This window comes from Mytilus trossulus, unplaced genomic scaffold, assembly GCF_036588685.1.
Source record: "Mytilus trossulus isolate FHL-02 unplaced genomic scaffold, PNRI_Mtr1.1.1.hap1 h1tg000125l___fragment_3__unscaffolded, whole genome shotgun sequence".
In the NCBI taxonomy this organism is placed as follows: Eukaryota; Metazoa; Mollusca; class Bivalvia; order Mytilida; family Mytilidae; genus Mytilus; species Mytilus trossulus.
Genome location: NW_026963300.1, coordinates 168,166 through 312,344, shown reverse-complemented (window position 1 = coordinate 312,344; position 144,179 = coordinate 168,166). Strand labels below are relative to the sequence as shown.

Sequence of the window (144,179 nt, the reverse complement as noted above, 5' to 3'; positions counted from 1 at the left end):
CGCTAGAAATCAAATCGTAAAACAGAAACAGTTATGCTTTAACTGTTTAGGGTCACACCGAGTGGCCGTATGCAAGTCTACTAAACGATGTAAAAAGTGTAACGGAATGCATCATACTAGCATATGTAGAGGCAAAGAGGTAATTCCAGGTACGACACCGGAGCATACAACACAACAGTCATCAGTAAACAAAGTTGAAACACCAAACGAGACTAGAGTAATGTATTCATCACAACAGAATCACAACATTCTCCTGAAAACAGCAATTGAACCAGTTGTATATAACGACCAAGAAGTAGAATGTAACATCTTATTTGACGAGGGAGCACAGTGTTCTTTTATAACTCAGAAACTAGCTGATCAATTAGAAATAAAACCCACAGAAAAAATAAGCATTCAACTGTCTGCGTTCGGAGATTTATCTCAGAAAGTTCGTAACTTAGACACTGCAACAATACAACTACAGACCGACACAGGAGAAAAGGTGCATATTAATACACTTATTGTTCCAGAAATTGCCGTCCCAATTAAGAACAATATTTCCCTGACTACAAGGAGCTTGCCACACTTAAGAGAACTTAAACTTGCACATTCTATGCAAAGTACAGAACGTTTCGTAATTGACTTTCTCATAGGCGCCGACCACTATTGGGACATTCTCGAGGACAAAGTAATTAGAGGAAACGGACCCACCGCTGTTCAGTCAAAGATCGGATATCTATTATCGGGACCGATCAATAGAAACATCAACCAGCCATCAACAGTTCTTGTAAACGTCATCGCACACAAGAACACAACTATTGATAACGAGAAAGGCAATTCCAAAGAAGGGTTGTCTCAGAAACATAACCATCAAGATGATGTACCTTCAGGTATGATCGTTACCAAAAGAAGACCCTTTGCGGAAAACATCAAAGGAAGTGACTATCTACCAAGACCGTCCGAACGAACACACCCTCAACTGGTGGAGTCAAGAAGCCACATAGATACAGGACAGAAACTTATAATGAAAGAAATTTACAGCTGAGCCTGAAATTACCGTGTGTGCTAGTAGGAACATCCATGAATGGACTAAAAGATAAACTGTAATTGTGTTCAGTCAAGGTTAAGGAACTAGATTATTTTATTTGAGATGGACAATAATTTTAAATTATTTATCTGTATTGTGAATTTTACATTTGTTTAATTGTCGTTACATATTTCACTTTTGTCGGCCCCCAGAATGTCGGAAAATACGCGAAGTACTAACATTACGTTATGGTAACGTTGTTACCATAACCCTATACTGTGTGACGTTATATTATATGCATTAGCTATCACAACGATTAAACGTATAGAAAACACAACGCATGATTTACTTAGATTATTCAACAATGCCTGAACCTTAATTTCTACTGAATTATGTGAACGTAAGCCAAAACAATATTTAATCGACCCCTACCCCCAATTTGGATAGCCAGACGCCAATATTGACCATACCTACCCCGGATCTGTTCACCCTAGAGACCAAACTGAGCATGTAATTGGTCTATACAAGGTGTCATTTTTACCTTAAAGGCCTTGGCTAACTTTAACATGTGTTTTCCAACATAAATAGGTGCTTCATTTGGCGGAAAACACGAAAAACCATCATAAAAGCCAAGAAAACCAACATAAAGGCAAATATCAATTATGGTAAAAAAACTTCCCCCAGCACCGCCCAGACATGCCATTGAGGTATATTATAGCTCAAACTAATGCTAAGGGTGTTTAATACATGCCTGGATCTTTATTTATACTGAAATATGTGAACGTAAGCCAAAAAAATATTTAATCGACCCCTACTCCCAATTTGAATCGCCAGACGCCAATATTGAGCATACCTATACTCCGGATCTTTTCACCCTAGAGACAAAACTAAGCATGTCATTGGTCTATACAAGGTATCATTTTTACCTTAAAGGCCTTGGCTAACTTTAACATGTGTTTTCCAACATAAATAGGTGCCTCATTAAGCGGAAAACACGAAAAACCATCTTAAAAGCCAAGAAAACCAACATAAAGGCAAATATCAATTATAGTGAAAATCTTCCCCCAGCTCCGCCCAGACATGCCATTGAGGTATATTATATCTCAAACTAATGCTTAGGGTGTCTACTACATGCCTGAATCTTTATTTATACTGAAATATGTGAACGTAAGCCAAGACAATATTTAATCGACCCCTACCCCCAATTTGGATAGCCAGACGCCAATATTGACCATACCTACCCCGGATCTTTTCACCCTAGAGACAAAACTGAGCATATCATTGGTCTATACAAGGTGTCATTTTTACCGTAAAGGCCTTGTCTAACTTTAACATGTGTCTTCCAACTTAATAAGGTGCCTCATTAAGCGGAAAATATAAAAAACCATCATAAAAGCCTAGAAAATCAACATAAAGGCAAAAAATCAATTATAGTGAAAATCTTCCCCCAGCACCGCCCAGACATGCCATTGAGGTACATTATAGCTCAAACTAATGCTAAGGGTGTTTACTACATGCCTGGATCTTTATTTCTACTGAAATATGTGAACGTAAGCCAAAAAAATATTTAATCGACCCCTACTCCCAATTTGAATCGCCAGACGCCAATATTGAACATACCTACCCCGGATCTTTTCACCCTAAAGACAAAACTGAACATGTCATTGGTCTATACAATGTGTCATTTTTACCTTAATGGCCTTTGCTAACTTTAACATGTGTTTTCCAAAATAATAAGGTGCCTCATTAAGCGGAAAACACGAAAAACCATCATAAAAGCCAAGAAAACCAACATGAAGGCAAATATCAATTATAGTAAAAATCTTTTTTTATTTGATTCGATTAAATATTTGTTTGGCTTATGTTCACATATTTTAGTATAAGTAAAGATTCAGGCATGTAGTAAAAACCCTTAGCTTTAGTTTGAGCTATAATATAACCCAATGGCATGCCTGGGCGGTGCTGAAGGAAGATTTTCACTCTAATGGATATTTGCCTTTATGTTGGTTTTCGAGGCTTTTATGATGGTTTATCCTGTTTTCCGCTTAATGAGGCACCTATTTATGTTGGAAAACACATCTTAAAGTTAGCCAAGGCCTTTACGGTGAAAATTATACCTTGTATAGACCAATGATATGCTCAGTTTGGTCCCTAGGATGAAAAGATCCGGGGTAGGTATGGTTAATATTGGCGTCTGGCTATCCAAATTGGCGGTAGGGGTCGATTAAATATTTTGTTTGCTTACGTTCACATATTTTAGTATAAGTATAGTTTCAGGCATGTAGTTAACACCCTTGGAATTATTTAGAGCTATAAAATAACCCAATGGCATGCCTGGGCGGTGCTGGGGGAAGATTTACACTCTTATGGATATTTGCCTTTATGTTTGTTTTCGAGGCTTATATGATGGTTATCGAGTTTTCCGCTTAATGAGGAACCTATTTATGTTGGAAAACACATCTTAAAGTTAGACAAGGCCTTTACAGTGAAAATAATACCTTGTATAGACCAATCATATGCTCAGTTTGGTCCCTAGGGTGAAAAGATCCGGGGTATGTATGGTCAATATTGGCGTCTGGCTATCCAAATTGACGGTAGGGGTCGATTAAATATTTGTTTGGCTTACGTTCACATGTTTTAGTATAAGCAAAGATTCGGACATGTAGTAAACACCCTTAGCATTATTTTGTGTTATAATATAACCCAATGGCATGCCTGGGCGGTGCTGGGGGGAAATTTTCACTCTTATGGATATTTGCCTTTATGTTGGTTTTCGAGGCTTATATGATGGTTTATCGTGTTTTCCGCCTAATGAGGAACCTATTGATATGCTCAGTTTGGTCCCTTAGATGAAAAAATCCCGGGAAGGTATGGTCAATATTGGCGTCTGGCTATCCAAATTGGGGGTGGGGTCGATTAAATACTTGTTTGGCTTATGTTCACATATTTTAGTATAAGTAAAGATTCAGGCATGTAGTAAAAACCCTTAGCTTTAGTTTGAGCTATATATAACCCAATGGCATGTGCGGTGGTGGATCACTCTGATGGATATTTGCCTTTATGTTGGTTTTCGAGGCTTTTATGATGGTTTATCCTGTTTTCCGCTTAATGAGGCACCTATTTATGTTGGAAAACACATCTTAAAGTTAGCCAAGGCCTTTACGGTGAAAATGATACCTTGTATAGACCAATGATATGCTCAGTTTGGTCCCTAGGATGAAAAGATCCGGGGTAGGTATGGTCAATATTGGCGTCTGGCTATCCAAATTGGCGGTAGGGGTCGATTAAATATTTTGTTTGCTTACGTTCACATATTTTAGTATAAGTATAGATTCAGGCATGTAGTTAACACCCTTGGAATTATTTAGAGCTATAAATTAACCCAATATCATGCCTTGGCGGTGCTGGAGGAAAATTTTTATTCTTATGGATATTTGCCTTTATGTTGGTTTTCTAGGCTTTTATGATGTTTTATCGTGTTTTCCGCTTAATGAGGAACCTTTTTATGTTGGAAAACACATCTTAAAGTCAGCCAAGGCCTTTACGATGAAAATGACACCTTGTATAGACCAATGATATGCTCAGTTTGGTCACTAGGGTGAAAAGATCCGGGTTTGGTATGGGACCTATGCGAAGTCAATAATAAAAGTAGTTTCTTCATCGGAGTTATTTCTTTCCAATATTCTATTTAATTATTAGTATTGTATCAAAAAAGGACAATAATATGTTTTTCATTTGTCACTTGTTATTTAAGGTAACTTTGTGTCTTTATTTTTCGAACACCACTTTCATATGACCTTTCTTCTTAAAAGGGTAAGGCGTAAGGCAAATTTCTTGATTCATTATTCCGCTTTTAAGATGGTGAGTTTTCCTTTATTAGCAAACTATGCATGTCTTTCATTACTGATTGGATATGCCTTGTTATTCAAATAAACATTTTTGTGTAAATAACTAAAGAACAATCTATGCTTCAATATGAAAATATATGCTAGTGCGTATAAGCAATTAATTATCTATATACTACACTATTATATTAGTAAAATCCTTATCATTAATGGCAGCATTATGCTTTATATGAATGAAGGTTAAAATTCATGCAACTAAAATTGATAAACATAAGTTGGTCTTTGCCTTAAGGTTGATAATTTTTTGATAAATAAAAGGGACCTTTGGGTGAATAAAATAAGTAAATATGGGACCTTTGGGCGAATTCAAAAATAAAAAATAGTTTCTTCATCGGAACTATTTCTTTCCAATATTCTATTTAATTATTAGTATTGTTTCAAAAATGGACAATAATATGTTCTTCATTTGTCACTTGTTATTTAAGGTAACGTTGTGTCTTTATTTTTCGAACACCACCTTCATATTTTCTTTCTTTTTTAAAAGGGTAAGGCGTAATGCAAATTTCTTGATTCATTGTTCCGCTTTCAAGATGGTGAGTTTTCCTTTATTAGCAAATTCTCCAGGTCTTCCATTTCTGATCGGATATGCCTTTGTATTTAAATAAAAACATTTTGATGTAAACAACTTAAGAACAATCTGTGCTTAAATATGAAAATATATTCTAGTGCGTATAAGAAATTAATTATCTATATACCACACTATAATATTAGTAAAATGCTTATCATTAATGGCAGCATTATGCTTTATATGAAAGAAGGTTAAAATTCATGCAACTAAAATTGATAAACATAAGTTGGTCTTTGCCTTAAGGTTGATAATTTTTTAATAAATAAAAGGGACCTTTGGGTGAATAAAATAAGTAAATATTAGACCTTTGGGCGAATTCAAAAATAAAAAATCGTTTCTTCATCGGAGTTATTTTTTTTCAATATTCTATTTAATTATTAGTATTGTATCAAAAAAGGACAATAATATGTTCTTCATTTGTCACATGTTATTTAAGGTAACTTTGTGTCTTTATTTTTCGAACACCACTTTCATATGACCTTTCTTCTTAAAAGGGTAAGGCGTAAAGCAAATTTCTTGATTGATTGTTCCGCTTTCAAGATGGTGAGTTTTCCTTTATTAGGAAACTCTGCATGTCTTTCATTACTGATTGGATATGCCTTGTTATTCAAATTAACATTTTTGTGTAAATAACTAAAGAACAATATATGCTTTAATATGAAAATATATTCTAGTGCGTATAAGTAATTAATCATCTATATACTACACTGTTATATTAGTAAAATCCTTATCATTAATGGCAGCATTATGCTTTATATGAAAGAAGGTTAAAATGCATGCAACTAAAATTGATAAACCTAAGTTGGTCTTTGCCTTAAGGTTGATAATTGTTTGATAAATAAAAGGGACCTTTGGGTGAATAAAATAAGTAAATATGGGACCTTTGGGCGAATTCAAAAATAAAAAAAATAGTTTCTTCATCGGAGTTATTTCTTTCCAATATTCTATTTAATTATTAGTATTGTATCAAGAAAGGACAATAATATGTTCTTCATTTGTCACTTGTTATTTAAGGTAACGTTGTGTCTTTCTTTTTCGCACACAAACTTTATATGACCTTTCTTCTTAAAAGGGTAAGGCGTAAGGCAATTTTCTTGATTTATTTTTCCACTTTCAAGATGGTGAGTTTTCCTTTATATGCAAAATCTCCATGTTTTCCATTTCTGATCGGATATGCCTATGTCATTAAATACAACATTTTTGTGTAAATAACTTAAGAACAATATATGCTTCAATATGAAAATATATTCTAGTGCGTATAAGCAATAAATTATCTATATACTACACTACTATATTAGTAAAATGCTTATCATTAATGGCAGCATTATGATTTATATGAAAGAAGGTTAAAATTCATGCAACTAAAATTGATAAACATAAGTTGGTCTTTGACTTAAGGTTGATAAGTGTTTGATAAATAAAATGGACCTTTGGGTGAATAAAATAGGTATATATGGGACCTTTGGGCGAATTCAAAAATAAAAAATAGTTTCTTCATCGTAGTTATTTCTTTCCAACATTCTATTCAATAAGAAGTATTGTATCAAGAAAGGACAATACTATGTTCTTCATTTGTCATTTGTTATCAAAGGTAACGTTGTGTCTTTTTTTACCGCACACAAACTTTATATGACCTTTCCTCTTAAAAGGGTAAGGCGTAAGGCAATTTTCTTGATTTATTGTTCCGCTTTCAAGATGGTGAGTTTTCCTTAATTAGCAAAATGTCCATGTTTTCCATTTCTAATCGGATATGCCTTTGTATTTAAATACAACATTTTTGTGTAAATAACTTAAGAACAATCTTTGCTTCAATATGAAAATTATATTCTAGTGCATATAAGCAATTAATTATCTATATACTGCACTATTATATTAGTAAAATGCTTATCATTAATGGCAGCATTATGCTTTATATCAAAGAAGGTTAGATGTCATGCTACAAAAATTATTGTCCTTTTTTGATACAATACTATCTATTTTCGGAATCCTCTAGGTTTATCCATGGATTGTTACTATAAATTGCCCACTAACCCCTACTTTTTTGCATAATTTTATAACATAAAGTTTTAAAAAAGCCATATTTTAAAATCGCATAAAATCTTTGTTATCATTTCATAGTTTTTTATACGACTGGGACGGGACGTATTATGGCATACCGTTGTCCTGCCTTCGTCCACACTTCGGACAATAACCCCAAAACACTTTCCCTTATTTCCATGAAACTTAAGTGAATTGTTTATATCTATTGATATAAGCTCCCTTTCGTTTTTTTTTTAATTTCAGATTTTAAGTTTTGGATTTATGGGGCTTTATTCATAAAAAAGGGGGATTTTCAACACCTCGGACAATAACTCAAAAGGTCTTTCACCAATGTCCATGAAACTTTGGTGAATTGTTTATATCTATTGATGTAAGCTCCTTTTTGTTTTTTTTTTAATTTCAGATTTTAACATTTGGATTTATGGGGCTTTATTCATAAAAAAGGGGGATTTTTAACACGTCGGACAATAACTCAAAAAGGCTTTCACCAATGTCCATGAAAACTTTGGTGAATTGTTTATATCCAGTGGCGGATCCTGGAGGTGGTCCCACGGCGCACCGGACCACCCCCATGACGAACCTCAATTTTTTTTAAAGTGTCTATTTTTTCAATAACTAGCTAATTGACAAATTAACACTTAAGATTAATCCTTTCATCGCACTAATTGGTTATGGATACCTGGAGGTGTCACAATGATAGAATACGGATCAATGCGTTTCACCAATCATATGCTCAGTTTGGTCCCTAGGGTGAAAAGATCCGGGGTATGTATGGTCAATATTGGCGTCTGGCTATCCAAATTGACGGTAGGGGTCGATTAAATATTTGTTTGGCTTACGTTCACATGTTTTAGTATAAGCAAAGATTCGGACATGTAGTAAACACCCTTAGCATTATTTTGTGTTATAATATAACCCAATGGCATGCCTGGGCGGTGCTGGGGGGAAATTTTCACTCTTATGGATATTTGCCTTTATGTTGGTTTTCGAGGCTTATATGATGGTTTATCGTGTTTTCCGCCTAATGAGGAACCTATTGATATGCTCAGTTTGGTCCCTTAGATGAAAAAATCCCGGGAAGGTATGGTCAATATTGGCGTCTGGCTATCCAAATTGGGGGTGGGGTCGATTAAATACTTGTTTGGCTTATGTTCACATATTTTAGTATAAGTAAAGATTCAGGCATGTAGTAAAAACCCTTAGCTTTAGTTTGAGCTATATATAACCCAATGGCATGTGCGGTGGTGGATCACTCTGATGGATATTTGCCTTTATGTTGGTTTTCGAGGCTTTTATGATGGTTTATCCTGTTTTCCGCTTAATGAGGCACCTATTTATGTTGGAAAACACATCTTAAAGTTAGCCAAGGCCTTTACGGTGAAAATGATACCTTGTATAGACCAATGATATGCTCAGTTTGGTCCCTAGGATGAAAAGATCCGGGGTAGGTATGGTCAATATTGGCGTCTGGCTATCCAAATTGGTGGTAGGGGTCGATTAAATATTTTGTTTGCTTACGTTCACATATTTTAGTATAAGTATAGATTCAGGCATGTAGTTAACACCCTTGGAATTATTTAGAGCTATAAATTAACCCAATATCATGCCTTGGCGGTGCTGGAGGAAAATTTTTATTCTTATGGATATTTGCCTTTATGTTGGTTTTCTAGGCTTTTATGATGTTTTATCGTGTTTTCCGCTTAATGAGGAACCTTTTTATGTTGGAAAACACATCTTAAAGTCAGCCAAGGCCTTTACGATGAAAATGACACCTTGTATAGACCAATGATATGCTCAGTTTGGTCACTAGGGTGAAAAGATCCGGGTTTGGTATGGGACCTATGCGAAGTCAATAATAAAAGTAGTTTCTTCATCGGAGTTATTTCTTTCCAATATTCTATTTAATTATTAGTATTGTATCAAAAAAGGACAATAATATGTTTTTCATTTGTCACTTGTTATTTAAGGTAACTTTGTGTCTTTATTTTTCGAACACCACTTTCATATGACCTTTCTTCTTAAAAGGGTAAGGCGTAAGGCAAATTTCTTGATTCATTATTCCGCTTTTAAGATGGTGAGTTTTCCTTTATTAGCAAACTATGCATGTCTTTCATTACTGATTGGATATGCCTTGTTATTCAAATAAACATTTTTGTGTAAATAACTAAAGAACAATCTATGCTTCAATATGAAAATATATGCTAGTGCGTATAAGCAATTAATTATCTATATACTACACTATTATATTAGTAAAATCCTTATCATTAATGGCAGCATTATGCTTTATATGAATGAAGGTTAAAATTCATGCAACTAAAATTGATAAACATAAGTTGGTCTTTGCCTTAAGGTTGATAATTTTTTGATAAATAAAAGGGACCTTTGGGTGAATAAAATAAGTAAATATGGGACCTTTGGGCGAATTCAAAAATAAAAAATAGTTTCTTCATCGGAACTATTTCTTTCCAATATTCTATTTAATTATTAGTATTGTTTCAAAAATGGACAATAATATGTTCTTCATTTGTCACTTGTTATTTAAGGTAACGTTGTGTCTTTATTTTTCGAACACCACCTTCATATTTTCTTTCTTTTTTAAAAGGGTAAGGCGTAATGCAAATTTCTTGATTCATTGTTCCGCTTTCAAGATGGTGAGTTTTCCTTTATTAGCAAATTCTCCAGGTCTTCCATTTCTGATCGGATATGCCTTTGTATTTAAATAAAAACATTTTGATGTAAACAACTTAAGAACAATCTGTGCTTAAATATGAAAATATATTCTAGTGCGTATAAGAAATTAATTATCTATATACCACACTATAATATTAGTAAAATGCTTATCATTAATGGCAGCATTATGCTTTATATGAAAGAAGGTTAAAATTCATGCAACTAAAATTGATAAACATAAGTTGGTCTTTGCCTTAAGGTTGATAATTTTTTAATAAATAAAAGGGACCTTTGGGTGAATAAAATAAGTAAATATTAGACCTTTGGGCGAATTCAAAAATAAAAAATCGTTTCTTCATCGGAGTTATTTTTTTTCAATATTCTATTTAATTATTAGTATTGTATCAAAAAAGGACAATAATATGTTCTTCATTTGTCACATGTTATTTAAGGTAACTTTGTGTCTTTATTTTTCGAACACCACTTTCATATGACCTTTCTTCTTAAAAGGGTAAGGCGTAAAGCAAATTTCTTGATTGATTGTTCCGCTTTCAAGATGGTGAGTTTTCCTTTATTAGGAAACTCTGCATGTCTTTCATTACTGATTGGATATGCCTTGTTATTCAAATTAACATTTTTGTGTAAATAACTAAAGAACAATATATGCTTTAATATGAAAATATATTCTAGTGCGTATAAGTAATTAATCATCTATATACTACACTGTTATATTAGTAAAATCCTTATCATTAATGGCAGCATTATGCTTTATATGAAAGAAGGTTAAAATGCATGCAACTAAAATTGATAAACCTAAGTTGGTCTTTGCCTTAAGGTTGATAATTGTTTGATAAATAAAAGGGACCTTTGGGTGAATAAAATAAGTAAATATGGGACCTTTGGGCGAATTCAAAAATAAAAAAAATAGTTTCTTCATCGGAGTTATTTCTTTCCAATATTCTATTCAATTATTAGTATTGTATCAAGAAAGGACAATAATATGTTCTTCATTTGTCACTTGTTATTTAAGGTAACGTTGTGTCTTTCTTTTTCGCACACAAACTTTATATGACCTTTCTTCTTAAAAGGGTAAGGCGTAAGGCAATTTTCTTGATTTATTTTTCCACTTTCAAGATGGTGAGTTTTCCTTTATATGCAAAATCTCCATGTTTTCCATTTCTGATCGGATATGCCTATGTCATTAAATACAACATTTTTGTGTAAATAACTTAAGAACAATATATGCTTCAATATGAAAATATATTCTAGTGCGTATAAGCAATAAATTATCTATATACTACACTACTATATTAGTAAAATGCTTATCATTAATGGCAGCATTATGATTTATATGAAAGAAGGTTAAAATTCATGCAACTAAAATTGATAAACATAAGTTGGTCTTTGACTTAAGGTTGATAAGTGTTTGATAAATAAAATGGACCTTTGGGTGAATAAAATAGGTATATATGGGACCTTTGGGCGAATTCAAAAATAAAAAATAGTTTCTTCATCGTAGTTATTTCTTTCCAATATTCTATTCAATAAGAAGTATTGTATCAAGAAAGGACAATAATATGTTCTTCATTTGTCACTTGTTATTTAAGGTAACGTTGTGTCTTTTTTTACCGCACACAAACTTTATATGACCTTTCCTCTTAAAAGGGTAAGACGTAAGGCAATTTTCTTGATTTATTTTTCCACTTTCAAGATGGTGAGTTTTCCTTTATATGCAAAATCTCCATGTTTTCCATTTCTGATCGGATATGCCTATGTCATTAAATACAACATTTTTGTGTAAATAACTTAAGAACAATATATGCTTCAATATGAAAATATATTCTAGTGCGTATAAGCAATAAATTATCTATATACTACACTACTATATTAGTAAAATGCTTATCATTAATGGCAGCATTATGATTTATATGAAAGAAGGTTAAAATTCATGCAACTAAAATTGATAAACATAAGTTGGTCTTTGACTTAAGGTTGATAAGTGTTTGATAAATAAAATGGACCTTTGGGTGAATAAAATAGGTATATATGGGACCTTTGGGCGAATTCAAAAATAAAAAATAGTTTCTTCATCGTAGTTATTTCTTTCCAACATTCTATTCAATAAGAAGTATTGTATCAAGAAAGGACAATACTATGTTCTTCATTTGTCATTTGTTATCAAAGGTAACGTTGTGTCTTTTTTTACCGCACACAAACTTTATATGACCTTTCCTCTTAAAAGGGTAAGGCGTAAGGCAATTTTCTTGATTTATTGTTCCGCTTTCAAGATGGTGAGTTTTCCTTAATTAGCAAAATGTCCATGTTTTCCATTTCTAATCGGATATGCCTTTGTATTTAAATACAACATTTTTGTGTAAATAACTTAAGAACAATCTTTGCTTCAATATGAAAATTATATTCTAGTGCATATAAGCAATTAATTATCTATATACTGCACTATTATATTAGTAAAATGCTTATCATTAATGGCAGCATTATGCTTTATATCAAAGAAGGTTAGATGTCATGCTACAAAAATTATTGTCCTTTTTTGATACAATACTATCTATTTTCGGAATCCTCTAGGTTTATCCATGGATTGTTACTATAAATTGCCCACTAACCCCTACTTTTTTGCATAATTTTATAACATAAAGTTTTAAAAAAGCCATATTTTAAAATCGCATAAAATCTTTGTTATCATTTCATAGTTTTTTATACGACTGGGACGGGACGTATTATGGCATACCGTTGTCCTGCCTTCGTCCACACTTCGGACAATAACCCCAAAACACTTTCCCTTATTTCCATGAAACTTAAGTGAATTGTTTATATCTATTGATATAAGCTCCCTTTCGTTTTTTTTTTAATTTCAGATTTTAAGTTTTGGATTTATGGGGCTTTATTCATAAAAAAGGGGGATTTTCAACACCTCGGACAATAACTCAAAAGGTCTTTCACCAATGTCCATGAAACTTTGGTGAATTGTTTATATCTATTGATGTAAGCTCCTTTTTGTTTTTTTTTTAATTTCAGATTTTAACATTTGGATTTATGGGGCTTTATTCATAAAAAAGGGGGATTTTTAACACGTCGGACAATAACTCAAAAAGGCTTTCACCAATGTCCATGAAAACTTTGGTGAATTGTTTATATCCAGTGGCGGATCCTGGAGGTGGTCCCACGGCGCACCGGACCACCCCCATGACGAACCTCAATTTTTTTTAAAGTGTCTATTTTTTCAATAACTAGCTAATTGACAAATTAACACTTAAGATTAATCCTTTCATCGCACTAATTGGTTATGGATACCTGGAGGTGTCACAATGATAGAATACGGATCAATGCGTTTCACATGTATACATGTATGATAATGAAAATTACACATGGATACGTGTCACGTGTTGTTGGACAAGAAGGACGCACCTTGAGAAGCTCTCGAGAAATTCACAGATTTTTCACAGACAGATATTTTATCTACCTAAGTGTATAGCACCCCGCACCAATTTCATTCACCAAAGTTTCAGTCCTTCTTTTTCCATCGTTATTTTAATCCCAGTTGTACATTATCCCATTTTATTTGAAATTTTTCTGCCACTTCCCAGTAGCCGTGCTCCCGCCATTGGCCGCCATTGTGGTTTTTTGTGTGTTTTTTTTTATTGTTTGGGACTTTTTGACAAGCCAACTGTGTCTTATTGTATTAAACTATTGTGTATATATAATAAATAATCTCAATATAAATTAATTATTAATTTTTTCCGCAGGTTTTTCTTTTTTCTTTTTTTTTTTTAAATTTGTTGTTCATGTCGTTGAGTAAAATTATCAAATTTGGCAACAAGAGCCTAGATCCACCTCGAGGTCGGAGAACACACAGACCCGTTATTTTAGCAGATAGCAAAGGTACCAAACTCCAGAGCCAGTTTGTACACTCACAACAAAGCAACATAACTTGGTGGTGTCAAAGAGGCAGGACCATACAACAATCCATAGCCTGGCTCAAAGCAAACCTTGATACTGAGATTCAACTTATTGGTGACATTTGGCTCTTCGTCTGGATTGGTACATGCAACCTTACCTCCATTGACAAAAACACCAGATATATTTCACTCTCCTCTTTCAACAACACAGAAACTATTCAGCAAATAACTCAAGGTTATAAAGAAATCATCGATCTCCTGGCGAAATACCCAAACTGTAGAGTAACCTTCCTTGAAACGCCATTTTATTCTATCCTCAATTGGAACACCAAACAACACCACAAAGATCCAACTGTATTCTCGGAACAAGAGCACATTCTAGAACAACAAGTGATCTCTCTCAACAAAGAAGTAAAGGCAATCAACACCTCTCTTCATTCACATTCTCCAGACTTTAATAACGATCTTTACAGAACTTCAAAATACAGATCCTCAAAGCATAAAGGCTCTACAAAACAAAGAAAATTCTTTAATATTTCTCTGTACCCGGACGGCATTCATCCAGATCCAGCACTAGCAAAAGCTTGGCTGCGTAAAATTCTGCAACAAATCTTCATTAACTGTTGGTCGTCTCAGTGATTTGTATTTACACTTGTAACCTACTTCTCAAGAATACAATTTAACTGAACATTAAAATTTTTTCTCATTATTGTAGTTCAAATTTATATCTGGTTGTACTGATCTTTGATTATTATAAATTTTCTTTCTTTTTGTGTCTCTGAGATTTAGTTTAAGATACATATTTTGGGGTACTACATACATTTTTAGTATCTACTACTGGCTATAACTGCTTTCTCTCTATTAATTAAATCTCTGATTATTTATATAAACATAGTAGGCTATTTTGCTGGGGTTTTCTTTTTCTTGTTTTTTTTCTGAGTTACTTAAATTAAATATATTTTTCTGAATACTTTTATTATAAGTAAATCTTATAAACACTTTTCAAAATTTGGATTTTCAGTTAAATCAAACCCTCAAGCCTAGCAGCCAACATTTATCGTTTTAGATTTTAAATTAGAGGCTTAACTCTACCATTTTAAATTAACCACAGATATACAGTTGTATTTTAAGTTTAGTACCTGTATTTGCACATTGTCATATTTTTATACTGTTCTGTTACTCAGGCTTACCATTACTTCCACTTTGTAATATCTTTTATTGCTGTATTTTCTTAGAAATTATATAACCCTCATTTTATTTTTTTAGAGTAGGTCGAGACACATTTTTTATTGATAAATTCTCCTTTTAAATTCCTTTTTTTTATTATTATATTTATTTTATTTTATATCCACTACATCTTATAATTCTTATTTAGATTTATCTAGTTACACAAAGCTTACCAGGCTCTTTTGTTTCATGGTTTAAAATAAAGGGGTGATCTTTGGCACTTCCATATTACTATCCTTACTTTCATTCCATAAACCAGAAATAATTCAAAAAGTTCTATAGATTATTTTTTGTGACTGTCATACCCTTTTTATTTATTTTTTTACTTTTAATTGTTCGACTATATATTCTATAGTTTTATAATCTGACGGGTTAACTGTTTTTTAAAAGATATACCATTTACAAGTGTGTTCTTGTTATTTTGTTTTGTTCTAATCTTTTTGCTTTTCATTGTTTTTTTCAGCAACTGTCCGCTTTCCAGTGTGGTTGTGTAATCTATCCTCAAACTCGCTTACAGTTTAATTGGGTCAGTGTGGTTTTTCCGCGCTATACCTAACCGTTTTTATTTAAGTATAAACCTCTGTCTTGGTCAGTGTGGTTTTCCCGCGCTATACCGAAACAGGGGTTTCAAGTTCCGTCCATCTAGGATTGGTAAGTGTGGTTTTTCCGCGCTAGACCGACCTGGTGGACATTCATATTTCATCTCACCTCCTCGGCTGAAATCCTTTTTCTGGTTTGGTTGCACGATCACATTGGAGAGTCACGACAGTATGTTGCGAAAGATGGAAACCAGAACGTCTAAGAAATCTCAGTCTACCGGAAACCTACTCTCTAAAGAAATTTTAACTATACATGGCAACAATAGAAACTACACGTTAAACAGACCAAAGGCTTTATAAACAAAAACTTTAAAATGTAAACAGGAACATTTACACTATGAAATGAAAGCTGGAAAAAATTTTGTTATTGAATTCAGCACTGGGGCCTATGAGCTTATTAAAGAAAAAATTCTGCAATTAATTAAATCTCCAGAGTTCAACCTTAGTTTTGTAGTAGTAGAACAGCACGGCGTTGAACTCTCTAACCTGAACATTGACTCCTGCTACAAAATTTTCAATCGCAAAGCAAACAATCAACCAGGCAATCTTCTCAAATTTACCATGAATCTTTATCATACTACAAACAAGATGACCGTTAATGGCGGCAGGGTTGATATTTTCATCAACGACATTTTTGACAAAATATGTGCAGAGATTCAGAATCACTTTACAGAATTGAACATCTGCAACAAAACCATACACTCTCAATTAAGTATCATTAAAGACTCTTTATCCAACATCATACAGAAGGACCTAAAGAGAAACCAGATGGAAGCATTAAAAACAACAGAAGATCAACTCTCAACAGTAGACCTGAATACCAGCGGACTACAACTAGCTGAAAGTGAGGATGGTGAAATATGCCCAAACTGTGAACAAACTGTCCGTACAGAAGGGATCGCTTGTGATTCTTGCAATAACTGGTTCCACTACAAATGTGATGGCCTAACAGAGGACCACATCAACTCCTATCAACAACTAGAATATCACTGTGACCAATGTAACGACGATCTGCTCTATGTAGGAACCACCTTTATTCCACAAACTGATAATAACAATCAAGAGTTACCAATTAATACCTCCAGTTCTGAACCTACTATAAACACTCACGAAACACAGGATCATACTACGGACACACATATGGACTCGCCAGCTCAGAAATCATCTCTGGAATTCCTCACAGACACTTACTTAAATCCCGGTATCACTAGCTGCCACAATCAGACAGCAAACAACTTGGAAAAAGATGACACCATGGTAAAGTCTGTCCTGACTAGTACTTCTAGCGACTCAACTTCTTCAACTAGAAACCCCATTACAGATAGGGCCAAATCAGCAAAGAGAAACAACTCACCTACTTCTAGGTCATCAACCTATCAACGAAAACCAAAGGTTAAGTCTTCTGTTTTAGAGCATGACCAAACACTGATAACACAGAGAACAAGAATTCTTGATTTAGAAAACGAAGTAAATCAACTTCGCACCGTTCTTCAGACATTTAAAGATCACATTAAACACCAAAGTGATCCGGCTGAAATTGATCCCTCACGTCAAAACTCCCACCACAGTTATAGGACTGATGCTAATCCTCATATCAACCCAAGGCATAGGAATGATACAAATTCTCCATTGTCATATCAGCACCTAGATACCTATTACAAGCAAGAGCTAATGGAAAACAGACTACGCATTTTGGAGAATCAAACAGCTCAAAATATGAGCATCAACACTGCTCTAATTACTCAGCTATCTCTTCAGAACAGACCTATGAGCCACTACCATCCTCCTTGTCAGCACAATCTGCTCCAATCGCATTATCCTCCTCAGCAACCAGTACCTTTCATACCTCAGTGGAACTTGCATCCAGCTTACAGCCAAACTCAGTTCTCCAACCATCCAGGCTCTATGCAACATCAACCTCAACCTCAATTTCAAACCAACGCTCATCTAGCAACTGGATACCCAGGTATCCCTCAACAAAATTTGCCACCAACTTATGCCTACTCATCCCAGCAAGTACCGGACTTTCACGGGAACAGGTCACCTCACATACCAACACCTTTTATTCCTCAGCCACATATATATCACAATAATGCATTTAGAACTGATCTAGGTTTTCAACATCCGGCTCCTCATCCTCAACAAAGCTCAGGTCGGTACAACCTCAACTACAAGGCTTTCAACCAGAACTCAACGAGACCTGCTCATAACTCGAACCTTCAAGCAAGAATGGCTAAAATCACACCACAGTCGGTATCAATTGAAACTGGTCAAAGAGGCTGGACAAACAGGAGATACCAACAAAAGAACCAGCTACCTTCTCAACCTTCCTCAAACACAAACATAGGAAGAATGTCAAAGCCACAAAATGAGACTATCACTACTAGCTTCTCTTCACCTCCAATTGACTCAGAAATAGTCAACTACTTAGATCTAGAAATGCACAAAGAACAGGCTGATATCCTTTTGGATCCTTCTCATAGCAACCAAGTCATTACCACAGCTGAAACTCATCATCAGCCAATAGAACACTCACAAAAAACTCAAGTGGCTAGCCATCAAACGTCTTACCAAATCTCTGCTACAGACAATATTCAATCCCCAAATAGAACAGGAATCATCAAGTCAAATTCCCCTTTTCGAAACAACTGCCTCCAGGAGAAACCTCCAGAACAAAAGGAAAATCTGGCATCTCTAGTAGAACCGAGAACATCAGACTAACTACATGTAATATTGAAGGGATAAAATCAAACACATCCTTTCTGCACTCTCTTCTCGGCAATTCCCATATCATATGTCTTCAAGAACACTTCCTCTGAGATCTAAATGGTACTCTCGCTACTAGTAGGAATAACAAACATGACCAGCTTTTGAAAAAATTTGTTTTGGAAATGAACCTATCTACTGTCGGAAATTATGGTGAACAAAAAACATTCTTCCACCATTCAGGACAATCTTCTTCGCAAATTGACTACATACTGACCAAAGGATATTTATTGTAATCATGAGATCTGGGAAAACACATCATCTAATGTCTCCTCGCATGTACCTGTCTCAATGATCACCAATATTGCTGTCCCTCTGCTTGAAAAATTCTCTAATCAAAATAAAAAAACTGTTCAAAGACTGAAATGGAATGAGATTGATGAACAACTATACCGGGATACTATCTCAGAAAAACTATCTGACATAAGGGAAGACAAAACAACCTCAGAGAACATTAAAACTCTGACGTCTATTCTGTTAAAAGCGTCGCATCTGGCAGTCCCATCAAAAATAACCAAGCTAAAAGGTCCAAAATGGAAAGCCTCACCGAAAGTCAGGAAACATCTCAAAACCTGCAAACAATTATATTCTAAATGGAAAGCACTGGGTAAACCAGAAAATCATCAAAGCAAACAAGATCTCAAAAGTGAAAAGAAGAAACTCCGCAGTCAACAGAGACAAGAACAGGCAACTGACAGGAGAAAGCTATATGAGCAAATTATGGACAATCCTTCATCTGAACTCTTCTTCAAACTCATCAATAGAAATAAATCAAAGTCTAAAACGGAAACATCCGGCTTGGAAATTGACGGTAAATTTGACTTCTCTTCCCAAAATCAAAGCCGTGCCTTCGCAAATTACTACGAAGATCTCAGCCTTCCAAAAGAGAACGAATATGACAATGCTTATCTGGAACTCTGCCAAATAAGACAGAAAATAGTTGAGGAAACTTTCAGTCAAAATCTGCCATCAATGGACCCATACACAGAAAAGGAAGTAAAACAAGCAATTGAATTCTTAAACACAGGTAAATCAGCGGACGAACACGGAATATGTGCAGAACATCTTAAATACGCTCAACACACTGTGGTACCAGTGATCACAAAAATCTTCAAAAAATCTTGCAGGAAAGAAAAGTCCCAGTTGACTTCAAATCAGGAATCTTGACGCCAGTCCTAAAAAAGGAAAAAAATCCATCTCTGGTTAACAGTTACCGTGGCATCACTGTGACTCCAGTACTCCCAAAACTACACGAATTCTGCATTCTTGGCAAACTCTTTATCAACTCGGGTACTGACTTACAATTTGGATTTACTGCAGGTCTTTGGCCACTCTTCGCAAGTCTAATAATCTCTGAGTGTAAATGTGAAATAAGCAGTGCATTATCCTTATATCTAGCAACTGTCGACGTCCAATCGGCTTTTGATGTCGTTCAACATACCATTCTTCTTGACAAGCTTCTCGACCGTGGAACACACCCTGATATATGGTTACTAATTAAAGACTTCTACAGCGGTCTCACCTCCAAAGTTAAATGGCAGGGAGAATTCAGTGATAGCTTTAACATCCAACAAGGAGTTAGACAATGGGGTATTCTATCAACCCACTTATATAAAATATTTGTGGAAGATCTTCTTAAAGAACTGGAAGAAAACTCATTAGGCTTTATATTAGGCACAATATACTGTGGCGCACCAACTTGTGCTGATGATGTAGCGCTACTGAGCTCAAATCCAGAAGAACTTCAGGTGATGCTTAATATTCTACAGAGATATGCGAACCAACACCAGTATACTATTCACCCGACTAAATCCAAAATTATCCACTATAATAAATCATCAAAAAATCCCGAGCCTTACTCCTGGAACATGTCGGGAAAGGAAATTTCTGCTTCTGAAGAAACGGTACATCTGGGTATAAAACGAACAACGAGAAAGGAATGTGATCTCAACATAGAGGATCGCATCAAATCTGCAAGAAGAACCAAGTATGCTCTCAGGTCTGCACGGAACCAACGGCTTAAATCCCAAAATCTCCGTTACAATATACAAAAGCTATGTATTACCTAGACTCTTGTATGGCTTGGAAGTCCTTTGGAATAATGGTACTGTGGCCTATAGACATAGTGTCAGAGTCAATCAATCACAGTCAGATGATTTATCCTGTAACGGTAATGATACCTTGACCAATAGAAATGGCGTCAGAGTAAATCTGTCACAGTCAGATGATTTATCCTGTGCCACTAGTGGTACTGTGGCCAATAGACATAGTGTCAGAGTCAATCAATCACAGTCAGATGATTTATCCTGTAACGGTAATGATACTGTCACCTATAGACATGATGTCAGAGTAAATCTATCACAGTCAGACGATTTATCGTATAGACATAGTGTCAGAGTCAATCTATAACAGTCAGATGATTTATCCTGTAACAATAAAGATACTGTGACCTATAGACATAGTGTCTGAGTCAATCTATCACAGTCAGATGATTTATCCTGTAACAAAAATGGTACTGTGGCCTATAGACGTGGTGTCAGAGTCAATCTATCACAGTCAGATGATTTACCCCGTAATAATAATGATACTTTGACCTAAAGACATAGTGTCAGAGACAATCTATCACAGTCAGATGATTTTTCCTGTAACAATAAGGATACTGTGGCCTATAGGCATGGTATCAGAGTCAATCTATCACAGTCAGATGATTTATCCTGTACTACTAGTGGTACTGTGGCCAACAGACATAGTGTCAGAGTCAATCTATCACAGTCAGATGATATATCCTGTAACAATAATGATACTGTGACCTATAAACATGGTGTCAGAGTTTATCTATCACAGTCAGATGATTAATCCTGTAACAATAATGATACTGTCACCTACACACATGATGTCAGAGTCAATATATCACATTCAGATGATTTATCCTGTAACAATAAGGATACTGTGACCTATAGACATAGTGTCAGAGTCAATCTATCACAGTCAGATGATTTATCCTGTAACAAAAATGGTACTGTGGCCTATAGACTTGGTGTCAGAGTCAATCTATCACAGTCAGATGATTTATCCCGTAATAATAACGATACTGTGACCTATAGACATGGTGTCAGAGTCAATCTATCACAGTCAGATGATTTATCCTGTAACAATAATGATACTGTGACCTATAGACATAGTGTCAGAATCAATCTATCACAGTCCGATGATTTATCCGGTAACAATAAGGATACCTTGACCAATAGAAATGGTGTCAGAGTAAATCTATCACAGTCAGATGATTTATCTTATACCAATAATGGTACTTTGGCCAATATACATAGTGTGAGAGTCAATCTATCACAGTCAGATGATTTATCCTGTAACAATAATGATACTGTGACCTATAGACATACTGTCAGAGTCAATATATCACAGTCAGATGATTTATCCTGTAACGATAAGGATACCGTGACCTATAGACATAGTGTCAGAGTCCATCTATCACAGTCAGATGATTTATCCCGTTATAATAATGAAACTGTGACCTATAGACATGGTGTAAGAGTCAATCAATCACAGTCAGGTGATTTATCCTGTAACGGTAAGGATACTGTCACCTATAGACATGATGTCAGAGTCAATCTATCACAGTCAGACGATTGATCCTGTAACAATGATGATAATGTGACCCATAGACATAGTTGTCAGAATCAATCTATCACAGTCAGATGATTTATACTGTAACAATAATGATACTTTGACCTATAGACATAGTGTCAGAGTCAATCTATCGCAGTCAGATGATTTATCCTGTAACAAAAATGGCACTGTGGCCTATAGACGTGGTGTCAGAGTCAATCTATCACAGCCAGGTGATTTATCCTGTAGCAATAATGGTACTGTGGCCTATAGACATAGTGTCAGAGTCAATTTATCACAGTCAGATGATTTATCCCGTTATAATAATGAAACTGTGACCTATAGACATGGTGTAAGAGTCAATCTATCACAGTCAGATGATTTATCCCGTATCAATAATGATACTGTGACCTATAGACATGGTGTCAGAGTCAATGTATCACAGTCAGATGATTTATCCTGTAACAATAATGATACCTTGAACAGAAGAAAAGGCGTCAGAGTAAATATATCACAGTCAGATGATTTATCCCGTACCACTAGTGGTACTGTGGCCAATAGACATAGTGTCAGAGTCAATCTATCACAGTCAGATGATATTTCATGTATTAATGATGATACTGTCACCTATAGACATGATGTCAGAGACAATCTATCACAGTCATACGATTTATCCTGTAACAATAATGATACTGTGACCTATAGACATAGTGTCAGAATCAATCTATCACAGTCCGATGATTTATCCTGTAACAATAATGATACCTTGACCAATAGAAATGGTGTCAGAGTAAATCTATCACAGTCAGATGATTTATCTTGTACCATTAATGGTACTTTGGCCAATATACATAGTGTGAGAGTCAATCTATCACAGTCAGATGATTTATCCTGTAACAATAATGATACTGTGACCTATAAATATACTGTCAGAGTCAATATATCACAGTCAGATGATTTATCCTGTAACAATAAGGATACTGTGACCTATAGACATAGTGTCAGAGTCAATCTATCACAGTCAGATGATTTATCCTGTAACAAAAATGGTACTGTGGCCTATAGACTTGGTGTCAGAGTCAATCTATCACAGTCAGATGATTTATCCCGTAATAATAATGATACTGTGACCTATAGACATGGTGTCAGAGTCAATCTATCACAGTCAGATGATTTATCCTGTAACAATAATGATACCTTGACCAATAGAAATGGTGTCAGAGTAAATCTTTCACAGTCAGATGAGTTATCTTGTACCAATAATGGTACTTTGGCCAATATACATAGTGTGAGAATCAATCTATCGCAGTCAGATGATTTATCCTGTAACAATAATGATACTGTGACCTATAGACATACTGTCAGAGTCAATATATCACAGTCAGATGATTTATCCTGTAACAATAAGGATACCGTGACTTATAGACATAGTGTCAGAGTCAATCTTTCACTGTCAGATGATTTATCCTGTAACAAAAATGGTACTGTGGCCTATAGACGTGGTGTCAGAGTCAATCTATCACAGTCAGAGGATTTATCCCGTAATAATAATGATACTGTGACCTATAGACATGGTGTCAGAGTCAATCTATCACAGTCAGATGATTTATCCCGTATCAATAATGATACTGTGACCTATAGACATCGTGTCAGAGTCAATATATCACAGGCAGATGATTTATCCTGTAACAATAATGATACCTTGAACAAAAGAAAAGGCGTCAGAATAAATATATCACAGTCAGATGATTTATCCTGTACCACTAGTGGTACTGTGGCCAATAGACATAGTGTCAGAGTCAATCTATCACAGTCAGATGATATATCATGTAACAATAATGATACTGTGACCTATAGACATGGCGTCAGAGTCAATCTATCACAGTCATATGAGTTATCTTGTAACAATAATGATACTGTCACCTATAGACATGATGTCAGAGACAATCTATCACAGTCATATGATTTATCCTGTAACAATAATGATAATGTGACCTATAGACAATGTGTCAGAATCAATCTATCACAGTCCGATGATTTATCCTGTAACAATAATGATACCTTGACCAATAGAAATGGTGTCAGAGTAAATCTATCACAGTCAGATGATTTATCTTGTACCAATAATGGTACTTTGGCCAATATACATAGTGTGAGAGTCAATCTATCACAGTCAGATGATTTATCCTGTAACAATAATGATACTGTGACCTATAGACATACTGTCAGAGTCAATATATCACATTCAGATGATTTATCCTGTAACAATAAGGATACTGTGACCTATAGACATAGTGTCAGAGTCAATCTATCACAGTCAGATGATTTATCCTGTAACAAAAATGGTACTGTGGCCTATAGACTTGGTGTCAGAGTCAATCTATCACAGTCAGATGATTTATCCCGTAATAATAATGATACTGTGACCTATAGACATGGTGTCAGAGTCAATCTATCACAGTCAGATGATTTATCCTGTAACAATAATGATACTGTGACCTATAGACATAGTGTCAGAATCAATCTATCACAGTCCGATGATTTATCCTGTAACAATAAGGATACCTTGACCAATAGAAATGGTGTCAGAGTAAATCTATCACAGTCAGATGATTTATCTTGTACCAATAATGGTACTTTGGCCAATATACATGGTGTCAGAGTCAATCTATCACAGTCAGATGATTTATCCTGTAACAATAATGATACTGTGACCTATAGACATACTGTCAGAGTCAATATATCACAGTCAGATGATTTATCCTGTAACAATAAGGATACCGTGACCTATAGACATAGTGTCAGAGTCCATCTATCACAGTCAGATGATTTATCCTGTAACAAAAATGGCACTGTGGCCTATAGACGTGGTGTCAGAGTCAATCTATCACTGTCAGGTGATTTATCCCGTTATAATAATGATACTGTGACCTATAGACATGGTGTCAGAGTGAATCTATCACAGTCAGATTATTTATCGCGTAACAATAATGATACTGTGACCTATAGACATGGTGTCAGAGTCAATCTATCACAGTCAGATGATTTATCCTGTAACAATAATGATACATTGACCAATAGAAAATGGCGTCAGAGTAAATCTATCACAGTCAGATGATTTATCCTGTACTACTAGTGGTACTGTGGTCAATAGACATAGTGTCAGAGTCAATCTATCACAGTCAGATGATTTATCCTGTAACAAAAATGGTACTGTGGCCTATAGAAATGGTGTCATAGTCAATCTATCACAGTCAGATGATTTATCCTGTAACAATAATGATACTGTGACCTATAGACATAGTGTCAGAATCAATCTATCACAGTCCGATGATTTATCCTGTAACAATAATGATACCTTGACCAATAGAAATGGTGTCAGAGTAAATCTATCACAGTCAGATGATTTATCTTGTACCAATAATGGTACTTTGGCCAATATACATAGTGTGAGAGTCAAACTATCACAGTCAGATGATTTATCCTGTAACAATAATGATACTGTGACCTATAGACATACTGTCAGAGTCAATATATCACAGTCAGATGATTTATCCTGTAACAATAAGGATACCGTGACCTATAGACATAGTGTCAGAGTCCATCTATCACAGTCAGATGATTTATCCTGTAACAAAAATGGCACTGTGGCCTATAGACGTGGTGTCAGAGTCAATCTATCACTGTCAGGTGATTTATCCCGTAATAATAATGATACTGTGACCTATAGACATGGTGTCAGAGTGAATCTATCACAGTCAGATTATTTATCGCGTAACAATAATGATACTGTGACCTATAGACATGGTGTCAGAGTCAATCTATCACAGTCAGATGATTTATCCTGTAACAATAATGATACCTTGACCTATAGAAAATGGCGTCAGAGTAAATCTATCACAGTCAGATGATTTATCCTGTACCACTAGTGGTACTGTGGTCAATAGACATAGTGTCAGAGTCATCCCATCACAGTCAGATGATTTATCCTGTAACAATAATGATACTGTCACCTATAAACATGATGTCAGAGTCAATCTATCACAGTCAGATGATTTATCCCGTAACAATAATGATACTGTGACCTATAGACATGGTGTCAGAGTCAATCTATCACAGTCAGATGATTTTTCCTGTAACAATAATGATACCTTGACCAAAAGAAATGGCGTCAGAGTAAATCTATCACAGTCAGATGATTTATCCTGTACCACTAGTGGTACTGTGGCCAATAGACATAGTGTCAGAGTCATCCCATCACAGTCAGCTGATTTATCCTGTAACAAAAATGGTACTGTGGCCTATAGAAATGGTGTCATAGTCAATCTATCACAGTCAGATGATTTATCCTGTAACAAAAAAGGCACTGTGGCCTACAGACGTGGTGTCAGAGTCAATCTATCACAATCAGGTGATTTATCCTGTAGCAATAATGCTACTGTGGCCTATAGACATAGTGTCAGTGTCAATTTATCACAGTCAGATGATTTATCCCGTAATAATAATGATACTGTGACCTATAGACATGGTGTAAGAGTCAATCTATGACAGTCAGATGATTTATCCCGTAACAATAATGATACTGTGACCTATAAACATGGTGTCAGAGTCAATCTATCACTGTCAGATGATTTATCCCGTAATAATAATGATACTCTGACCTATAGACATGGTGTCAGAGTCAATCTATCACAGTCAGATGATTTATCCTGTAACAATAATGATACCTTGACCAATAGAAATGGCGTCAGAGTAAATCTATCACAGTCAGATGATTTATCCTGTACCACTAGTGGTACTGTGGCCAATAGACATAGTGTCAGAGTCAATCTATCACAGTCATCTGATTTATCCTGTAACAATAATGATACTGTCACCTATAGACATGATGTCAGAGACAATCTATCACAGTCAGATGATTTATCCTGTATTAATAATGATACTGTGGCCTATAGACATGGTGTCAGAGTTAATCTATCACAGTCAGATGATTTATCTTGTACCAATAATGATACTGTCACCTATAGACATGATGTCAGAAACAATCTATCACAGTCAGATGATTTATCCTATAACAATAATGATACTGTGACCAATAGAAATGGTGTCAGAGTCAATCTATCACAGTCAGATGATTTATCCCGTAATAATAACGATACTGTGACCTATAGACATGGTGTCACAGTCAATCTATCACAGTCAGAATATTTATCCCGTAACAATAATGATACTATGACCTATAGACATGGTGTCAGAGTCAATCTATCACAAGTCAGATGATTTATCCTGTAACAATAATGATACTGTGACCTATAGACATGGTGTCATAGTCAATCTATCACAGTCAGATGATTTATCCTGTTACAAAAATGGCACTGTGGCCTATAGACGTGGTGTCAGAGTCAATCTATCACAGTCAGGTGATTTATTCTGTAGCAATAATGGTACTGTGGCCTATAGACATAGTGTAAGAGTCAATTTATCACAGTCAGATGATTTATCCCGTAATAATAATGATACTGTGACCTATAGACATCGTGTAAGAATCAATCTATCACAGTCAGATGATTTATCCCGTAACAATAATGATACTGTGACCTATAGACATGGTGTCAGAGTCAATCTATCACAGTCCGATGAATTATCCTGTAACAATAATGATACTGTGACCTATAGACATATTGTCAGAGTCAATATATCACAGTCAGATGATTTATCCTGTAACAATAAGGATACTGTGAGCTATAGACATAGTGTCAGAGTCAATCTATCACAGTCAGATGATTTATCCTGTAACAAAAATGGTACTGTGGCCTATAGACTCGGTGTCAGAGTCAATCTATCACAGTCAGATGATTTATCCCGTACTAATAATGATACTGTGACCTATAGACATGGTGTCAGAGTCAATCTATCACAGTCAGATGATTTATCCTGTAACAATAATGATACTGTGACCTATAGACATAGTGTCAGAATCAATCTATCACAGTCCGATGATTTATCCTGTAACAATAATGATACCTTGACCAATAGAAATGGTGTCAGAGTAAATCTATCACAGTCAGATGATTTATCTTTACCAATAATGGTACTTTGGCCAATATACATAGTGTGAGAGTCAATCTATCACAGTCAGATGATTTCTCCTGTAACAATAATGATACTGTGACCTATAGACATACTGTCAGAGTCAATATATCACAGTCAGATGATTTATCCTGTAACAATAAGGATACCGTGACCTATAGACATAGTGTCAGAGTCCATCTATCACAGTCAGATGATTTATCCTGTAACAAAAATGGCACTGTGGCCTATAGACGTGGTATCAGAGTCAATCTATCACTGTCAGGTGATTTATCCCGTAATAATAATGATACTGTGACCTATAGACATGGTGTCAGAGTGAATCTATCACAGTCAGATTATTTATCGCGTAACAATAATGATACTGTGACCTATAGACATGGTGTCAGAGTCAATCTATCACAGTCAGATGATTTATCCTGTAACAATAATGATACCTTGACCAATAGAAAATGGCGTCAGAGTAAATCTATCACAGTCAGATGATTTATCCTGTACCACTAGTGGTACTGTGGTCAATAGACATAGTGTCAGAGTCATCCCATCACAGTCAGATGATTTATCCTGTAACAATAATGATACTGTCACCTATAAACATGATGTCAGAGTCAAATATCACAGTCAGATGATTTATCCCGTAACAATAATGATACTGTGACCTATAGACATGGTGTCAGAGTCAATCTATCACAGTCAGATGATTTTTCCTGTAACAATAATGATGCCTTGACCAAAAGAAATGGCGTCAGAGTAAATCTATCACAGTCAGATGATTTATCCTGTACCACTAGTGGTACTGTGGCCAATAGACATAGTGTCAGAGTCAATCTATCACAGTCAGATGATTTATCCTGTAACAAAAATGGTACTGTGGCTTATAGAAATGGTGTCATAGTCAATCTATTACAGTCAGATGATTTATCCTGTAACAAAAATGGCACTTTGGCCTACAGACGTGGTGTCAGAGTCAATCTATCACAATCAGGTGATTTATCCTGTAGCAATAATGCTACTGTGGCCTATAGACATAGTGTCAGTGTCAATTTATCACAGTCAAATGATTTTTCCCGTAATAATAATGATACTGTGACCTATAGACATGGTGTAAGAGTCAATCTATGTCAGTCAGATGATTTATCCCGTAACAATAATGATACTGTGACCTATAGACATGGTGTGAGAGTCAATCTATCACTGTCAGATGATTTATCCCGTAATAATAATGATACTCTGACCTATAGACATGGTGTCAGAGTCAATCTATCACAGTCAGATTATTTATCCCGTAACAATAATGATACTCTGACCTATGGACGTGGTGTCAGAGTCAATCTATCACAGTCGGATGATTTATCTTGTAACAATAATGATACCTTGACCAATAGAAATGGCGTCAGAGTAAATCTATCACAGTCAGATGATTTATCCTGTACCACTAGTGGTACTGTGGCCAATAGACATAGTGTCAGAGTCAATCTATCACAGTCATATGATTTATCCTGTAACAATAATGATACTGTCACCTATAGACATGATGTCAGAGACAATCTATCACAGTCAGATGATTTATCCTGTAACAATAATGATACTGTGGCCTATAGACATAGTGTCAGAGTCTATCTATCACAGTCAAATGATATATCCTGTAACAATAATGATACTGTGACCTATAAACATGGTGTCAGAGTTAATCTATCACAGTCAGATGATTTATCTTGTACCAATAATGATACTGTCACCTATAGACATGATGTCAGAAACAATCTATCACAGTCAGATGATTTATCCTATAACAATAATGATACTGTGACCAATAGAAATGGTGTCAGAGTCAATCTATCACAGTCAGATGATTTATCCCGTAAAAATAACGATACTGTGACCTATAGACATGGTGTCACAGTCAATCTATCACAGTCAGATGATTTATCCCGTAACAATATTGATACTATGACCTATAGACATGGTGTCAGAGTCAATCTATCACAAGTCAGATGATTTATCCTGTAACAATAATGATACTGTGACCAATAGACATAGTGTCAGAATCAATCTATCACAGTCAGATGATTTATCATGTAACAATAATGATACTTTGACCTATAGACATAGTGTTAGAGTCAATCTATCACAGTCAGATGATTTATCCTGTAACAAAAATGGTACTGTGGCCTATAGACATGGTGTCATAGTCAATCTATCACAGTCAGATGATTTATCCTGTTACAAAAATGGCACTGTGGCCTATAGACGTGGTGTCAGAGTCAATCTATCACAGTCAGGTGATTTATTCTGTAGCAATAATGGTACTGCGGCCTATAGACATAGTGTCAGAGTCAATTTATCACAGTCAGATGATTTATCCCGTAATAATAATGATACTGTGACCTCTAGACATCGTGTAAGAGTCAATCTATCACAGTCAGATGATTTATCCCGTAACAATAATGATACTGTGACCTATAGACATGGTGTCAGAGTCAATCTATCACAGTCCGATGAATTATCCTGTAACAATAATGATACCTTGACCAAAAGAAATGGCGTCAGAGTAAACATATCACAATACTGTGAGCTATAGACATAGTGTCAGAATCAATATATCACAGCCAGATGATTTATCCTGTAACAATAAGATACTTCGACGTATAGACATAGTATCAGAGTCCATCTATCACAGTCAGATGATTTATCCTGTAACAAAAATGGTACTGTGGCCTTTAGACGTGGTGTCAGAGTCAATCTATCACTGTCAGGTGATTTATCCCGTAATAATAATGATACTGTGACATATAGACATGGTTTCAGATGGAATCTATCACAGTCAGATTATTTATCGCGTAATAATAATGATACTGTGACCTATAGACATGGTGTCGGAGTCAATCTATCACAGTCAGATGATTTATCCTGTAACAATAATGATACTGTGGCCTATAGACATAGTGTCAGAGTCTATCTATCACAGTCAAATGATATATCCTGTAACAATAATGATACTGTGACCTATAAACATGGTGTCAGAGTTAATCTATCACAGTCAGATGATTTATCTTGTACCAATAATGATACTGTCACCTATAGACATGATGTCAGAAACAATCTATCACAGTCAGATGATTTATCCTATAACAATAATGATACTGTGACCAATAGAAATGGTGTCAGAGTCAATCTATCACAGTCAGATGATTTATCCCGTAATAATAACGATACTGTGACCTAAAGACATGGTGTCACAGTCAATCTATCACAGTCAGATTATTTATCCCGTAACAATAATGATACTATGACCTATAGACATGGTGTCAGAGTCAATCTATCACAAGTCAGATGATTTATCCTGTAACAATAATGATACTGTGACCTATAGGCATAGTGTCAGAATCAATCTATCACAGTCAGATGATTTATCCTGTAACAATAATGATATTTTGACCTATAGACATAGTGTTAGAGTCAATCTATCACAGTCAGATGATTTATCCTGTAACAAAAATGGTACTGTGGCCTATAGACATGGTGTCATAGTCAATCTATCACAGTCAGATGATTTATCCTGTTACAAAAATGGCACTGTGGCCTATAGACGTGGTGTCAGAGTCAATCTATCACAGTCAGGTGATTTATTCTGTAGCAATAATGGTACTGTGGCCTATAGACATAGTGTCAGAGTCAATTTATCACAGTCAGATGATTTATCCCGTACCAATAATGATACTGTGACCTATAGACATTGTGTCAGAGTCAATTTATCACAGTCAGATGATTTATCCTGTAACCATTATGATTCCTTGACCAAAAGAAATGGATTCAGAGTAAATCTATCACAGTCAGATGATTTATCCTGTACCACTAGTGGTACTGTGGCCAATAGACATAGTGTCAGAGTCAATCTATCACAGTCAGATGATATATCCTGTAATAATAATGATACTGTGACTTATAAACATGGTGTCAGAGTTAATCTATCACAGTCAGATGATTTATCTTGTAACAATAATGATACTGTCACCTATAGACATGATGTCAGAGACAATCTGTCACAGTCAGATGGTTTATCCTATAAGAATAATGATACTGTGACCTGTTGACATAGTGTCAGAATCAATCTATCACAGTCAGATGATTTATCCTGTAACAATAATGTTACTGTGGCCTAAAGACGTGGTGTCAAAGTCAATCTATATCTGTCAGTTGATTTATCCCGTAATAATAATGATACTGTGACCTATAGACATGGTGTCAGAGTCAATCTATCACAGTCAGATTATTTATCCGTAACAATAATGATACTGTGACCTATAGACATGGTGTCAGAGTCAATCTATCACAGTCAGATTATTTATCCGTAACAATAATGATACTGTGGCCTATAGACATGGTGTCAGAGTCAATCTATCACAGTCAGATGATTTATCCTGTAACAATAATGATACTGTCACCTATAGACATGATGTCAGAGTCAATTTATCACAGTCCGATGATTTATCCCATAATAATAATGATACTGTGACCTATAGACATGGTGTCAGAGTCAATCTATCACAGTCAGATGATTTTTCCTGTAACAATAATGATATCTTGACCAAAAGAAATGGCGTCAGAGTAAATCTATCACAGTCAGATGATTTATCTTGTACCACTAGTGGTACTGTGGCCAATAGACATAGTGTCAGAGGCAATCTATCACTGTCAGCTTATTTATCCCGTAACAATAATGATACTGTGACCTATAGACATAGTGTCAGAGTCAATCTATCACAGTCAGATGATTTATCCTGTAACAAAAATGATACCTTGACCAATAGAAATGGTGTCATAGTCAATCTATCACAGTCAGATGATTTATCCTGTTACAAAAATGGCACTGTGGCCTATAGACGTGGTGTCAGAGTCAATCTATCACAGTCAGGTGATTTATTCTGTAGCAATAATGGTACTGTGGCCTATAGACATAGTGTCAGAGTCAATTTATCACAGTCAGATGATTTATCCCGTAATAATAATGATACTGTGACCTATAGACATCGTGTTAGAGTCAATCTATCACAGTCAGATGATTTATCCCGTAACAATAATGATACTGTGACCTATAGACATGGTGTCAGAGTCAATCTATCACAGTCCGATGAATTATCCTGTAACAATAATGATACCTTGACCAAAAGAAATGGCGTCAGAGTAAACATATCACAATACTGTGAGCTATAGACATAGTGTCAGAATCAATCTATCACAGCCAGATGATTTATCCTGTAACAATAAGATACTTTGACGTATAGACATAGTATCAGAGTCCATCTATCACAGTCAGATGATTTATCCTGTAACAAAAACGGTACTGTGGCTTTTAGACGTGGTGTCAGAGTCAATCTATCACTGTCAGGTGATTTATCTCGTAATAATAATGATACTGTGACATATAGACATGGTTTCAGATGGAATCTATCACAGTCAGATTATTTATCGCGTAATAATAATGATACTGTGACCTATAGACATGGTGTCAGAGTCAATCTATCACAGTCAGATGATTTATCCTGTAACAATAATGATACCATGACCAATAGAAATGGCGTCAGAGTAAATCTATCACAGTCAGATGATTTATCCTGTACCACTAGTTGTACTGTGGCCAGTAGACATAGTGTCAGAGTCAATCCATCACAGTCAGATAATTTATCCTGTAACAATAATGATACTGTCACCTATAGACATGATGTCAGAGTCAATCTATCACAGTCAGATGATTTATCCCGTTACAATAATGATACTGTGACCTATAGACATGGTGTCAGAGTCAATCTATCACAGTCAGATGATTTTTCCTGTAACCATTATGATACCTTGACCAAAAAAAATGGCGTCGGAGTAAATCTATCACAGTCAGATGATTTATCCTGTACCACTAGTGGTACTGTGGCCAATAGACATAGTGTCAGAGTCAATCTATCACAGTCAGATGATATATCCTGTAATAATAATGATACTGTGACTTATAAACATGGTGTCAGAGTTAATCTATCACAGTCAGATGATTTATCTTGTAACAATAATGATACTGTCACCTATTGACATGATGTCAGAGACAATCTATCACAGTCAGATGGTTTATCCTATAACAATAATGATACTGTGACCTGTTGACATAGTGTCAGAATCAATCTATCACAGCCAAATGATTTATCCTGTAACAATAAGATACTTTGACGTATAGACATAGTGTCAGAGTCCATCTATCACAGTCAGATGATTTATCCTGTAACAAAAATGGTACTGTGGCCTATAGACATCGTGCCATAGTCAATCTATCACAGTCAGATGATTTATCCTGTAACAAAAATGGTACTGTGGCCTATAGACGTGGTCTCAGAGTCAATCTATCACTGTCAGGTGATTTATCCCGTAATAATAATGATAATGTGACCTATAGACATGGTTTCAGAGTGAATCTATCACAGTCAGATTATTTATCGCGTAACAATAATGATACTGTGACCTATAGACATGGTGTCAGAGTCAATCTATCACAGTCAGATGATTTATCCTGTAACAATAATGATACCTTGACCAATAGAAATGGCGTCCGAGTAAATCTATCACAATCAGATGATTTATCCTGTACCACTAGTTGTACTGTGGCCAATAGACATAGTGTCAGAGTCAATCCATCACAGTCAGATGATTTATCCTGTAACAATAATGATACTGTCACCTATAGACATGATGTCAGAGTCAATCTATCACAGTCAGATGATTTATCCCGTACCAATAATGATACTGTGACCTATAGACATTGTGTCAGAGTCAATTTATCACAGTCAGATGATTTATCCTGTAACCATTATGATTCCTTGACCAAAAGAAATGGATTCAGAGTAAATCTATCACAGTCAGATGATTTATCCTGTACCACTAGTGGTACTGTGGCCAATAGACATAGTGTCAGAGTCAATCTATCACAGTCAGATGATATATCCTGTAATAATAATGATACTGTGACTTATAAACATGGTGTCAGAGTTAATCTATCACAGTCAGATGATTTATCTTGTAACAATAATGATACTGTCACCTATAGACATGATGTCAGAGACAATCTGTCACAGTCAGATGGTTTATCCTATAAGAATAATGATACTGTGACCTGTTGACATAGTGTCAGAATCAATCTATCACAGTCAGATGATTTATCCTGTAACAATAATGTTACTGTGGCCTAAAGACGTGGTGTCAAAGTCAATCTATATCTGTCAGTTGATTTATCCCGTAATAATAATGATACTGTGACCTATAGACATGGTGTCAGAGTCAATCTATCACAGTCAGATTATTTATCCGTAACAATAATGATACTGTGACCTATAGACATGGTGTCAGAGTCAATCTATCACAGTCAGATTATTTATCCGTAACAATAATGATACTGTGGCCTATAGACATGGTGTCAGAGTCAATCTATCACAGTCAGATGATTTATCCTGTAACAATAATGATACCTTGACCAATAGAAATGGCGTCAGAGTAAATCTATCACAGTCAGATGATTTATCCTGTACCACTAGTGGTACTGTGGCCAATAGACATAGTGTCAGAGTCAATCCATCACAGTCAGATGATTTATCCTGTAACAATAATGATACTGTCACCTATAGACATGATGTCAGAGTCAATTTATCACAGTCCGATGATTTATCCCATAATAATAATGATACTGTGACCTATAGACATGGTGTCAGAGTCAATCTATCACAGTCAGATGATTTTTCCTGTAACAATAATGATATCTTGACCAAAAGAAATGGCGTCAGAGTAAATCTATCACAGTCAGATGATTTATCTTGTACCACTAGTGGTACTGTGGCCAATAGACATAGTGTCAGAGGCAATCTATCACTGTCAGCTTATTTATCCCGTAACAATAATGATACTGTGACCTATAGACATAGTGTCAGAGTCAATCTATCACAGTCAGATGATTTATCCTGTAACAAAAATGATACCTTGACCAATAGAAATGGTGTCACAGTCAATCTATCACAGTCAGATAATTTATCCTGTAACAATAATGATACTGTCACCTATAGACATGATGTCAGAGTCAATCTATCACAGTCAGATGATTTATCCCGTTACAATAATGATACTGTGACCTATAGACATGGTGTCAGAGTCAATCTATCACAGTCAGATGATTTTTCCTGTAACCATTATGATACCTTGACCAAAAAAAATGGCGTCGGAGTAAATCTATCACAGTCAGATGATTTATCCTGTACCACTAGTGGTACTGTGGCCAATAGACATAGTGTCAGAGTCAATCTATCACAGTCAGATGATATATCCTGTAATAATAATGATACTGTGACTTATAAACATGGTGTCAGAGTTAATCTATCACAGTCAGATGATTTATCTTGTAACAATAATGATACTGTCACCTATTGACATGATGTCAGAGACAATCTATCACAGTCAGATGGTTTATCCTATAACAATAATGATACTGTGACCTGTTGACATAGTGTCAGAATCAATCTATCACAGCCAAATGATTTATCCTGTAACAATAAGATACTTTGACGTATAGACATAGTGTCAGAGTCCATCTATCACAGTCAGATGATTTATCCTGTAACAAAAATGGTACTGTGGCCTATAGACATCGTGCCATAGTCAATCTATCACAGTCAGATGATTTATCCTGTAACAAAAATGGTACTGTGGCCTATAGACGTGGTCTCAGAGTCAATCTATCACTGTCAGGTGATTTATCCCGTAATAATAATGATAATGTGACCTATAGACATGGTTTCAGAGTGAATCTATCACAGTCAGATTATTTATCGCGTAACAATAATGATACTGTGACCTATAGACATGGTGTCAGAGTCAATCTATCACAGTCAGATGATTTATCCTGTAACAATAATGATACCTTGACCAATAGAAATGGCGTCCGAGTAAATCTATCACAATCAGATGATTTATCCTGTACCACTAGTTGTACTGTGGCCAATAGACATAGTGTCAGAGTCAATCCATCACAGTCAGATGATTTATCCTGTAACAATAATGATACTGTCACCTATAGACATGATGTCAGAGTCAATCTATCACAGTCAGATGATTTATCCCGTACCAATAATGATACTGTGACCTATAGACATTGTGTCAGAGTCAATTTATCACAGTCAGATGATTTATCCTGTAACCATTATGATTCCTTGACCAAAAGAAATGGATTCAGAGTAAATCTATCACAGTCAGATGATTTATCCTGTACCACTAGTGGTACTGTGGCCAATAGACATAGTGTCAGAGTCAATCTATCACAGTCAGATGATATATCCTGTAATAATAATGATACTGTGACTTATAAACATGGTGTCAGAGTTAATCTATCACAGTCAGATGATTTATCTTGTAACAATAATGATACTGTCACCTATAGACATGATGTCAGAGACAATCTGTCACAGTCAGATGGTTTATCCTATAAGAATAATGATACTGTGACCTGTTGACATAGTGTCAGAATCAATCTATCACAGTCAGATGATTTATCCTGTAACAATAATGTTACTGTGGCCTAAAGACGTGGTGTCAAAGTCAATCTATATCTGTCAGTTGATTTATCCCGTAATAATAATGATACTGTGACCTATAGACATGGTGTCAGAGTCAATCTATCACAGTCAGATTATTTATCCGTAACAATAATGATACTGTGACCTATAGACATGGTGTCAGAGTCAATCTATCACAGTCAGATTATTTATCCGTAACAATAATGATACTGTGGCCTATAGACATGGTGTCAGAGTCAATCTATCACAGTCAGATGATTTATCCTGTAACAATAATGATACCTTGACCAATAGAAATGGCGTCAGAGTAAATCTATCACAGTCAGATGATTTATCCTGTACCACTAGTGGTACTGTGGCCAATAGACATAGTGTCAGAGTCAATCCATCACAGTCAGATGATTTATCCTGTAACAATAATGATACTGTCACCTATAGACATGATGTCAGAGTCAATTTATCACAGTCCGATGATTTATCCCATAATAATAATGATACTGTGACCTATAGACATGGTGTCAGAGTCAATCTATCACAGTCAGATGATTTTTCCTGTAACAATAATGATATCTTGACCAAAAGAAATGGCGTCAGAGTAAATCTATCACAGTCAGATGATTTATCTTGTACCACTAGTGGTACTGTGGCCAATAGACATAGTGTCAGAGGCAATCTATCACTGTCAGCTTATTTATCCCGTAACAATAATGATACTGTGACCTATAGACATAGTGTCAGAGTCAATCTATCACAGTCAGATGATTTATCCTGTAACAAAAATGATACCTTGACCAATAGAAATGGTGTCACAGTCAATCTATCACAGTCAGTTGATTTATCCCGTAATAATAATGATACTGTGACCTAAAGACATGGTGTCAGAGTCAATCTATCACAGTCAGATTATTTATCCCGTAACAATAACGATACACTGACCTATAGACATGGTGTCAGAGTCAATTTATCACAGTGAGATGATTTCTCCTGTAACAATGATGATACTGTGACCTATAGACATAGTGTCAGAATCAATCTATCACAGTCAGATGATTTATCCTGTAACAATGATGATACTGTGACCTATAGACATAGTGTAAGAATCAATCTATAACAGTCAGATGATTTATCCTGTAACAATAATGATACTTTGACCTATAGACATATTGTCAGAGTCAATCTATCACAGTCAGATGATTTATCCTTTATAAAAAATGGTACTGTGGCCTATAGACATGGTGTCATAGTCAATCTATCACAGTCATACGATTTATCCTGTAACAAAAATGGCACTGTGGCCTATAGACGTGGTGTCAGAATCAATCTATCACAGTCAGGTGATTTATTCTGTAGCAATAATGGTACTGTGGCCTATAGACATGGTGTAAGAGTCAATCTATCACAGTCAGATGATTTATCCCGTAACAATAATGATACTGTGACCTATAGACATGGTGTCAGAGTCAATCTATCACAGTCAGCTGATTTTTCCTGTAACAATAATGATACCTTGACCAAAAGAAATGGCGTTAGAGTAAATCTATCACAGTCAGATGATTTATCCTGTACCACTAGTGGTACTGTGGTCAATAGACATAGTGTCAGAGTCCATCTATTACAGTCAGATGATATCTCCTGTAACAATAATGATACTGTGACCTATAGACATGATGTCAGAGTTAATCTATCACAGTCAGATGATTTATCCTGTAACAAAAATGGCACTGTGGCCTATAGATGTGGTGTCAGAGTCAATCTATCACAGTCAAGTGATTTATTCTGTAGCAATAATGGTACTGTGGCCTATAGACATAGTGTCAGAGTCAATTTATCACAGTGAGATGATTTATCCCGTAATAATAATGATACTGTCACCTATAGACATGGCGTAAGAGTCAATCTATCACAGTCAGATGATTTATCCCGTAACAATAATGATACTGTCACCTATAGACATGATGTCAGAGACAATCTATCACAGTCAGATGGTTTATCCTATAAGAATAATGATACTGTGACCTATAGACATTGTGTCAGAATCAATCTATCAGAGTCCGATGATTTATCCTGTAACAATAATGTTACTGTGGCCCATAGACATGGTGTCAAAATCATTCTATATCTGTCAGTTGATTTATCCCGTAATAATAATGATACTGTGACCTATAGACATGGTGTCAGAGTCAATCTATCATAGTCCGATGATTTATCCTGTAACAGATAATGATACCTTGACCAATAGAAATGGTGTCAGAGTAAATCTATCACAGTCAGATGATTTATCTTGTACCAATAATGGTACTTTGGCCAATATACATAGTGTGAGAGTCAATCTATCACAGTCAGATGATTTATCCTGTAACAATACTGATACTGTGACCTATAGACATACTGTCAGAGTCAATATATCACAGTCAGATGATTTATCCTGTAACAATAAGGATACTGTGACCTATAGACATAGTGTCAGAGTCAATCTATCACAGTCAGATGATTTATCCTGTAACAAAAATGGTACTGTGGCCTATAGACTTGGTGTCAGAGTCAATCTATCACAGTCAGATGATTTATCCCGTAATAATAATGATACTGTGACCTATAGACATGGTGTCAGAGTCAATCTATCACAGTCAGATGATTTATACTGTAACAATAATGATACTTTGACCTATAGACATAGTGTCAGAATCAATCTATCACAGTCCGATGATTTATCCTGTAACAATAATGATACCTTGACCAATAGAAATTGTGTCAGAGTAAATCTATCACAGTCAGATGATTTATCTTGTACCAATAATGGTACTTTGGCCAATATACATAGTGTGAGAGTCAATCTATCACAGTCAGAAGATTTATCCTGTAACAATAATGATACTGTGACCTATATACATACTGTCAGAGTGAATATATCACAGTCAGATGATTTATCCTGTAACAATAAGGATACTGTGACCTATAGACATGGTGTCAGAGTCAATCTATCACAGTCAGATGATTTATCCCGTAACAATAATGATACTGTGACCTATAGACATGGTGTCAGAGTCAATCTATCACGGTCCGATGATTTATCCTGTAACAATAATGATGCCTTGATCAAAAGAAATGGCGTCAGAGTAAACCTATTACAGTCAGATGATTTATCCTGTACCACCAGTGGTACTGTGGCCAATAGACATAGTGTCAGAGTCAATCTATTACAGTCAGATGATATCTCCTGTAACAATAATGATACTGTGACCTATAGACATGATGTCAGAGTTAATCTATCACAGCCAGATGATTTATCCTGTAACAATAATGATACTTTCACCTATAGACATGATGTCAGAGACAATCTATCACAGTCAGATGATTTACCCTGTAACAATAATGATACTATGACCAATAGAAATGGTGTCAGAGTAAATCTATCACAGTCAGATGATTTATCTTGTACCAATAATGGAACTTTGGCCAATATACATAGTGTCAGAGTCAATCTATCACTGTCAGATGATTTATCCTGTAACAATAATGATACTGTGACCTATAGACATACTGTCAGAGTCAATCTATCACAGTCAGATGATTTATCATGTAACAATAATGATACTTTGACCTTAAGACATAGTGTCAGAATCAATCTATCACAGTCAGATGATTTTTCCTGTAATAATAAGGATACTATGGCCTAAAGACATAGTGTCAGAGTCAATCTATAACAGTCAGATGATTTATCCTGTAACAATAAGGATACTGTGACCTATAGACATAGTGTCAGAGTCAATCTATCACAGTCAGATGATTTATCCTGTAACAAAAATGGTACTGTGGCTTATAGACGTGGTGTCAGAGTCAATCTATCACAGTCAGATGATTTATCCTGTAACAATAATGATACTTTGAGCTAAAGACATAGTGTCAGAATCAATCTACCACAGTCAGATGATTTTTCCTGTAACAATAAGGATACTGTGGCCTATAGACATAGTGTCAGAGTCAATCTATAACAGTCAGATGATTTATCCTGTAACACTAAGGATACTGTGACCTATAGACATAGTGTCAGAGTCAATCTATCACAGTCCGATGATTTATCCTGTAACAATAATGTTACTGTGGCCCATAGACATGGTGTCAAACTCATTCTATATCTGTCAGTTGATTTATCCCGTAATAATAATGATACTGTGACCTATAGACATGGTGTCAGAGTCAATCTATCACAGTCAGATGATTTATCCTGTAATAATAATGATACTGTGACCTATAGACATGGTGTCAGAGTCAATCTATCACAGTCAGATTATTTATCCCGTAATAATAACGATACTGTGACCTATAGACATGGTGTCAGAGTCAATCTATCACAGTCAGATTATTTATCCCGTAACAATAATGATACTATGACCTATAGACATGGTGTCAGAGTCAATCTATCACAGTCAGATGATTTATCCTGTAACAATAATGATACCTTGACCAGTCGAAATGGTGTCAGAGTCAATCTATCACAGTCAGATTATTTATCCCGTAACAATAATGATACTGTGACCTATAGACACGGTGTCAGAGTCAATTTATCATAGTCAGATGATTTATCCTGTAACAATGATGATACTGTGACCTATAGACATAGTGTCAGAATCAATCTATCACAGTCAGATGATTTATCCTGTAACAAAGATGATACTGTGAGTTATAGACATAGTGTAAGAATCAGTCTATCACAGTCAGATGATTTATCCTGTAACAATAATGATACTTTGACCTATAGACATATTGTCAGAGTCAATCTATCACAGTCAGATGATTTATCCTTTATAAAAAATGGTACTGTGGCCTATAGAGATGGTGTAAGAGTCAATCTATCACAGTCAGATGATTTATCCCGGAAAAATAATGATACTGTGACCTATAGACATGGTGTCAGAGTCAATCTATCACAGTCCGATGATTTATCCTGTAACAATAATGATGCCTTGACCAAAAGGAATGGCGTCAGAGTAAACCTATTACAGTCAGATGATTTATCCTGTACCACCAGTGGTACTGTGGTCAATAGACATAGTGTCAGAGTCAATCTATTACAGTCAGATGATATCTCCTGTAACAATAATGATAATGTGACCTATAGACATGATGTCAGAGTTAATCTATCACAGTCATATGATTTATCCTGTAACAATAATGATACTGTGACCTACAGACATGGTGTCAGAGTCAATCTATCACAGTCAGATGATTTATCCTATAACAGTAATGATACCTTGACCAATAGAAATGGCGTCAGAGTAAATCTGTCACAGTCAGATGATTTATCCTGTAACGGTAATGATACTGTAACCTATAGACATGATGTCAGAGTCAATCTATCACAGTCAGACGATTTATCCTGTAACAATGATGATAATGTGACCCATATACATAGTTGTCAGAATCAATCTATCACAGTCAGATGATATATCATGTAACAATAATGATACTGTGACCTATAGACATGGCGTCAGAGTCAATCTATCACAGTCATATGATTTATCATGTAACAATAATGATACTGTCACCTATAGACATGATGTCAGAGACAATCTATCACAGTCATATGATTTATCCTGTAACAATAATGATACTGTGACCTATAGACATAGTGTCAGAATCAATCTATCACAGTCCGATGATTTATCCTGTAACAGATAATGATACCTTGACCAATAGAAATGGTGTCAGAGTAAATCTATCACAGTCAGATGATTTATCTTGTACCAATAATGGTACTTTGGCCAATATACATAGTGTGAGAGTCAATCTATCACAGTCAGATGATTTATCCTGTAACAATAATGATACTGTGACCTATAGACATACTGTCAGAGTCAATATATCACAGTCAGATGATTTATCCTGTAACAATAAGGATACTGTGACCTATAGACATAGTGTCAGAGTCAATCTATCACAGTCAGATGATTTATCCTGTAACAAAAATGGTACTGTGGCCTATAGACTTGGTGTCAGAGTCAATCTATCACAGTCAGATGATTTATCCCGTAATAATAATGATACTGTGACCTATAGACATGGTGTCAGAGTCAATCTATCACAGTCAGATGATTTATCCTGTAACAATAATGATACTTTGACCTATAGACATAGTGTCAGAATCAATCTATCACAGTCCGATGATTTATCCTGTAACAATAATGATACCTTGACCAATAGAAATTGTGTCAGAGTAAATCTATCACAGTCAGATGATTTATCTGGTACCAATAATGGTACTTTGGCCAATATACATAGTGTGAGAGTCAATCTATCACAGTCAGAAGATTTATCCTGTAACAATAATGATACTGTGACCTATATACATACTGTCAGAGTGAATATATCACAGTCAGATGATTTATCCTGTAACAATAAGGATACCGTGACCTATAGACATAGTGTCAGAGTCAATCTATCACTGTGAGATGATTTATCCTGTAACAAAAATGGTACTGTGGCCTATAGACGTGGTGTCAGAGTCAATCTATCACAGTCAGATGATTTATCCCGTAATAATAATGATACTGTGACCTATAGACATGGTGTCAGAGTCAATCTATCACAGTCAGATGATTTATCCCGTAACAATAATGATACTGTGACCTATAGACATGGTGTCAGAGTCAATCTATCACGGTCCGATGTTTTATCCTGTAACAATAATGATGCCTTGATCAAAAAAATGGCGTCAGAGTAAACCTATTACAGTCAGATGATTTATCCTGTACCACCAGTGGTACTGTGGCCAATAGACATAGTGTCAGAGTCAATCTATTACAGTCAGATGATATCTCCTGTAACAATAATGATACTGTGACCTATAGACATGATGTCAGAGTTAATCTATCACAGCCAGATGATTTATCCTGTAACAATAATGATACTGTCACCTATAGACATGATGTCAGAGACAATCTATCACAGTCAGATGATTTACCCTGTAACAATAATGATACTATGACCAATAGAAATGGTGTCAGAGTAAATCTATCACAGTCAGATGATTTATCTTGTACCAATAATGGAACTTTGGCCAATATACATAGTGTCAGAGTCAATCTATCACTGTCAGATGATTTATCCTGTAACAATAATGATACTGTGACCTATAGACATGGTGTCAGAGTCAATCTATCACAGTCAGATGATTTATCCTGTAACAATAATGATACCTTGAACAAAAGAAAAGGCGTCAGAGTAAATATATCACAGTCAGATGATTTATCCTGTACCACTAGTGGTACTGTGGCCAATAGACATAGTGTCAGAGTCAATCTATCACAGTCAGATGATATATCATGTAACAATAATGATACTGTGACCTATAGACACGGTGTAAGAGTCAATCTCTCACAGTCATATGATTTATCATGTAACAATAATGATACTGTCACCTATAAACATGATGTCAGAGACAATCTATCACAGTCATACGATTTATCCTGTAACAATAATGATACTGTGACCTATAGATATAGTGTCAGAATCAATCTATCACAGTCCGATGATTTATCCTGTAACAATAATGATACCTTGACCAATAGAAATGGTGTCAGAGTAAATCTATCACAGTCAGATGATTTATCTTGTACCAATAATGGTACTTTGGCCAATATACATAATGTGAGAGTCAATCTATCACAGTCAGATGATTTATCCTATAACAATAATGATACTGTGACCTATAGACATACTGTCAGAGTCAATATATCACAGTCAGATGATTTATCCTGTAACAATAAGGATACTGTGACCTATAGACATAGTGTCAGAGTCAATCTATCACAGTCAGATGATTTATCCTGTAACAAAAATGGTACTGTGGCTTATAGACGTGGTGTCAGTGTCAATCTATCACAGTCAGATGATTTATCCTGTAACAATAATGATACTTTGAGCTAAAGACATAGTGTCAGAATCAATCTACCACAGTCAGATGATTTTTCCTGTAACAATAAGGATACTGTGGCCTATAGACATAGTGTCAGAGTCAATCTATAACAGTCAGATGATTTATCCTGTAACACTAAGGATACTGTGACCTATAGACATAGTGTCAGAGTCAATCTATCACAGTCAGATGATTTATCCAGTAACAAAAATGGTACTGTGGCCTATAGACGTGGTGTCAGAGTCAATCTATCACAGTCAGATGATTTACCCCGTAATAATAATGATACTTTGACCTAAAGACATAGTGTCAGAGTCAATCTATCACAGTCAGATGATTTTTCCTGTAACAATAAGGATACTGTGGCCTATAGACATAGTGTCAGAGTCAATCAATCTATCACAGTCAGACGATTTATCCTGTAACAATGATGATAATGTGACATATAGACATAGTTGTCAGAATCAATCTATCACAGTTAGATGATTTATCCTGTAACAATAATGATACTTTGACCTATAGACATAGTGTCAGAGTCAATCTATCGCAGTCAGATGATTTATCCTGTAACAAAAATGGCACTGTGGCCTATAGACGTGGTGTCAGAGTCAATCTATCACAGTCAGATGATTTATCCCGTTATAATAATGAAACTGTGACCTATAGACATGGTGTAAGAGTCAATCTATCACAGTCAGATGATTTATCCCGTATCAATAATGATACTGTGACCTATAGACATGGTGTCAGAGTCAATCTATCACAGTCAGATGATTTATCCTGTAACAATAATCATACCTTGAACAAAAGAAAAGGCGTCAGAGTAAATATATCACAGTCAGATGATTTATCCTGTACCACTAGTGGTACTGTGGCCAATAGACATAGTGTCAGAGTCAATCTATCACAGTCAGATGATATATCATGTAACAATAATGATACTTTGAGCTAAAGACATAGTGTCAGAGTCAATCTCTCACAGTCATATGATTTATCATGTTACAATAATGATACTGTCACCTATAAACATGATGTCAGAGACAATCTATCACAGTCATACGATTTATCCTGTAACAATAATGATACTGTGACCTATAGATATAGTGTCAGAATCAATCTATCACAGTCCGAGGATTTATCCTGTAACAATAATGATACCTTGACCAATAGAAATGGTGTCAGAGTAAATCTATCACAGTCAGATGATTTATCTTGTACCAATAATGGTACTTTGGCCAATATACATAATGTGAGAGTCAATCTATCACAGTCAGATGATTTATCCTATAACAATAATGATACTGTGACCTATAGACATACTGTCAGAGTCAATATATCACAGTCAGATGATTTATCCTGTAACAATAAGGATACTGTGACCTATAGACATAGTGTCAGAGTCAATCTATCACAGTCAGATGATTTATCCTGTAACAAAAATGGTACTGTGGCCTATAGACTTGGTGTCAGAGTCAATCTATCACAGTCAGATGATTTATCCCGTAATAATAATGATACTGTGACCTATAGACATGGTGTCAGAGTCAATCTATCACAGTCAGATGATTTATCCTGTAACAATAATGATACTGTGACCTATAGACATAGTGTCAGAATCAATCTATCACAGTCCGAGGATTTATCCTGTAACAATAATGATACCTTGACCAATAGAAATGGTGTCAGAGTAAATCTATCACAGTCAGATGATTTATCTTGTACCAATAATGGTACTTTGGCCAATATACATAATGTGAGAGTCAATCTATCACAGTCAGATGATTTATCCTATAACAATAATGATACTGTGACCTATAGACATGATGTCAGAGTTAATCTATCACAGCCAGATGATTTATCCTGTAACAATAATGATACTGTCACCTATAGACATGATGTCAGAGACAATCTATCACAGTCAGATGATTTACCCTGTAACAATAATGATACTATGACCAATAGAAATGGTGTCAGAGTAAATCTATCACAGTCAGATGATTTATCTTGTACCAATAATGGAACTTTGGCCAATATACATAGTGTCAGAGTCAATCTATCACTGTCAGATGATTTATCCTGTAACAATAATGATACTGTGACCTATAGACATGGTGTCAGAGTCAATCTATCACAGTCAGATGATTTATCCTGTAACAATAATGATACCTTGAACAAAAGAAAAGGCGTCAGAGTAAATATATCACAGTCAGATGATTTATCCTGTACCACTAGTGGTACTGTGGCCAATAGACATAGTGTCAGAGTCAATCTATCACAGTCAGATGATATATCATGTAACAATAATGATACTGTGACCTATAGACACGGTGTAAGAGTCAATCTCTCACAGTCATATGATTTATCATGTAACAATAATGATACTGTCACCTATAAACATGATGTCAGAGACAATCTATCACAGTCATACGATTTATCCTGTAACAATAATGATACTGTGACCTATAGATATAGTGTCAGAATCAATCTATCACAGTCCGATGATTTATCCTGTAACAATAATGATACCTTGACCAATAGAAATGGTGTCAGAGTAAATCTATCACAGTCAGATGATTTATCTTGTACCAATAATGGTACTTTGGCCAATATACATAATGTGAGAGTCAATCTATCACAGTCAGATGATTTATCCTATAACAATAATGATACTGTGACCTATAGACATACTGTCAGAGTCAATATATCACAGTCAGATGATTTATCCTGTAACAATAAGGATACTGTGACCTATAGACATAGTGTCAGAGTCAATCTATCACAGTCAGATGATTTATCCTGTAACAAAAATGGTACTGTGGCTTATAGACGTGGTGTCAGTGTCAATCTATCACAGTCAGATGATTTATCCTGTAACAATAATGATACTTTGAGCTAAAGACATAGTGTCAGAATCAATCTACCACAGTCAGATGATTTTTCCTGTAACAATAAGGATACTGTGGCCTATAGACATAGTGTCAGAGTCAATCTATAACAGTCAGATGATTTATCCTGTAACACTAAGGATACTGTGACCTATAGACATAGTGTCAGAGTCAATCTATCACAGTCAGATGATTTATCCAGTAACAAAAATGGTACTGTGGCCTATAGACGTGGTGTCAGAGTCAATCTATCACAGTCAGATGATTTACCCCGTAATAATAATGATACTTTGACCTAAAGACATAGTGTCAGAGTCAATCTATCACAGTCAGATGATTTTTCCTGTAACAATAAGGATACTGTGGCCTATAGACATAGTGTCAGAGTCAATCTATCACAGTGAGATTATTTATCCCGCAACAATAATGATACTGTTACCTATAGGCATGGTATCAGAGTCAATCTATCACAGTCAGATGATTTATCCTGTAACAATAATGATACCTTGACCAATAGAAATGGCGTCAGAGTAAATCTATCACAGTCAGATGATTTATCCTGTACTACTAGTTGTACTGTGGCCTACAGACATAGTGTCAGAGTCAATCTATCACAGTCAGATGATATATCCTGTAACAATAATGATACTGTGACCTATAAACATGGTGTCAGAGTTAATGTATCACAGTCAGATGATTTATCCTGTAACAATAATGATACTGTCACCTACACACATGATGTCAGAGACAATTTATCACAGTCAGATGATTTATCATATAACACTAATGATACTGTGACCTATAGACATAGTGTCAGAATCAATCTATCACAGTCCGATGATTTATCCTGTAACAATAATGATACCTTGACCAACAGAAATGGTGTCAGAGTCAATCTATCACAGTCAGATGATTTATCCCGTAATAATATTGATACTGTGACCTATAGACATGGTGTCAGACTCAATCCATCACAGTCAGATTATTTATCCCGTAACAATAATGATACTGTGACCTATATACATGGTGTCAGAGTCAATCTATCACAGTCAGATGATTTATCCTACAACAGTAATGATACCTTGGCCAATAGAAATGGCGTCAGAGTAAATCTGTCACAGTCAGATGATTTATCCTGTACCACTAGTGGTACTGTGGCCAATAGACATTGTGTCAGAGTCAATCAATCACAGTCAGATGATTTATCCTGTAACGGTAATGATACTGTCACCTATAGACATGATGTCAGAGTCAATCTATCACAGTCAGACGATTTATCCTGTAACAATGATGATAATGTGACATATAGACATAGTTGTCAGAATCAATCTATCACAGTTAGATGATTTATCCTGTAACAATAATGATACTTTGACCTATAGACATAGTGTCAGAGTCAATCTATCGCAGTCAGATGATTTATCCTGTAACAAAAATGGCACTGTGGCCTATAGACGTGGTGTCAGAGTCAATCTATCACAGTCAGATGATTTATCCCGTTATAATAATGAAACTGTGACCTATAGACATGGTGTAAGAGTCAATCTATCACAGTCAGATGATTTATCCCGTATCAATAATGATACTGTGACCTATAGACATGGTGTCAGAGTCAATCTATCACAGTCAGATGATTTATCCTGTAACAATAATCATACCTTGAACAAAAGAAAAGGCGTCAGAGTAAATATATCACAGTCAGATGATTTATCCTGTACCACTAGTGGTACTGTGGCCAATAGACATAGTGTCAGAGTCAATCTATCACAGTCAGATGATATATCATGTAACAATAATGATACTTTGAGCTAAAGACATAGTGTCAGAGTCAATCTCTCACAGTCATATGATTTATCATGTTACAATAATGATACTGTCACCTATAAACATGATGTCAGAGACAATCTATCACAGTCATACGATTTATCCTGTAACAATAATGATACTGTGACCTATAGATATAGTGTCAGAATCAATCTATCACAGTCCGAGGATTTATCCTGTAACAATAATGATACCTTGACCAATAGAAATGGTGTCAGAGTAAATCTATCACAGTCAGATGATTTATCTTGTACCAATAATGGTACTTTGGCCAATATACATAATGTGAGAGTCAATCTATCACAGTCAGATGATTTATCCTATAACAATAATGATACTGTGACCTATAGACATACTGTCAGAGTCAATATATCACAGTCAGATGATTTATCCTGTAACAATAAGGATACTGTGACCTATAGACATAGTGTCAGAGTCAATCTATCACAGTCAGATGATTTATCCTGTAACAAAAATGGTACTGTGGCCTATAGACTTGGTGTCAGAGTCAATCTATCACAGTCAGATGATTTATCCCGTAATAATAATGATACTGTGACCTATAGACATGGTGTCAGAGTCAATCTATCACAGTCAGATGATTTATCCTGTAACAATAATGATACTGTGACCTATAGACATAGTGTCAGAATCAATCTATCACAGTCCGATGATTTATCCTGTAACAATAATGATACCTTGACCAATAGAAATGGTGTCAGAGTAAATCTATCAGAGAAATATTTTTGTGTCTGGTGGTAACTGTCGGTTCTTAGAGGTGAAATAACCCTAATAGAACATATCTTCCCGTGTCAGCGCTTGACTCAGTGATACCCTGTTACTTATTCGACCCTTATTCGCTTTTAAAACGTGTGTTATGCTTTGCACTTTAAAAAAGAAATATTTTTGTGTCTCTGGTGGTAACTGTTGGTTCTTAGAGGTGAAATTACCCTAATAAAATATATGTACCCGTTTCAGCGCTCGACTGATACCCTGTTACTTATTCTTTCCTTATTCGCTTTTAATGCGCAGGGTATATGTTGCACCTTGAAATAAATCGTTTTTTAATTGTGTTCATTTGTCTGGTGGTAATAATGTGTTCTTATAGATGAAATATCCTTATTAGCGCGTATGTTCCCGTTCCAGCGCTCGGATAATACCCGGTTACTTATTCGTTCTTATTCGCTTTTAATGCGCAGGGTATACGTTGCACTTTAAAATAAATCGTTTTCTAACTGTGTTCATGTCTCTGGTGGTAACAATGTGTTCTTAGAGATGAAATTATCCTATTAGCGCGCATGTACCTGTTCCAGCGCTCGGTTAATATCCTGTTACCTATTTGTTACCTGTTCACTTATAATACGTTTGTTGTACGTTGCACCTTTTAGAAAAGGATTTTCAATTAAGTTCATATCTCTGGTGGTAATAATGTGTTCTTATAGATGAAATACCCCTATTAGCGCTATTATTTTTACTGAATATTGCGGTGGACACGTTGCTTGTTGATGTGTTCTGTGTCATTTTGGTCTCTTGCGGAGAGTTGTCTCTTAAGCAATCATACCACATCTTCACATTTTTATATGTCTTATTACGTATATTTTATGGTCCGACCGTACGCGTATGGTCGGGGTAATTAACACTCTGTTACAGTTTACTTTTTTAAATACTTCTAAACTCTGCATATGGTATGACCGTTCATTAAAAAGACGCTATCATGTAGGTAATTTTATTATTATATTATAATAAAAAGATAAGCTAAATAAAAATAAGAAGTTTCACATAGTTAATTTTACTTAATTGTCAAATTTATAGTAAACACATTTTATACCATGGTCATTACCGATGGTCATTACCGATTTGTTATTACGAGTAAATGGCAATAGGTCGACTAAAAAATTAAATTCCAAAAATTTCTTAATGAACTGTTACATTTATATAAGAAGTCACTGCACTGGAAAGTAACATTCAATTAGTTTATTTAAGTTGTGTTGTGAAGATGGTGTATTGCAGTCATTTTACGATATTTGAGATGTAGAGCTTCTTAAAAACACCGTAGACATCGGAATGGCCAAAGAGCTCGGTATCACTGTATGCAGCTGCAAGAAAGGCTTGTTTTTCACTTGCAAACAAAATGTGTAAATGAAAAGGATCGTGCACCAATTTCTTGCAAATGCAAAAAAGCTGTGTGGAAGTGAATGTCAACCAAGCCTACATGCACGAATGTAACTAGCGATGAAAACTAACTATGGCATCAATATTCAATTTTTACGAAGTTTTTGGATTATAAAATTAAAAAATTGTCATGTTTTTAGATAAAGTTTTTGTATTATTGAAACATTATATACCCTTCCGGAGCACCTGAGATCACCCCTAGTTTTTGTTGGGGTTTGTGTTGTTTATTCTTTAGTTTTCTATGTTGTGTCATGTGTACTATTGTTTTTCTGTTTGTCTTTTTCATTTTTAGCCATGGCGTTGTCAGTTTGTTTTAGATTAATGAGTTTGACTGTCCCTTTGGTGTCTTTCGTCCCTCTTTTATAATGTAATTTGAAAAAAAATATACCTATATGGTCCAAATACTCATATGGTCCGGCCCGTTAATAACCAAACGAGTATTATACTCATATGGTCATGACCATACCCGTATGGTCCAAATACTCATATGGTCCGGAACATATATAATGAACGCATTTATAACCCTTTTGAAACCATAAAGCACATGCATATGTATAAAGAAAATTGCAAAAGATTTATATTTTTTTTTATTAGATACTATAATCAATAACAGATAAGAATAACAATACATTAAATCATTCGAAAACTGTTCATCTCAAAATGTTTACATGTTCAATAAATGTTCAATACTGTTCAATCACAAAATTGACCACTGAGCGTTTTTCAGCTCTATTGTTTTTTTTACTATACATTCAATTTTTACTTGAGGTCAACAATGTTAATTTTAGAACTGTATTTTCTTCAATTTAAGTACCTTGCTTAACTGCAAAAAAGATATGTTTTAGGAAAACAAAGTTCTAAATCACAACTTCGAAGATATTTATAAATATCTTGATCTTGGACTACTTGGTATTTTTTGCAATTTATTTTAATGTTATGATAATGTACTTCAAAGGTTAGTTTTATTTATAGACGAGTTTAAAAAATGCAGAAGAATATAAGCTCTCTAAATATAAAAATGCTGTATATTATATTCCCATGAAGCATTTAAAATAAGAAAAGCAAAACCTGCACCTTGTTGGCATTTTGACTGTCCCTCTGGTATCTTTCGTCCCTCTTTTTTTAGATATCCATGATTTATCCTTATTCTGTACATGGGATTTGAAAACTGACATGTATTCTTTTAACTTGGGACCTCAATCAAAATATTTCCATAGCTTAACTCACCTGGGTCTATAGGTCCAGGCAATAACCTACCAGTTGTACCTTATGAGGACAAAACCTTTGCCGCAGGGATTTTTTTTATAAATTAAATAGGGGAAGTGGTAGGGTCACCCTACCCCAAATTGGCACCTCAATCAACTCCCAAAATCAATCCCAACCTGCCTTTTGTGGTCATAAACTTTGTGTCAAAATTTCATAGATTTCTATTTACTTAAACTAAAGTTATAGTGCGAAAACCAAGAAAATGCTTATTTGGGCCCTTTTTGGCCCCTAATTCCTAAACTGTTGGGACCAAAACTTACAAAATCAATCCAAACCTTCCTTTTATGGTCTTGCTGTTTAAATTGCATAGATTTCTATTTACTTAAACTAAAGTTATAGTGCGAAAACCAAAAGTATTTGGACGACGACGACAACGCCAACGTGATACCAATATACGACCAAAAAATTAAAATTTTTGCGGTCGTATAAAAGAGTTAAAACACTTTACCCATCTTGGTCGTTGGGTCCAAACAACCTTAGGTAATTCCCTATCATTTGTACTTATTGTTGACAAAGCTGTGCCGTAGGGAATTTTTGATAAATTAAAGGTGGGAGGTGGTAACACTACCCAAACTTTAAACCTTATAAAACCTTACCCACCTTGGTCCCATCATTTGAACTAAGTGTGGACAAAACCTTTCCCGAGGGGATTTTTTTTTTATGCATTGCAGAATAAAGGAGGTTGTTTCACCCTACCATAACTTTGGAACTCAACTAAAATGGTCCTACCTTTTACCACCTGGGGATTCGGGTCAAAGCAACCTTAGGCAATTGGCTATTATTGGTACCGTGTGTGGATAAAAGCTTAGCATAAGGTTGTCTTAAACACATTTCATTTACCTTAAACTTCTCATTTCCTCTTGCTAAACTGCATCTGCTATGCTTCTTTAATATGTACACATGTATGAATTTAAATGAAAATTTACACAGTCAAAGCTTATTTGACAAAAATAATCAAAATTATACTAAACCAAAGTGAACCAGAAAGTTGGGCATGGTAAAGACTGTAGTACAGGCACAAATACATCAACTTATATGCATAAGAGCATGTTTCCCTCTTTTTCTTTGAAGTAACCCAGTTTTAACACTGACTGCATAAAATTCAAAATCGCAAAGTTTAAACAAATTTGGTAGAAATACAGGATAGTTAAAGAAAAGTTATTGAAATTTTAAAATCTTTAACCCCAAAGTGAATATTTGTGGACAATGCAACCAACGACAAAAGTCGCAGGCTCAACGAAAACCATGAAAGAGGATCAACATTGATACATAAGGTTTTAACAAGTGAAATAAAATGCAAGTAACAGATGGCACCACCTGGCCAAAATTTAACAATGAACACAAATAGAAAACATTTACATTATTTGATTGTCAAGTCTAAAAATAAACACTGTACTTCAGAATCATAAGTTTACTAATTGTAAATATACTGCATCAACATAATAATACATACTGGTCATATATATATAACGTAACGGTACCCAAATTGCACCTATTAAGCCAAAATAGTAAAAATAATCTAACAGGATTTCCTAGAGACCGTAAACTATTTGTATTTTTATGATTTGATACTATGCACATCTTTCAACATAGGTAAAACTATTTAGATATGCACAAAACGTTCACAGTATTTATCAACAGGTGAAGTGTTTACTAAAAAAGCAAAATGTACTGAAACGTCGCCATGCGACGTCATCAAAACGTCATCTTTTTAAAATGATCAAATACAATATGTTACAAGTATCCATTTAATAAAAAATAAAGAGTAAACATGGAAAAATATCCAATTGTTCAAAATATTTGAAGAAATTAAAAAAAAGCTCTGTTATTAGAATTTTGACAGTGCGAATTTAAGCATGGATGCAATTTGGGTACTCCTCATTTCAGAATCATTGATGGTTTGGAGGTCAGTTTAGACCAATTTTTCTATGATTCCATATGGATTAAAAATGAAATTGGTGTACTTCTATAATAAAGAAGGATACGGCTACAAAATAAACACAGAATGGAAATTTTTGTCTTTATCATAAAAAAACGTAGGTGAAAAAACTGTCAAAATAGGTGCAATTTGGGTACCGTCACGTTATATACACCAAGTGGTCCATAATTTGTATCATGATTACATTAATACTTTGTTCCATTGCATGATTTATACCCATTTGACACAGGCTGTTTTTGTTTTGTTTGATTCATCATTCCTAATAAGGCTGTTAGTTTTCTCGTTTGAATTGTTTTACATTATCTTATCAGGGCCTTTTATAGCTGACTATGCGGTATGGGCTTTGCTCATTGTTGAAGGCCGTACGGTGAGCTATAGTTGTTAATGTTTGTGTCATTTTGGTCTTTTGTGGATAGTTGTCTCATTGGCAATCATACCACATCTTCTTTTTTATATTTGCACATCATTTTTTCCAAGTGTTATATGTCTTAAATTGTATTTTAAACTTAATTATCTTTTTCAATTAGAGCGTTCATTTTTTTGCATACACAGGTCCAAGTTCACTTATTTTCATTCTTCTAAATAATCAAAATTTGTATTCATTGAAATGTATACTAAAGTAATTCAACAGTATAACCAAAATCATATATAAAATAGTGTATAATGATGCAAAGCATGAGCCAATAAAAAACAGTATTGTGCCTGCACAATTTCTACTTTCAGAATGATAAAACAGAAAAAACTATATTGACAATCCTGTGTATTGTTAGCTTAATTTTGTTGTAAAATTTAATATAGAAAATGTGGAAAAATGATGAAAATTTTACAGATCATAACTATCAAACAACATTTTTGCTGTAAAAATAGTCAGTTGGCATTTCAACAACCAGACGTATAGTTTCGTCATTTGATCTAAATAATTTGTTTAATACTCCCGGACAGTTCGCATTTGAATTTCATTATTTCTCAAAAGATCACAATTTGAAGTTCGTTTGTCGTCATTTGAACGCATTTTCGTCACAATTGATATAAATTGCCATCAAAAACTTTGGACATTTCCATTTAAAAAATGACTTGAAATAAGTTCCTGTACTTTACATGATTAAACATATTAATCCTTGTCAACACAAATCACAAAAAAAAAAATCACAGACACTGGATTTCTAATAGTATTTCTTTGTCTTTGGTGTCAATGAGGTTGCACATTAGAGCAACAAAAACTTTTTATTTGTTCACTATAGCACTTGTTGTAAAAACATGAGATTGAATAAGATGCATGGTTGTCTTCTTTGAACAATTAAGTCAAGTATAATTCAATATGTGGAAGACGATCTAGATGATTGAGATAATGAAACAATCACTGCCTATAAGTATAAAACACAGTTGTCAGTGAATGCCTTGTACATGAGAGAGACTATGATCATGATGATATGATGGGATGTATACTGTTACATTCATCTAGATTTAGATATACCTGAAATGAAAAAAAATATATTTGAAGAAGTATTACAACTTTAGTTAAAAGTTAACGATGCAGGATGCAAAGTGAGGAGAAAAGCTCACTTGGCCCTTCGGACCAGGTGAGCTAAAAATGGCAAAGTTTACTTAAAACTACTAATTTAGAAGCAGGTTGTCTGATTCATTTGAAAATGTCAGGGCAGACAGATCTTGTCCTGATTAACAATATTACTCCATGTCAGATTTGATGTAAATGCTTTGGTTTCAGAGATATAAGCCAAATCTACATTTTACCCTTATGTTCTATTTTTAGCTATGGAGGCCATTTTGGTTATATATCTTTTAAACACTTTACCCCAATGATGATTGTGGCCAAGTTTGGTTAAGTTTGGCCCAGTAGTTTCAGAGGAGAAGATTTTTGTAAAAGTTTAGGCTAGGTGAGCTAAAAATAGCCAAATGATTTTGATGAGAGAAACCTGTGTTCAAAACCCATAACAATAAGTTTGTTTCACTTTTTTGTCATAATTCCATAAGATGTATCATCTCAAAGATTAAATGAACCTGCATGTCAAAACGTGGAAGTCGTCAAGTTAAAGTTAAAATAATTTGGAATTTTCTTGTTTCATAAATAATAAAAAAATACAAATCTTCCTTTTGGATATCAAATAGTTATCAAAGGTAACAGGATTATAATTTAGTACGCCAGACGCGCGTTTCGTCTACATAAGACTCATCAGTGATGTTCATATCAAAATATTTATAAAGCCAAACAAGTACAAAGTTGAATAGCATTGAGGATCCAAAATTTCAAAAAGTTGTGCCAAATACGACTAAGGTAATCTATGCCTGGAATAAGAAAATCCTTAGTTTTTCGAAAAATTCAAAGTTTTGTAACAGGAAATTTATTAAAATGACCACATTATTGATATTCAAACAGGAATGCATGACAACTGATGAATTCCAGGAAGACAACTATGAGGATCTGTTTGTGAAATGACAATATAATGTTGTCTTTGTCTGTGGACAAAACTTGGATGAGGATACCATGCATTTTTTGTTTATAACCGTTGAGTAATTATATTTCAAGGATAACGAGACAAAATAGCATACCACTCATATAGCTAGAAATGTGAAACATATTTTTTTTTACATATTTGTGGTCTTGAAAGATATTTTTTACTTTTTTTTCCTACCGACCAACCTGACTTTTTAATGTGAAAAATATGTAAACCAGCAAAATTGAAAAACCCTGGCCTAACAGAAAATATATACAAAATTACACTGACATTTGTATAATATAGACATATATTTGGGAACAAGATTTATAAAGTAAATATCAAACTTTAAATGAATTTATAAAATAAACCATTTTTACTATTTATTTTTTCTGATAATTCCATAATTATAGAATAAATACTTACTTCACCTCTGTTGTCCATAGAGGTCAACATTTGATTAAAATCAATAACAAGGTTATTGAAAGATGGTCGCCCTGATGGATTCTCATGCCAACAGGACTGCATCGTTTTATTAATTTTTTCTGAAGCATATGGAGGTCTGCCCATTCTATGACCTTCTTTTAAAAGTTCAAATAATCTTTCCACAGGTACAGATGGATAAGGATTCCCTCCTAGTGTAAATATCTCCCACAACAATACTCCATAAGACCAACTATGAAAAAAAGATTAAAATTGTAAAGAACAATTAAGGATTAATATATTTATGATTAAATTTAAATTACTTAGTGAATCAAAATATGCTTTTATTTCAACCATCTTTGCAATTTTTTTTTACTTGAAGCAAGGTCCTATAAAAATCAGTCATCATAAAGTATCTGTAAGGCCTTTTTTGGGGGAAAATATTACTGCTGTAGAACCTGTGATATAAATTCGTTAAGGTGGTACCCAACACTTTAACTAAAATTAATTTGGCTCCTTTAATTTTCTTAAAATGTTGACAAAGTATTTACTTTGACCCTTTGACAAAAATATAAAGATTTCCAAAAGTTTGAACCAACCGTTTTATCAGAAAAATTACACTGGTTATATAGCAGTTTGACAAACACTTATTTTGATCATTGAGAAGCTTAATACTCCCTTATGAACACAACGTCATTAAAACATTCTGCTGATTTTACAGAGTTATCTCCCTGTAGTGTTAGGTACCACCTTAAGATGATGTACAGGCATACATGTCAAGTGACATGATATTCGCGTGTAATACACGCTTTTTTAACGGTTTACACGCGAGGATTTTGTCACATGGCGTGCATTGTACAGTACAATATGAAACAAGTTGAATTAAACTATAGTAGCAGTCTTTTGACCTTTGTTTTCGTAAGACTTAATTTCCAGAACATCTACATCATGTTTCTTATAAATGCTAACACAAATTCTTTATAGAATTTGGAATCATTTCACTGTTTGTTCAAATCTTTCAGTATTTTAGGCTATAAAATAAAATCCTCTGTTCAAAACAGTTCTCTTTTTTATGTTTTTATTAATATCCAATAATGGCACTTTTCCCTAGTTAATTAAGATTGGAGTTGAGTGCACCTACACAAGGGTGCAATCAACAGGGGCTTAAAAAAAAACTGAAATCCGGTCATGCACACACCTATGAAGACCTGATTCATGTCTTTTGGGGTATTGGTGGCAGAGTGCTCTATAGTGGTAAAAAAAATAACAAACCAGATGCCCCGCAGGGCGCAGCTGTATACTACCGCAGAGTCAAACCTTGAAAAGTTGGGGCAAGTATGGACACCATATAAAAGCTTGATACAGCTCTGAATTTGGATTGTGATTAAATAGTTGACACAATATAGGTTTCTGACACGAATGAATGTGGTCTAAGAACTTAAACATAAAAACTTAAAAATTTCAAATTGGACATTTAAAAACCTATTATGCCCAAATTGGCACCTCAATCAACCAGATGCTCCGCAGGGGGCAGCTTTATACGACAGCAGAGGTTGAACCCTGAACGGTTGGGGCAAGTATGGACACAACATAAAAGCTTGATACAGCTCTGAATTTGGATTGTGATTAAATAGTTGACACAATATAGGTTTCTGACACAGAATGAATGTGGTCTAAGAACTCAAACATAAAAACTTAAAAATTTCAAATTGGACATTTAAAAACCTATTATGGTCCAATATCCAAAATCTAAATATATGGTTAGATTCAGCATATCATAAAACCCCAAGAATTAAATCTTTGATGAAATCAAATAATGTTCAATTTTAGATCCCTTTAGACCTCAATGTGGACCAATTTGATAACCAGGTCCAAATATTAACCAGATGCTCCGCAGGGCGCAGCTTTATACGACCACATAGGTTGAACCCTGAACGGTTGGGGCAAGTATGGACACAACATTCAAGCTGGATTCAGCTCTAAATTTGGATTGTGATTAAATAGTTGACACAGCATAGGTTTTGGACACAGAATGAATGTGGTCTAATGAACTTAAAATAATTTTTTTGTCTTTGAGCAATCACTATGCTGTTGAATATTAATCCTCTCAAAAAAATGTTTGAAGAAATTTTCTTTTTATTTATGAAATCTGAAATGAGAAAAATTAAACCCCCTCCCCCACCATTTTTTTTTCACATCCCCCTTTCCCTTTTTTCAAAGCTGATCTCAATTCAAATTTCTAATGGAGTTTGAAACAATAACTACTCATTTAAATACATCATAAAATATTAAAATGTAACAAAAAGTGCTTGTTATCACTGAATGGTAAAGAGTGTTTTAATTTATCAGTTGGTAGGTTGATTCAACTACTATTCTGGACAAAGAAAGATAACTCCAATCAATTGAAAATTTCTTGCTATTGCACAATATTGTGCAATTAGATATTTCTTGCTATTGCGCAATACTGTGCAATTGAAAATATTTGCTATTGCACAATACTGTGCAATTGAAGATTTCTTGCTATTGCACAATACTGTGCAATTGAACATTTTTGGCTATTGCACAATACTGTGCAATTGAAGATTTCTTGCTATTGCTGAATACTGTGCAATTGAAAATTTCTTGCTATTGCACAATACTTAATATAATAATTTTGGATCCTGATTTGAACCAACTTGAAAACTGGGCCCATAATCAAAAATCTAAGTACATGATTAAATTCAGCATATCAAAAAAGCCAAAGAATTCAATTTTTATTAAAATCAAACTTAGTTTAATTTTGGACCCTTTGGTATTTAATGTAGACCAATTTGAAAACGGGACTAAAAATTAAGAATCTACATACACAGTTAGATTTGGCATATCAAAGAACCCCAATTATTCAATTTTTGATGAAATCAAACAAAGTTTAATTTTGGACCCCGATTTGGACCAACTTGAAAACTGGGCCAATAATCAAAAATCTAAGTACATTTTTAGATTCAGCATATCAAAGAACCCCAAGGATTCAATTTTTGTTAAAATCAAACTAAGTTTAATTTTGGACCCTTTGGATCTAAATGTAGACCAACTGGAAAACGGGACTAAAAATTAAGAATCTACATACACAGTTAGATCAGGCATATCAAAGAACCCCAATTATTCAATTTTTGATGAAATCAAACAAAGTTCAATTTTGGACCCTTTGGGCCCCTTATTCCTAAAAACCTGTTGGGATCAAAACTCCCAAAATCAAACCCAACCTTCCTTTTATGGTCATAAACCTTGTGTTTAAATTTCAAAGATTTCTATTTACTTATACTAAAGTTATGGTGCAAAAACCAAGAATAATGCTTACTTGGGCCCCTTTTTGGCCCCTAATTCCTAAACTGTTCAGACCTCAACTCCCAAAATCAATTCCAGCCTTCCTTTTGTGGTCATAAACCTTGTGTTTAAATTTCATTGATTTCTATTTACTTATACTAAAGTTAATGTGCGAAAACCAAGAATAATGCTTATTTGGGCCCTTTTTTGGCCCCTAATTCCTAAACTGTTTGAACTAAAACTCCCAAAATCAATCCCAACCTTCCTTTTGTGGTCATAAACCTTGTGTCAAAATTTCATAGATTTCTATTTACTTAAACTAAAGTTATAGTGCGAAAACCAAGAAAATGCTTATTTGGGCCCTTTTTGGCCCCTAATTCCTAAAATGTTGGGACCAAAACTCCCAAACTCAATCCCAACCTTCCTTTTGTGGTTATAAACCTTGTTTTAAAATTTCATAGATTTCCATTCACTTTTACTAAAGTTAGAGTGCGAAAACTAAAAGTATTCGGACGACGACGGCGACGACGACGACGACGCCAACGTGATAGCAATATACGACGAAAAATTAAAATTTTTGCGGTCGTATAAAAATCTAAATACATGGTTAGATTCAGCATATTGAAGAACCACATACATTCAATTTTTGTTGAAATCAAACAAAGTTTAATTTTTGACCCTTTGGACCTTAAAGGGAAACTTCGCAAAAAAATCAAAAATTGATATTATGTCCATTCTGTATAAAAATGCTCAAATTCATAGATATTAAAGTTTTATTCTGCTAGATAAGAGATCACCATCGATTTTAAATTTAGAGTATCAATTCTCTCCGTTCGGCCATTTTGTCACCTTTGCCGATTTGAACCCATGATATGTCTAAGGACCAAAACTACAGTAACCAAATGTAGTCGTAATTGCGTGTCGATATCTTGACAATCGTATAACCTGAATAATGTCAGTCGTTATATTCCGCTGATCTCCGTCTAATCTCCGATTGCTACATTAACGATAGGCTATAAGGCCGTTAGAGGGCGCAGAATTATTCGAGTTATCAATCGTACGGTTGTTTAATCCGACTAGTTACTAACTTGATACGGAAAATGTTCTTATTTTTTTAAAAATAACCATGATCTGTTTTTTTTAGACTGATAATATTGGAATTAGTTAAAGTTAAAAAGTCAAATTTCAAATCATAAATAAGTGTTCCGTGAAACTTAAATTGTTTTTGAAAATCTAATTAGTTCATTATTCTTTTATGTAATAAACTTGATTCAAATAAATTAGGATCTTCGCTCCACTGATCACCCGCATGGCTAAAGGTATTGTAAGGGGTGAGGTGACACGTCCAGGTATTCCAGCGATTTCCTGTCGAGCTTGCAAATGCATGCATCGTTTCACTTCTTAGGGTATTGATCAGTGTACATGGCCGATAACTTATATCTTTCCATTTTGAACTATTAGGTGTATAATATACATCTCTATCTTGCGTGTCCGAAAGTGATATAATATACACCTGGAAAAAAGTATTGCAACACCAAATTGAAATTGAATTAAAAAAAACACTCATTATTTTTTTGTGATATAATTTGGTAAAATAGAACTAGTTAAACATTATTTAAGTATCACCTGAGTTTAATCAATAAATATCGACTCGATAAGTTTTTATCTGCACATGCAGCTACTGTACCCGTAAACAGCAAAAAAGATGTTTTGATCCTCATTGTTTTCAGCACTTTAAATAACCAAGTTTTTAAAATTATGTGATTGACACCTTATAATGGGTCCTTGACAACTCTTAACTGCAGCAAGATGGCAGATTATCAGCATAAGAGAAGCAGGGATGTCGCTGTAACAACTGCACGCATTGTTGGTCATCACCATTCCACTGAAGTCGTTTTGAGAATAAAAATCAGGCAATAAACGCTGTAAAAGACCTTCCGAGATAATGAAGACCCCCTATACCATTTGCTAGAGAAAATCAAGCATAATGAAGGTTGGTCAGAAGGAAACCCATTGCATACAAGACAATCCTAAAATAGGAGTGGTGGCCATACAAGAGCCTTTTAACAAGAACTGTTCGAGATCAACTCATCACTACTGGTTACCGTGCGATAATACCATTTCGGAGACCTTTGCTAACGAGCAGACTTACAGTTTTCCGTATCCAATGTAGTGCAGAGCTCGCTAAAGTTGGAAATTAGCATCGTGGAGGAAGATCCAATGTTCAAATGGAATTTGGTTCATCTTGCTTGGCCCGATCGTAGCCCGACTTTGAACCATATTGAGCTTATATGGGACACTATTGGGCGGAAAGTGAGCGAAAGGACACCCCAGTTCAAACACAACATGAAATAAACAATTCCCTTCATCAGAAATGGTTGCTGCTACCTTAGCAACAAATTAGTCGATTTATGGCAGGAATCAGAAGACGTTAAGATGCGGTTATCCGTTTGAATGGAGGCTGCACACAAAGTACTAATTCTTTGGCGTATAACGATCAACCATGATGTGAACAGTCATCTGAAGATTAATTTTGAAATGTCTGACATTGTAAAGTTTGACTACAGTGAAACTTGTCAAATGCGTTTTTTTTGTACAAAAAACACTTCATTTTGTTATTGAAATTGTGGTTATATAAATCATTTTTTTTTAAACATTTTTTTTTCGTTGCAATGCCAATGTTATCCTGAACTATGTTTCAATGATATTATACACATATTTTATTATATTCCATCAAAAAAAAAGAGGCTGATTTTTCAAATTTTAAAAAATCAAGGTGTTGCAATACTTTTTTCCATGTGTATATATAGTCATTACTAAACTCATATGCTTGTTTATGAATAACATTTCTGGTGAAAAGAAAATTATTTATAAAAATATAAATAATACCAAAAAAAACAAACAGATTTGATGAAATAAAAATCTATATACATATTTTTTCCAAGGTTAAATTTGGTAAAATGTAATATATACTTGTTGTCAATGGTGAAGGACAGATTGGAACATGCCAGAAATATTGATTTAAAAAAATGTACGCACTTGTCGACCATTCGTATATATGCCTGGATAATAAGTTAAAATTAAAATATATACATGTATACATAAAGCATTGTGAGACGAAGAGTATTTTAAGAAGGACATTCCCGATTATGTATAAAGGAGTAAGTTCGGTAAGGGCCATATTTGGCCCCAATTATAAAGTTCATAGTTACAAGACAATAAATGCTTTAAGTTGCCTTAGAGACATGTGAGAAAGTTAAACAGAACTGTTTTTGTCAAAGTTTAATTCTAACACGTTGATTTTTACATCCAAAAAAGGTCAAGATAACGGATTTTTGTGAAATTTGACAAAATCAGCTGGATTTCAACCAAATAAAGGACCAGGAAACATAGAGCGCAGGCGTCGACAAGCTTAATATTCAAATAAGACATGTGAAATGTCTTCACAAACATTATTTTAAAAGATCTTTGTTGTCGACGTATGCGCTCTATGTTTCCTGTCCAATAATCTATGGAAATTTACCCAGTTTCATTGATTTTTTCGTGAAAAATCAATATGAGTACAACTTGTGACGTCATAATGAAACGCAGGAGCGTGAAATTTTCAATAAAATGGCTTATATCCTATCTAGTCAATGTATTAGCTATAATTTATCTTGATATTGGTAAATAAATCCGAATTTGAAATTTGCGCTAAAAAAGGGGGCCATTTTAGGACCTTATCGAACATACTCCTTTTGTTGATGTTTTTCACACTTGAAAAGCATTGGACCCTTTGGACCTTAATGTAGACCCATTTGAAAACAGGACAAAAAATAAAGAATCTGAATATACGGTTAGATTTAGCTTATCATCAGAGAACCCCAAATAATTCATTTTTTGATGAAATCAAACAAAGTTTAATTCTGGACCCTTTTGGCCACGAATTGATAAGGACCAAAACTCCCAAAATCAATTCAAATCTTCCTTTTGTGGTCATAAACCTTGTGTTAAAATTTCATAGATTTCCATTTAATTATACTAAAGTTATTGAGCAAAAAACAAGAAAAATGCTTATTTTGGACCTGTTTTTGGCCTCTAATTCCTAAACTGTAGGGACTAAAACTCTCAAAATCAATCTCGACCTTCCTTTTGTGGTCAAAAACCTTGTGTATATATTTCATAGATTTCTATTTCCTTTTACTTAAGTTTGAGTGCGAAAACCAAATATCTTCGGACACCAACAACGACGACATTGACGCCTAGGCCAACATGATACCTATATACAACCAAAAAATTCACAATTTTTGCGGTTGTATGAAAACTGCAAAAATTCTGTGGCAGCAGCCCAACAATGGGTTATTAAAAATTGTCTGAAAATTTCAGGGCTGATAAATCTTGACGAATTGAACAATTTTATGCCATGTCAGATTTGCTAAGTAAAAGCTTTAGTTTTTGAGAAATATGCCAGAATAGGCATTTGACACCTTTTATAAACTAGATACCTTAAGAAACATTTATTTAAAGGTTGAAGATATTTGGCCTAGTAGTTTCAGAGGAAAAGATTTTTGAAATATGAATCTAGACAGAAGACCACAGACACCAAGTGATGGCATAAGCTCACATGGGGCCAAAAGCTAGTGAGCTAAAAAATGGCAGCAACTAAATTTTCCAAAAGCAGTACTTATAATGTGGCATTTAAATGTTCTTTGTTAATGTTTTTAAAACAATCAACTTTACATTGGAGAATCCAGAGGGGGGTTTCGGGGGTTGAAACCCCCCTTTTTTTTGGCAGATCAATGCATTTGAATGGGGACAAATAGTTGGAACACCCCCTTTGTCCTGGGTTGGGAACCCCCATTTTTAAATTGGCTGGATCCGCCCCTGACTTTATATCGTTCTGAAGATAACATTTAACATGTATTTTTGTTAGAAGTGAAAACAACAACTTGAATAATTAACTTACACATCACTCTTGGAAGTATATTTTCTGTCAAATAATGCCTCTGGAGCCATCCATTTCACAGGTAGTCGACCCTGCAATATAAACATTATCCATTAATACTTATTGCATGATGGCTGCTTAAAATCCAATGGCCAAAGTATATATGCATGTTTAGGTTTTATATACCTATATGGAGTTATTTTCTTTCAGAACGACAGGTCATTCTTTTTCAGAATCAACCCGGACGATACCATGTTTCAATGAAATATGCTCAAAGGCATAAAATAATAACCTGTGTGAGATCATTATTTTCCTTGATAAAAATGCAATCTATAATTTACTTCAAAATTTTATTCGTCCGATAGTTTTTTGTTGCTGATTTGGAAATTAATATTTTAAAGTTCAATCGATGATAGATGAAAAAGAAACCTTCATTGCCCGAATTTTAATTTTAGAAACAAATAACATGAAGCTTTGTTAATTTATCGCTACAATAAAGAAACATTATCATATACATGAGATGAATTTTAATACAGACTTTCATAAATAACAAGAGGCTCTCAAGAGCCTGAATCTCTCACTTTAATTTTTTTGGTAAAATCTCTCATCAATGATTATTTTGGCTTTTCAATTTATTTAAATGTTCTTTGAATCGTCCTATTATCTTCAAAAGCAAAAAAAAAATTCATTTTCTCCTATGTTCTATTTTAGCCATAGGAGCTATGTTTCTTGACATACAAGGAAATAAAATATAAAATTTATACTAGATACTCTGAAACTCATTTAGCCTAAGTTTGGCTGAAATTGATACAGCAGTTTCAAAAGAGAAGATTTTTTAAAGTAAGTCAACATGATGAACAAATTGTGAAAAAAGTCTTTAAAGGGCAATAACTCCTTAAGGGGTCAATTGACAATTTTGGTCAAATTGACTTATTTGTAGATCTTACTTTGCTTAACATTTTTGCTATTAACAGTGTATCTGAATCTATAATAATATTCAAGATAATAACCAAAAACTGCAAAAATTTTTTAAAATCATCAATTCAGGGGCATTATACCTGAAAAACCAGTTACCCAATTCGGCTAGAAATTTCAGGACAGGTAGACCTTGACCTAATAAATACTTTAACTTCTTGTCTTATTTGCTCTAAATGCTGGAGTTTTTGAGATATGAGCCAAAAACTGCATTTTACCCTGTGTTCTATTTTTAGCCATGACGGCCATGTTTTTTGACGAAATAGAAAATAAAACACAAACTTTATTTTATACACCCTACTGATCATTCAGTTGAAGTTTGGTTGAATTTGGTGGAGTAGTTTTAGAGGAGAAGATTTTTTAAAGTTAGCAAATATGATGAACAAATTGTGAAAATTTGTCATTAAAGAACCCCTTAAGGGGTCAATTGACAATTTCGGTTGTTTGTAGATCTTACTTTGCTGATCATTTTTGCTGTTTACAGTTTGTCTTTATCTATAATAATATTCAAGATAATGACCAAAAACTGCAAAATTTCCTTAAAATTACCAATTAAGTGGCAGCAACCCAACAATGGGTTGTTTGATTCATCTGAAAATTTCAGGGCTGATAGATGTTGACCTAATGAACATTTTTGCCCTCATGTCAGATTTGCTCTAAATGCTTTCCTTTTTGAGATATAAGCTAAAAACTGCATTTGACCCCTATGTTCTATTTTTAGCAATGGCGACCATGTTTGTTGATAGATCAAAACTTCGGATACAATTTATAAACTAGATACCCTAAGGAACATTCAGTTAAAGTTTGGAAGTATTTGGCCTAGTAGTTTCAGAGGAGAAGATTCTTGAAATAGTTTACGACGACAGACGATGACGGACGACGACAGACGCCAAGTGATGGCATAAGATGGAGTCACACTGAATAGATTGGTTGATTGTTGGTTGCTTGCTTAACGTCCAGTGGCAAATATTTCATGCATGTTCAGGACGATAAACGCTGAATAGGAAATCAAACTGTGACCAACATGTATTTATATTCGTCTTTGTGTCAGTTCTTAACTGTTTTAAATTTATGTATACTTTTACTCTATCAAATGATCAACTAATAAGATATATCTTATATTCTATTGAATAACATAAATGTAACTCAGAAAAGGGTCGGGTGCGCAGGGTATACAATTATATCCTGATTATCTGTTAATAAAATGTATTGCTATTCAAAAGACAATCTTTCTGAATTTTTCATTCGATTCAATTAAAATTTTTAAAAAAATAACCACTTTTCCGCGATAGAAATGACATTACAAATAGAAAAAAAAACCATACCCCTCCCCCTTTTCCATAAACTAAGTGGTAAAATAAATTACTTACAATGTGTCTTGTATTTGTCATACACCGTTATCGGATGGTAACAATACATTTGTGTCTTACTTCATGCAGTTACAGTAATATTCTTATTGTGTATGGATAATATTTTTTAAAAGGTTTATATCTAGATTAATTAGTGAGTTTTATTTCACATTCTAACTGAGTCGTAGGGTGTATTAAAACCTGAACACATTAGAAAGGAATATCCCACTTTAGTGTTGTCGGTAAAATAGGATACTAAATTTTGCAAATCTTTATAAAAACTATTTTTTTTTGACGGTATATAAGTCAGATAATGCATATTTTAAGGTTTTTCTTGTCGTAGAACACCTCTCGGGTTGTCAGGATTGCTCAGAGAAAGACCTCCCTACGGTCGGTCTTTCATTTGATCAATCCTGACACCCCTCAGGGTGTTCTAGGACAAGAAAAACCTTAAAATAAGCATTATCTATAACATAATGTTAACAATATGAATTTATAATACTTTGTGTTGAATTCTTAACTGAACTAAAATCTTATTTTTATACCTTACATTATATAGTAATTAGTTGATTGGCTAATACCGAATCATGTGTCATAGTTTAATTTCAATGTATTTTCTAACAAAAAATATGTCCAGAGTACACAGATGCCCCACTTGCACTATCATTTTCTATGTTCAATGGACCATGAAATTGGGTAAAAATCTAATTTGGCATTAAAATTAGAAAGATCATACCATAGGGAAAGTGTGTTTTAAGTTTCAAGTTGATTGGACTTCAAAATCTTAAACCTGGAGCAGAACAGATGGAAGAACAGACAGACAGATGCCCAGACTGGAAAACTGGGGCATAAAGTATGTTCCCTTGAATTTGACATTTGCAGGTAATTAATCCTATATTTTATTACAGTACATTAAACATTTATGAGTGGTTAACATTTATCTTTGGTATTTCAAAAAACCATTACTTTTTATTTTGGGTTTCAGTAGAATTTTTTGGAAACTTGAGGTTACTAAAGCGTATAACACATATTAAATAAGGGGGTATTTGATTGGTTAACTTCAAGTGATGGTTATTTTCTTATATGCAATGAAATGTCATGTCAAATTTTTTATGAAAAGTGCAAATTTAACAGACTGATTGGGGGAAATCAATGGTCGTATTACACCTTTAGTTTTTGTTCAAAAATTTCAGGGCAGATAGATCAAAGCCTGATGAACATTTCAACTCATTTCAGATTTACTGTAGATGTTTTAGTTCCAGAGATATAAGCCAAAAACTACATTTTACCCCTTTGTTCTATTTTTAGCCATGACAGCCATTTTTGATAGTCAGGGTCTTAAATTTAAGACACAATTTTCTGAACTATATATACCAATAGTGATTAAGTCCAAGTTTGGTAACATTTGGTTTATTAGTTTTAGAGAAAAAGATTTTTGTAAAAAGTAATGGACAATGACAACGACAGACAACTGACACAAAGTATTGAGAAAAGTTATCTTGACCCATAGGGCTAGGTGAGCTTTAAATGTCTTACATCTCCAGTCTTTCTGTAATAATCCACATTGGTAAGATTTCTGGTCAAACCAAAATCTGCTATTTTAATTACATCTTCAGTAACTAACACATTTCTTGCAGCTAAATCTCTGTGAATACACTGTAATAGAAAAACAAAAACTATTAAATCATATTTAAACTTGACCTCTTTGTCCATACAAGAAGGAGTGCTCTAGTGTTACTTATCTATTCTCTACATGAGCAATCACAAAGAAATTATTTTTTACCACTACAAGCTGACAAAATATGCATTTTTCAGTTTAGCTTTTTACCAAATATGAAGCTAACAAAAAAAATTCAGACTAGAGGCTCTTACGAGCCTGTGTCACTCACCTTGGTCTATATTCATATTAAACAAAGGACACAGATGGATTCATGACAAAATTGTGTTTTGATGATGGTGATGTGTTTGTAGATCTTACTTTATTGAACATTCTTGCTACTTACAATTTTCTATATAAACTTGGCCCATTTGTTAGAGAGGAAAATATTTTGTAAAATTAAACAAAATTTACCAAAGTTTAATGAAAATTGTTAAAAAAAAATTGACTATAAAGGGCAATAACTTCTTAAGGGTTCAACTGACCATTTAAACAAAATTTCCTTTAAGATATTAGCTTTTGATCATAAACAAGCTTAAATATAGTCTCTGATGCATGATTTTTTTTATTATTAATTGTTTTTGGCTTTTAACTAGCTGTCAGTACTCTCAAATCGTATTTTCTTGTTAATATAACCTGTTGATACTTTTCATAATGTTTTTTTGTTATTTTATGTGGATCTTGTCTTGATTTGATTTTTTAAACCAGCTTTGATTAGGCCAACTAAAATTAATTAGTAGATTTTCATCCAAATTTTTGAAAAAAATGGGGCGGGTGGGAGGATTTTATTTTTTAAATTTTATTTCATATAAAACCTTCTTGTCACGTGTTATTCATATATGCAGTATAATTATAAGCTTATATCATGTAAATACATCCATAAAGTATTTTATATAAGACAATAACAATCAAAACCAAGGAGTAACCAGAGACTCATAAAACTAAAAGACATTTACATCAACAGTTACAAATAATAAGTAGGAAACAACACGAACTCCACTAAATTCCTGGAGTGAAATCAAATGCTCCTGAAGGGTAAGCATTACCTGCACCATATACGACACCCGTCATGTTATTTCTTTGTTCAGCTCGGTAATGATAGAAGGTTGTTACGACTGAGGAAGAATATCACAGAGATATATATGATTGCTGACACACTTTTGTCATAATGGCCTATCAGCTCATGATGGCGACATGCTTGAGTGATGACCTTAATTTGATTGATTTATAGCCCTGTCTTAGCAACTTTTGAGAAAGCAGTATTCCTCGTTCAACAAAAATCAACATACTTTGAGCTAGATTTAGAGTCACGTATCAATTGAGACACATATACTCCATATGCTGGTGCCGCTTTTTGAAATTCATAAATATATATGATTTGGCAACCACTGTTCTACATGTAATTGCCACTTTAGAAACCTTTTTTATAGAACACAGCAGAAATGTGGAGAAATGTTCTCTTCAGTTGGACTACCTACATCAAATGTATTTCTTTCTAAGCACTGTTTTGTTGTCCTAATAAAATGAAGCAAATGCATTGGTATGCAATGCTAGTACGATAAGTACAGAATAAAATGAAAAAACTCAAACGGTGTTGAAATAATAGGCTTGGTCCTTAATATGCAAGATGCATATATAGTTACAATGTAGAACATAAAGTTGTTTAATGACTCTATCATGTGTATTGGGAAAGATAATGTTTGCTGTTTTTTCTACAAAAAACGAAAGACATGGCTAATTCTTAATCTAAGAGCTTGCTAAAATTAATAAATTAAAAAAAGCGTATGTTTGTCGATTTTCTGAACTCAATATACGGTCACCAATCTAAAAAGTTCCATGCTCGTGTCAATTTCTTTATTCCAGTCAAATGTGTTCCACGATTCTTACGCTTTTGGGTTTCATTCACAGTCCAAATTTCTTGACACAAAGTCATGGTATAAATAAAATAGATCGAAGGTGTGACTTGCGGTGATTTGCGTTCTTGAACACAGCGTATTACTCGTAACCCGAATATTTCATGCCCTTCTCGTAATCAATCTCTATTCTCGGTAAATGATGTTGTCATCATAGATCAGCAGAATATATTGACTTAATCATTCAGTAAGAATACTCTAAGATTACGAAAACCGAAATTTGAAACAGGAAATTTTACATGAAACGAAATTATCAACAGTTACCGGTAACGGAAATGAACAAAATCCGGAAATCGTAATTTTTTCAAAAATAAAACAAGAATGTGTCCTCAGTACACGAATGCCCCACTCACACTATCATTTTCTATGTTCAGTGGACCGTGAAATTGGGGTAAAATCTCTAATTTGGCATTAAAATTAGAAAGATCATATCATAGGGAACAAGTGTACCAAGTTTGAAGTCGATTGGACTTCAACTTCATCAAAAACTACCTCGACCAAAAACTTTAACCTGAAGCGGGACAGAGGGACGAACGAACGAACGAACGGACGAACGAACGAACGGACGGACGGACGAACGAACAGACGCACAGACCAGAAAACATAATGCCCCTCTACTATCGTAGGTGGGGCATAAAAAATCGGGGCGGGAAGATTTCAGAGGGGCAGGCGGGGATGAAAATCTATCAATTAATTTTAATTGGCCTTATTTGGAATATCTACTAATTTTCACTTCTTTTTTTCTTCAAAAAAGTGATTATTTTCGAAGGGTTAAATATTTCGTGGTGGTGTCTTGCCATGGCTTTGTTTGGACTTGTTTGCTTGCTTTTTGGCCTTGAATGTTTGTCCCTAATATTTTATTAACTGTACATTTGCATTCAGGTATCGCAGTTCATATTTATTCGTTCATAGTGTGCTAATTTATGTTTTTTGATTGAGTTATAAGCCTTCCAATTGATATTTTATCGTGTGGTTTTCTATGTTGTGATGTTATGCTATTGTTTCAGAAAAAGGGAGAAGGTTTGGTACCATTAAAACGTTTATTCCCACTGCACCTGTCCTAAGTCAGGAATCTGATGTTGTCGTTTGTTTATGTGATTTATACATGTATCTCGTTTCTTGTTTTTTTATATATATTAGACCGTTGGTTTTCCTGATTGAATGGTTTTACATTAGTAATTTTGGAGCCCTTTATAGCTTTTTGTTCTGTGTGAGCCAAGGCTCCGGGTTGAAAGCTGTACATTGACCTATAATGCATATGGTTTACTTTTATAAATTGTTAATTTGATGGAGAGTTGTCGCATTGGCACTCACACCACATCTTCCTATATCTATTTTGTGCAAATTAGAAATAGTATAAGAAAGTTATTAAAATTTCAAAAACTTAAACCACAGAGTGAATGTGTTGTTTCCTAGCGGAAGATCTAATATAAAAAAGAAGATGTGGTATGATTGCCAATGAGACAACTATCCACAAAAGACCAAAATGACACAAACATTAACAACTATAGGTCATCGTACGGCCTTCAACAATGAGCAAAGCCCATACAGCATAGTCAGCTATATAAGGCCCCAATACAACAATGTAAAACAATTCAAACGAGGAAAACTATCAGCCTTATTTATGTAAAAAAATGAACGAAAAACAAATATGTAACACATTAACAAACAACAACCACTGCATTACAGGCTCCTGACTTTGGACAGGCACATACATAAATAATGTGGCGGGGTTAAACATGTTAGCGGGATCCCAACCCTCCCCCTAATCTGGGACAGTGGTATAACAGTACAACATAAGAACGAACTATAAAAATCAGTTGAAAAAGGCTTAACTCATCAGATGGACAAAAAATACAAGTGGACGTGGCCGGGTAATAAGTCCATTTAAAAGTAAAATACAGAAAAACATGGATTTATTTTTTTACAAAATTTACTTCTGGCTACTGTTTTATGATCATAAACAAGCTAATGTCAAAGTTTGGTACAAACCCAGGATATTTTAAGAAAGTTATTGCAATTCTAAAAACTTTAACTACAGAGTGAATATAATGTTTCACTGCAGAAAATTTAAGTCCATTTATACGTAAAATATGGAAAAAATGGAACTTAATTTTTACAAAATTTACTTCTGGATACTATTTTCTGACCATAAACGAGCTTCTGTTCAAGTTTGGTACAAACCCAGTATAGTTTAAGAAAGTTGTAAAAATTTTAAAAAGTTAAACCACAGAGTGATTGTAATATTTCACCGCAGAAAATTTAAGTCCATTTGTATGTAAAATACGGAAAAAATGAACTTTTTTTTTGTACAAAATTTACTTCTTGATTTATGATCATAAACAGTGTGGAAGTTCAGTATAGTTTAAGAAAGTTATTAAAATTTTAAAAACATTAAACCACAGAGTGAATATTTGAGGACACAGCTGCCGCTGACGTGGACGGAATGTAGGATTGCTATGTCTCACTTTTTCAACTAAAGTCGAAGGCTAGACAAAAAGCACAATATCATGAAGCTATGAAGATTCTCTTTATGTTCTAATAACATAATAATAACTCTCATCTTTTTAATCAAAGAATAAATTAGCATTAAAGGTCTATAAACTAAAATTATTCACAAAAAAGTTTAAATCTAAATCTAACCTTTCTATATGCCAGGTATTCCATTCCTCTGGCTATCTGGTAGGCATATGATATCAAGTCTTTTTCTGTTAATGGTTTGAATGAGCCTTTTTCTAAATCTTGCTTTTTGTATCCTGCAGAATTATGTGGTCTTCTTGATCTCAAGTAGTCTCGCATGTTACCATGTGGAGCAAGTTCAACCAATACATATAATGGCCCTGAAATTATACAATTTTCTGACAATTTCTTATACTGTTTCTTCATAGTTTTCAAGAGAACATGGTTAACCTAAGATTGACAATTGTGAATACAAATGTACACATATATGTCTACTTTTTATCATGTCTTTATTATCATCAGATTACATATTTGATATCCTTGTATAAATAACTTTAAAGTCATGAAACCTCAAATTAAAAAAAACATGCAAATGTTTTTTTATAACAAAATGGATAGTTTTCATTATTAAACCTATGTACATATATTTTTTTCTGAAGAAAATTCTTTAATTTGTCCACATTTAGAAAAAGTTTACATTTTTTAATTGATTGCTTCCAGAAAGCAATTTGCCAACGTATTTTCCACATGCAAAGTGACCTTAGCGTGAACCATTGTGTAAAAATCCTGTGATGGCAATATGCATGATTCTGTCACTGAAATAAACTATTATTTGATTGTACATGTAAAACATGTGCTCAATATCCATGCTTTTTTGTTGATTGTTTACTATAAGGTGACAAGGTAAAATTCAGAATCAAAACATGACATTTAATGAGCTGCCATATTTGTTAAATCATAACAGACAGAAAGAAAAAAAATTGACAATTATATGATATATTTCCATAAAAAATGTGCACAGAGGACTAAGTTTATGATATATACATGCATTGGTTCAAGAATTGGATAAACTTTATTTTTCACCAGTCACTCGTTTCATGTGACTTTAAAAAAACCATATTAATCAATCTACTAATTTCTGTTCTTCTGATGTTGCAAAAATACAAAGTTTCTATTACTGTTAGCTGCTATATGAAGGACCAACTTTTCCATTGTAATATATATGTAGTACTTGAAGGTGTGATGGGGATGCTGAAGTGGGATGGTCAAACTGAAGTTTGATGGCCACACTGAAGTGGGATGGTATGCGCTGAAGTATGAAGGTCCTTTCGCTGAAGTGCAATGGTTTGGCTTGACGTTTGAGTATTGTGACGTTTTCTAATACTACGTTACATCAAATACAATAGAATAATAAATAAAACAGGGATTCTAAGCAGGAGAATAAGATTGTGTTGATAAAAGTTTCATGCAAGTAGATAAAAAATGCATGCGATCAAGTAAAGGATAATTAAAGTAACTAACGATTCTAGTCTCGAACAGTGTTCTGCAATGCAGGTGGATATTTAACCCCGCCACATTATTTATGTTTGTGCCTGTCCCAAGTCAGGAGCCTGTAATTCAGTGGTTGTCGTTTGTTTAAGTGTTACATATTTGTTTTTCGTTCATTTTTTTAAATAAATAAGGCCGTTAGTTTTCTCCTTTGAATTGTTTTACATTGTCTTATCGGGGCCTTTTATAGCTGACTATATGCGATATGAGCTTTGCTCATTGCATGTTGAAGGCCGTACGGTGACCTATAATTGTTAATGTTTGTGTCATTTTGGTCTTTTGTGGATAGTGGATAGTTCTCACATTGGCAATCATACCACATCTTTTTTTTTAAACTACCTTGACCAAAAACTTAAACCTGAACGTACGAAAGGAAGGAACGAACGAACGGACAGACAGACGGAAGGACAGACGGACACATAGACCAGAAAACATCATGCCCCTCTACTATCGTAGGTGGGGCATAAAAATATGGTAGCCTAGGTGTACTGAATATAGTAAAGTGCTTTTTTTACAGATTTAGTGAAATATTTGTGATAGACTACAGATTTGATGTACAAAGCTCTTCACATTTTACATACATCAATTAGGCCGTTTAACCAGAGCCATGAATACAAGATATGCTGCACTTTTTTATGTGATAATCTACATTTCTCTATATTCAGAGTTCACAAATGGTTTATTAAATTTGATTAAAAACAGAAACACAAATATCAGTAATAATAAAGCTGTCAGATAGAAAGTCAGCATGCCACTTAGAAATAAAATGTAAACTGCTTTAAAATGCTTATTATAGCCGTAGAATGCCAAAATGACATTTTAAAAGAATTTCTGTAAACTAAAGATGTAAATCCTTTACTTTGATTGAGTTTGACAAATTGAAGCCAGCAAATCATTCAGGAAAGTTGCTAAAGTACAGAATCTAGATTTCAGGAATCCATTTCTTAGGCCCAAGAACACAGTTATTTCGTAGTGCATTTCTTTTAGACAATGAATTCAAATTGAAAAAAATTGCACCAGCTCATTCTCAAAAAGATTTTTACAGTGAAGTGTACAACCAGTGAGACAAATAATATCAAAATTAATTAGAAATTTCTACCAGCTCTAAATCAAAATATTGACAATTCTGTGTTAAGGGGGTGGAATAAGTGGAGAAATTTGATTGGTTAAGTTCCAGTGATGGTTATTTTCTTGTATGCAATCAAATGTTATGTTAAATTTTTTCTATAGTACTGGACAGGATAAAACTTTACTCATGCCAAGTATATCTTTATTTGTAACAAAGATAAATTCTGCACATTTTTTCTAAAAGTGCAAATTTAACAAATACTATGGTCGAGTTGTTGTCGCTTTGACACATTCCCCATTTCCTTTTTCAATTTTAATAGGGAAAAATCAATGGTGGTATTACACCTAGAGCAAATCTGACATGTGTGGGTAATCTTCTTTCTATGAAACTACTGAGACACATTTAACCATACTTGACCATAATAATTAATATGTTTTTTCTTTAAAAAATGTATCAGATGACCCCACCTTCCAACCCTCATGGCCCACATGAATAAAAATGGAACATAGGGGTAAAATGCAGATTTTTGTATATATCTCTGAAACTAACCCATTTGGAGCAAATCCGACAGGGGGCAGTTGATGGTTTTCTCAGAGCATGGGTCCTGTGTAATTTCGAGGAGAAGATTTTTTAAAAAGTTAACGGACATTGAATATGGACGACAGACAACAAGTGCTGCCCATTGGACCAAGATCTTGTTTAACCCTTAAAGTACACCACTTACCATTTTGTGTACAACATCCCAGGAAATTAATGATATTTTCATGGCATCCTATTAATTTCATCACTTCCATTTCTTGCATTAAATCTGTCAATTCTCTATCGGTTGCATCCTCTAAAATATTTAAATAATATTGACAATTATTAATGGATAAAACCATTGGTCACATTCAAAGAATACTGTGGATTCATTCATTTTCATGGATTGCTTAAAACTTGCATAATCGTGGATATTTGATTTTGTAATTTTTCCAATCTCTGTATTCAAAGCCTATTCAAAATATGTTATTCAATGAACATTTGAATTCAATGTTCACCTGTACCCACGAAAATTGGTATCAAACTAATGTTAATGAATCAAAAGTAATTTGTCCCAACCCAGGACAAAGAGGGGTTCCATTTACTATATGTCCCCATTCAAAAACATTGATCAGGAACCCTCCCCTTGCAGTGGCGTAGCTTGCATGTATGCTCAGATGCTCAAGCATCCACATCATTTTGACAAAACAAAATTAAAAAAAACAGCAGTTTAACTCGGAAGTATCAAAATGTAACAAGGCTGAGGATATGAGGATAACGTCCAGTCATTTTCGAAGCAGTATGCCTGGTCTTTCATTTAGGATAATTTAGTTTGATAGTTGAATCGCAGAATAGTGTTTCAAGTTAACTTTTGTTCGTATAAATAGTCTATGTCATCAGCTAAGGCAAGCGGAGAGGACTGATATGCAGACCCGTGGACATGTTTCATCTGAAATTGAACCTAGTGGAGGGATGGCTTCTCATTTGACTAGTAGTAACTAACAACTAAAACACCATATCCTGATATCGTTTCTTGCGACATTGTAAACGACGTGATAAAACAAATCAATTTGTAATAGATCGTGATAAGTCCTAGGCTTATGAATTCCCGTTTCTATTTAGGTTATAATACTAATTTTATTTTAATTCAGTAAAGAACAAAGATCCAATATTCCTCGCCATGCACATTACATGTCATATTTTATCTATCAAAGGCCAAGGAACAAGGGAATAACTAAAAAAAACTTTTATTTCTTTTTCTTTTTTATTTCTAATATCTAAAAAGAAATAAAAGCTTCACAGCAAATGAAATGGGATTTCCATTACAATTTATATTTCAAAGGGACATTACTAGTTAAAAATATTTGATTACGAATTATTTTCAAAATTGTCAAAGACATTGCGCTTATGATATGAGTTTCACTTAATCTGACAAGAATTGTACACATGAGAGTGCTAACAAGACCGGACGATCGGACGCCCGGTATTTTTATGTCTCCTGCATGCGTTTAGCTCAGTAATAAAAAATCCAAGGTTGTAGACTCAAATTCCTGGAAAGAGAAGTCACTTCAGTTCCTATACTCAGAAGTTCCTAAATTATACAGAAGTGCCGCTGTAATGGAGTACGTTTAAAAGGTTTTTGATATGTCAAATAGAAGATTGGGGGGGAAACTTTACATCAAATATTTATGAATTGAATAATGGTAGTTTCAAGGAAACAATAAAATTTGGTTAAAAATATAAATATATGAATTGGTGGGTATTTTGAATTTAAACAAAAATCTAACTAGTGTCGGCTTCTGGGGGAGTACATGTGCTTAAATAAAAAATATTTTCTGCACAAAAAGGTCCAAAACATTTTTCAGCTCGCTCGACTCGGCAAAACATCCACATCATTTGAACCCTGGCTACGTCACTGCCTTGGATCCCCAATAGAACAAGCAGAGCTTGCATTGCTCACAAGTTTGTTTTTTTGCTTAAATCTTTCATCAATGACTGTTTTTGCTTTTCAATTTATATTTAATAATAAGAGGCTTACAAATGCCATTACAATGTTCATTGTATCTGTCATATTTTCATTAAAAGCAAATAAATGCATTTTACCCATAGTGTCTTTGTTTCTTGAAGTACAAGGAAATATAATACAAATTTATACTAAATTCATTTGCGAAGATTTATAAAGTTAAAAAAACTAGAGGCTCTAAAGAGCCTGTGTCGCTCACCTTGGTCTATGTGAATATTAAACAATGGACACAGATGGATTCATGACAAAATTGTGTTTTGGTGATGGTGATGTGTTTGTAGATCTTACTTTACTAAACATTATTGCTGCTTACAATTATCTCTATCTATAACAGTACTTTCTGTGGAAAATGTTATTGAAAATCTTCAAATTTTAAGAAAATTGTTAAAAATTGACTATGAAGGGCAATAACTCCTTAGGGGGTCAATTGACTATTTTGGTCATAAGTGACTTATTTTTAGTTCTTACTTTGCTGTACATTATTGCTGTTTACAGTTTATCTCTATCTATAATAATATTCAAGATAACAAAAAAAACAGGAAAATTTCCTCAAAATTACCAATTCAGGGGCAGCAACCTAACAACCTATTATCCGATTCATCTGAAAATTCCAGGGCAGATAGATCTTGACCTGATCAACAATTTTACTTCCTGTCAGATTTGCTCTTAATGCTTTGGTTTTTGAGTTATAAGCCAATAACTGCATTTTACCCCCATGTTCTATTTTTTACCATGGCGGCCATCTTGGTTTTTGGCCGAGTTACCTGACACATATTTTTAACTAGGTACCCCAATTATGGCTAAGTTTGGTTAAATTTGGCCCAGTAGTTTCAGAGGAGAAGATTTTTCTAAAAGATTACTAAGATTTACGAAAAAATGGTTAAAAATTGACTATAAAGGGCAATAACTCCTAAAGTGGTCAACTGACCATTTTGGTCATGTTGACTTATTTGTAGATCTTACTTTGCTGAACATTATTGCTGTTTACAGTTTATCCCTATCTATAATAATATTCAAAATAATAACCAAAAACAGCAAAATTTCCTTAAAATTATCAATTCAGGGGCAGCAACCCAACAACGGGTTGTTCGATTCATCTGACAATTTCAGGGCAGATAGATCTTGACCTGTAAACATTTTTACCCCATGTCAGATTTGCTCTAAATGCTTTGGTCTTTGAGTTATAAGCCAAAAACTGCATTTTACCCCTATGATCTATTTTTAGCCATGGCGGCCATCTTGGTTGGTTGGCCGGGTCACGCCACACATTTTTTAAACTAGATACCCCAATGATGATTGTGGTCAAGTTTGGATTAATTTGTCCCAGTAGTTTCAGAGGAGAAGATTTTTGTAAAATATAACTAAGATTTACGAAAAATGGTTAAAAATGGACTAAAAAGGGCAATAACTCCTAAAGGGGTCAACTGACCATTTCGGTCAAGTAGACTTATTTGTAAATCTTACTTTGCTGAACATTATTGCTGTTTATAGTTTATCTCTATCTATAATAATATTCAAGATAATAACCAAAAACAGCAAAATTTCCTTAAAATTATCAATTCAGGGGCAGCAACCCAACAACAGGTTGTCCGATTCATCTGAAAATTTCAGGGCAGATAGATCTTGACCTGTAAACATTTTTACCCCATGTCAGATTTGCTCTAAATGCTTTGGTTTTTGAGTTATAAGCCAAAAACTGCATTTTACCCCTATGTTCTATTTTTAGCCATGGCGGCCATCTTGGTTGGTTGGCCGGGTCACGCCACACATTTTTTAAACTAGATACCCCAATGATGATTGTGGCCAAGTTTGGTTTAATTTGGCCCAGTAGTTTCAGAGGAGAAGATTTTTGTAAAAGTTAACAACGACAGACGCCGGACGCAAAGTGATGGGAAAAGCTCACTTGGCCCTTCGGGCCAGGTGAGCTAAAAATAAAACAACTTGTGTAATTGTCCTTATTGACAATTTTGGTCATAAAAAACATTTTTGAAGATGTGACTTTGCTGAACATTTTTTGCTGTTTACAGTTTATCTTTATCTTTAATTAATTTCATACAAAAACTGAAAAAATTCCTTAAAATAACCAATTTAGTGGCAGGAACCCAACAATGGCAGCCATGTTTGTCGATGGATCAAAACTTCGGATACAATTTATAAGCAAGATACCAGATAATTAAGGAAATTTTTTTTTTGTTAAAGTTTGAAATCTTTGGCCCAGTAGTTTCAGAGAAGGTTTTTTGAAATAGTTAACAACAGATGATGATGGACGCCAAGTCATTAGTGATAACATAAGCTCAAATGGTTATAGCTAACAAGAATGTGTCCCCAGTACATGAATAGCCCATCCACACTATCATTTTCTATGTTCAGTGGACCTTGAAAATGGGGGAAAATTTCTAGTTTGGCATAAAAATTACAAAGATTATAAAATAGAAAACATGAGCCCTAAGTTTCAAGTTGATTGGACTTCAACTTTATCAAAAACTACCTCTACCAAAAACTTTAACCAATCCTTTAACCTGAAGCGGGACAGACAGACGGAAGGACAAACGGACGGAAGAACGAACCAATGGATGGACAGACAAAAGAACAAATGAATGGACGCCCAGAACAGAAAACATAATGCACCAAAATGGGGCATAATAAATGGGTTTTAATCGATCCTACAAACTATCCATGTTTATGTAATAAGGAGTACTGTCTTTTGGTATGTATAACGAACACATTTACATTTATACCCTGTGTGTTATACATGACTACAAATATTTTCTTAGTTTTTTTTCAGGTCCAAAATTGGACCAAGAAATTTCCAATTGAAGTGAAAAGTAAAGATTTTTTTTGCTCAAACCTTGATTGTTTTTTATGTGTTATAATATTAATATTCTTGATTTGTCATGTTTTATTCAAATAAAATACATTTTATATCTTTGTTGTTACGTTTTTCGTGTAAATTAGTCAATATGTTTTGCAATCCAGAAATTTGCCAATTGTCTTAATATTGAAGACACAATAAAGCTTTTGTTATTGGTTAAATCAGCCTAGAGTTGTGTTCCTTGTTGTCATAACTTATTGTTTTGTATGTGTTCATCATAAAGAGTTGAAGAAAAGTGTATGAAAATTTAATAAACAACACTCAATTTGAAAAGATAAACCATATAATATATCAGGTGATCACAAGCCATGTGGCTCAGTCATGTGACATAATATTGTAAAGTGATGATTTATTCTATGAGAAGTTTATTTTTATAAATACGTTTTTACTTTGTAACTTTTCAACTTTTAAACAACTGTTTAAAACCTTTCAAGAAATTATGATTGAAAACATGATTATCACATAATTGTAACCTGAACAAATTTAATTAGGAACAAGGTCAACCTGTCACCGATTTGTTTTGACATTCATTAGACCTGCATGGGGTTGAAGTCATAAAACTTTGCTCAGTGCTCGGAGCACAAAAATCTTGCTCAAAACATAAAATCCAGCATTTTGATTGGTTTTTATTTGTATAAGTACAAAAAACTGACTCAAATATTTATTACTTCAAAGCCTGTTGATTGAGGTGGGATAATCCAGATTAACAGCTAGAATCATCAAACAAAAAATAAAAGTATTGAGATTTTAACAATTCATTACAGCACTAATGACATTAATTGATTTGTAATTATTTTATTGTTTGAATCAGAACATTAATTGGATATTTAATCTTGTCCTTTATACTCAAACAATTCATCCTTTTAACTGTGATTTTCCAAAAATTATCAAAGTTCAAAGCCCATAATTATAGCAAAAATGAGCCTAGCGGAACAAAACTGAAACTTAACAATTCCTAGTTGTGGAATTAGGGAATGACAGAATGATGGAATGACGGAATGACAGAATTACAGAATGACCGAATTACGGACATGGGTAAAACTATATGGCACCGACATCTTTGTTGCGGGCCATATTCGTTGCAGGGCCATAACAATGCAAATTTTTCAATAAAGATAAAAAAGATGGAAAAAATTCAATTCTTATTTCCCAAAATTTTATGCTTGTCTAATAAAAAAAGAAAACCTAAGCATAAATCCAGTTTTCATTAATACTATTTGATATTTGATCTAAAATATATAAGTAAATTTTACCCTTCAACATCTTGACTGCTATGGCAGTTGTTGGAGCTTTATTTAAACCAACAGCTTCTGCTTTAAAAACTTTACCAAATGCTCCTTCCCCAAGAGGTTCACCAAGTGATAACCTATAACAATAAATAAATTATTTCATCTCATATTCATTTAGATATTGAGATACTGATTGATGTAACCATATATATATAACTAAATAAAATTCTAATAGTTGTACACATTTTCTTAGATATAAGAAGATGTGGTATGAGTGCCAATGAGACAACTCTCCATCCAAATGACAATTTATAAAAGTAAACCATTATATGTCAATGTACGGCCTTAACACAGAGCCTTGGCTCACACTGAACAACAAGCTATAAAGGGCCCCAAAATTACTAGAGTAAAACCATTCAAACGGGAAAACCAACATTCTAATTTATATAAAACTAGAGGCTCTAAAGAGCCTGTGTCGCTCACTTTTGTCTATGTGAATATTCAAGGACATGACAAAATTGTGTTTTGGTGATAACTAAGATTTATGAAAAATGGTTAAATATTGACTATAAAGGGCAATAACTCCTAAAGGGGTCAACTGACCATTTCGGTTATGTTGACTTATTTGTAAATCTTACTTTGCTGAACATTATTGCTGTTTAGTTTATCTCTATCTATTATAATCATGATAATATTCAAGATAATAACCAAAAACAGCAAAATTCAAGGGTAGCAACCCAACAAAAGGTTGTCCGATTCATCTAAAATTTTTAGGGCAGATAGATCTTGACCTGATCAACAATTTCACTCTATGTCAGATTTGTTCTAAATGCTTTGGTTTTTGAGTTATAAACCAAAAGCTGCATTTTACCCCTATGTTCTATATTTAGCCCTGGCGGCCATCTTGGTTGGTTGGCCGGGTCACTTGACACAATTTTTAAACTAGATACCCTAATAATGTTTTGGCCATGTTTGGTTAAATTTTTATAAAAGTTAACGACGATGGATGATGGACGCCAAGTGATGAGAAAAGCTCACTTGGACCTTCGGGCCAGGTGAGCTAAAAACAAGAAACGAGAAACACATATAAATTATATAAACAAACTACAACTATACTGTACATCAGATTCCTGACTGTGATGGATTAAATGTTTTAATGGGTTAAACCATTTATTACTTATGATTTACAATTTTCAGGGCTTTTGAACAATTTTGTACCGAGACACATGTTTTTTTTTATCTAGGTAATGTGAGAATGTTATATTTGCTCTTTTAAAAAATTACCAGAAAATCAAGTTTCTCACATTGTATTGCATGATCAGGCCTCTACAATAACATTTTTTTTAACTTGTCCAGGAGGACTTTGCATTATAAGTTGATTCAAGGAACAAAAGAAATTTAAAACAATAGAACAGAAGTTAGTTTTATATCTTTTGAAATATTTTTCAAAAATTATGAGTCAAGAAAAACTGAAACTAGTCATGTCACAGAACTTAGGATCTACTTTTTAACAATGCCAAGTCAAATCAGACTTGCATATGAGGCACCGTCTGATAGGCATGTCAATGTAAATTCATTGGATTTGTATCGTGTTTTTATTTTAAAGTCGAATTTTTTGTCAGCTTTTTCCAGTTTTATCCATTTCATACAGTAAGTACAGAGTGAGTCATGGATGATATTACGACACTCATTCCAATTTATAATTGACTGGGGAAGATAATTAGGTCCTTTACTGAGGAATGATTTTAACTCTCCGTCTTGAAATATGTTAAGATCTCCTGTTATAACATGGGAAATTGGTCCATAAATGTATTTGGAATTACTGCAATTACATGAAGTAGGTGTATTTTCACTGATATTAAAATCTTTACACAATTGGCTATAATTAAACACAAATTTCCGGGTAGATTTCTTGTAAATATAACAAATAAGAGGGAGCTCAGTATTATCAAAATATCCAGGAATTTGTTCTTTAACAGAATGGTTGTTAAAAATACCAGCAATATTTACAAAATCAAAACCTTTTTTGACATACTTTATTTTAATAAAATGTTTTTTATGATCTTCAGGACGATCAATTTTAGGAAACAGTTTAGAATAACAATATGCCATTATAATTTGAACAATTTCGTACTTAGGACTGCTATATGAAATTGTGTTGCAATCCTCTAAAATTTTATTTAACTTATTACAAAAACGTAATCGGTAATGAACAGAGCTTTGTTAACAGATAATGTCTGCCGTTGTTTTTTGAAATAGAAATTAGGTCCGAAATACTGGTGTGATTGGTCCGAAATTTTCTTTGATTGTGATTTTTTCTACGACCATGAGAATGTTTTTTTTCGAACAGTTTTAGAAACAATATCCAAAATGTTAACAGTATCGGTTCTTGATATTTTTTAATCTAATTTAATTCAATTATTTTCCGTGATTGTACAAACTTTGAATGAGATTCACCAGGCTGCTTATTTACTTCTTCCAAAGGTTGAACTGCTAAATATTTGATAGGATGACTGTGCTTCTTAAGGTGTTGATAAATGATACTTTTGAATTTATTGGGTTATTTTCTTGAGTGCGTTTAGATAAATATCGACCAGTTTAACCTACGTACTGAATACCGCATCCTGGTTTGTTTCATGTGAGTAAATAAATAAGACTGTTTTTTTTTCAAGTTATATCAGTTTCAAATTTTAAAGAAAATGCGCAACCGTTAAGTGTGGACCTTACCGTATTGTTGGTGGAAAGACGGGGACATGTTACTCATTTTTTGGTATGACACTTATCGATAGAAGGGCAACCACGATTTTTATTTTTAAAAATGTTAGCGATGGTAAAATTTTAGATAGGCGATTTTGAAGATTGAGACGTGTAGATACCCTTTGAACAAGTTAAGTATCTAATATTTTTCCATTTCTAAGCTTCCTATTTGTTTTTTGTTTGTGAATTATATTAGAAAGGAGCAAAGACTGGTGTCCAGGATATGAACCAGCATACAATGAATTAAGTTATGAAAAAATGATAAATCTGTTCGGCTAAAAACGCTATCTGTATTAATTACCCAACAAGAATGTGTCCTCAGTACACGAATGCCCCACTCGCACTATCATTTTCTATGTTCAGTGGACCGTGAAATTCGGGTAAAATCTCTAATTTGGCATTAAAATTAGAATGATCATATCATAGGGAACATGTGTACCAAGTTTGAAGTCAATTGGACTTCAACATCTTTAAAAACTACCTTGACCAAAAACTTTAACCTGAAGCGGGACAGACGGATGAACAGACAGACAGACGAATGGACGGACGAACGGACGCACAGACCAGAAAACATAATGCCCCTCTACTATCGTAGGTGGGGCATAAAAAAGATAGGGTATATCAGGGTAGCGACTGACGTCTGACTAAATATTCTCGCTCTGACACACACTCCATAATCTAGTATATTATAAGAGCATATAAACCTGTTAAATTAAACTAATATTGATATAGCTTTTACTTGTCTGACCTTTTTATCCTGTAGTACAAGACAATCAGACAAGTGTTATTGTTGAGCCCTAATGATTCCAGTATATATATGAGAAAATGTTAAACCTTGGAAAAAAAGAGTTTTTGGAAAAACTTCTTGTTATATTTCATACTACAGTGGTTACAATATCTATTGAAATCATCTGAAAATTGATACGTTACCAATCAAATATCAGGTCATTATACAGCTTTTAACCAAAGAAACAATCTGGATGTCAGAAACAGTGAGCAATGCTATTTGTGGGTCGACAGATATAAGTTAAAATGTTGTCATGAGTCAATATATATGTCTTTACAGTATGATAACTTTCATGGAATGGTCAATGTTATGCTTTAACTTACTGTTCCCGTCTAAATTCCCAGTGTTTGTCCAGAGGGAGATCATACTCTGACATCATGGTCAAATCAGATGACAAGCGTCTTCTTGGACCAGGTTCAATTCTGATTGTGGGTAAAACAAATGGTTGTGTACCATCATAAGATTTGTATGGATGGTAATTTTCATTCTGGAATTGATGCAAAACATTCTGATATGAAATTAAAATGTATACCTGTTTCAAATTTGTGTGCAGATTCATGTCATTTTTTTTAATTATCATGATTTTGTAATAGAAATAAACATCATAAAAGTTTGAAGAGCACACAGACTATCGCTAATAATAAATGAAGCAAGTCCAGATGCAAAGCTGTTATAAATATTCAAATCTAAAATTGACAAAAACTTCCTTAAAACTAAATTAGATTCTGTCTAGATTGAATATCTTTATTTTCATAATCTAAACATTACTGATGAACATTTAATGAATCTCAATAATCTTCCTTTCCTAAGACTTTATACTTTGTAACTTTTACACCATATAAAGACAACTTCCTCATAAAACTTCATTTCCTAATTATAACCGAATAAGTCAAACATATTCTTTTTTTGTGCACTTGTATTTGAAATTATCAGTAATAAAATATGTTTGAATATTGAAACTAGCCTGTGTCATGACAATTACTCTCTTGACATTTCTATATTTGCTGGACTGTACCCTCTTGTAATGTCTATAACATTTAAATATCAGGAGTAACAGGAAGAGAACAACTACTGATGCGACACCACCGATAATGTAGATTACTATTTGCTCTTTATCGTTTGTTCCTCCTGAACTAATGTCTACTGCTTCTGCTTGTTCATCTGCAATTAAAGTATTTGTAATTAAAAAGTTTTCAAAAGATGAAATAATATGTTTGAAAGGAAATGGTAAATATGTGTCAGCTCAATAGCTGGCTTATCTACAATATTTATAACCAATTCAATCCTTTTTTCCTCCTCATCAAACTTTTAATTGTTAAAAGTCTTTATTTTAGGAATGATTGTAATATTTTTTTCTGTTTATGAAGGAATAATATCATTAAAAAAAATGTGGTGCACACTGAATAACCCACTACATAAGTTACTCTAAAGTGTGTATCACATTCAACATTTTTAACGATGAACGCCATGATTTTTGTTGGTGTTAAAACTGCTTATTCTCCTTTTTTATAAGTGTTCTATACTTTAAGCACCTGCATAGCCATTTTTACTTGATAGAAATATAAGATAAGGGGGTTTCAAATATTTATTTATTACATATATAAAGTTAAGATAAAGTGATCAGCCATCATATATTATAATTGGTAAAAAGTATCTCTGCTTAAGCTACATAATGTCAACTTTGGTAACACTATTGAGCAGTGGCTTTCTGGTAGGTAGCTGTCTCAATATGTTTGGTAAAGTCATTAGGGTCACCATAGTCAGCTTGGCAAGAAGTGTAGTAACTTTACTAGTAAGCATGATCTTGACCCAATGGCACTGGACTTGTACAATTTAAAATCAGATCTCCAGGCAGAGAAAATTTGGCTAGATAATTGGTTGTTTTTAATTTGCTGCTAGGGTATTTGGTAACTATAACTGTTCAATGTTTTCAACAGCATCAAATTAAAGTCTTTTTTTTTACATCTTAATCCATTGTCAGTATTTCACTTTTAATCATCCAGACGTGTGTCTTAAACTAGCTAGTTGATGACCAGGTAATTGCCAATAATTTGTTATTGCTGTATATATAGTCTAATAATAAACACCTTCATTGATTACTCAAAGCTATTAACCTTACGACACAAAAACAAGAAAAAGAAATGGTGATCGACCTTCTGTTTTTACAGACTTTTCCAATATCAATTTCGAGTTTCTCAAGAGTTTTACCCTGTCAGTTTTAATTCTGTAAACAAAAATGTTTACTGAAACTTTTTCGATGTTGACATTTTCAAAAGTTGTAGATTTCAAATTTTAATGGGAAGGATGGAAGAGGGTCTGAAAAACAAGAGATTTCGACTCCCATCGGAAGAATCACATGTATGACATACAAAATTTAATTATTACACAATACAAACTAGACTAAGTGAAATCCCTGGCCACACTTCACTCTGAAACTGTTTTATAGCAAAGTCAATGTTGGATTTCTTTGACAGACACAAATGATGCCCCTGCAGATGCAAAGTCTTATTTAAAAATAACTGTCTAACACTTTACCTAAAATATGACAAAGGTAAATTATATTATCACCCAAAAGAGCAAATATAAATAAGAATCAAAATCCTGACCCCATGCACAAAAAATGGAAAAACCACCAACTAAGTGAAAACTTCCTAGCATTTAACTGTAGGACAATTATCTGTATGCGAGCTCCCCTTATGCAAGTAACTACTACAAAAAATGATTAAGAGCAAATATTAAACAAAATCAAAACCCTGACCACATGCACACCTTCAATACATGTACAAAGACTACAAACAGACATCAGAGTGAAAACTTCCTAGAATTCAAACTGTAGGAGGAGTTAAGTGGAATAACTGTACACCCATAATGGGACGGACATACAGAGAGACACTGACAGGGGTAAAATAATATGACGTTTCAGTTGTGGCGGCATTAAAAGAATTAAATTTTTTAGAAAAAACTGTACATTAATTTCCAATTTTCATGATGCCAAACCTCCTATTTTTATGACAGTCTATAAAAAATTTATTGATAATGATGTAATCGAAAATTGATAATTAATTCTCCAAACGATTAAATCATTTTTATGTGAATATTTTGCTCTAAGACGCATTATTTCTTGGTGAAAAACAAACATTTCTCATTCTTATCTAAGCCTTTACCTAAAACTGTTAGCCAGGCAGTCTGGTAATATCTACCAAGTGGATTAGAAATCAAGCAACCATACCATCCAGCATTATCTTTTGTTACATTCTTTATTGTCAGTATTTCTGGGTGACTTAAATTCACCATGGATTGCTAAAATATCAAATAAAACAGCATTAGAGGATGAGTATATAAAACATTGAAAACCAAATTTTCAAAAAAGTGAACTAAGACAATAAATTATCAAAAAAGTGAAAAAAGAAGAAAATATTTCAATAAACTAGACAATTAGAATCACATTATTTTCTTAATTCACTTGAGATTTGTCATGCAGTCAGTTTTTTAAATATACACATGTATATATACTATTGTATAACACTTTTTAACAGCAAGATAAACTTATCAACAGACAATAAGAAATTAAATTTAAAGAAACATTCACATCAAGATCATTCAGACACACAATATCTGTAAACATTTCATGACTCAGTGAGACATTTTTCAAGCGACATACATTTTGGTGTGAAAATCCCAATGCAACCTTCTACTTGAGGTATTAATAAGTTAAAGTTATGAAATAACTGTTTCACAAATGATATCGGATATGTTCCTTATGTTGTTACTACAATCCCCTTCCCTTTCATGAATGTGACCTACTAAATTAGACTATTTACTGGACTTGTCATTACATAAGCAACATGACGGGTGCCACATGTGGAGCAGAATCTGCTTACCATTCTGGAGCACCTGAGATGACCCCCAATTTTTGATGGGATTCGTGTTGCTTATTCTTTATTTTTCTATGTTGTGTCATGTGTTCTTATTGTTTGTCTTTTTTATTTTTAGCCAGGTGTTGTCAGTTTATTTTAGTTGATTTATGAGTTTGACTGTTCCTCTGGTATCTTTCGTCCCTCTTTTTTTGAAGTCTAGATTGACTATATAGATATAAAAATTCTGGTCTTGGCCCGTAATTCCTAAACAGTTTGGACCATCACCACCAAAAAAAAATCTGAATCTTCCTTTTGTGGTTTTAATATAACTAAAAAGTGTGTGAAGATTTATGGAATAATCATAAATAGTTTCTGAGATACGGCACAACATGTAAAACTCCTCCTTTTTTTTTTTAATAAACATGATCACTCTAAAATAAGATAAAGAATCATCACAAAAAAGTAAACAGATCTTCAGATTAATATAACTTACCACTGAACCATGAAAATGAGGTCAAGGTCAGATGACTCCTGCCAGTTGGACATGTACACCTTACAGTCCTTCCATACACCAATATACAAGACCTATTGCTTATAGTATCTGAGATATGGACTTGACCACCAAAACTTAACCTTGTTCACTGATCAATGAAATGAGGTCGAGGTCAAGTGAAAACTGTCTGACAGGCATGATGACCTTGCAAGGTACGCACATACCAAATATAGTTATCCTATTACTTATAATAAGAGTGAATTTAACATTACAAAAAATCTGAACTTTTCTTTAAGTAGTCACTGAACCATGAAAATGAGGTCAAGGACATTGGACATGTGACTGACATGAGGCATCTATATACAAAGTATGAGGTATCCAGGTTTTCCATCTTATAAAATACAAAGCTTTTAAGAAGTTAGCTAATGCCACCGCCGCTGCTGCCGGATCACTATCACTATGTCTAGCTTTCTGTGAGAAAAGTCGCAGGCTCGCCAAAAATTGTCATAATGAAAAAATTTCTTTTAGTAGAAAATCATTTAACCTGTATGATGTTGACATATGGCTGGTTTTCATCGTCTCGATAGGAACCATTGACTGTGTATTGTTGTAACCATTGTGTATGGTGCTGTAGGTCATTTCTCAACACTTTACACTCAAACCTAGCATCACTCCCGGCTTGAACTGTCTGGTTATTTGGTCCCAAACCAATTGGTTTTGTCATTATTGTCACTTTTAATATATATGATTAATTAATTATTTACAGTTTTTGCCGTTTCCATGAATAAATACACTATTAAATAGATGTAAAAGAACGGAGAAAACTGAATTAGTGACAAGATTAAACTTAATTGATAATAAAGTATTTTATATATGTTTCTCACACAAAATTAATTTGGGAAATGATCTAACAATTTGAAATTGGTTAAAAAATTTATATAAAATTTCAATTGAAGATTTCTTGCTATTGTGTAATTGCGTTATACTGTGTTTATGCGCAATACTGTGCAAAAGAAGATTTCTTTCTATTGCGCAAACTGTGTAATTAGATTTTTCTTGTTTCTTGTTATTTGGCAATATTGTGCAAGATATAGATTTCTTGCTATTGTGCAATTGCAAATTTCTAGCTATTGAGCAATTACTTTTACATAAAGATATCAGAAATAAACAATGGAAATTTGAAAATGTTACTTAAGGTGGTACCTAACACTACAGGGAGATAACTCTGTAAAGTCAGCTAAACGTTTTAATTACGTTGTGTTGTAAAGGGAATATTAAGCTTCTCAATGATCAAAATTGTTGTTTCTCAAACTGCTATATAACCAGTGTTATTTTTCTGACAAAACGGTTGGTTCAAAAAAAATTTAAATTTTTATATTTTTGTTAAAAGGTCAATGTAAATACATTGGCAAAGTTTTATGAAAACTAAACAAGCCAAATTAATTTTAGTGAAAGTGTTGGGTACCACCTTAAGACAAAAAAAAAATTAAAAAAATTATAACACCATCTTCCAATTTTTAAAACGCCTTTGAGCAATTTCCTCTATACTCAATATCTGCCTATAGTTTGTGCAATGGTACCTTGCAGTACAATTTTAGAGAGATCCATACACTTAAACACAAGTTAATGTCTGGAAACTAGAAAAAATGCTTGTTTTGGTCTCTTTTTTGCCCCTTATTCTGTAACATTTGAGGCAAATACCGCAAACTAAATCCTAGCCTTCCCTTGTGATATGGAATCTTGAGGTACAATTTCAGAGAGATTTATACATTTAAACACAAGTTATTGTCTTTATTGTCTGATAATGGACATTATTCTAAGCTCCAAATTATACACAAGAAACAAAAAATAAAAATCGTACAAGACTACCAAAGGCTTGAAGCTCCTGACTTGTGACAGCCGCAAACATGAGGCCTTTTGTGTCTTAAGTTGATAAAGATGTGAAAACAATATTCTACTACAAAAAATATTTGTGGTCGTATAAAAAAATGGCTTATAACACATTTTAGCATCATCATTTATGTTTTCTTGTGTTTATTTTAGTTTCACAAGTGTTTATTTTCTGTAAAATTTTCTGCTAATATTCTTATGTCACCCTTTTATGACTTTTGGTAGCTCATTCATAAAAAAGCAACATATACGAAGTACTATCTGAACAGCCAAAATAATATACATGTATTCCTATTTTACCAAAGGTGTGTACTCAAAGGGTTTGAAGAATTTCATGATAGAATCAGAGATAATGTATGCATGATTTTCTATATTTCATGTGCAAAATTAAATCTTTAAAAATAATTGTCAACTAGAGACTCTGAAGAGTCTGTGTCACTCACCTGACACTACTAGGGTTTTTGAAAAAGATAAAAATCATAACAGATACTTAAAATAATGTACTTAAAATAATGTTTGAGGCTAAATTTGGTTAAATATTGTTATCTTTGCTTTCATTCCATTCAGTGGTTCTGTAAAAAAACTAGAGGCTCTAAAGAGCCTGTGTCGCTCACCTTGGTCTATGTGAATATTAAAGGAAGCAGATGGATTCATGACAAAATTGTGTTTTGGTGATGGTGATGTGTTTGTACATCTTACTTTACTGAACATTCTTGCTGATTAAAATTATCTCTATCTATAATGAACTTGGCCCATTAGTTTCAGTGGAAAATGTAAGTAAAAATTTACAAATTTTTATGAAAATTGTTAAAAATTGACTATAAAGAACAATAACTCCTAAGGGGGTCAATTGACCATTTCGGTCATGTTGACTTATTTGTAAATCTTACTTTGCTCAACATTATTGTTGTTTACAGTTTATCTCTATCAGTATCAATAATAATATTCAAGATAATGACCAAAAACAGCAAAATTTCCTTAAAACTAACAATTCAGGGTCAGCAACCCAACAACGGGTTGTCCGATTCATCTAAAATTTTCAGAGCAGATAAATGTTGACCTGATAAACAATTTTACCCCATGTCAGATTTGCTCTAAATGCTTTGAGTTTTGAGTTATAAGCCAAAAACTGCATTTTACCCCATGTTCTATTTTTAGCCATGGCGGCCATCTTGGTTGGATGGCCGGGTCACCAGACACATTTTTCAAACTACTAACCCAAAGATGATTGTGGTCAAGTTTGGATTAATTTGGCCAAGTAGTTTCAGAGGAGAAGATTTTTGTAAGATTACTAAGATTTACGAAAAATGGTTAAAAATTAACTATAAAGGTCAATAACTCCTAAAGGGGTCAACTGACCATTTCAGTCATGTTGACTTATTTGTAAATCTTACTTTGCTGAACATTATTGCTGTTTACTGTTTATCTCTATCTATAATAATATTCAAGATAATAACCAAAAACAGCAAAATTTCCTTAAAATTACTAATTCAGGGGCAGCAACCCAACAACGGGTTATCCGATTCATCTGAAAATTTCAGGGCAGATAGATCTTCACCTGTTTAACAATTCGATCCCTATCAGATTTGCTCTAAATGCTTTGGTTTTTGAGTTATAAGCCAAAAACTGCATTTTACCCCTATGTTCTATTTTTAGCCATGGTTGGCCGGGTCACCGGACACATTTTTTAAACTAGATACCCCAATGATGATTGTGGCCAAGTTTGGTTTAATATGGCCCAGTAGTTTCAGAGGAGAAGATTTTTGTAAAAGTTAACGACGACGACGGACGGACCTATATTAAACTATGTCCACACTGGTGGCCATCTTGGATGATGGATCAATTACAAAGTAACAGCACATTGTCAGCAGCTCATAAAGCTCATGTTTATCCTATTTTTTGTTTCATTCCATTCAACATGTTCAATGGTTCTCTAAAAGAAGATAATTAAATGTATTTCCTGTAGGGTTCTATGTGAAACTTAGTCCCCTGCTGGTGGCCATATTGGATGATAGATCTACTAAAAAGTAACAAAAATTGGTCAGCACCTCATAGGAACATTCTGGCTGTGTTTAATTTCATTCCATTCAGTGGTTCTTTAATAGAAGACATTTGTATGTTTTTCTCATAGGGACATAAATGTAAAACTAAGTCCCCCGTTGGCGGCCATCTTGGATAATGGATCGACTACAAAGTAACAAAATTCGGGCAGCACCTCATAAGGAACATTCATGCCATGTTTGGTTTCACTCCGTTCAGTAGTTCTCTAAAAGAAGTCATTTGTATGCATTTTCCATAGGGTCCTATGTTAAACTAAGTCCCAGGCTAGTGGCCATTTCGGATTATAAATCAGCTAAAAAATAACAACACTTGTTCAGTACCTTGGTCATGCTATGTTTGGTTTCATTTCATTCAGTGGTTATCTAACAGAAGACATTTGTATGTATATACAATAGGGTCTTATGTTAAACTAAGACCCCCACTGGCAACCATCTTTGATGATTGATAGGTAACAACACTTGGTCAGCACCTCATTAAGACCTTAAATTTCACTCTATGTTTGGTTTCTTTCCATTCAGTGTTTTTCTGAAAGAAGACATTTCTATGTGTTTCCCGTATGGTCCTATTTGAAAATAAGTCTCATGCTTGCAGCCGTCTTGGATGATGGATTGGCTACATAGTAACAACACAGTCATGTTCGGCATCTCATAAGAAACATTCATGCTATGTTTGGTTTCATTCCATTCAGTGGTTACCTAAAGGAAGATATTTGAATGTAATTCCCATAGGGTCCAATGTAAAACTAAGTCCCCCCACTGGCAGCCATCTTGGATGATGGATTAGCTACAAAGTAACAACATTTTTTCAACACTTCATAAAGAACATTCATGCAATGTTTGGTGTCATTCCATTCAGTGTTTCTCTAAAAGAAGACATTTGTATGTATTTCACAAAGAGTCCTATGTTAAACTAAGTCCCCCGCTGGATCCATCTTGGTTGATGGATCGACTACAAAGTAACAAAACTTGGTCAGCACCTCATTTTTAAAAGTAACATTCATGCTATTTTTGGTTCCAATACATTCAGTGGTTCTCTAAAAGATGACATTTGTACGTATCTCCCATAGGGTCATAATGTTGAATTAAGTCCCCTACTGGTTGCCATCTTGGATGATGGATCAGCTACAAAGTAACAATACTTGGTAAGCACCTCATAACAACAATCATGCTATTTTTGGTGTCATTGCATTCAATAGTTCCTTTTAAAGAAGACATTTGTATGTATTTCCAATAGGGTCCTTAGTTAAACTAAGGCCCCTGCTGGCAGCCACCTTGCATGATGGATAGGCTACAAAGCAACAACATTTGGTCGGCACTTCATAAAGAACATTCATGCTATGTTTGATGTCATCCCATTCATTGGTTCTCTAGACATGCTAGAGGAAAATCAAATGTAAAAAGTAATTGACGACTAAAATGGATGATAACGACGGACTCCAAGTGGTGGCCAGGTGAGCTAAAAAGAAACACTCTACAAATCAGCTTTTTTTTTTACTGTAAGTATTTATGGAATTTATTATTTAATTGACACCATCAACATCTGTATAGTTGTCAAAAGTAATCTAGATCAGTGATTCAAAAAAATATGATTACCTACTAGATTCCAGAAAATATTGCTACTTTATTTCTCAATAAAATGTATTCATACAATTTTCAAATTATACTTACATTGAAGAACTTCAATTTTAAAGGTAAAATTTAATATACCCTGTGTATTTTCTAATACACAGGTATATTGTCCTTCGTCCATTTTTTCCAAATTTAAAATAGAAAGTTTCCATTTTCTTATATGGTACTGAAAATATACATATTTTTTTTAAATCTGTAACATATATCAAGAATAAATATATTTTTTTTTTAGACATTTTGAAAACAAACAATGTTAATATAATGTATTAAATCAATTTTTAAGACGTTGTGAACAGCCATTGGCCTTCTCCGGTTTGTTTTTTTTTCTTCACAACTATACATGGCAGACATTTTTTTTCTTTTTCAATCTTTAAGATGTTATAGATATAATTCCTTGGAATGGTGTCACAATATCATGACGTAATTGGTCATAATACTTTTTTATACATTTCATACAATATGTACTTGGGTCAATGCTTTCACACACCAATAAAGGAGAAGGTCCGGTAAGGGCAGATTTTGGCCTCAACTTTCATGTTCATTTAACGAAAGATTTTGGACACTTTTTAAACAGTTAAGTGTCTATCTAATTGATTCAATAAGTTTATGTGAAAGATTTTAACTGATTTAGTCCTTAAAAATAAAAACAGATTCAAGCTTAGAGATGAAAAGCTATCAAATATGCAAAAAAACGTCACTTTTCAGATTGTTTTTGTCAAAAATGAAAGTGGCTGCAGTCGTGTTCATTCTCAACCTTTATATATGTCATGTTTTATCATCAAATACAACTTACATTTCAATATTATGAATTAACATGAAGGCGGCCACTTTCGTTTAAGATGGAAACCATCTAAAATTTAACTAAAATGCTAAAATTGTGAAGATTTCAGTAATTTAGCATGACTTAATGATGTTAGTACCCGATATATGTGCATTGTATTGTCAAAAACAGCCCATATTTGTGTAGCAGGAGCATTCTACTTTCCAATAAATAGATTCAAGATTTCTTCACAATTTTGTAAAACTGCTATATTTTAGGGCCAAAAATGGGTCTTACTGAACCTACTCCTTTACAAAAACTAAATTCTTAAATGTAACTACATTTATTACTAGAACAAAAATATGAGCAAAATAATGTGGGTCAAATACAAAATAACAGATCATTTATTGAAATCAACCTAGCTGTATCAATAATATTAAAAACTGATCATGTCATCATGTCACATTTTATCAAGTTGTATTGAACATTATTATCATACTTGACTTTTTATACTAATGTATGCAATGTATATGTTTGCATTTTGTTTGATTTCTCATGATGAGGGCCTCAGGGAAGATTAGTTATATAGCTAACTGTGTAACCTTCTTAAAATAAAGTATTGTTGTTGTTGTTGTTGGTCACATAAAAAGCAGATTCTGATGACACTTCTGGAACACAGGTCTGACATCATGACACAGCTTTTTGGTAGAGCTCATGTTGTGAAGTCTTTTTAAGTTTCAATATATGTAACATTTAGTAGTCTACTGTTTCTTCTAAGTTTTTGCCATGGCGCTGTTAGCTTGTCAATAGCATAGGAGGTTGAATGTCTCTTGGGTATCTTTTACCTCTCCATCAGAATAACCAAATAATAATGACTTCACAAATATTTATATGGGGATTTGACAACATTAATAATTTTAAACATCCAGCTGCACCACTTCAATCTACTTCAAATTTTTAATGTCATCATTTCATGAATAGCAATTTAAACTGTTTCTATTTACTAATTGAAAAAGTCATTGCCAAAGTTGAGTTCCACATGGTTTGAATGAAATTAGTTTTGCTTTGTGCATACTTATCATTTTGGTCTTACAATTCTTATCAATGTATTCATTTCAATCATTTTTTCTCGAGTTACTTACGTGTCCTCCCTTCATGCCAGGATCAATGTATTGCTTGTTTTTATACCACTTAATGGTAGGTTTTGGTTTTCCACAAGCAACACATTTAATTTCCACAGTAGACATTTCTGGTCTGGCAATCCACTCTCCATTGGTTTTATCTTTAAAAACTGGTGGACCTGTGCCAGACAGACAGACACGGCTTACACTCCTTCAATACAACAGATATAGTTGACATAAATTGCTTATATAGTTTAAGAAAAACATACCAAAACACAAAAATTTTCCACTGAGCAATGAACCGTGAAAATAAGGTCAAGGTCAGACTGACATGTACATCATAAGATATTTCTATACACCAAATATAGTTGACCTATTAAATGGTATTATAGTGTAGGAAAAAAGACAAAACTTAAAAACTTAATACACTTTGACAACTGACATGAAAATGAGGTATAGGTCAGATGACACAGGTCTATAGTTGACCTATTGCATAAAACATTAGAAAAAAGACCAAAACTCAAAAACTTAAATTTGACCACTGAACCATGAAAATGAGGTCAAGGTTAAGTGAAAACTGTCTCAAAGACATGAGGACCTTAAAGGGTACACATATATACCAGGGATGGGGTAATCGTAATCTGTAATCGTAATCGATTGTAATTGATTACATTTTTTCAAGTAATCGACAGTAATCTGTAATCGAAGACATTTTCGATTACATGTAATCGTAATTTAATCGATTACAGCAAAAATTTGGATGTACGTTATCATCGATTACTTTTCGATTACATTTCGATTACTTTAGTAAAATAGTTTGATGAAAAATAACCTATTTCAGAGGAAAATATGTATGTTATCACTTTGTAGTACAGATAAAATATTATGCATCAACAATACTTGAGAGTTAAGCAACTGTCTTATTTCTATCTATATTGTCTCAAGCTGCATTATGAGCAACCAGATCCCCTACCTAAATTTACTTTATATCTAGCTTTTGAAACAAATAGATGTATGTGCTTGTCAATAATTCAATAGCTTTAATATTAAAATAAGAAAATAGATTTGAAATAATAAAATAGATCTAAAATAAGAAATGTGTCCTTCTTTTGTTAAGTTCTGTAGTACATTTTTAAAAGTAGTAAGCTTATTTATGTATTAAATTTCCTGAAAACATCATTTTCAATCAGAGTTGAAATTAAAGCTTAGAATAGATAAACAGTTGATTTCTTAAATGTTATGATAAACATGTATATGTTACAGTAAATAGGTGAAATTAGGAATTACATGTAATTACTAAAATTTAGGAATTACATGTAATCCCCGATGTACTTAGTAAATACAAGTAATTCCTGAAACGGCCCAGTTATTACCAGTAATTACTAATTTTAAAATGAATTTTTACACCTATTTACTAACTGTTAAAACAATGTTGTAATATGGTAAACTGATCAAAAGTTATGGTAATTCTAGCTATAGAAGATCAGTGAGTACTCTTAAAAAGTGATCAGCCTAAAATGTACCTTTTTTGTTATAAGAGCATTAGCTATGAGATATAAAATAAATTAAATATGATTTTTTTGTTTGTTAAATCATTAATGTAAATTATATAGTGAAATTATAATTCACTTTTAGCAGTCAATCTGGTTCTATTTTACTAAAATAAGCAGAGAAACATGGTTGATGATTTTTTTGCACTTGCAAGTGAATAATTGGACCTCATTGAAAACTTATTCATGTGACCTTCAATTCAACACCTAGCTGGAGATAGGTTACCGATGTATTCAGATTTAAAACTGTAAGGGTTTCGCAGAACCCAGTATCTCGCCTACTTTAGCTGTTAGTCACAAGCTCAACAAAAATGGGGGGAAATATCAAATCTTTTGACTAGTGCTGTAAGAAGCTTCTGTCCAAATTTGGTTAAAATCCAGGATGGTTAATGAAATCTAATAAATGTTTAAAAAAAACTTTAATCGCAGAGTGTATGTAATGTTAACTGGAAAAAAAACCAAGTTCATTTATAAGGAATATATGAAAAGGGATTTTTTTTTACAGACTTTACCTCTGGATATTATTTTATTATCATAAACAAGCTTCTGTCCAAGTTTGGTAGAAATCCAGGTTATTCTGAGAAAGTTATCAAAATTTTAAAAACTTTAACCACAATGTGAATGTAATGTTAACTGGCATATATGTCCATTTATAAGTAAAATACGGAAAAACTTGATTTTATTTTCACAAAATTTACTTCTTGAAAATTATCTCATAATTATAGTCAAAATTTAAACACCTTTAACCACATAGTGAAAAACAATAATAAAATTTTGTTGCAGGTAATAATATATAAGCTGGAGTTTGGAGGTCTTGAAAAACTCATAAAAAAGAGAAACACAAAAATATGAAATGTGACTCTTAACACCATCAAATTGTATGAATTTGTTTGTGAAGAATGTCAGCTTTATCACAACAGTCTGACAAAAGAAGTCGTAAATAAAACTATTTTGTAAAAGGAATTAGACATATGTCATTGGGCAAGTTTATATGCAACAACAACAAACAACAAATATTGTATTTGCCAATCACGGCACCCAAAATGAGCAGAACAATTACAATGTAATTTTCAAACATAATGTAAAGTAAATTAAAAATAGGTTAAAAAGGACATAATATGATTGATTTAATTGATTAATATAAGATATTAAAGCAAATGAAGTAAGCAGTGTATGCCTGATGGAGTTTGCAATATAAAGAAATTATGAGATTTTAAGAATTATTCAACCAAATTTGGCATTATCAAATGTTTATCATCAAAAAGAGCTGGCAAAGTTGCCTATAAACTTCTCACAAAATGTATATCTCAATTTTGGATTGATATCATTGTCTTGCATGCTGCAAATGATATTAAGGGAGTTTCAATACTTTTAAAACAACCATTTTTCAGTTTCAATTCACAACCACTAAAGGTGTGCCTTATATTCATTAATCCTTAATTAAGTCAGCCCTAAAATACCTACCCTTTTACTTTCTTATTTTGTATCTTAGATTATATCTTTAATTTTAAAACAAAAATATCAAGTTAGTAAATAGCTGTAAAAATGACAAAGAAAATCAGTGAATACCAGTAATCACTGAAACAACTAGTAAATACATGTAATAACTAAATTGGCAAGTAATTACAGGTATTTACTGAAATGTTTAGTAATTACGTGTAATTCCTAATTTCACCTATTTACTGTAACATATATAAGTTAAATTAAAAAAGAACACAAAATCCTTTTAACAATGAACAAATGGCAATGCATTGCAATTCTTTTTTAGAAATAGATACATGTATCCCTTTGACACTATAGATATATTTTGTATATAATTTGATTGGAGAAGTTAACAAATCTTAACAACATTCTTGCCTTTACTAATGAGATGATCAAAGTCTTCTAATCAATAACAAATATACTTTGTTTTTATTTCAATTATCTTATGTCTAATTAAGAAGAAAATTTAGCCCCAGGTTATAAATTGTACTCCAGTGGCAGTTTTATAATCTGTAATTAGGATGGTTATCCAAACAAAAGGTTTAAATCATGCATGTCATTATAATAATAATAATTTTGATCTTAAAAATTAGCTGAACTGATTAACTATTCTACTTTTTTTTTATATTTCCTTAAACATTATAATTAACTATGCATAAATTTTTTTTTTAAGAGTAAAAACAAAAAAGCTAACGTTAGTCAGTAAGAAAGCAAAATTTTTTAAAAACAATTAGTTATGAATAAGTGATTGTTGCAATGCGATGACATCTTACATTTATGTTGAAAGTCAAAATTTCAAGATTTTTAAATATTTCTAATCTTCATTAAGCATGTTAAGAGATTTGATCTAAACAAAAATAACAGCTATTAACTTCTAATTTAGAAACAATGCCTTAAATGATGTATTTGGTATTTTGTAATTGTGTTTTACTCAGGCATGTTATTTTTTTGTTGAAATGTTGAAGCATGTAATTGACAGTAATCGAAAAGTAATGTAATCGATTGTAATCGATTACATACTAAAATTTGAGTAATCGATTATTAATCGATTGCACAAAAATCCTTCATGTAATCATCGATTACATTTATCAGTAATCGTGCCCATCCCTGATATATACCAAATATAGTAATCCTATTACTTATAACAAGAGGCTCTCAAGTGCCTGAATCGCTCACCTGTTGTTTTTGCTTAAAATCTTTCCCCAACGATAATTTTGCTTTTCAATATACATTAATGAGTGTCTTAAAAATTCCATTTAATCTGTCATATTTTCAAAAGCGAAAAAAATGCATTTTACCACCAATGTTTCATTTTAGTCATAGTGGTTATGATTCTTGACGTACAAGGAAACTAGATATCATTGAGATGGGAGCCATCTCTGTGGGCCCCGCTGTGAATAATGTGCATTAAAAAATTGTATCTTTACCATAGGATATGGAGTTGTCAACTGAAACCAAAGTTTTTGACCTAGGAAGTTGTACATAAATTATGACACACCCTTTGGTGTTGGTTTATTTACATGTCAAGTATAAACTTTGAAATGATAACGGTTATCTAGATATGGAGCGGACACGATCTTCACCACAGGACACGGAGTTGTCAACTGAAACCAAAGTTTTTGACCTTGACCTTTGACCTAGGAAGTTGTACATACATCATGACACACCCTCTGGTGTTGGTTAATAAACATGTTAAGTATAAAATCATAACGGTTATCTAGATATGGAGCGGACACGATCTTCACCACAGGACACGGGGTTGTCAACTGAAACCAAAGTTTTTGACCTTGACCTTTGACCTAGGAAGTTGTACATAAATTATGACACACCCTTTGGTGTTGGTTTATTTACATGTCAAGTATAAACTTCGAAATGATAACGGTTATCTAGATATGGAGCGGACACGATCTTCACCACAGGACATGGAGTTGTCAACTGAAACCAAAGTTTTTGACCTTGACCTTTGACCTAGGAAGTTGTACATAAATTATGACACACCCTTTGGTGTTGGTTTATTTACATGTCAAGTATAAACTTTGAAATGATAAAGGTTATCTAGATATGGAGCGGACACGATCTTCACCACAGGACACGGGGTTGTCTACAGAAACCAAAGTTTTTGACCTTGACCTTTGACCTAGGAAGTTGTACATACATCATGACACACCCTCTGGTGTTGGTTAATAAACATGTTAAGTATTAAGTATAAAATCATAACGGTTATCTAGATATGGAGCGGACACGATCTTCACCACAGGACACAGGGTTGTCAACTGAAACTAAAGTTTTTGACCTTGACCTTTCACCTAGGAAGTTGTACATACATCATGACACACCCTCTGGTGTTGGTTAATAAACATGTGAAGTATAAAGTATGAAATCATAACGGTTCTCTAGATATGGAGCGGACACAAAGTTAAAGTGTTACGGACGGACGGACAGACTTACAGATCACTATAGGGCGACCCGCCTAAAGGCGGGGCCCTAATAAAATAAAAAACTTATGCTAGATATTCTGAAACTCATTCAGCCTATCCCTATGTGAAGCTTTCTAAGTCAAGTCACAAATTGAGAATTGATCAGCTTATATATAATTTCATTTCAGGTCCTTTCCCATATACTTTAAATTCTTTCGGCAACCAAATCCAATTTCACTTTTAACTTTAAAATAAAAGCAGTATTATGCTATGCAGTTATAGATTGAATAACTCTTGAAAATGCAGTGGAACATATAACATTCTGGATTATAGTCATGATAGTCATCAAAAGTATCTTGCCTAGCCAGCTTAGCGTTGAGTGTGTGAATTTATTACGAAGTTGTTTTAGTTAAGAGTGGATGGGATGAAATTTGAAAAAATAGGCAGGACAGGAGTTTTGAGTAAAAAAAAAAGGCAGGATGAGACATTTGCCAAAAAAAAAGTCAGGACGACGATTTAAGTAAAACAAAATCAGGATAAACTAAAAAAAAAAAAGGCAGGACCAAAGAGAGTGAAAAATAAAAAGGCAGGACAGAGCGATCTCGAGATTACAGCTAAAAAAAATGCAGGACAAAATTTTTCATCCTAGCCCCCCCCCCCCCCCCTCCATAAAAATCAAATGGTAGCTCCCTTATAAGACATATCAATTGTCAAATCTATATGAAATTATATGAAATTTAGACAGTTTCTTATATGTCAATCACAAACTTTTAAATATAGTATGAGGAGTGATATTCTAAGAACTAATAGAGGAATTAAATGTGGTCTGTGGCCATTATACCTCATAAAGATATGATATAATTTGTATTCTTTATATTGAAAGTTTGGAAATAGAAAATTTATACATGTACAAAAATACTATTTAAAACAAAAAGAAAAAAAATCACACTAAGCATGCTAAGTATTTATACATTTGCGCAAATACTTTATATATGATAGGCATTAAGGGAGGAGCTTAATATTTAAACATTCAATCATCAAACAAACTTAAATAACATAATATGAAGGTAAACAAAAAAATCTAAACCAGACTAGGTTGATATCTGTTACCTTGTCAAAGATATACACACAATACTATACTTTTTTGGATTATCTTGATGCAACTTTTGAACAGACGGTCGGACATTATTGAGCGTGTGTATAAAATGTAGAGCTTGTCGAGAGGAACATTTATGACACAGTATGTATGCAGCAAACTCTTTTCGTTTTCTTAATATGTAAGCTTGAAATTACAGCATATTTTTTTTGCACTTAAGATTTTTTGAAGATATCATGACCTTATTTGGACAATAGTTAGATCTCATCATGATGTGTTCCCATATGCGGCTGCTAAGGATTTCATCATTCCCTATGAGAGTTATGTCCCCTTGAAGCAATTTCTTTCTTTTGCATTTTTCTCAAAAAGTATTCAAGATAGAATCAATTTGAAAACGGCAACATGTACAAGACCAGATGGCAATGTTAATAAACATATACAATCATTTTGTTGTTAACCCTTATAAGGAGTTATTTCCCTTGAAAAAATATATACGAGAACTGGAAGTCATAAAGACTTGGGACCTACACCAATAATCTTAAGTTCATGTGACCTTCAATTTGCACCCAAGGTCAAAGGTCACCAATGTTGTCCTTCAACTGCAGATTATTTATCATTTAACAGATTTGAGATATCTATTGTCGTTTTAGAGATAAGGCAGTTTCAAATTTTGCGAGCGGAGGCATGTATTTATGAGTCAACAACAGGTTACCACTTAAAATGTTTTAGAAATTGAAGAGGTTAACATAGTTATATGTTTGACCAAATACCAAAAACATTCCATGGAAAAAAAACACCATCATTTTTGGCACTTTGTCAAATTGGGTCATCTGATATATCAAATTGAAGGTCTTAATAAACTCTACTTAAAAATGAAAATTTTAAACCCCTTTTTCATCCCAGGGTAAAGGGTGGGGTCATTTAGTGCAAACAATTCAAACTTCTCAGATGGCTAGGTTGTTGCATATTAAATGAAAGTCTGTAAAGCGTACATTTCAAATATCAAGTTGACGTCCCCAAAAAATGGGTTGGGTGGGGTCATTGAGTGCAAAACATAAATTTCCTTTTAAGATAAGGTTGTTGTATATCAAATAATAATAATAATAATAATAATAATAAATTCTTTATTTAAAGAGGTTAAACTCAGTTAGTTACAATAAACTAATCTTCCCTGAGGCCCTCTTTTACATACAAATTACAATACAATCAAAACAGATATTTACACATAGTTAATTTACACTCATGTAGTTCAATGTATTGTTATTAACATAAGATATAATGCTGTTTAAGATGTATACATGTAGTCAAAAAATCAAATGAAAATAAAAAATAAAAAATATACAAATACATTGTAGCAAACATTTCTTATCAGGGATGTGTTAGGTACTTCTTGATACTTTGCTTAAAAGTAAAAGTGTTTTGAGCTTTACGCATTGTGTGTGGCAGTCCATTCCATAATACTGATCCAAAATAAGCAAAGGATTTCTTAAATAGTTCAGCTTTTGGCTTAGGAACTATCAGATTACCTTGAGTGACGCCTCTTAAGGAGTAAGGATTATTATCTGATTTCAGTTTAAACTTTTGAACTAGGTACATTGGTGCTTCCATATGCATACATTTATATAGAAGTAAATATTTGTGGTATTTTATTCTATTGTCAACTGTCATCCACCAAAGTTTTTTAAATAAGGGGGCTGAGGGGGATAAAGGATCTGCATCTAGAATTAATCTTGCTGCCCTTTTTTGGAGTTTTAAAATTCTTGTTATCCCTTCATTTTTACATTCACCCCAAATAATACAGCAGTAGTCAATTAAGGGAAGAATATACCCATTGTAATATGTTTTCCTTGCATTTATATCTAAAAATTTCTTTATTTTAGAAAGAAGGTATATTCTGGATGATATATTAGCACAAACTTGGTCAATTTGATTTTTCCAGTTAAGTGTGTTGTCAATTTTAACACCTAATAATTTTTCACATGAAGAATTTTGTAATACTTTTGAATTTATTATCAAGTTTGGTTGACAGGTCTGAATTGATAGTTTCTGTTTTGTTCCAGTAACCAAACATTTTGTTTTATTTGCATTAATGAACATGTTGTTCATTTTACACCACTCTTCAACCCTGTATAAATCTTCTTGAACATCATCATGTATGTTTTCTATGTTTTTCCCAGATTTATGAAGAGTGGTGTCATCAGCATATAGGTCTGTTTCACAATTTTCAATGCATAAGGGAAGGTCATTTATAAATAGTACAAACAATAGGGGACCAAGTATAGAACCTTGGGGGACACCAAATTTTACATGTTGTTGTTCAGAATAAACATTACAAATTTTTACCTGCTGTTTTCTGTTATTGAGGTATGACTTGAAAAAACTAACAGAAGCCTCACTAAATCCATAAATTTTAAGCTTTAAACAAAGAATATCATGATCTACCAAATCAAAAGCTTTTTTAAAATCTAAGAAAATTGCTAGATTTAAATTACCATCATTCATTTCTTGCAACCATTTGTCAATGATATTGATAAGTGCAGTTTGACAAGAATGTTGCGGCCTGAAACCAGATTGTGTAGGGTGTAAAAGTTTAAGTTTTGATAAATATTTGTACAATTTATTAGAAACATGTTTTTCTATTAATTTTGATAAAGTTGGAAGAACAGATATAGGTCTGTAATTTGTTGCTAGAAACTTGTCACCATCCTTGAAAACTGGTGTTACCTTAGCATTCTTCAGTAATGAAGGATATATACCAGTATCTATCATTCTGTTAAATATATATGTGAGAGGTGATGCAATAAAAGGGGCACTTAATCTTAGGATTTTCGGTCCAATATTATCCATACCAGATGCTTTATTTATATCAAGTTTTGCTAATTCATTAAATAGCTCATTCATGTTCACTGGTGGTATAGAAAATTTTTCATGTTTATGTAATTTATTTTTAACAAATTTACTTAGATTACTAAAATTTGCTTTATTTACAGGTGTATAACTTCCTTGTCCTCTTAGTTTTTCAGCACAGGAAGTGAAAAAGTTATTAAAAGTATCAGCTATACATTTTTTACTTTTAGTTGTATTGTTATCTTCTGTGGTTAACTCATATGGTGTATTTTTAACTTTTGGGTTCAGACTGTGAAGACATTTCCATAAGGTTTTAGGGTCATTGGAGTCTTTTACCATATTTTTATAATAATTCTTTTTTGAGTTATCTACAATTTGTTTAGTTTTATTTCTCCAAAATTTATACTCACTCCATAAACCAAGTGCATTATATTTATCTCTCATATTCCTAGCGTAAATGATTTCAGTGTTATACCATTCAGGCTGCCTGTCCCTTTTAACTCTCTTTTTAACAACAGGAGCATGTTTATCTAAAGCCTTGTTCAACATATCATAAAACAATTGTAGACAGTCGGAGGGGTTTTCTTCAAATTCAATTTCATGAAAAGGTGTAGATTGCAGATCTAATAAAAAATTGTTTTGGTTGAAATTTTTAAAATTTCTATATGTAATTGTACTGTGTGTATTCTTTTTGCCTATGTTGACTTCTTTCCTTGTTAAACAGATAGGATAATGGTCACTTATTGCATATCTACATACATGTGATTCCTCTACCATATTTGGATTATTGACATAAATATGATCAATCAATGTACTAGTATCTTTTGTTACCCTTGTGGCTTCTTTAATCAGTTGTTGAAAATCATATGATTCTAAAACATTTAGCCATTTTTGAGGAGGTTTGTTTGGTAAATTAAAATTAAAATTATAATCACCCATAATTGTTATATCTGAATTCATGGTCATTGTCATTCTTATTTCTTTTTCAAAATCATCAACCCAATCTATCAGTGATTTTGGTGGCCTATAAACAAAACATAATAAAAAAGATTTTTTGTAATCTGGTTTGATTTCAAACCACATTGTTTCCGTACCCCCTATTTCTATGTTGTTTTTTCTTGAAAATTTAATAGTTTCAGAAAAGTAAACAATCAGACCACCCCCACCTTGGGATGTTCTGTCCTTTCTTTCAAATACATAACCAGGTACTTGTAATTCATTATCAGTTGTGTGTTTTGTTAAAAATGTTTCACCCAATCCTAATACATCAGGTTGGTTATCAGAAAACATAAGGTTATGTTTAATTTCTTCATATTTACTTTCAATCCTATTAACATTATGAGAACAAATCCTGATACCTTTTGATTTACTAAAACCATAAGAATTAAAAATCTTATCATTAGCTGTCAGAGCATGGTTTTCTAAATTGATTATATAATATATACAAACACTTATTGCTAAAATAAACACAGAGACATAGGATAATTTCACATCAATTATTAAACTGACCGAGCATGCTGAGGGAGAGGTAACAATAAATTATCTACATTAGACTCATTATCAAACATTACACAGTTTGTATCATGCTGTTTAATATGAAAGGTCTTCAATTGAACATTTCAAATAACCAATTCCTGTAATCCAAAAATTAGTTGGATGGGGCTATTAAGTGCAAAAATCAAACTTTCTAGAACTTGGCGTTGTCTCATATCAAATGAAAGATCACTCAGTCTTTATTACATATAACATACTTCTGATCTCAAAAATTTAGGGCGATGGGGTCATTAAGTGTAAAAAGCGAAAAGGTTCCGAAGGTATGCTTGTCGTATATCAAATGAAAGGTCGTAACAAGTACAAAAAAATGTACATTACGAAAACATCACTTTTACAGGTAAGACCTTTCAATTGTTTTACAAACAATTGAGATACTAGTTTTGTATTTGTATTAGTATTTTGTAAATGTTGGCTGGTATCATTTCTGTATAGGAATTTACATGGTCACCCATAAAATTATTTGATTTGATTTGATTTGATTCTATCAATATTCTCTTATCTTATACTATCTTATACTGTCTGGACAGAGGAAGAGCTTTGACCATATCATATTTCTTCATTACAGATATATGTTGGTTAAATATCTGACCTCAAAATCTCACCTTATATATCACCCTAAATTAGTGGTGTTGATTGATAAAGACAGCTGTGCACAAATAATTGTATATGACAGATAAAGGTGTCAGAACAGTCCCAGAGTAATGTTTATATTTATGTTGCATTTATAAGGGTTGAAAGAGGTATAAGTTTAAGGTGAATCCTATTTCAAAGCGATTTTCATGGGAATTGTGTACAAAAATAAAATAGAAGTTTGTATAGGTGCTCCCTTTGGTTTTGATTTGATGTATGTGATATCAGGGAGTATTATCCCAGTTTTTGGATAATTTGTTTCTGAATGAATAGTATATATATAAAAGATAAAGGTGGAATGATTAAAAATGGTAATTTTTGAAATCTCAAGAAGAGATTTTATATGAATTTATAGGGTTAAATATACTTACCATGAAATTACATTTATATTATATAGAATATGTTTGCTTTCACAACATGTTCTCATCGCAATTAACTAGGTGATTAAAAATTACATCCATGAGATGTACTCACCTACGTCATAGTTCACCTGTGTAACATACACTAGCTTTAGTTTTAATTTGTCTTTTAATTGAATAATTTCAATTAAGTGAACAAAAAACTGAATTTATTCCAGGGGTGGTGGTGGATTGTGGTAAGTATATTTAACCCTATAAATTCATATAAAATCTCTTCTTGAGATTTCAAAAATTACCATTTTATATGAATTTGGTTAAATATACTTACCATGAAATTACATTTATATTATATAGAATATTTACTGATTAACAAGCAGTATTTCATTTGGTGGAGGATAAATTCTCTCACACACATACAATTTCAACATAGAAAAAATAATGTGAAATTTTTTAAATTTGTAACTCCATTAAATTTTTGTAAATACGGATATTAGTAAAAACCGAAATTACTGAATTTATTATACAATGAAGCTATGCTGCATAACTATATGTATCAATGGCAAACTTTGCAGATTGTATAAATACAAGTATGCAAAATTAATAGACTTGATGTAGAGTTGTCTCAGTGGCACTCACATGTATATATATACCCCATCTTTCTATATCTGATGAATAAATAATCTGCAGGTCAGTATAGAAATAATTATATTAAAGCTCCTTCATTATGAGCTAAATGTGTTGTAATATTTATGCAACAGTAAATAAACATTTGTTTCTGAATAGGTTGTTCTTGTTGCTTGTACAAATCGACAAGAACTAATCTAACCTTAATTTCATTTACTTTCAACTTTGAAACTTAAGTTTATTTGGAAAACATTATAACCTTTCTTTAACTTTCCATTGTTTTCTCTATATCAGAGACATATAATTCAATTTATATGTCTCTGTCTATATTAATATAATAACAGATAATATATGATTGCTGTAGTCTTTTGATAACCTGTTCAATATCATATCTTTCGAAATAAATTCTTTTCTACTTAATTAAAGAAAATATACTTTGTAAAAGGTAGGTGTCCTTAATACAATCAAAGTTTATTAAAGACTCAAACCAAAGTTGTTTCATGATTATGCTAAATCTGGATTAATCTTTAAACTTTTTTAAAGTTATAGTCCCTGAGAATTTGCTTCTCTGCTAGATATACTACTTTTAATATTTTATAGATTAAGAATAAAATATTTTCTTCAAGAGAAGTCTTGCACTATTGTATAATGACAATTCTCTAAACTGACTAAATTTTAAAAATCTGATAAAATTTCTATGAGTGGTAGAACCTTTGAATACAATGTCTACCATTTCAACCATGAACAATATTTTTGTTTTGTATTGGACTACTCAAGTGTAAAAATACAGAAATGGAAAAATCAGTGGAAAAGTTTCAGTATACATGTTTCCATTGATATACTGCTTCCACAGAACATTTGGATGTTGAGCTGAATTAAAGCCATGATTGTTGTCCTTATAAATCCAAAAAGAATGCTAACAGATGATTTCTCCAGCTATGAAAAATCTGTCTAAAATAAAATGTTTTGATATTTCTAATTAACATTTCACAGCGGTTAACTTTCTAGAATATCTTGCCATGTACACAGTTCCAAATTTAAAGAAACAAAAATTTGACATACATGTAATGAACAACTCTTGTATGTTGCTCTTGACAATTGTTTATATTAATTTCAGAAATTATTTCGCTATCAGAAATGCTTAAATGCAACTTGTCAAATATAGTTCTATAGTTGTATTTAAAGAAAAAGACTTGTTTGATAAAATGGAAAACACTTGTACTAACTTGCAGTATCCTAAGTGTTCTTAGTTATTTCAGAAATGGTTTCACTATCAAAAATGCTCATTTTATTTCTGTCTTGGTTCACCTCATCTGAATCCTATATACATTCTGATATGATTCAATATATATAAACCAAACAACTTTTTGTAGTATTTTGTGACTTCAACCCAGCCATTTGGTTAACTTAGTCACTCAGAAGAATTTTGCATTTGTCCCCAGATTTGGAAAAAAAAACAAAATTAATTTGATTTAAATAATCACATCTTTCAAAACAATATTGAATCAAAATTCAAAGTAATTGTTTAAAATAAACACATTTTAATTTTGTGTAGCATATTCTTGCATTAGATACTAACTCTATGCTATATATTTATATTATTCTGGCTGGTAATATGGAAATTGAAAAGTGAATAATTACCATCAATTCCGAAATTAAAATCACATGCATTCGGAAAACCTTCCTGCATGTAGATAATACACAATTTGACTTTGACCAGACTAGATTTTTGTAACTTTATGCTTATAATGAGCAAAAAAAAACAGTGACATTTTAATATTTAGGTATAATATTAAGAAAATGTCTTGTATTTGATTTGATATAATCATGGAATTATCATACTATATTTTACTTCCATGTACTATTCTTAGACAATTGAAAGCTATTTGCTAACTATTAATCAGTCTTTTGAATAAATTTCTTTTCCTACATTTTGCTGTTAGATTAACTGCTTCTACAATGGTGCTAAAATTTGAGAACCAATTGAAAAGTATATATATTATATGTTTATATTGGGTACATCATGTGTTACTCCAAAAATAACCTCTTCTTTTTTTTCTGCATCTGACGTAAAGACTGACTAAATAAAAGGTTTATATAAAGAGCTGTATAATAGATAGTTTCAAATCTTGAGAACTACTTCTATTTCCTAGATCATGTCTAGTATTTTAAATAAATCCGGCATCCACAATGCTTAAATCTTATTTATTTATTTACCAATATTTTACTTATTATTTTTTTTTTTTTTTTTTTTTTTTTTTTTTTTTATCTAAATTAATGATAATCTTGTTTCTATAAATCAGCATATTTGAGTCCTCTATACTTCAGAATTCTGAATCAATATTTAACTCTAGGAAAAACAATGTGTAGCCATTGCATAAACTGTTGGGTTCTACCAATCTCACATTAAGAATAAAACAGACCCAATGAATGAATCCTTATAGCAGAAACTTGCCCATCTGTTGGCATTGCTTAAAAAACTTAAGATGTAAATTATTAGGCATAATTTTCTATCTTTAAAAGAGCATCCAAACTCCCTTTGCTTTCATGATTGGAAGATACATATATGTATAATTTGACAGGGATTCCCATAAAGTGAGGATAAGATATTCTCTTAAGTCTTATGTTATCACCTCTTTTTTTGTGTACTCAAAACAAAACAGAATTAGTGCATATTATATTATATGCATTGGCAATGTACACTCTGAATTATGTAATCAATATATAAGCCATTACCTTGAATGAGTCTTTGTGAAATGCATCATGACATCCCCTAAACTCTTTATTCAATAGACAATCTAATGTTTACATAAAAACATATAAAAGCCTTTGTTTCCTTACTGCATACAAAAACAAACAATTGGTTATAGCAATTTCATACTTATAATATTCATGTCGTTCTTGTCATAAGTAAACTGACCATGAAATTTAATATTAGTAAAAAGAGTTGTCACAAGCTATCAACTGTATTTAGAACAGTGCTCCATTCTTACTGTCTCCATGTCTGTTAGAGCATTGGAGAATTATTTATCAGTAAAAAATAATTAAATATTTACAGCAATTTGCTGTTCTGGAAAAATATTTCAGGCTTCTAAGAATTACTGTCCTGATTTAAACTGGACATATTCAAAAGAAGTATATATGTATTGGTATGCTTAAACTGCAATCACATTTGTATTGTACTAGATAACAATGTATTATTTTAGTGTCTTTAATATCTGTCTTGACTATTTCCAGACACTTGTTCAATATATTATCAATATGAGCAAATATGTTAATTGACTAAACTGTTGGTTCATCACAAAAACAATGTGCAACCATATATTAGCTATGCTTGTGTTGTTTTAAAATATAATAAAAAGTAGACATAATTTTCCCTGGGTGGAAAGATGTCTAGAAAAAATCAGATAGACTTGTACTTAAATTCACTAGTCTGATTCTAATTTATTTTATTTGCAACAATCATCCACGTGCAATTCTATGCTCAATAAATATCAATGTGCAATCAATAAATAGTTATGATTTAATTTTATGTAAGATATCAAATCTGTATTTTATTAGAATGAAAGCAACTTCCAGATTCGAAATCATGCATGTTGTTCTAGTTCCTATGTTTCCTGTATGAAACATGTCAACATTAATCAAATAGACTTGGGCAAAATCCCTATTCTATTTTAATTCTATAGTGATCCATTGAGCACGTTTTATTTTCAATAAATATGGTTTATGTTCCCTGAATGGAAGGTTAACCAAATAAACATCATCAGTTGTGGGCAAAATCCCTATTCTGATTGTGATGTATTTATCAACTGTTAAAACATTACCACTGTTGGTCTACGCTCCCTGTATGAAACGTTTTCCAAATAAAACAATCAGAAATGGGCAGATTCCCTTTTCTGATTGAAATTTATTGAACCAATTAAGGTTCTAGTCACAATAGTGGTATACGCTCCCATACGGACGTTATCCACATTAAAATAATCAGATCTGGTCAAAATACCTATTCTGATTCAATAGTTATGTGTTTACACAGTCTCGTGTACCAGGTGTACACGTAACAGACTGCAAATTGTAAACAAGTGACAATAGTGGTATACGCTCCCATACGGACGTTTTCCACATGAAAAACAATCAGATCTGGTCAAAATACCTATTCTGATTTTAATATAGTGATGTGTTTACACAGTCTCGTGTACAGACTGCAAATTGTAAACAATCGACTTTATCTAAACTTTACACTCGACCCGTTTCGTAGCATTGCTCTAATGCAGTGAAAAATCCGGTCAGCTGAGCGTGAAAAAAAAAAATAAACATCCGTTTAAAAATATATCTTTTTTTTTAAAAACGTAGTACTCACGTAACATGTCCGATTTTGACAGATAAATTCTGCCTTTCCTCGGACCCGATTTAATGTTTGAAAATGGCGGCTAAACAAAGGTCATTTTCTATGTCGTCTTATTTCCAGACTCGTAAGCTGTAAAAATGACGAAATCGTGCATATCAGAATCTTGGCAGAAGTGCTGTATTCTGATTCACATTAAATCAATCGTATACCGATATTCCGAAAACAAATAATGTCTTTTATAAAACATAGGATTTTCAACAGTAAACTGTTAAGAATCCTTGCCGACGAGAAACATGCGTTCTCTTGAACGCAAAAATTAAAACTAAAGCTAGTGTATGTTACACAGGTGAACTATGACGTAGGTGAGTACATCTCATGGATGTAATTTTTAATCACCTAGTTAATTGCGATGAGAACATGTTGTGAAAGCAAACATATTCTATATAATATAAATGTAATTTCATGGTAAGTATATTTAACCAAATTCATATAAAATCTGAAACCTGGTTTTGTAGATTATAGTGTGCATGGTCAATCAAAGAAATGAAAATTACCCAAATGTACTATTTTCATCAAAGTAGAGAAAGTATTTTTTTTTTGCAGTTAATTAGCTATAATGAGCTATATTTTTCAATTGATCATACCCCCAAAAAAATATCTTAGATTAGGAATTAAAGACTAACATTTAATCAGCTTTAAAACGAGTTAAGGATTATAACAAAAGTACACACACTGAATGTCTCGCCTAATTTATTAATTATTGATTTTACGTTGATATTCCTTATTTTTATACATGTTATACTTCACATCTTCATGTTATTTAGAATGCCATATTTTGATTGGCTAATACAAGAGTGTTAATTTAGTCTATCACATAGCTGAGCGGATGACAATTTTTTTAAATGTTACCCTCTCGTCCAGACCAATCAAAAATCGACACTATTTCACTTACTTTCATAAATGATTGATCAAAAAAAATCATATTTCAGGTGTTTTATATATCTTGTAGCTACAATATAGTGCCCCTTAAACTGTGAGCATATAAATATCATATTTCTTGTTGCATGTAATTTTAACTAAAATGTTGATACTATATTGTTATTCTTACATGCTTAACTGACCTAAAATTGAAATTTCTTACCTGTGTTTCTGCAATGTTAGGATGGTCAGAAGGAACATTATTTTGACAAACCTGTCAATTAAAATGTACAAGTTATAAGATGTATGTTAGGTGTGTATACAGGACACACTTTGGGTCATATCAAACAGTTACATGCACATATAATGTATTTTGTTTTAGGCTGAGAAGATTCACAGCTTCCTAGTTTATCTTATATTCTAATTTGCTCAACCAAAATGCATATACAGCTAGTAATTCAATATGTACATGAATGGTAGTTCAAAACTAATTATAAAGAGATGATCCTAGTCCAAAATCCTCAATCAAAATTTCAATCATGTTCAAACCAGATGCTCCGCAGGGCGCAGCTTTATACCACCGCAGAAGTTGAACCCTGAACGGTTGGGGCAAGTATGGACACAACATTCAAGCTGGATTCAGCTCTAAATTTGGATTGTGATTAAATAGTTAACACAGCGCCAGGTAGTTTCATATTCCGGAAACGGTTTTCCGATGTGTGTTTGACATTTATCATGAACTCTCTCTTCCTGTTAACGATCATTATAACTTGGCATGTTTAACTATGTTAGTCAATAAATAGACAATATCTAAGTTTTCTGACACAGAATGAATGTGGTCTAATAAACTTAAAATTTGTATTTTACCTTTCAGCAATTCACTATGCTGTTGAATATTAATCCTCTCAAAAAAATGTTTGAAGAAATTTTCTTTTTATTTATGAAATCTGAAATGAGTAAAAATTAAATGCCCCCCCCCCTCCAATTTTTTTTTCACATCCCCCTTTCCCTTATTCCAAAACTGATCTCAATTCAAATTTCTAATGGAGTTTGCAACAATAACTACTCATTTAAATACCTCATAAAATATTAAAATGTAAAAAAAAGTGCTTGTTATCACTGAATGGTAAAGGTTATTCAATTTTTGATGAAATCAAACAAAGTTTAATTTTGGACCCAAATTTGGACCAACTTAAAAACTGGGCCAATAATCAAAAATCCAAGTACATTTTTAGATTCAGCATACATCAAAGAACCCCAAGGATTCTATTTTTGTTAAAATCAAACTGAGTTTAATTTTTGGACCCTTTGGACCTTAATGTAGACCAATTTGAAAACGGGACCAAAAATTAAGAATCTACATACATAGTTAGATTCGGCATATCAAAGAACCCCAATTATTCAATTTTTGATGAAATCACACAAAGTTCAATGTTGGACCCTTTGGGCCCCTTATTCCTAAACTGTTGGGACCAAAACTCCCAAAATCAAACCCAACCTTCCTTTTATGGTCATAAACCTTGTGTTTAAATTTCATAGATTTCTATTTACTTATACTAAAGTTATTGTGCGAAAACCAAGAATAATGCTTATTTGGGCCCCTTTTTTGGCCCCTAATTCATAAACTGTTAGTACCCTAAATCCAAAAATCAATCCCAACCTTCCTTTTGTGGTCATTAACCTTGTGTTTAAATTTCATTGATTTATATTTACTTATACTAAAGTTATTGTGCGAAAACCAAGAATAATGCTTATTTGGGCCCTTTTTTGGCCCTTAATTCCTAAACTGTTGGAACCAAAACTCCCAAAATCAATCCCAACCGTCCCTTTGTGGTCATAAACCTTGTGTCAAAATTTCATAGATTTCTATTCACTTAAACTAAAGTTATAGTGCGAAAACCAAGAAAAAGGTTATTTGGGCCCTTTTTGGCCCCTAATTCCTAAAATGTTGAGACCAAAACTCCCAAAATCAATCCCAACCTTTCTTTTGTGGTCATAAACCATGTGTTAAAATTTCATTGATTTCTATTCACTTTTACTAAAGTTAGAGTGCGAAAACTAAAAGTATTCGGACGACGACGAATACGACGACGACGACGCCAACGTGATAGCAATATACGACCAAAAAATTAAAACGTATAAAAATGAATTGTTTGCTGGAAGCAATTGAAAAAAGAAAACGTATTCTAAATTAGGACAAATTATAGAATTTTCATGAGAAAAAAAGTATACATACAAAGCCCTATAAAAAGGAAGGTTTCCTGTTTAATTTTTATTTTTAATATTACTCACTATACACAACTTTTAACTATTTTACAATTTTTTTCTTCAACAATTATAAAAAAGAAGTTGTGGTATGATTGCCAATCAACCAACCCTATACAGCCACACTCATGCCATATCTTCTTATTTACATTTGTATAATGCATGGTATGCGATTACTTCTATGAATGAGACAGACAGGGGTTTGTTGCAATTTGCCGTGTTTACTATCCATTAGTCCAAATAATACACCTTATCGCTAATCCCGGCTGACCCGGCCGCTTGAACTTTTGACGCATACAACAATCACTTTTCCATTGTGGCGTCAGATATTTTGTATTGTGACGTCAAAATTTTACGGGAACCTGTGTGATATCCAGTAATGGCGGACAAATAGCGATAAGGTGTATTATGACGTCTTGAAAGGCTTCATGGGAGCAGGGTTTTATTTCTAAAAAATGGTTGAATATAGAGGAAACAGGCGGATCAATCCATTATAAAAAAGGGTTCCTAACCCAGGACGAAAAGGGGGATTGTTTAGGGAACAAAAAATCTTACCCCTTTTGAATCCGCCACTGTGGAATCACTGAAGAATGAGAAGAGCGGGCCCTTACTTTATGAAAATTTCCGCTAGGAACTATCCATACGAACCCCGAAAAAAAATCTGTGCCGTATGCTTCAATTTGTGTTATACTATAATTATACTTAGCTAAGCATCTGAGGAGACAAAATGTTATGGATACATATTTCATGTTCATTCTACATAATTCTACCTTTTAAAATTTGTAAAGTGCGTATGACGAACTTGTTGAAGGAGTTTAGGAAGTGCGTTAACGATATATAAAAGAAAGTCGTTGACGGTGACTGTCTTGAATAAAATTTGTGATTTCGTCATATTAGATTAGTCCAAATAATGACAATAATTATGCCGTCTGCCGGCAAGGCTATTTTAATATTTTTTTCTGGGACGCCTTCCTACGTAAATTAAAATAGCCTTGCCAGACGTCATAATTATTTGAACTAATATTAGATTATACAGATCATATAATATATCCAGTGGCAGATCCAAAAGGGGGGGGGGGGGGGGGGTCCGACGGTTGGACCCCCCATTTTTGACAATCAATGCATTTGAATGGGGACATGTGGTTGGGAACTCCCTCCTTGATCCCACAAGGCTGTGTAAGGACCCCCCTTTTTTTTAAATTAAGGTGGTACCTAACACTACAGGGAGTTAACTCTGTAAAATCAGCTAAACATTTTAATTACGTTGTGTTGTAAAGGGAATATTAAGCTTCTCAATGATCAAAATTGTTGTTTGTCAAACTGCTATATAACCAGTGTAATTTTTCTGACAAAACGGTTGGTTCAAAATTTTTGAAATTTTTATATACTTGTTAAAGGGTCAAAGTAAATACTTTGTCAAAATTTTATGAAAATTAAACGAGCCAAATTAATTTTAGTGAAAGTGTTAGGTACCCCACCTTTAAAATGGCTGGATATATATCATATATCAACGAAACAGTAGTCAAACCAATTGACATCTGCCATGATCTGGACATCTAAAGGGCAATATATATAGGGTAGATTTCGATAATACAAATTCCAGAAGTCAACTCAAAAATTTTCTTATACTCGCAGGACTTTCTACCGTAAACGGCCGTGGGAACCAATTTATCTAACAATTAGGAAGTGTCAAGCCCCGTCAATATATTGTCTATAATTTCCTGAGCCAGTAAACCTGGGCATAGTATCACAAATACTATTGTCCAAGAATAACGTCAGTAAAATTGTACTATTTTTTTGAAAATCTAAATACTTACATAATGACTATTTCAACGAATCTGACGATAATTAATATCCAAGCACCAGAAATGTGTGTTTAATTCTCGAGGTTAAATTCAATTTTGGAAAAACCGACTAGTTAAGCTGCTAAAATGCCGTAATCTGACCCGTATGGTGACAGAAATGTAATTAATTTAAAAAACATGACGACGAGATGCTGCATTTTTATTTTGTTCATAGCATTAATGTGTATGGTCAATTCCCAAAATGTATGTCACAAATGTGAATGCACTATCAGGTAAGTAAATATTATCTACCTATAAATTATTTTAAATGTTCATTAACATGTCTTACTATTGCCCTGTGTATGCATGCAGTGCGAAAACTAGTGACAAAATCTCGAAGAACAAAATATTACCTACACATCTACACTGAAAACACAAAATCAAAGTAAAGGATTTATAAAGGTTGATGAAGATTGTTTTAATATTAATCCACTGTTAATCCTAATCGGTCTTTAATAAAAGGGTTTTGAAATGAAGAAAATAACGCAAACTACTCAAGTTTTCTTATTTATCCATGAATAATTTATACATAATTATACAGAAATATTTTGTATTAAAACTCTTTGAAATTTCATGTATATCTTATATAATGTTTTTCTTATTTTGTCGTTTTATTTATCTTAAAAAAAGTTTCTTTTTCCAAACCAAAATGATTATAATAAAGGCGCTATATGTGCAAGAAAATGTATTCGTTAACGTATTTTTAGCTCACCTGACCTGAAAGGTCAAGTGAGCTTTTCTCATCACTTGGCGTCCGTCGTCCGGCGTCCGTCGTCTGTAAACTTTTACACAAATCTTCTCCTCTGAAACTACTGGACCAAATTTAACCAAACTTGGCCAAAAATCATCCTTGGGATATCTAGTTTAAAAATGTGTCCGATGACCTGGCCATCAAACCAAGAAGGCCGCCATGGCTAAAAATAGAACACAGGGGTAAAATATTTTGGCTTATATCTTTAAAACCAAAGCATTTAGAGCAAATCTGACATGGGTTAAAAACTACTGGGCCAAATTTGAACTTACTTGGCCACAATCATAATTGTGGTATATAGTTTTAAAAATGTGTCCGATGACCCCACCTACCAAACAAAATGGCCGACATGGCTAAAATTAGAACATAGTGGTAAAATGCTGTTTTTGCTTTATATCTTTGAAACTAAGTAATTTAGGGCAAATCTTTCAAGATTTAAATGTCCATCAGAATAAGATCTATCCCCTCACAAATTTTCAGATGAATCCTACAACCCGTTGTTGGGTTGCTGCCCTAAAATTGGGAATTTTAAGGGAATTTTGCAGTTTTTGGTTATTATCTTGAATACTATTATAGATAGAGATAAACTGTAAACAGCAATAATGTTCAGCAAAGTAAGATCTACAAATAAGTCGAAGGACCAAAATTGCCAGAGAAGCCCTTAAGGAGTTATTGTCCTTTATAGTCAATATTGAACAACTTTTCGTCATTTTTCGTCATTTTTGTAACTTGTACAAAAATCTTCTTTTCTAAAACTATGGGCCAATTTAACAAAACTTGGCCACAATCATTACTAGGGTATCTATTTTAAAAAAGTGTCTTATGACCCCGCCTACCAACCAAGATGGCCGACATCAGTAAATACAGTAACAGGTGAGCGACACAGGCTCTAGTGTACTTTTATGGTAGGGAATTTATATTCGGGTTTAAGCTTTATGAAAGCATAGATAGGGAGTTGTACATGTAGTGTGAACACCTGTTTAATTTATATCGTGCTACCACTTTCCTGTTGGCCGATAGTATCGCCATATAAGACCCTAAAAATGGGACGCCATACCTTAGGAGTTGACCATTTGGTTGTAACATTGGGTCACCGTAGCCATATTTGGACCTTAAATCGGGACGCCATACCCTATTTTTTTTTTTTGGTAAACCTGTAACTTTGAGCGAGATCGTCGCTAGCTAATACGAAGAAGAGTTATGAAGATTTAAAACAGTCTTTTTTAAATTTCAGCGAGGAATATTCAGACATTCGAGCAGTGCGCATGGTACAACCAGTGTGCAACGAAGGTTGTTTCAAATGGTATAATGTTTATGGAGGAGCTCTCCGTATTAACTTTAAACCATTTTTTCTTCACGTTGGTGATTTCCTGTTGTGTTTCATTTTGTATGCAGAAAATGTAAGAGTTCAGATTTCACAAGAACTTCCAAATAAGTCTACATACAGTGTTAACTTTAAACGACCAGCTGGCTTAAAGCGACTTCTAGCAGTAGACGGCAGAACTAATGAGACATGTATAATGTCCTCTGGTGAAAGCATTCATTTATTTCTAGAACCAGAAAGAACTGTAGAGTCTGTTGGGTTTAGTTTTGTTGACATGCAATTCATAATGAAAAGAAAGAAGACATAAAAGCTTATAACCATTATACACAGTGTTCTTCTTTTGTCAAACAACTAGTTCATGTTTTGTCGAGCCTGTGACTTTTGTCGCAGAAAGCTTAGCATAGGGATAGTGATCCGGCTACGGCGGCGACGGCGGCGTTAGCTGACTTCTTAAAAGCTTTATATTCTAGAAGGTTGACAGGAAGCTTCATACTTTGTATATAGATGCCTCATGTTACGAACTTTCCGTCAGTCACATTTTCAATGTCATTGACCTCATTTTCATGGTTGATTGACTACTTGAAAAAAAATAAGATTTTTTGTGATGTTAAATTCTCTCTTATTATAAGTAATAAGTAAGGATAACTATATTTTGTAAGTGCGTACCTTGATAGGTCCTCATGACCGTCAGACAGTTTTCACTTGACCTCAACCTCATTGCATGGATCAGTGCACAAGGCTAAGTTTTGGTGGTCAAGTCCATATCTCAAGGACTGTAAGGTGTGCATGTTCAACTGGCAGGTGTCATCTGACCTTGACCTCATTTTCATGGTTCGGTGGTCAAAGTTAAGTTTATGAGTTTTTGTCTATTTTTCCAATACTAAATGCAATAGTGCAACTGTATTTGGTGTATCGAAATGTTTTATGATCTATATGTCAGCTGGGCAGATTTAATTTGACCTTGACATCATTTTCACGGTTCATTGATAAGTGTTAAGTATTTGTGTTTTGGTCCGTTTTTCTTAATTTATAAGCAATAGGTCATCTATATATATTTGTTGTAAGGAAGAATTGTGTTACACCCACCAGGGTACATGTGGTATATAAGGTGTATAACATCTTCCTGTTTTACACCCACCAGGGTACATGTGGTATATAAGGTGTATAACAGCCTCATGTGTTACACCCACCAGGTTACATGTGGTATATAAGGTGTATAACAGCCTCCTGTGTTACATTAACCATGGTTCATGTGGTATATAAGGTGTATAACATCCTTCTGTGTTACATCAACCATGATACATGTGGTATGTAAGGTGTATAACATCCTCCTGTGTTACATCCACCAGGGTACATGTGGTATATAAGGTGTATAACATCCTCCTGTGTTACATCCCCCAGGATACATGTGGTATATTAGGTGTATAACATCCTCCTGTGTTACATCCCCCAGGATACATGTGGTATATTAGGTGTATAACATCCTCCTGTGTTACATCCACCAGGATACATGTGGTATATTAGGTGTATAACATCCTCCTGTGTTACATCCACCAGGATACATGTGGTATATAAGGTGTATAACATCCTCCAGTGTTACATCCACCAGGATACATGTGGTATATAAGGTGTATAACATCCTCCTGTGTTACATCCACCAGGATACATGTGGTATATAGGGTGTATAACATCCTCCTGTGTTACATCAACCAGGACACATGTGGTATATAAGGTGCATAACATCCTCCTGTGTTACACCCACCAGGGTACATGTGGTATATAAGGTGTATCAAATCCTCATGTGTTACACCCACCAGGGTACATGTGGTAAATAAGGTGTATAACATCTTCCTATGTTACATCAACCAGGACACATGTGGTAAATAAGGTGTATAACATTCTCCTGTGTTACATCAACCATGGTACATGTGGTATATAAGGTGTATAATATTCTTCTGTGTTACATCAACCAGGACACATGTGGTATATAAGGTGTATAACAGCCTCCTGTGTTACATCAACCATGGTACATTTGGTATATAAGGTGTATAACATCCTCCTGTGTGACATCAACCAAGGTACATGTGGTATATAAGGTGTATAACATCTTCCTGTTTTACACCCACCAGGGTACATGTGGTATATAAGGTGTATAACAACCTCCTGTGTGACATCAATGATGGTATATGTGGTATATAAGGTGTATAACATCCTCCTGTGTTACATCAACCAGGTTACATGTGGTATGTAAGGTGTATAACAGCCTCCTGTGTTACATCAACCATGGTACATGTGGTATATAAGGTGTATAACATCCTCCTGTGTTACATCAACCATGGTTCATGTAGTATATAAGGTGTATAACATCCTCCTGTGTTACATCAACCATGGTACATGTGGTATGTAAGGTGTGTAACATCCTCCTGTTTTACACCCACCAGGGTACATGTGGTAAATAAGGTGTATAACATCTTCCTGTGTGACATCAACCAGGTTACATGTGGTATATAAGGTGTATAACATCCTCGGGTGTTACATCCACCAGGATACATGTGGTATATAGGGTGTATAACATCCTCCTGTGTTACATCAACAAGGACACATGTGGTATATAAGGTGTATAACATCCTCCTGTGTTACATCAACCAGGTTACATGTGGTATGTAAGGTGTATAACAGCCTCCTGTGTTACATCAACCATGGTACATGTGGTATATAAGGTGTATAACATCCTCCTGTGTTACATCAACCATGGTTCATGTAGTATATAAGGTGTATAACATCCTCCTGTGTTACATCAACCATGGTACATGTGGTAAATAAGGTGTATAACATCCTCCTGTGTTACACCCACCAGGGTACATGTGGTATATAAGGTGTATCACATCTTCATGTGTTACACCCACCAGGGTACATGTGGTAAATAAGGTGTATAACATCTTCCTGTATTACATCAACAAGGACACATGTGGTAAATAAGGTGTATAACATCTTCCTGTGTGACATCAACCAGGGTACATGTGGTATATAAGGTGTATAACATCCTCCTGTGTTACATCAACCAGGGTACATGTGGTTAGGTGTATAACACCCTCCTGTGTTACATCAACCATGGTACATGTGGTAAATAAGGTGTATAACATCCTCCTGTGTTACATCCACCAGGGTACATGTGGTATATAAGGTATATCACATCCTCATGTGTTACACCCACCATAGTACATGTGGCAAATAAGGTGTATAACATCTTCCTGTGTTACATCAACCAGGGTTCATGTTGTAAATAAGGTGTATAACATCCTCCTGTGTTACATCAACCATGGTACATGTGGTATATAAGGTGTATAATATTCTCCTGTGTTACATCAACCAGGACACATGAGGTATATAAGGTGTATAACAGCCTCCTGTGTTACATCAATCATGGTACATTTGGTATATAAGGTGTATAACATCTTCCTGTGTGACATCAACCAGGGTACATGTGGTATATAAGGTGTATAACATCCTCCTGTGTTACATCAACCAGGTTACATGTGGTATGTAAGGTGTATAACAGCCTCCTGTGTTACATCAACCATGGAACATGTGGTATATTAGGTGTATAACATCCTCCTATGTTACATCAACCATGGTTCATGTGGTATATAAGGTGTATAACATCCTCATGTGTTACATCAACCATGGTTCATGTGGTATATAAGGTGTATAACATCCTCATGTGTTACATCAACCATGGTACATGTGGTATATAAGGTGTATAATATTCTCCTGTGTTACATCAACCAGGACACATGAGGTATATAAGGTGTATAACAGCCTCCTGTGTTACATCAACCATGGTACATTTGGTATATAAGGTGTATAACATCTTCCTGTGTGACATCAACCAGGGTACATGTGGTATATAAGGTGTATAACATCCTCCTGTGTTACATCAACCAGGTAACATGTGGTATGTAAGGTGTATAACAGCCTCCTGTGTTACATCAACCATGGAACATGTGGTATATTAGGTGTATAACATCCTCCTATGTTACATCAACCATGGTTCATGTGGTATATAAGGTGTATAACATCCTCATGTGTTACATCAACCATGGTTCATGTGGTATATAAGGTGTATAACATCCTCATGTGTTACATCAACCATGGTACATGTGGTAAATAAGGTGTATAACATCCTCATGTGTTACATCAACCATGGTACATGTGGTAAATAAGGTGTATCACATCCTCATGTGTTACACCCACCAGGGTACATGTGGTAAATAAGGTGTATAACATCTTCCTGTGTTACATCAACAAGGACACATGTGGTATATAAGGTGTGTAACATCCTCCTGTGTTACATCATCCAGGGTACATGTGGTAAGGTGTATAACATCCTCCTGTGTTACATTAACCGTGGCACATATGATATATAAGGTGTATAACATCCTCCTGTGTTATATCAACCATGGTACATGTGGTATAAAAGGTGTATAACAGCCTCCTGTGTTACACCCACCAGGGTAAATGTGGTATATAAGGTGTATAAAATCCTCCTGTGCGACATCAACCAGGGTACATTTGGTATATAAGGTGTATAACATCCTCCTGTGTTACATCAACCATGGTACATGTGGTATATAAGGTGTATAACATCCTCAGGTGTTACATCAACCATGGTACATGTGGTATATAAGGTGTATAACATCCTCAGGTGTTACATCAACCATGGTACATGTGGTATATAGGGTGTATAACATCCTCCTGTGTTACACCCACCAGGGTACATGTGGTATATAAGGTGTATCACATCCTCATGTGTTACACCCACCAGGGTACATGTGGTAAATAAGGTGTATAACATCTTCCTGTGTTACATCAACAAGGACACATGTGGTATATAAGGTGTGTAACATCCTCCTGTGTTACATCATCCAGGGTACATGTGGTAAGGTGTATAACATCCTCCTGTGTTACATTAACCGTGGCACATATGATATATAAGGTGTATAACATCCTCCTGTGTTATATCAACCATGGTACATGTGGTATATAAGGTGTATAACAGCCTCCTGTGTTACACCCACCAGGGTAAATGTGGTATATAAGGTGTATAAAATCCTCCTGTGCGACATCAACCAGGGTACATTTGGTATATAAGGTGTATAACATCCTCCTGTGTTATATCAACCATGGTACATGTGGTATATAAGGTGTATAACATCCTCAGGTGTTACATCAACCATGGTACATGTGGTATATAAGGTGTATAACATCCTCAGGTGTTACATCCACCAGGATACATGTGGTATATAGGGTGTATAACATCCTCCTGTGTTACATCAACCAGGACACATGTGGTATATAAGGTGCATAACATCCTTCTGTGTTACACCCACCAGGGTACATGTGGTATATAAGGTGTATCAAATCCTCATGTGTTACACCCACCAGGGTACATGTGGTAAATAAGGTGTATAACATCTTCCTATGTTACATCAACCAGGACACATGTGGTAACAGTTCAAAGAGATTATTCAAAAACAGAGACCAAGTTTAGTGTAAATAATGAATAAGATTCTAGCATATCAAATCACACAAAATATCAGAACCCTACACTTAAATGAACTCATGGGTTGAAATAGCTGAAAATAGCTTATAAATATTTTAAGCCGATGTGGGAAGGTTTCCTGGACATTCACTATAATCCATATGGATCTTAAGGCTGAACTAATGGGTTGAAATAGCTGAAAATTGTTCCAGGCTGATATGGGTAGGTTTCTTGGACATTCACTCTAATCTGTATGGATCTTAAGGCTGAACTCATGGGTTGAAATAGCTGCAAATAACTTAGAATTTTGCAGGCCGATGTGGGAATGTTTCCTGGACATTCAGTCCAATCCATATGGATCATAAGGTTGTAACAGCTGGAAATACCTCAAAATTGTTCCAGGCCGATATAGATAGGTTTCAAGGACATTCAGTCCAATCCATATGGATCTTAAGGCTGAACTCATAGGTTGAAATAGCTGAAAAAAGCTTAGATTTGTTCCAGGTCGATATGAGTATGTTTCCTTGACATTCAGTCCAATCCATATGGATCTTAAGGCTGAGCTCATGGGTTGGAATAGCTAACAGTTGTTTCAAGGCGATACGGGTAGGTTTCCGGGACATTCGGTCCAATCCATGCTGAACTCATGGGTTGAAATAGCTGAAAAAAGCTTAGAACTGTTTTCAGGCCGATGTGGGCAGGTTTCCTGGACATTCAGTCCAATCCATATTGATCTTAAGGCTGAACTAATGGATTCAAATAGCTGAAAATAGCTTAGAATTGTTCCAGACCAATGTAGGTATGTTTCATGGACATTCAGTCAAATCTTTAAGGATCTTAAGGCTGAACTCATGGGTTGAAATAGCTGGAAACAGCTTAGAGTTGTTCCAGGCTGATATGGGTAGGTTTCCTGGACATTCGGTCCAATCCATAAGATCTTAAGGCTGAACTCATGGGTTGAAATAGCTGAAAATATATTTGAATTGTTCTAGGCTGACATGGGTAGGTTTCCTGGACATGCAGTCCATTCCATATGGATCTTAAGGCTGAACTCATAAGTTGAAATAGCTGAAAATAATTAATTAATTGAGGTATCCCGTGTTATATAAACCATCGCACATCATTGATCAGCTCAGCGCACTTCGGTGCAGACCAGCACACTTCACCAGTGACCATCAACTATTCAAGAAAGTTCAAATCAAGAGGAATGTTAGCAGTGTAACGTGTAACCGGGCGGGGACGTTTAGATATTTTTATCCTCGGGTTTGTACCAGTTTCCTGGGATTTGAAAAGCAATTCAAAAGTTCTAAATTCAATTAAAAGTTTACACTATCACTATCAAATATGAAACAAATACTATACAACATAAAACGAATTTCAACACCTTTCGGCTTTGACTCCCGGGAACACTGTCGTTTACAGTAAAAGACGTAAATCTACACATACGTTCTTATAAACAATAACTTGAGTTGTGGTATGATTGCCAATGTTCATAATTATGTCATACTTATTATACTCCCCCTAATAATGAATCTATAATGACAAGTGCACATCATAAAGGTAAATACACATCATATAATGAAAATGGCCATAACAGGACAGTATTGGCGTTCCATAGTAATCTATGCCTGGGATAAAAAAAAAATCCTTAGTTTTTCGAAAAATTCAAAGTTTTGTAAACAAGAAATTTATAAAAATGACCACATAATTGTTATTCATGTCAACACCGAACTGCTGACTACTGGGCAGGTGATACCCTCGGGGACGAAACGTCCAACAGCAGAGGCATCGACCAAGTGGTGTAAATAGGTCGGCTGACTTTTCCAACCCCGTTCTTAAATTCATAAAAAGTTCCCTATGGAAAGCTTTTGTCCACACTTGGTACTTTTGATAGTCAATTTCCTAAAGTGACCAGGAGTGAAGACCTAGGTGGGTATTCATATGGAACTTTTTTGATTGAGGTCCAAAGTTGGTAGGGTGACCCTACTACCTCCCTTCTTTCCTTCATTAAAAATTTCCTACGACAAAGCTTTTGTCTACAGTGATAAATAGTTTTACAAATAATAGGCAATTGCCTTAGGTTGCCTGAACCCAAAGACCCAGGTGCGTAAAAGTACGGAACTTTTTGAATTGAGCTCCAAAGTTGGGGCAGGGTATCCCTACCACGTCCCTTTTTATAAATTAAAGAAGGGGATGGAAAAATCACCCTATCATAACTTTGGACCTTAGTTAAAAAGTTTTATGACTTTATCCGCCCGCGTGCAGTCAAGCTTATGATAACCTTTTATCCACACATGGTACCAATAATAGCCAATTGTCTATGGTTGCTTTGATCGAACCACCAGGTGGTAAAAGGTGGGACTATTTTAATTTAGGTCCAAAGTTATGGTAGGGTGACACCACCTCATCTATTCTGCAATTCATAAAAAAAATCCCTACCGGAAAGGTTTTGTCCACACTTAGTTCAAATGATATGAATTTTGTTTCAGGTTGTCTGGACCCAAAGACCAATGTGGGTAAGGTTTATAAACGTTTTTGGTTGAGGTTAAAAGTTTAGGTAGTGTGCCCCTACCACCTCCCTCCTTTAATTTATCAAAAGTTCCCTACGGCAAAGCTTTTGTCAACAATAAGTACAGAGGTTGTTTGGACCCAACGACCAAGATGGGTAAAGTGTTTTAACGTTTTTAATTGAGGTGCCAATTTGGGGTAGGGTGACCCTACCACTTCCCCTCTTTAATTTAAAAAAAAAATCCCTGTGGCAAAGGTTTTGTCCACATAAGGTACAACTGATAGGTTATTGCATAAGGTTGCATGAACCAAAAGACCCGGGTGGGTTAAGTTATGGAACGTTTTTCAATTGAGGTCCAAAGTTGGGGTAGGTAGTCCATAGCAACTCCCTTCTTTAATTCATTTAAAATTCCCGACGACAAAGGTTTTGTCCACCTTTGGTACAAAAGATAGGCAATTGCTTAAGGTTATCTGGACTTCAAGACCCGGGTGGGTAAATTCAATGAACTTTTTTAATTGATGTCCAAAGGTGGGATAGGGTGTCCATAGCAACTCCCTTCTTTAATTCATTTAAAATTCCCGACTACAAAGGTGTTGTCCACCTTTGGTACAAAAGATAGACAATTGCTTAAGGTTATCTGGACTTTAAGACCCAGGTGGGTAAATTCAATGAACTTTTTTAATTGATGTCCAAAGGTGGGATAGGCTGATTTTTCCATTCACTTTTTTAATTCATACAAAACTCCCTACGGCTAAGCTTTTATCCACATTAGGTACAAATAATAGGCAATTGCATAAGGTTTCCTGGACCTAAAGACCCAGGTGAGTTAAGCTATGGAAATATTTTGATTGAGGTCCAAAGTTAAAAGAATACATGTCAGTTTTCCAAATCCCATGTACAGAATGAGGATAAATCATGGATATTTATATATTAATAGATCAAAAAAAGAGGGACGAAATATACCAGACGGACAGTCAAACTGCCAACGAGGTTCACGTTTTGTTTTTCTTATTTTAATTGCTTCACGGGAATATAATATACGAAATTTTTATATTTAGAGAGCTTATATTTTTCTGCATTTTTTAAACTCGTCTATAAATAAAACTAACATTTGAAGTACATTATCATAACATTATAATAAATTGCAAAAAATACCAAGTAGTCCAAGATAAAGATATTTATAAATATCTTCGAAGTTGGGATTGAGAGCTTTGTTTTCCTAAAACATATCTTTTTTGCAGTTTAGCAAGGTTCTTAAATTGAAGAAAATACAGTTCTAAAATTTATATTGTTGACTTAAAGTAAGAATTGTATGTATAGTAAAAATAAATGTGGCGTTTGCTCTGTATAAACAACATACATATATATATTCGATTCGTTAAGTTGTCACATATTTATACGCATAATTTCTACATGACGTAATGAAATAAACAGCCTCACAATTTTGGGTTTTCCCGAATTTCCCGAATTTGACAAATCTGTGTGTTTTTTTCAAAGTGAATAAACAAAGACCCAACTTATGGATAGAGAGGTAAGATACAATTGAATTGTACAAACATATCAATTGTTTTAGTTTCATTTGAGTTTTAACTTATTTCCTGATATTTATTCGTTGACGTAATTTGAAAAGGTTTCATCGAAACTATTTTTACATTTCTCTCATGAACAGTTTCCGGTTAATTGAAAAGTATATATATTCACCAAAGTAGGCACGGGGTTTAAGTATGCATTTCCCTGCAAATATATTATATTTTTCTATGAAAAACTTATTTGTTTATTGAATTACGGTATTATTCTTAAAGGCTTTTATCCATACCCGTACTAAAATTAAAAATCGAGTGATTTTTTAGTACGGGTATGGATAGTAAACCACATATTGACAGAAACAAGTGCCTGTGCTGAAATGTTATTGAATATAGATATATATATAGTAACAGTATCTATCCGTCACTCCAACCGCCCAAGGCGTTTTGAACGCAAATGCTGTGAAACTGTTTGACAAATATCTTTCAAACTTTGATGGTTTGTATGCCATCATATTTAAAAAAAACAAACAGAAAAACACAGATGTGGTATGATTGCCAATTAGACAACTCCGGCTGCACAAAAGAACAAATGACACAGAAATTAACAGATCTTTATAGGTCACTGTAAAGCCTTCAACAATACGCAAAGCCCATGCTGCATTGTCGGCTTTGAAAGACCCCAAAATCACAAATATGAAACCAAACGACAAAACTACATGTATATTAATGTAAAAACAACTGAACGAAAAACAAATGTTTAACACAGCAACAAACGACAACTGAATTACAGGCTCCTAACTTGGTACAGACAAATATATACAAAATGTTGCGGGGTTAAACATGTTAGCGGAATCTCAACCCTACCCTTAATTCGGACAGTGATGTAACAGCATAGCATATGAACGAACTATATATGTCCATTCTCAATTTTATAAAATTGTGTTGAAAAGGCTAAATACATATAACAAAACACATGGACCTGACATGGTACTTGTACATTCCAACAACAAAAAGTACATATCTGAGAAGACTCGCAGTCAGTGACAACTAGTTCAAAGCCAATAAAAAAAATCGTGCATCAAGACTAAATTATCAATCACATCCAACATACAATGGATGGATGCAGTGGAAAGACGTCATATAAACAGTTAGAGAAAACCATTACCTTGTTCAACGCCAAGATACATGCGTCGACAGATGGTAGATCCATTAAAGTGCATATGTATATAACAATAGTGTCTAGTCTGCTATTAATTTACGGTAGCAAAATCTATATTTATACCAATAACAAAATGTTGTGTCCTAAGTCAACGGATGCCCCATCTGCACTATCATTTCCATGTTAAGTGGACCGTGAAAATGGGGTATAATCTCTAATTTGGCATTAAGAAGATCATATCACAAGGAACATTGGTACTAAGTTTCAAGCTGATTGGACTTCAACTTCATGAAAAACTTCTCGACCATAATATTTAACCTACCTGGACCAAAAATCTTTAACCTGAAGCGGGACGAACGAATGGACGGACGAACGAACAGACGGACTGACGCACAGACCAGAAAACATAATGGCATAAATGGGACATAAAACCAATATTCAAATACAGAGATGAATTGCTAACATTTAGAATAAGTTTATTTAAAGGGTCAATAAGCTTATAGCTATGGAAGAATTAAGTACAAGTTTTAAGTTATTTGTGGTAACGAAATCCCTAACTTAATAATTTACCACTAATACACATAAATTAACCGTTTGTTGAAATCTAAAACCTCACAACAGACACGAGCATAGCGGATGTTAAAAAGGTATTATCAAGAATTCATATTCATTAATTTTTATAAATTTAAAAATAACAGTTTGCAGTATTTGCAATATTCTTCGAATTATAAAGGGGTTTCTTCCTCATGTGTATATTATAACCGTAGCCGTATTTTGGAATGTGTTTGTCTCTTATAGACGAAACGCGCCTCTGCTATGCAACGTTTTGTCTTGATATAAAAAAAAATCCGCATCAATCGGGTCAATGCATCTGCTGGTTGAAGTTAACTCCCCGAGGTTATTTAATACAAGCCAGGTAGTCAACATTTCTGCGTTATCATGATATATCACTGATATAAATGTAAACATAGTCATATTTTTAAACTTACAGTTGGCGTAATTCTGAATTCTTGTAAATCCTAAAGATTTTTTTAACTCAAGCAAAACTATTTACCGTAGTCGTATTTTGGAAAAATCTGTGAAAAATTATTGACCCTCTTCTAATTTATACTTGATTTGGCTATTTAACTTTTTTCTATTCGAGCATCACTGAGAGTCTTATGAAGATGTAACCCGCGTCTGGCATGCAAGATCTTAGGCCTAATACTTTTTTGAACAGGGATAAATGAAAAAAATCAGACTTCTAGTACAAATGTATGTACACAATACATACTGCTTATAGTTGTAATTATTACATAGTTTACCTACCATCTTTAAATAAATTGGTATTTGTATGTTGTAGATAAAAAAAAAACACATCTGTGAACAGACTGTAACACTTAGTTATGTCCAGTAAAGAGGCTACTGCAGACAAAGAGTTTCACCGAAAAAGTTCTTGTCTACGTCAAATGAAAAATCTTACTGGTAAACAACCTTACAAATGTGATGAATGTTGTAAAGAATTTAGTAGCAAAGGCAATTATAATATACACAAGAAAATCCATACTGGTGAAAAACCTTACAAATGTGATATTTGTGGAAAAGGATTTGTCCAACACAGTAACTGTAAAGTTCATTTGAGAAAACATACTGGCGAAACACCTTACAAATGTGATAAATGTGGAAAAGTATTTGGTCATAAAGGCAATTATAATATACACAAGAATATCCATACTGGTGGAAAACCTTACAAATGTGATATTTGTGGAAAGGAATTTTGCCAAAAAAATATTTATCAAATTCACATGAGAACACATACTAGCGAAAAACCTTACAAATGTGATGTATGTGATAAGGAATTTGGTCAGAAAGGCAACTATAATGAACACATGAGAATTCATACTGGGGAAAAACATTTTAAATGTGTTTTTTGTGATCAAGAGTTTCACCGAGAAAGCGCCTGTCAAATTCACATGAGAAAGCATACTGGTGAACAACCTTACAGATGTGATGTTTGTGGAAAACAGTTTCGCATAAAAAGGAATTGTCTAACTCACATGAGAACACATACTGGCGAAAAACCTTACAAATGTGATATTTGTGAAAAAAAGTTTGGCAAAAATGATAGTTGTCTAATTCACATGAGAACACATACTGGTGAAAAACCTTACAAATGTGATGAATGTGGTAAAGAATTTAGTGCCAAGAGCAACTATAATGTACACATGAAAAAACATACTGGCGAAAAACCTTACGCATGTTATATTTGTGGAAAAGAATTTGGCCAAAGCAGTTCTTGTCGTACACACATGATAACACATACTGGCGAAAAACCTTACAGATGTGATGTATGTGGTAAAGCATTTGGTCACAAAAGCAATCGTAATAAACACATGAAAATCCATACTTGGAAAGATAAGATGTGATATTTTGAAAAAGAGTTGGCAGAATCAGTAATTGTCTGAGACATACAAAAACACATACTGATAAAAGAAGACCTAAAATGTGACGTATGGGTACAAGCTTTAGTTCCGACGGTTATTATCGTAAAGACATTATAACCCATACTTGTGATGAATAATTGCATGCACATTTACCTGTATCGGTAAATAATTTAGTGGAAAAGGTAACTTTTATAGGCACACGAGAATTCATGAAATTTACAAAAGTGGTGTACATGTGTTGAGTGAAGGATTAAGTGACAATAGATACACGAGAAATCATGAATGTTATGATCTTTACAAGTGTGGTATGCGAAAATTCATACATGTGATGACCTTTATACAAGTATGTCCTTCCGATGACGTTCATATAACACTGAGTACTCAATTTTGGTAGGAGTATGTCCTTCGGATACATTCATTTAACACTGATACTAAGTTTTTGTAGGAGTATGTCCTTCCGATAATATTCATATAACACTAGTACGAAGTTTTTGTACGAAATGTCCTTCCGATAACGTTCATATAACTCTGGTACTCAATTTTTGTGGGAATATGTTCTTCCGATACATTCATTTACTAAGTTTTTGTAGGAGTACGTCCTTCCGATAACGTTCATATAACACTGGTACTAAGTTTTTGTATTAGTATGTCCTTCCGATAACGTTCTAAAAAGACTTGAACTTACTTATTTTTGGGCTAGACCCAAACAAAACGTACATATTGCACTTTTACTGCCTACTAGAGGTATATGGTAGTGTCATGTTTTTTTTTTAAATTATTTGATGCCATGGGATTGGGATTTTTAGCTTTAATGTAAACCATGTCCGGTTTTAACTTGTATTTACAGCAGAGATAGCCAGTTTTGTGTTCTGTAATATACTGTAACAGTTTAATTTTACATGTCCGGTAGCATCGTTACTTCTCAAAACATCTTCCGAACAATATCTGGACATCGGTGTCGTGGGCATGTACAATTGCCAAACCACACATGAACGTTCTTTAGTCTTCGTAGATCTATTCCAACTTGAAGTCTATTTGAGTCTACGACAAGCAGAACATGATATTTTATACCATTGAATATTGAAGCCATAGTCATGAAGATCGATTACTTGATTGGTGTTCCGTTAACGTAGCCGCAAAACAAAAACTCGAGAGCTACTTTTGAATATTTCTACAATTTTAAGTAGTTTTCAACTCACAAACACAATAATATTTTCAACATTTATTAAAATAATTTTTTTTTACATTTTTTTTATGTGTTACATTTTTGTTTTTCGTTCAATTTTTGGGCATAAAGAAGGCCGTTAGTTTTCTTGTTTGAATTGTTTTACATTGTCATTTCGGGGCCTTTTATAACTGACTATGCGGTATGGGCTTAGCTCATTGTTGAAGGCCGTACGATGACCTATAGTTGATAATTTTTATGTTATTTTGGTCTCTTGTGCAGAGTTGTCTCATTGACAATCATAACACATCATCTTTTTTATATGTATATGAGTATATTAAATAAACATGTTTATACCAAGCTAAGTCAGTTTATATATTGTTTTTCGTCTGACTATACAAAAGGCGAGGAGAGTTACTTTGATAGATCAGGTTGACTGATAAGCAGTCTATATAAAGTAATGGGACAATGCATGGCATGAAGACATCACCAAATCACCGTATGCAATACTCAAAAAGGCATCCAGAGCTTACCATATAGTCATCAACTACCCACCAACAGGCCGTGAACTTTGGTTGGCTCTTAACTCAAATCCAAGAGCACAGCAAAATGTCAAAATATTCTATTCAAACTGGGTGACCTGTGAGAAAAACATTGAAATTTTCCAAAGAAATACACACACCCCTCAACTTTTAATAAGGAGATTTGGTATTAATGCAAATGAGTCAACTATCCACAGGGGCTTGTTTAGTATAGGATAGCGATCGCCATTGACAGTAAAACCTCGTCTGACCCACTAAACAAGCCCCTGTGAACTATCCCACAAAGTTCAAATGTAGAGGATGTGAGCAATTATATAGAGGCAACCATATAATCTTCAACAATGAAAAAAACATACGGTATTGTCGGCTACAATAGTTCATGAATTGAAAAATATGAAACAGTTCAATTGAGAAAAATAACGGCCTATTTTAAAACAACATGAATTACGAAAAACACATATAAAAAACATCAACAAACGACAACCACTGAACTACATGCTCCTGAGTTGGAGCAGGCACATGCAATATATTGTGGCGTTTAACATGCTTGTAAACAGCTGGGACAGTTTTGTTACAGCACAGCATAAGAACAAACTATACAAATCATAAAATATTCCGAATCTTTTCACTAATTCATTATGATCTCTTATATATGGAGAAAGAATAAAAAAAACCTAACAATTCCAGGATTTTATTGTGAGCCTGTGCATGTATGGCGACACATGTCACCATCCTTATATATTTTTTAGATAAATTGCTTCAAAGTTGACCGATATGCATAGAATTTGGCAGAAAAAGGATGACATTACTTAATATAGAGTAACGTTTTTTTTATTTCCCCTGTCTGGTTTCGTAAATTTCCTATAAATTCTAACTGATTTAGTTTTATTTTCAACTAACAGGGTGGATCTGCATAGTTGCAGACAAACCTTGCAAATTGTATGTATTAAATTTAAGTTCAATTAACATTCTGTCTTTCGTGAAAAATGATATAATAAAAAAAATCTGAGAACATACATGCATCCTCTATAGGTAACACTTGGTGCATTATAAAAATTCCACCTTGAAATTGTACACTGTAGAAGGAAGAAGTCATACTCTGTGATCTGAATATGCGTACTTTTGGTATATATATTTATATTAAAGATCATAGTGGAATACAGTTGAGAAATCTCAATTGTAAAGCATGTCCAACTCAACAACAAAACACACCCATCCCTGTACAACCAAGTGTAAATTAACATGAACCATAATGATATTAATATGTTTACGTGTTTTCAGTTTGTTTCTGCATTTGAAGAAATATATCAAACAAACATATCTCTTTCATTTCGTTTTGGCGATCGGAGCGCTTTTCTTGGTTTACCTTCGACAATTATTGAAATAATTATGCGATTATTCGTTTATTGTTGTAACAGGGTCTGAGAGATATAATTTTATTTCATCCCAACGGATGCGCATTAAGTGTTGACATCCCAAAATGACAGGCCTTTGTTAACTTTTTCCTCATTGCTGTCCTGTGTAAACTATATTTTTAAGATTACAGTATCGGCAATCTATTTTTACAAGCTTCAAGAACCATATTTTATTACAGTCCAATAATATTCCAAAAGTGGAAAAGTTGTGTGCCAAAATAACCAGACAATTGTATTATTCTACTATGTTAATTTCATTTCAAAAATCATTTTCTGCCTGATTTTCAAAGACTGCTTGTACTATGTTTTTTCAGCAAATTATATCCCGTATCATTTTCCAAAAGAATTTTATTTTTCTATTTCGCAAGAAGCGTTTTTTTGGCAACCAATTTAAAACGAATTGGTTTCTTACGAAATTGCACAAATAGTGTCACAAAAATTCCCCGTATTTTCACAAATTAACCTGCGTCTCTATAGTTTGGATTTACAGGGGCGTAGCAGCCAGCTGCCGTACCAATAGTTTTCGTTCGTACGGCATGCCGTACCTAAATTTTTTATAATTTATTGAAAAAAACAAAGTTTTTGCACGGGATTAAAGAAAACAAGGTTTTTACAGGAAAAAACAAAGACAGAAAATCCCATTTATGAGTCATAGGCAATATAAACCAGTGGCGGATCCAGGGGGGGGGGGGGGGTCCGGGGGTTGTTTTGGCCGATCAATGCATTTGAATGGGAGCATATAGTTGGAACCCCCCCCCCCCCCTTTTACTCTGGGTTGGGACCCCCCTTTTAAAATGGCTGGATCCGCCCCTGTAAACGGTATACATTTATTAATACTGGTTCAATAGAAATAAAGAGATGTGGTAGACTAGTAGCCATATAATGAGACGAACTTTAATCCAGGTTTCACAATGTGTTAAAAGTAAACAGTTATTGTAGGTCAAACTGAGTACGGCATTCAGCAAGCTAAAAACAAAGTGGGAACCGAAATGAAAAAATAAATTATCGAATCTTTTTTTAAATACTTTTTTATGTCTAGATGATGCAACCGTAGCCTACCAATAACGCTATTTTTGTGTAGCTGAACTTTATGTAAAAGATTTTTTAAACTTATCACAATTTTTTTTAGAAATGATGGTGAATTTGGAATGTACCTGTCAGAATCTAGTTACGATACTGCTGTCAATTCACTAAAGATTGCTTATTTGGGCTTTAATATTAATTCACTTGGACAAGGTTCTTCTCATATATTTTATGATGGTATACTACTAAACCCCTAACGGCAGGGATTGTGCTTGATATTCATATGATGAAGACGATATCATTCATAAATGGGTTTAATTCAGGTCTCGAGCTCGCACGTCAGTAACTGCTACATGTCTGTGTTCATTTATGTATCATTGTCAATTTGTTTAGTTTTTTTTTTATTTTGGTGTACATTAATTTGGCCGTTAGTTTTCTCGTTTGAATTGTTTTACATTTGTGATTTCGGGGTCTTTTATAAATGACTATGCAGTATGGACATTGCTCATTGTAAAACGCCGTATGGGGACCTATAGCTATTAATTTCTGTATCTTTTGGTCTCTTTTTGGTGGTGGTCTAATTGGCAATCATATCACATTTTTTAATATGATGGTCTTTTGTTATATATTCACACAAGTATTGCACACTATATATAATTGTTACTCGCACAGAAATTGAAGTAACCCTGTATATTAAAGACTTTGTGAGCTAAGATTAAAGTGTTCAAGTCTATTGCTAAAAATGCATGGATTTAGCGCTGAAAGTGTTTTACAATGCATGTTTTCTCACTACCAGCGCTGAAATACAAAATGCTGAAATATTAACTCTAGGTGCTAATGAGAAATTCTTGCACTGGGTGTTGGGTTAGGGTTAGAGAGTTAGGGTTAGGGTTACTTGGCGCTGGTCGCACTGCATAAATCCTTTACTGGATGCGTAAGGTCCTGTAGTAGTAATGTCTAGCGCAATATATGTGAAGTCTTAAGATGACTGAGATGTAAAGTTGTGTGCTAGAAATTTGAAGTCATACATCTATATATATTGTCATGTTTCAATTCAGATGTTAAGCAAAACCAGAAGGAATTTAAAAGATAAACGATTAGCCAAATTTGTCTAAATCTTGCAATGCAACTGCAAAGTTGTCTTTTGAAGAAGATCTGTCTTGAGATGTAAAGAATAAAATCTAATGATATAAATAAATACATAACCTCTGACAGTGATTGGATATCCAATGCAAGACATATTTTACTTTTATATTAACTTTTCTATTATTAAATGTTGTCTTTCTCGGATGTAAGTATAACATATCATGTGCTTGACTTAATATCTGCTCTTTTGCATTTTTTTTATTCTGTCACTAATATTCACATCTACAGTACTAAATTCGCAAGACATTATAAACAAGAACTTTTTGTTCTCTTTGAGACAAACCACCGGTGTCCTAAGCATTAGGCTCAAATGCTATGTGAATGGTATCATAGGTGGAAGAATGACTGGAGCCTCTCTTTAATCAGTCAGCACACCCCCCCCCCCCCCTCATGACAAGTTCCTGGATCCGCCACTGGGTATAGAGTAACAGCCCTATTGGTCTCGTACAGATGAGAAACATTTTTAGTCTAGCGCTGAAGATACAAAATCCAGAATTAAAGCCGAATATGTCAAGTCTACCGCAGAAAATACAAGGTCTAGTGTGGAAAATCTGAAGATGTAACCCCTGTCCCTTGACTTGACATATTAAGCGCTAGACGTTAAATCCCGTGTGTTGATCTTTATATCTACAGCGCATAACGTTATGTCTACAGAGCTAAACTATACATTTTCAGTCACAGGTTTTTTTCTCATTTACCTCGTCTGTACCAACATCGCTTCAATTTTATATCGCTGGTTTTAATATCTTCAACGCTGGAATTTCCATTTATGGCGCTCAGATTTAGACTGTATTACTCCCTTATATGTCTTAAAATTGGAAAGCTTTTTTCAAAAATAAAAAGCCCTTTTAGGTACAAGTGATAGGCAATTACCTAAGGTTACCTGGACCAAAAGACCAAGGTGGGTAAAGTTATGGAACTTTTTTAATTGAGGTCCAGAGTTAAGGTAGGGTGACCCTATAGCTACTCCCTTCTTTAATTGTGATTAAAAGTATATAAAATGCAGGGAAATAATAATAAAAATAAAATACATATCACTTTATAAATTTTCTGCATTTGAATTCTTTTCCGAAATTACCTTCATCAGCAACACTTAAGTACAGCTCTTTGTAAGAACCAGGCAGAGTGCGATACATGATGGTTTCAGATTTCATCTATAATTGGCCTAGTAGAAGCAGTAAATGAATATTACTCAAAAACAAAATTTAAGTGGGAAAATATGAGTGGTTGCCATGGTAACGGACACTCTATTTTTTGGTCGTTAAGCTTGGTAAAATCTTTCAAAAAACAGCTAAATCACCACAATTCAGAGCCTGCTTATGAATAGAATCATGCATTTTTCATTAATGTTCAAATCTAACATTGATAGAACTTGGTTTAAGCTTCATTTTAGTGAAGATTGCATGTCAACCAAATTTGTAATTTTTTTGAAAATTTTTGCGAAAAAATGCATATTTTCAACATTTCTGAAATTGGGATTTTTTCGAAATTAACAAATTTTCTCTGGTGTTTTATAAAAAAGTGCAAATGTGTAGAGAATAGTTAGCACTGTAGTTATGAAGTTTGGATACTACTTTACCAAATTGAATAGAAAAATGCGTGGGATTTTCTTCAGTTTTATCACCATAGCAACCGATTTTTTC

The 144,179-nt window shown here is 33.7% G+C and overlaps 4 protein-coding genes across 6 annotated transcripts in view; 3 read left to right on the top strand and 1 right to left on the bottom strand.

The window, feature by feature from the left end:
* LOC134700164 (uncharacterized) overlaps positions 1-1,027 on the top strand; it is a 2,286-nt gene extending 1,259 nt beyond the window's left edge. The window contains exon 1 of the mRNA XM_063561529.1: positions 1-1,027. This exon is cut by the window's left edge and continues 1,259 nt beyond it. Coding sequence (XP_063417599.1) covers positions 1-1,027 — 1,027 coding nt within the window.
* Positions 1,028-53,373: 52,346 nt separating this feature from the next.
* LOC134700161 (fibroblast growth factor receptor 2-like) lies at positions 53,374-120,992 on the bottom strand. Of its 3 annotated transcripts, XM_063561524.1 has the most exons (16): positions 120,938-120,992; positions 118,126-118,176; positions 110,408-110,496; positions 100,102-100,291; positions 98,239-98,365; positions 93,165-93,352; positions 91,435-91,570; positions 89,235-89,431; positions 88,594-88,757; positions 84,751-84,863; positions 78,808-78,918; positions 75,650-75,846; positions 70,973-71,092; positions 67,134-67,204; positions 58,889-59,138; positions 53,374-57,483 (listed from the first exon to the last, which is right to left on the bottom strand). In XM_063561524.1, the coding sequence occupies exons 4-16, from the start codon at positions 100,204-100,206 to the stop codon at positions 57,430-57,432; spliced, it is 1,833 nt and encodes a 610-aa protein (XP_063417594.1). In that variant the 5' UTR covers positions 100,207-100,291; positions 110,408-110,496; positions 118,126-118,176; positions 120,938-120,992; the 3' UTR covers positions 53,374-57,429. The 3 variants fall into 3 exon arrangements, with proteins under 3 accessions (XP_063417594.1, XP_063417595.1, XP_063417596.1); XM_063561525.1 differs by lacking the exons at positions 93,165-93,352; positions 98,239-98,365; positions 100,102-100,291; positions 110,408-110,496; XM_063561526.1 differs by lacking the exons at positions 93,165-93,352; positions 100,102-100,291; positions 110,408-110,496; positions 118,126-118,176; positions 120,938-120,992 and having other exon boundaries at positions 98,239-98,316.
* Positions 120,993-121,907: 915 nt separating this feature from the next.
* On the top strand, positions 121,908-124,393 carry LOC134700163 (uncharacterized). Its single transcript, XM_063561528.1, has 2 exons — positions 121,908-122,244; positions 123,997-124,393. The coding sequence occupies exons 1-2, from the start codon at positions 122,150-122,152 to the stop codon at positions 124,391-124,393; spliced, it is 492 nt and encodes a 163-aa protein (XP_063417598.1). The 5' UTR covers positions 121,908-122,149.
* A 9,135-nt stretch (positions 124,394-133,528) lies between these two features.
* On the top strand, positions 133,529-138,737 carry LOC134700167 (zinc finger protein 239-like). Its single transcript, XM_063561530.1, has 2 exons — positions 133,529-133,668; positions 136,165-138,737. Exon 2 carries the CDS (start codon positions 136,208-136,210, stop codon positions 137,225-137,227), a length of 1,020 nt encoding a protein of 339 aa, XP_063417600.1. The 5' UTR covers positions 133,529-133,668; positions 136,165-136,207; the 3' UTR covers positions 137,228-138,737.
* The last annotated feature ends 5,442 nt before the right edge of the window (positions 138,738-144,179 follow it).

What these genes read in the sequence shown, in the direction of transcription:
- LOC134700161 (XM_063561524.1), bottom strand. Translation starts at nt 100,206, where the DNA reads ATGTCTACTGTGGAAATTAAATGTGTTGCTTGTGGAAAACCAAAACCT. An exon ending in CTGGCATGAAGGGAGGACAC is followed by an intron (nt 98,366 to 100,101) that starts GTAAGTAACTCG and finishes GTATATTTTCAG; the next exon opens with TACCATATAAGAAAATGGAA. An exon ending in TATACTTCCAAGAGTGATGT is followed by an intron (nt 59,139 to 67,133) that starts GTAAGTTAATTA and finishes TTTTTTTCATAG; the next exon opens with TTGGTCTTATGGAGTATTGT.
- LOC134700163 (XM_063561528.1), top strand. Translation starts at nt 122,150, where the DNA reads ATGACGACGAGATGCTGCATTTTTATTTTGTTCATAGCATTAATGTGT. An exon ending in AAATGTGAATGCACTATCAG is followed by an intron (nt 122,245 to 123,996) that starts GTAAGTAAATAT and finishes TTTAAATTTCAG; the next exon opens with CGAGGAATATTCAGACATTC.
- LOC134700167 (XM_063561530.1), top strand. Translation starts at nt 136,208, where the DNA reads ATGTCCAGTAAAGAGGCTACTGCAGACAAAGAGTTTCACCGAAAAAGT.